The following is a 144,179-nucleotide window of genomic DNA, read 5'->3' on the forward strand; positions in this document are numbered from 1 at the left end:
AGGGTGATCGCAATACTAGACTGCAATTTTGATTTGCCCATCAAGTAGGCTTTTGGTGAAAATTACACACCACCAGCAGCAAGTTGTCCACGACAGGGGGGGTAGGTGGGGGTGAGGCGAACGGAAGAGGGCAAGTTGTTCTTCTATTGGTATGTACTCAGGCTTTATAGTCTTTTTAAAGAATGTTCGTTCAAGTTCATATAAGAACGTAGCATTTTATTTCCAAAGTGTAGTAAATCTTTGTTTTCCCACAGAAGGGTGATCGCAATACAAGGCTGCAATTTTCATTCGCCCATCAAGTGGGCTTTTGGTGGAAATGACACACCACCAGCAGAAAGTTGTCCACGAGAGGTGATGGGGTGGGAGCAAGCGGAAGAGGACAAGTTGTTCTTCTATTGGTATGTACTCAGGCTTTATGATGTTTTAAAGAATATTCGTTCAGGTTCATATAATAACGTAGCATTTTATTTGCAAAGTGTAGTAAATCTTGGTTTTCTCACATCAGGGTGATCGCATTACAAAGCTGTAATTTTTTTTTTCCCATCAAGTGGGCATTTGGTGGATATGACACACCAGCAGCAGCATGTTTTCCACAACAGGGGGGGTGGGAGGGGGTGGGGCGAACAGAAGAGGGCAAGTTGTTCTTCTATTGGTAAGTACTCAGGTTTTATAGTGTTTTAAAGAATGTTCATTCAATTTCATATACGAACGTAGCACTTTATTTCCAAAGTGTAGTAAATCTTTGTTTTCCCACGGAAGGGTGATCGTAATACAAGGCTGCAATTTTCATTTGCCCATCAAATGGGCTTTTGGTGGAAATGACACACCACCAGCAGCAAGTTGTCCTTGAGAGGTGATTTGGGGGGGGGGGGGGGGGAGCAAGCGGAAGAGGACAAGTTGCTCTTCTATTGGTATGTACTTAGGTTTATGGTGTTTTAAAGAATGTTCATTAAAGTTCATATAATAACGTATCATTTTATTTCCAACGTATAGTAAATCTTGGTTTTCTCACATCAGGGTGATCGCACTACAAGGCTGCAATTTTTATTTGCCCATCAAGTGGGCTTTTGGTGGATATGACACTCCACCAGCAGCAAGTTGTCCACGACAGGGGGAGTGGGAGAGGGTGGGGCGAACGGAAGAGGGCAAGTTGTTCTTCTATGGTATGTACTCAGGCTTTATAGTGGTTTAAAGAATGTTCTTTCAAGTTCATATAAGAACGTAGCATTTTATTTCCAAAGTGTAGTAAATCTTTGTTTTCCCACAGAATGGTGATCGCAATACAAGGCTGCAATTTTTATTTGCCCATGAAGTGGGCTTTTGGTGGAAATGACACTCCACCAGCAGCATGTTGTCCACGACTGGGGGGGGAGGGAGGGGGTAGGGCAACGGAAGAGGGAAAGTTGCTCATCTATTGGTATGGACTCAGGCTTTATAGTGTTTTAATGAATGTTCGTTCAAGTTCATATAAGAACGTAGCATTTTATTTCCAAAGTGTAGTAAATCTTTGTTTTTCCACAGAAGGGTGATCGCAATACAAGGCTGCAATTTTTATTTGCCCATGAAGTGGGCTATTGGTGGAATTGACACTCCACCAGCAGCAAGTTGTCCACGACAGGGGAGTGGGAGGGGGTGGGGCGAACGGAAGAGGGCAAGTTGCTCTTCTATTGGTATGTACTCAGGCTTTATAGTGTTTTAAAGAATGTTTGTTCAAGTTCATATAAGAACGTACCATTTTATTTCCTAAGTGTAGTAAATCTTTGTTTTCCCACAGAAAGGTGATCGCAATACAAGGCTGCAATTTTCATTTGCCCATCAAGTGGGCTTTTGGTGGATATGACATACCACCAGCAGCATGTTGTCCACGACAGGGGGGGTTGGAGGGGGTGGGGCGAACGGAAGAGGGCAAGTTGTTCTTCTATTGGTATGTACTCATGTTTTCTAGTGTTTTAAAGAATGTTCGTTCAACTTCATATAAGAACGTTGCATTTTATTTCCAAAGTGTAGTAAATCTTTGTTTTCCCACAGAAGTGTGATCGCAATACAAGGCTGCAATTTTCATTTGCCCATCAAGTGGGCTTTTGGTGTAAATGACACACCACCAGCAGCATGTTGTCGACGAGAGATGATGGGGGGGGGGGGGGGGAGCAAGCGGAAGAGGACGTGTTGTTCTTCTATTTGTATGTACTCAGGCTTTATAGTGTTTTAAAGAATTTTCGTTCAAGTTCATATAAGAACGTAGCATTTTATTTCCAAAGTGTAGTAAATCTTTGTTTTCCCACAGAAGGGTGATCGCAATACAAGGACGTAACTTTCATTTGCCCATCAAGTGGGCTTTTGGTGGAAATGACACTCCACCAGCAGCAAGTTGTCCACGACAGGGGGAGTGGGAGGGGGTGGGGCGAACGGAAGAGGGAAAGTTGTTCTTCTATAGGTATGTACTCAGGCTTTATAGTGTTTTAAAGAATGTTCATTCAAGTTCATATAAGAACAAAGCATTTTATTTCCAAAGTGTAGTAAATCTTTGTTTTCCCACAGAAGGGTGATCGTAATACAAGGCTGCAATTTTTATTTGCCCATCAAGTGGGGTTTTGGTGGAAATGACACACCACCAGCAGCATGTTGTCCACAACAGGGGGGGTGGGAGAAGGTGGGGTGAAAGGAAGAGGGCAAGTTGTTCTTCTATTGGTATGTACTCAGGCTTAATAGTGTTTTAAACAAGGTTCTTTCAAGTTCATATAATAACCTAGCATTTTATTTCCAAAGCATAGTAAATCTTGGTTTTCTCACATCAGAGTGATCGCACTACAAGGCTGCAATTTTCATTTGCCCATCAAGTGGGCTTTTGGTGGTAATGACACACCACCAGCAGCATGTTGTCCACGACAGGGGGGGTGGGAGGAGGTGGGGCGAACGGAAGAGGGCAAGTTGTTCTTCTATTGGTATGTACACAGGCTTTATTGTGTTTTAAAGAATGTTCGTTCAAGTTCATATGAGAACGTAGCATTTTATTTCCAAAGTGTAGTAAATCTTTGTTTTCCTACAGAAGGGTGATCGCAAGACAAGGCTGCAATTTTCATTTGCCCATCGAGTGGGCTTTTGGTGGAAATGACACACCACCAGCAGCAAGTTGTCCACGAGAGGTGATGGGGGGAGGGAGCAAGCGGAAGAGGACAAGTTGTTCTTCTATCGGTATGTACTCAGGCTTTATGATGTTTTAAAGAATGTTCGTTCAAGTTTATATAATAACGTAGCATTTTATTTGCAAAGTGTAGTAAACCTTGGTTTTCTCACATCAGCGTGATCGCACTAGAAGGCTGCAATTTTCATTTGCCCATCAAGTGGGCTTTTGGTGGAAATGACACACCACCAGCAGCAAGTCGTCCACGAGAGGTGATGGGGGGGGAGCAAGCGGAAGGAGACAAGTTGTTCTTCTATTGGTATGTACTCAGGTTTTATGGTGTTTTAAAGAATGTTCGTTCAAGTTCATATAATAACGTAGCATTTTATTTCCAAAGTATAGTAAATCTTGGTTTTCTCACATCAGAGTGATCGCACTACAAGGCTGCAATTTTTATTTGCCCATCAAGTGGGCTTTTGGTGGATATGACACACCACCAGCAGCACGTTGTCCATGACAGGGGGGGTGGGAGGCGGTGGGGCGAACGGAAGAGGGCAAGTTGTTCTTCTATTGGTAAGTACTCACGCGTTATAGTGTTTTAAAGAATGTTAGTTCAAGTTCATTTAAGAAGGTAGCATTTTATTTCCAAAGTGTAGTAAATCTTTGTTTTCCCACAGAAGGGTGATCGCAATACAAGGCTGCAATTTTCATTTCCCCATCAAGTGGGCTTTTGGTGGAAATGACACACCACCAGCAGCATGTTGTCCACGCCAGGGGGGGTGGGAGGAGGTGGGGCGAACGGAAGAGGGCAAGTTGTTCTTCTATTGGTATGTACACAGGCTTTATTGTGTTTTAAAGAATGTTCGTTCAAGTTCATATGAGAACGTAGCATTTTATTTCCAAAGTGTAGTAAATCTTTGTTTTCCCACAGAAGGGTGATCGCAAGACAAGGCTGCAATTTTCATTTGCCCATCGAGTGGGCTTTTGGTGGAAATGACACACCACCAGCAGCAAGTTGTCCACGAGAGGTGATGGGGGGAGGGAGCAAGCGGAAGAGGACAAGTTGTTCTTCTATTGGTATGTACTCAGGCTTTATGATGTTTTAAAGAATGTTCGTTCAAGTTTATATAATAACGTAGCATTTTATTTGCAAAGTGTAGTAAATCTTGGTTTTCTCACATCAGGGTGCTCGCACTACAAGGCTGAAATTTTTATTTGCCCATCAAGTGGGCTTTTGGTGGAAATGACACACCAACAGCAGCATGTTGTCCACGACAGGGGGGGTGGGAGGGGGTGGGGCGAACGGAAGAGGGCAAGTTGTTCTTCTATTGGTATGGACTCAGGCTTTATAGCGTTTTAAAGAATGTTCGTTCAAGTTGATATAAGAACGCAGCATTTTATTTCCAAAGTGTAGTAAATCTTTGTTTTCCCACAGAAGGGTGATCGCAATACAAGGCTGCAATTTTTATTTGCCCATCAAGTGGGCTTTTGGTGGATATGACACACCAGCAGCAGCATGTTGTATACGACAGGGGGGGTGGGAGGGGGTGGGGCGAACGGAAGAGGGCAAGATGTTCTTCTATTGGTAAGTACTCAGACTTTATAGTGTTTTAAAGAATGTTTGTTCAAGTTCATATAAGAACGTAGCATTTTTTTTCCAAAGTGTAGTAAATCTTTGTTTTCCCACAGAAGGGTGATCGCAATACAAGGCTGCAATTTTCATTTGCCAATCCAGTGGGATTTTGGTGGAAATGACACACCACCAGCAGCAAGTTGTCCACGAGAGGTGATGGGGGGGGGGGGGGGGGGGGAGCAAGCGGAAGACGACAATTTGTTCTTCTATTGGTATGTACTCAGGCTTTATGGTGTTTTAAAGAATGTTCGTTCAAGTTCATACAATAACGTAGCATTTTATTTCCAAAATATAGTAAATCTTGGTTTTCTCACATCAGGGTGATTGCACTACAAGGCTGCAATTTTTATTTGCCCATCAGGTGGGCTTTTGGTGGATATGACACACCCCCAGCAGCATGTTGTCCACGACAGGGATGGAGGGAGGGTGTGGGGCGAACGGAAGAGGGAAAGTTCCTCTTCAATTGGTATGGACTCAGGCTTTATAGTGTTTTAAAGAATGTTCGTTCAAGTTCATATAAGAACGTAGCATTTTATTTCCAAAGTGTAGTAAATCTTTGTTTTCCCACAGAAGGGTGATCGCAATACAAGGCTGCAATTTTCATTTGCCCATCAAGTGGGCTTTTGGTGGAAATGACACACCACCAGCAGCAAGTTGTCCACAAGAGGTGATGGGCGGGGGGGGGGGGGGGGGGGGGGGGGGGGGGGAATCGGAAGAAGACAATTTGTTCTTCTATTGGTATGTACTCTGGCTTTATGGTGTTTTAAAGAATGTTCGTTCAAGTTCATATAATAACGTAGCATTTTATTTCCAAAGTGTAGTAAATCTTGGTTTTCTCACATCCGGGTGATCGCACTACAAGGCTGCAGTTTTTATTTGCCCATCAAGTGGGCTTTTGGTGGAAATGACACACCACCAGCAGCAAGTTGTCCACGAGAGGTGATGGGGGGAGGGAGCAAGCGGAAGAGGACAAGTTGTTCTTCTATTGGTATGTACTCAGGCTTTATGATGTTTTAAAGAATGTTCGTTCAAGTTTATATAATAACGTAGCATTTTATTTGCAAAGTGTGGTAAATCTTGGTTTTCTCACATCAGGGTGCTCGCACTACAAGGCTGCAATTTTTATTTGCCCATCAAGTGGGCTTTTGGTGGAAATGACACACCAACAGCAGCATGTTGTCCTCGACAGGGGGGGTGGGAGGGGGTGGGGCGAACGGAAGAGGGCAAGTTGTTCTTCTATTGGTATGGACTCAGGCTTTATAGTGTTTTAAAGAATGTTCGTTCAAGTTGATATAAGAACGCAGCATTTTACTTCCAAAGTGTAGTAAATCTTTGTTTTCCCACAGAAGGGTGATCGCAATACAAGGCTGCAATTTTTATTTGCCCATCAAGTGGGCTTTTGGTGGATATGACACACCAGCAGCAGCATGTTGTATACGACAGGGGGGGTGGGAGGGGGTGGGGCGAACGGAAGAGGGCAAGATGTTCTTCTATTGGTAAGTACTCAGACTTTATAGTGTTTTAAAGAATGTTCGTTCAAGTTCATATAAGAACGTAGCATTTTTTTTCCAAAGTGTAGTAAATCTTTGTTTTCCCACAGAAGGGTGATCGCAATACAAGGCTGCAATTTTCATTTGCCCATCAAGTGGGATTTTGGTGGAAATGACACACCACCAGCAGCAAGTTGTCCACGAGAGGTGATGGGGGGGGGAGCAAGCGGAAGACGACAATTTGTTCTTCTATTGGTATGTACTCAGGCTTTATGGTGTTTTGAAGAATGTTCGTTCAAGTTCATATAATAACGTAGCATTTTATTTCCAAAGTGTAGTAAATCTTGGTTTTCTCACATCCGGGTGATCGCACTACAAGGCTGCAGTTTTTATTTGCCCATCAAGTGGGCTTTTGGTGGATATGACACACCACCAGCAGCATGTTGTCCACGACAGGGGGTGAGGGAGGGGGTGGGGCGAACGGAAGAGGGAAAGTTGCTTTTCTATTGGTATGGACTCAGGCTTTATAGTGTTTTAAAAAATGTTTGTTCAAGTTCATATAAGAACGTAGCATTTTATTTCCTAAGTGTAGTAAATCTTGGATTTCCCACGGAAGGGTGAACGCAATTCAAGGCTGCAATTTTCATTTGCCCATCAAGTGGGCTTTTGGTGGAAATGACACACCACCAGCAGCATGTTGTCCACAAGAGATGATGGGGGGGGGGGGGGGGGGGCGCAAGCGGAAGAGGACAAGTTGTTCTTCTATTGGTATGTACTCAGGCTTCATGGTGTTTTAAGGAATGTTCATTCAAGTCCATATAATAACGTAGCATTTTATTTCCAAAGTGTAGTAAATCTTGGATTTCTCACATCAGGGTGATCGCACTACAAGGCTGCAAGTTCTATTTGCCCATCAAGTGGGCTTTTGGTGGATATGACACACCACCAGCAGCATGTTGTCCATGACAGGTGGGGTGGGAGGGGGTGGGACGAACGGAAGAGGGCAAGTTGTTCTTCTATTGGTATGTACTCAGGCTTTATAGTGTTTTAAAGAATGTTTGTTCAAGTTCATATACTAACGTAGCAATTTATTTCCTAAGTGTAGTAAATCTTTGTTTTCCAACGCAAGGGTGATCGCAATACAAGGCTGCAATTTTCTTTTGCCCATCAAGTGGGCTTTTGGTGGATATGACACACCACCAGCAGCATGTTGTCCACGACAGGGGGGGTGGGAGGGGGTGGGGCAAACGGACGAGGGCAAGTTGTTCTTTTATTGGTATGTACTCAGGCTTTATAGTGTTTTAAAGATCCTTGTTCAAGTTCATATAATAACGTAGCATTTTATTTCCAAAGTGTAGTAAATCTTGGTTATCGCACATCAGGGTGATCGCACTACAAGGCTGCAATTTTTATTTCCCCATCAAGTGGGCTTGTGGTGGATATGACACACCACCAGCAGCATGTTGTCCACGACAGGGGGGGTGGGAGGGGGTGGGGCGAACGGAGGTGGGCAAGTTGCTCTTCTATTGGTATGTACTCATGCTTTATAGTGTTTTAAAGAATGTTCGTTCAAGTTCATATAATAACGAAGCATTTTATTTTCAAAATTTAGTAAATCTTTGTTTTCCCATTGAATGGTGATCGCAATACAAGGCTGCAATTTTCATTTGCCCATCAAGTGGGCTTTTGGTGGATAAGACACACCACCAGCAGCATGTTGTCCACGACAGGGGGGGTGGGAGGGGGTGGGTCGAACGGAAGAGGGCAAGTTGTTCTTCTATTGGTATGTACTCAGGCTTTATAGTGTTTTAAAGAACGTTCGTTCAAGTTCATATAATAACGTAGCATTTTATTTCCAAAGTGTAGTAAATCCATGTTTACCCACAGAAGGGTGATCGCAATACAAGGCTGCAATTTTCATTTGCCCATCAAGTGGGCTTTTGGTGGATATGACACACCACCAGCAGCATGTTGTCCATGACAGGGGGGGTGGAAGGGGTTGGGGCGAACGGAAGAGGGCAAGTAGTTCTTCTATTGGTATGTACTCAGGCTTTATAGTGTTTTAAAGAATGTTCGTTCAAGTTCATACAAGAACGTAGCATTTCATTTCCAAAGTGTAGTAAATCTTTGTTTTCCCACAGAAGGGTGTTCGCAATACAAGGCTGCAATTTTTATTTGCCCATCAAGTGGGCTTTTGGTGGAAATGACACACCACCAGCAGCATGTTGTCCACGAGAGATGATGGGGGGGGGGGGGTAGCAAGCGGAAGAGGACAAGTTGTTCTTCTATTGGTATGTACTCAGACTTTATAGTGTTTTAAAGAATGTTCGTTCAAGTTCATATAATAATGTAGCATTTTATTTGCAAAGTGTAGTAAATCTTGGTTTTCTCACATCAGGGTGATCGCACTACAAAGCTGCAATTTTTATTTGCCCATCATCAGGGGTTTTGGTGGATATGACACACCACCAGCAGCATGTTGTCCACAACAAGGGGTAGGGTGGGGGTGGGGCAAACGGAAGAGGGCAAGTAGTTCTTCTATTGGTATGTACTCGGGCTTTATAGTGTTTTAAAGAATGTTCGTTCAAGTTCATATAAGAATGTAGCATTTTATTTCCAAAGTGTAGTAAATCTCAGTTTTCCCACAGAAGGGTGATCGCAATACAAGGCTGCAATTTTTATTTGCCCATCAAGTGGGCTTTTGGTGGATATGACACACCACCAGCAGCAAGTTGTCCACAAGAAGTGATGGGAGGGGAGGGGGGGGGGGGGGGGGAAAGCGGAAGAAGACAATTTGTTCTTCTATTGGTATGTACTCAGGCTTTATGGTGTTTTAAAGAATGTTTGTTCAAGTAAATATAGTAACGTAGCATTTTATTTCCAAATTATAGTAAATCTTGGTTTTCTCACATCAGGGTGATCGCACTACAAGGCTGCAATTTTTATTTGCCCATCAAGTGCGCTTTTGGTGGATATGACACACCACCAGCGGCATGTTGTCCACGACAGGGGGGGTGGGAGGGGGTGGAGCGAATGGAAGAGGGCAAGTTGTTCTTCTATTGGTATGTACTCAGGCTTTATAATGTTTTAAAGAATGTTCGTTCAAGTTCATTAACGAACGTAGCAATTTATTTCCAAAGTGTAGTAAATCTTTGTTTTCCAACACAAGGGTGATCGCAATACAAGGCTGCAATTTTCTTTTCCGCATCAAGTGGGCTTTTGGTGGATATGACACACCACCAGCAGCATGTAGTCCACGACAGGGGGGGTGGGAGGGGGTGGGGCAAACGGACGAGGGCAAGTTGTTCTTCTATTGGTATGTACTCAGGCTTTATAGTGTTTTAAAGAATGTTCGTTCAAGTTCATATAATAACGTAGCATTTTATTTCCAAAGTGTAGTAAATCTTTGTTTTCCCATTGAAGGGTGATCGCAATACAAGGCTGCAATTTTCATTTGCCCATCAAGTGGGCTTTTGGTGGATAAGACACACCACCAGCAGCATGTTGTCCACGACAGGGGGGGTGGGAGGGGGTGGGGCGAACGCAAGAGGGCAAGTTGTTCTTCTATTGGTATGTACCCAGGCTTCATAGTGTTTTAAAGAATGTTCGTTCAATTTCATATAAGAACGTAGCATTTTATTTCCAAAGTGTAGTAAATTTTTGTTTTCCCACAGAAGGGAGATCGCAATACAAGGCTGCAATTTTCATTTGCCCATCAAGTGGGCTTTTCATGGAAATGACACACCACCAGCAGCATGTTGTCCACGAGAGATGATGGGGGTGGGGCAAGCGGAAGTGGAGAAGTTGTTCTTCTATTGGTATGTACTCAGGCTTTATGGCGTTTTAAAGAATGTTCGTTCAAGTTCATATAATAACAAAGCATTTTATTTCCAAAGTGTAGCAAATCTTGGTTTTCTCACATCAGGGTGATCGCACTACAAGGCTACAATTTTTATTTGCCCATCAAGTAGGCTTTTGGTGGATATGACACACCACCAGCAGCACGTAGACCACGACAGGGGTGGTGGGAGGGGGTGGGGCGAACGGAAGAGGACAAGTTGTTCTTCTATTGGTATGTACTCAGGCTTTATAGTGTTTTAAAGAATGTTCGTTCAAGTTCATATAATAACGTAGCATTTTATTTCCAAAGTGTAGTAATTCTTTGTTTTCCCACAAAAGGGTGATCGCAATACATGGCCGCAATTTTCATTTGCCCATCAAGTGGGCTTTTGGTGGAAATGACACACCACCAGCAGCATGTTGTTCACGACAGAGAGGGTGGGAGGTGTTGGGGCGAACGGAAGAGGGCAAGTTGTTCTTCAATTGGTATGTACACAGGCTTTATAGTGTTTTAAAGAATGTTCGTTCAAGTTCATATAAGAACGTAGCATTTTGTTTTCAAAGTGTAGTAAATCTTTGTTTTCCCACAGAAGGGTGATCGCAATACAAGGCTGCAATTTTCATTTGCCCATCAAGTGGGCTTTTGGTGGAGATGACACACCACCAGCAGCATGTTGTCCACAAGAGATGATGGAGGTTGAGCAAGCGGAAGAGGACAAGTTGTTCTTCTATTGGTATGTACTCAGGCTTTATGACGTTTCAAAGAATGTTCGTTCAAGTTCATATAATAACGTAGCATTTTATTCCCAATGTGTAGTAAATCTTGGTTTTCTCACATCAGGGTGATCACACTACAAGGCTGCAAATTCTATTTGCCCATCAAGTGGGCTTTTGGTGGATATGACACACCACCAGCAGCATGTTGTCCACGACAGGGGGGGTGGGAGGGGGTGGGGCGAACATAAGAGGGCAAGTTGTTCTTCTATTGGTATGTACTCAGGCCTTATAGTGTTTTAAAGAACGTTCGTTCAAGTTCATATAATAACGTAGCATTTTATTTCCAAAGTGTAGTAAATCTTGGTTTTCTCACATCGGGGTGATCGCACTACAAGGCTGCAATTTTTATTTGCCCATCAAGTGGGCTTTTGGTGGATAAGACACACCACCATCAGCATGTTGTCCACGACAGGGGGGGTGGGAGGGGGTGGGGCGAACGAAAGAGGGCATGTAGTTCTTCTATTGGTATGTACTCAGGCTTTGTAGTGCTTTAAAGAATGTTGGTTCAAGTTCATATAATAACGTAGCATTTTATTTCCAAAGTGTAGTAAATCCATGTTTACCCACAGAAGGGTGATCGCAATACAAGGCTGCAATTTTCATTTGCCCATCCAGTGGTCTTTTGATGGATATGACACACCACCAGCAGCATGTTGTCCATGACAGGGGGGGTGGGAGGGGTTGGGGCGAACGGAAGAGGGCAAGAAGTTCTTCTTTTGGTATGTACTCAGGCTTTATAGTGTTTTAAAAAATGTTCGTTCAAGTTCATACAAGAACGTAGCATTTTATTTCCAAAGTGTAGTAAATCTTTGTTTTCCCACAGAAGGGTGTTCGCAATACAAGGCTGCAATTTTTATTTGCCCATCAAGTGGGCTTTTGGTGGATAAGACACACCACCATCAGCATGTTGTCCACGACAGGGGGGGTGGGAGGGGGTGGGGCGAACGAAAGAGGGCATGTAGTTCTTCTATTGGTATGTACTCAGGCTTTGTAGTGCTTTAAAGAATGTTCGTTCAAGTTCATATAATAACGTAGCATTTTATTTCCAAAGTGTAGTAAATCATGGTTTTCGCACATCAGGGTGATCGCACTACAAGGCTGCAATTTTTATTTGCCCATCAAGTAGGCTTTTGGTGGATATGACACACGACAAGAATCACGTTGACCACGACAGGGGTGGTGGGAGGGGGTGGGGCGAACGGAAGAGGACAAGTTGTTCTTCTATTGGTATGTACTCAGGCTTTATTGTGTTTTAAAGAATGTTCATTCAAGTTCATATAATAACGTAGCATTTTATTTCCAAAGTGTAGTCATTCTTTGTTTTCCCACAAAAGGGTGATCGCAATACATGGCTGCAATTTTCATTTGCCCGTCAAGTGGGCTTTTGGTGGAAATGACACACCACCAGCAGCATGTTGTCCACGACAGGGAGGGTGGGAGGTGTTGGGGCGAACGGAAGAGGGCAAGTTGTTCTTCAATTGGTATGTACACAGGCTTTATAGTGTTTTAAAGAATGTTCATTCAAGTTCATATAAGAACGTAGCATTTTGTTTTCAAAGTGTAGTAAATCTTTGTTTTCCCACAGAAGGGTGATCGCAATACAAGGCTGCAATTTTCATTTGCCCATCAAGTGGGCTTTTGGTGGAGATGACACGCCACCAGCAGCATGTTGTCCACAAGAGATGATGGGGGTTGAGCAAGCGGAAGAGGACAAGTTGTTCTTCTATTGGTATGTACTCAGGCTTTATGGCGTTTTAAAGAATGTTCATTCAAGTTCATATAATAACGTAGCATTTTATTCCCAATGTGTAGTAAATCTTGGTTTTCTCACATCAGGGTGATCACACTACAAGGCTGCAAGTTCTATTTGCCCATCAAGTGGGCTTTTGGTGGATATGACACACCACCAGCAGCATGTTGTCCACGACAGGGGGGGTGGGAGGGGGTGGGGCGAACGGAAGAGGGCAAGTTGTTCTTCTATTGGTATGTACTCAGGCTTTATAGTGTTTTAAAGAATGTTCGTTCAAGTTCATATAAGAACGTAGCATTTTATTTCCAAAGTGTGGTAAATCTTTGTTTTCCCACAGAAGGGTGATCACAATACAAGGCTGCAATTTTCATTTGCCTATCATTTGGGCTTTTGTTGGAAATGACACACCACCAGCAGCATGTTGTCCATGACAGGGGTGGTGGGAGGGGGTTGGGCGAACGGAAGAGGGCAAGTAGTTCTTCTATTGGTATGTACTCAGGCTTTATAGTGTTTTAAAGAATGTTCGTTCACATTCATATAAGAACGTAGCATTTTATTTCCAAAGTGTAGTAAATCCATGTTTACCCACAGAAGGGTGATCGCAATACAAGGCTGCAATTTTCATTTGCCCATCAAGTGGTCTTTTGGTGGATATGACACACCACCAGCAGCATGTTGTCCACGGCAGTGGGTGTGGGAGGGGGTGGGGCGAACGGAAGAGGGCAAATTGTTCTTCTATTGGTATGTACTCAGGCTTTATAGTGTTACAAAGAATGTTCGTTCACATTCATATAAGAACGTAGCATTTTATTTCCAAAGTGTAGTAAATCCATGTTTACCCTCAGAAGGGTGATTGCAATACAAGGCTGCAATTTTCATTTGCCCATCAAGTGGTCTTTTGGTGGATATGACACACCACCAGCAGCATGTTGTCTATGACAGGGGGGGTGGGAGGGGTTGGGGCGAACGGAAGAGGGCAAGAAGTTCTTCTTTTGGTATGTACTCAGGCTTCATAGTGTTTTAAAGAATGTTCGTTCAAGTTCATACAAGAACGTAGCATTTTATTTCCAAAGTGTAGTAATTCTTTGTTTTCCCACAGAAGGGTGATCGCAATACAAGGCTGCAATTTTCATTTGCCCATCAAGTGGGCTTTTGGTGGATATGACACACCACCAGCAGCATGTTGTCCACGACAGGGGGGGTGAGAGGGGGTGGGGCGAACGGAAGAGGGCAAGTTGTTCTTCTATTGGTATGTACTCAGGCTTTATAGTGTTTTAAAGAATGTTCGTTCAAGTTCATATAAGAACGTAGCATTTTATTTCCAAAGTGTGGTAAATCTTTGTTTTCCCACAGAAGGGTGATCACAATACAAGGCTGCAATTTTCATTTGCCTATCATTTGGGCTTTTGTTGGAAATGACACACCACCAGCAGCATTTTGTCCATGACAGGGGTGGTGGGAGGGGGTTGGGCGAACGGAAGAGGGCAAGTAGTTCTTCTATTGGTATGTACTCAGGCTTTATAGTGTTTTAAAGAATGTTCGTTCACATTCATATAAGAACGTAGCATTTTATTTCCAAAGTGTAGTAAATCCATGTTTACCCACAGAAGGGTGATCGCAATACAAGGCTGCAATTTTCATTTGCCCATCAAGTGGTCTTTTGGTGGATATGACACACCACCAGCAGCATGTTGTCCACGGCAGTGGGTGTGGGAGGGGGTGGGGCGAACGGAAGAGGGCAAGAAGTTCTTCTTTTGGAATGTACTCAGGCTTCATAGTGTTTTAAAGAATGTTCGTTCAAGTTCATACAAGAACGTAGCATTTTATTTCCAAAGTGTAGTAAATCTTTGTTTTCCCACAGAAGGGTGTTCGCAATACAAGGCTGAAATTTTTATTTGCCCATCAAGTGGGCTTTTGGTGGAAATGACACACCACCAGCAGCATGTTGTCCACGAGAGATGATGGGGGGGGGGGGGGGGTAGCAAGCGGAAGAGGACAAGTTGTTCTTCTATTGGTATGTACTCAGACTTTATAGTGTTTTAAAGAATGTTCGTTCAAGTTCATATAAGAACGTAGCATTTTATTTCCAAAGTGTAGTAAATCTTGGTTTTCTCACATCAGGGTGATCGCACTACAAAGCTGCAATTTTTATTTGCCCATCATCAGGGGTTTTGGTGGATATGACACACCACCAGCAGCATGTTGTCCACGACAGGGGGGGTGGGTGGGGGTGGGGCGAACGGAAGAGGGCAAGTTGTTCTTCTATTGGTATGTACTCGGGCTTTATAGTGTTTTAAAGAATGTTCGTTCAAGTTCATATAAGAACGTAGCATTTTATTTCCAAAGTGTAGTAAATCTTAGTTTTCCCACAGAAGGGTGATCGCAACACAAGGCTACAATTTTTATTTGCCCATCAAGTGGGCTTTTGGTGGATATGACACACCACCAGCAGCATGTTGTCCACGAGGGGGGGGGGGGGTGGGAGGGAATGGGGCGAACGGAAGAGGGCAAGTTGTTCATCTATTGGTATGTACTCGGCTTTATAGTGTTTTAAGGAATGTTCGTTCAAGTTCATATAAGAACGTAGCATTTTATTTCCAAAGTGTAGTAAATCTTTGTTTTCCCACAGAAGGGTGATCGCAATACAAGGCTGCAATTTTCATTTGCCCATCAAGTGGGCTTTTGGTTGAAATGACACACCACCAGCAGCATGTTGTCCACGAGAGATGATGGGGGGGGGGGGGGGGGGAGCAAGCGGAAGAGGACAAGTTGTTCTTCTATTGGTATGTACTCAGGCTTTATGGTGTTTTAAAGAATGTCGTTCAAGTTCATATAATAACGTAGCATTTTTATCCAAAGTGTAGTAAATCTAGGTTTTCTCACATCAGGCTGATCGCACTACAAGGCTGCAATTTTTATTTGCCCATCAAGTGGGATTTTGATGGATATGACACACCACCAGCAGCATGTTGTCCACGACAGGGGGGGTGGGAGGGGGTGGCGCGAATGGAACAGGGCAAGTTGTTCTTCTATTGGTATGTACTCAGGCTTTATAGTGTTTTAAAGAATGTTCGTTCAAGTTCATACATGAACGTAGCATTTTATTTCCAAAGTACAGTAAATCTTTGTCTTCCCACAGAAGGGTGATCGCAATACAAGGCTGCAATTTTCATTTGCCCATCAAGTGGGCTTTTGGTGGAAATGACACACCACCAGCAGCATGTTGACCACGAGAGATGATGGGGCGGGGGAGCAAGCGGAAGAGGACAAGTTGTTCTTCTATTGGTATGTACTCAGGCTTTATGGTGATTTAAAGAATGTCGTTCAAGTTCATATAATAACGTAGCATTTTATTTCAAAAGTGTAGTACATCTTGAATTTCTCACATCAGGGTGATCGCACTACAAGGCTGCAATTTTTATTTGCCCATCAAGTGGGGTTTTGGTGGATATGACACACCACCAGCAGCAAGTTGTCCACGACAGGGGGGGTGGGAGCGGGTGGGGCGAAGGGAAGAGGGCAAGTTGTTCCGCTAGTAATATGTACTCAGGCTTTATAATGTTTTAAGGAATGTTCGTTCAAGTTCATATAAGAACGTAGCATTTTATTCCCAAATTGTAGTAAATTTTTGTTTTCTCACAACAGGGGATCACACTACAAGGCTGCAATTTTTATTTGCCCATCAAGTGGGCTTTTGGTGGATATGACACACCACCAGCAGCATGTTGTCCACGACAGTGGGGTGGGTGTGGTGGGGTGAACGGAAGAGGGCAAGTTGTTCTTCTATTGGTATGTACTCAGGCTTTATAGTGTTTTAAGGAATGTTCATTCAAGTTCATACACGAACGTAGCAATTTATTTCCAAAGTGTAGTAAATCTTTGTTTTCCCACAGAAGGGTGATCGCAATACAAGGCTGCAATTTTCATTTGCCCATCATGTGGGCTTTTGTGGAATTGACACACCACCAGCAGCATGTTGTCCACGAGAGATGATGGGGGGGGAGCAAGCGGAAGAGGACAAGTTGTTCTTCTATTGGTATGTACTCAGGCTTTATGGTGTTTTAAAGAATGTTCGTTCAAGTTCATGTAATAACGTAGCATTTTTATCCAAGGTGTAGTAAATCTTGGTTTTCTCACATCAGGGTGATCGCACTACAAGGCTGCAATTTTTATTTGCCCATCAAGTGGGCTTTTGGTGGAAATGACACACAACCAGCAGCATGTTGACCACGAGAGATGATGGGGCGGGGGAGCAAGCGGAAGAGGACAAGTTGTTCTTCTATTGGTATGTAATCAGGCTTTATGGTGTTTTACAGAATGTTCGTTCAAGTTCATATGAGAACGTAGCATTTTATTTCCAAAGTGTAGTAAATCTTTGTTTTCCCACAGAAGGGTGATCGCAATACAAGGCTGCAATTTTTATTTGCCCATCAAGTGGGCTTTTCGTGGAAATGACAGACCACGAGCAGCATGTTGTCCACGACAGTGTGGGCAGGGAGGGGGTGGGGCGAACGAAAGAGGGCAAGTTGTTCTTCTATTGGTATGTACTCAGGCTTTATAGTGTTTTAAAGAATGTTCGTTCAAGTTCATATAAGAACGTAGCATTTCATTTCCAAAGTGTAGTAAATCTTTGTTTTCCCACAGAAGGGTGATCGCAATACAAGGCTGCAATTTTTATTTGCCCATCAAGCGGGCTTTTGGTGGAAATGACACACCACAGCAGTATGTTGTTTACGAGAGAGGGTGGAAGGGGGGGGGGGGGGCGAGCGGAAGAGGACAAGTTGTTCTTCTATTGGTATGTACTCATGCTTTATAGTGTGTTAAATAACGTTCGTTCAAGTTCATATAATAACGTAGCATTTTATTTCCAAAGTGTAGTAAATCTTTGTTTTCTCACAGCATGGTGATAGCACTACAAAGCTCCAATTTTTATTTGCCCATTTAGTGGGCTTTTGGTGGAAATGTCACACAACCAGCAGCATGTTGTCCTCGAGAGAGGAGGGGGGGGGGGGGGGGGGAGCGGAAGAGGACAAGTTGTTCTTCTATTGGTATGTACTCACGCTTATAGTGTTATAAAGAATGTTCGTTCAAGTTCATAAATGAACGTAGCATTTTATTTCCAAAGTTTAGTAAATCTTTGTGGGCTTTTGGTGGAAATGACACACCACCAGCAGCATGTTGTCCACGAGATATGGTGCGGGGTGGGGTGGTGGGGGGGGTGACGAGCGGAAGAGGACAAATTGTTTATAAGAACGTAGCATTTTATTTCCAAAATGCAGTAAGTATTTGTTTTCTCACAGCAGGGCGATTGCACTACAAGGCTGCAATTTTTATTTGCCCATCAAGTTGGCTTTTGGTAAAAATGACACACCACCAGAAGCATGTTGTCCTAGAGAGGGGGGGGGGGGGGGCGAGCTTAAGAGGACAAGTTGTTCTTCTATTGGTATGTACTCATGCTTTATAGTGTGTTAAATAACGTTCGTTCAAGTTCATATAATAACGTAGCATTTTATTTCCAAAGTGTAGTAAATCTTTGTTTTCTCACAGCATGGTGATAGCACTACAAAGCTGCAATTTTTATTTGCCCAACAAGTGGGATTTTGGTGGAAATGTCACACCACCAGCAGCATGTTGTCCTCGAGAGAGGATGGTGGGAGGGGCGGGGGGGGGGGGGGGGGGGTGAGCGGAAGAGGACAAGTTTTTTTTCTATTGGTATTTACTCACGCTTATAGAGTTTTACAGAATGTTCGTTCAAGTTCATTTGAGAACGTAGCATTTTATTTCCAAAGTGTAGTAAATTTTTGTTTTCCCACAGAAGGGTGATCGCAATACAAGGCTGCCATTTTTATTTGCCCATCAAGTGGGCTTTTGGTGGATATGACACACCACCACCAGCATGTTGTCCACGACAGGGGTGGTGGGAGGGCGTGGGGCGAACAGAAGAGGGCAACTTGTTCTTCTATTGGCTTTATATTGTTTTAAGGAATGTTCGTTCAAGTTCATATAAGAACGTAGCATTTTATTTATATATTGTAGTAAATCTTTGTTTTCTCACAGCAGGGAGATCACACTACAAGGCTGCAATTTTTATTTGCCCATCAAGTGGGCTTTTGGTGGAAATGACACACCACCAGCAGCATGTTGTCCAAGACAGGGTAGGTGGGAGGGGCTGGGGCGAACGGAAGAGGGCAAGTTGTTCATCTATTGGTATGTACTCAGGCTTTATAGTGTTTTAAGTGATGTTCGTTCAAGCTCATATAAGAACGTAGCATTTTATTTCCAAATTGTAGTAAATCTTTGTTTTCTCACAGGAGGGTGATCACACTACAAGGCTGCAATTTTTATTTGTCCATCAAGTGGGCTTTTGGTGGAAATGACAAACCACCAGCAGCATGTTGTACGCGAGAGAGGGTTTGGGATTGGGGGGGGGGGGGGGGGGGGGCGAGCGGAAGAGGACAAGTTGTTCTTCTATTGGTGTGTACTCATGATTTATTGCGTTTTAAAGAATGTTCGTTCATGTTCATATTAGAACGTAGCATTTTATTTCCAAAGTGTAGTAAATCTTAGTTTTCTCATAGCAGGGTGATCGCACTACAAGGCTGCAGTTTTTAATTGCCCATTAAGTGGGCTTTTGGTGGAATTGACACACCACCAGCAGCAGGTTGTCCACGATAGAGGGTGGGGAGGTGGGGGGGGGGGGGCGAGCAGAAGAGGACAAGTTGTTCTTCTATCGGTATGTACTCAGGATTTATAGTGTTTTAAAGAATGTTCGTTCAGGTTCATATAAGAACGTAGCATTTTATTTCCAAATTGTAGTAAATCTTTGTTTTCTCACAGGAGGGTGATCACGCTACAAGGCTGCAATTTTTATTTGCCCATCAAGAGGGCTTTTGGTGGAAATGACACACCACCAGCAGCATGTTGTCCACGAGAAAGAATGGGCGCAGGAGTGCGGGAAGGGGGAGGAGGGTGAGGGGGGGAGCGGAATAGGACAAGTTGTTCTTCTATTGGTATGTACTCAAGCTTTATAGTGTTTTAAAGAATGTCCGTTCAAGTTCATATAAGAACATAGCGTTTTAATTCCAAAGTGTAGTAAATCTTAGTTTTCTCACAGCACGGTGATCGCACTACAAGGCTGCAATTTTTCTTTGCCCATCAAGTGGGCTTTTGGTGTAAATGACACACAACCAGCAGCAAGTTGTCCACGAGAGAGGGTGGGGGGGGGGGGGGGGGGCGAGCCAAAGAGGCAAGTTGTTTTTCTATTGGTATGTACTCGGGCTTTATAGTGTTTTAAAGACTGTTCGTACAAGTTCATATAAGAATGTAGCATATTATTTCCAAAGTGTGGTAAATCTTTGTTTTCTCACAGCAGGGTGATCGCAGTACAGGGCTGCAATTTTTATTTGGCAATCGAGTGGGCATTTGGTGGAAATGACACACCACCAGCAGCATGTTGTCCACGAGATAGGATCGGTGAGGGGGGGGGGGGGGGGGTGGAGGAGCCGCAGAAGAGGACAAGATGTTTTTCTATCGGTATGTACTCCGGCTTTATAGTGTTTTAAAGAAAGTTCGTTCAAGTTCATATAAGAATGTAGCATTTTATTTCCAAAGTGTAGCAAATCTTTGTTTTCTCACAGCAGGGTGATCGCAGTACAGGGCTGCAATTTTTATTTGGCAATCGAGTGGGCTTTTGGTGGAAATGACAAACCACCAGCAGCATGTTGTACGCGAGAGAGGTTGGGGGGTTGGGGGGGGGGGGGGGGGCGAGCGGAAGAGGACAAGTTGATCTTCTATTGGTATGTACTCACGCTTATAGTGTTTTAAAGAATGTTCGTTGAAGATCATATAAGAACGTAGCATTTTATCTCCAACGTGTAGTAAATCTTTGTTTTCTCACAGCAGTGTGACTGCACTACAAGGGTGCAATTTTTATTTGCCCATGAAGTGGGCTTTTGGTGGAAATGACACACCACCACCAGCATGTTGGTAATGAGAGCGGGGGGGGGGGGGGGGGGGGGGGGTGCCGAGCGGAAGAGGACAAGAAGTTCTTCTATTGGATTGTACTCAGGCTTTATAGTGTTTTAAAGAATGTTCGTTGAAGATCATATAAGAACGTAGCATTTTATCTCCAACGTGTAGTAAATCTTTGTTTTCTGACAGTAGGGTGATTGCACTACAAGGCTGTTATTTTTATTTGCCCATGAAGAGGGATTTGGTGGAAATGACACACCACCAGAAGCATGTTGTCCACGACAGAGGGTGGTGGGGGTGGGGGCAAGCAGAAGAGAACAACTTGTTCTTCTAATGGTATGTACTCAGGTTTTCTAGTGTTTTAGAGAACGGTCGTTCAAGTTCACACGAGAACGTAGCATTTCAATTCCAACTAGTAGGAAATCTTTGTTATCTTACAGCAAGGTGATCGCACTACAAGCCTGCAATTTTTAATTGCTCATCAAGTGGGCTTTTGGTGGAAATGACACACCACCAGCAGCATGTTGTCCACGAGAGAGCGTGGGGGGAGGGTGAGGGGCGAACGGTAGAGAACAAGTTGTACTTCTATTGGTATGTACTCAGGCTTTATAGTGTTTTAAAGAATGTTCGTTCAAGTTCATATAAGAACGTAGCATTTTATTTCCAAAGTGTAGTAAATCTTTGTTTTCTCACAGCAGGGTGACCGCACTACAAGGCTGATATTTTTATTTGCCCATCAAGTGGGCTTTTGGTGGAAATGACACACCACCACCAGCATGTTGTCCATGAGAGAGCGTGGTGGGTGGGAGGGGGGGGGGGGCAACGGAAGGGGACAAGTTGTTCTTCAAGTGGTATGTACTCAGCCTTTATAGTGTTTTAATGAAACTTTGTTGAAGTTCATATAAGAACAAAGCATTTTAATTCCAAAGTGTAGTAAATCTATGTTTTCTCACAGCAGGGTGATCGCACAAAAGGCTACAATTTTTATTTGCCCATCAACTGGGCTTTTGCTGGAAATGACACACCACCAGCAGCATGTTGTCCACGAGAGGAGGGGGTGAGGAAAGAGGGCGAACGGAAGACGACACATTGTTCTTCTAATGATATGTACTCAGGCTTTATAGTGTTTTAATGAATGTTCCTTTAAGTTCATATAAGAACGTAGCATTTTATTTGCAATGTGTAGTAAATCTTTGTTTTCTCACAGTAGGGTGATCGCACTACAAGGCTGCAATTTTTATTTGCCCATCAAGTGGGCTTTAGGTGGAAATGACACACCACCAGCAGCATGTTGTCCACGAGAGGGGGCGTGGGGGGGTGGCGAACGGAAGAGGACAAGTTGTTCTTCTGTTGGTATGTACTCAGGGTTTATAATGTTTTAAAGAATGTTCATTCAAGTTCATATAAGAACGAAGCATTTCATTTCCAACGTGTAGAGAATCTTTGTTATCTCACAGCAGGGTGATCGCACTACAAGCCTGCAATTTTTATTTGCCCATCAAGTGCGTTTTTGGTGGAAATGACACACCACCAGCAGCATGTTGTCCACGAGAGGGGGGTGGGGGGGTGGCGAACGGAAGAGGACAAGTTGTTCTTCTATTGGTATGTACTCAGGCTTTCTAGTGTTTTAGAGAAAGGTTGTTCAAGTTCACATGAGAACGAAGCATTCTAATTCCAACTTGTAGTAAATCTTTGTTATCTCACAGCAAGGTGATCGCACTACAAGGCTGCAATTTTTATTTGCCCATAAAGTGGGCTTTTGGTGGAAATGACACACCACCAGCAGCTTGTTGTACATGACAGAGGGTGGGGGGTGGGGCGAGCGGAAGAGAGCAAGTTGTTCTTCTATTGGTATGTACACAGGCTTTATAGTGTTTTAAAGAATGTTCGTTGAAGATCATATAAGAACGTAGCATTTTATCTCCAACGTGTAGTAAATCTTTGTTTTCTGACAGTAGGGTGATTGCACTACAAGGCTGTTATTTTTATTTGCCCATCAAGTGGGATTTGGTGGAAATGACACACCAACAGAAGCATGTTGTCCACGACAGAGGGTGGTGGGGGTGGGGGCAAGCAGAAGAGAACAACTTGTTCTTCTATTGGTATGTACTCAGGTTTTCTAGTGTTTTAGAGAACGTTCGTTCAAGTTCACATGAGAACGTAGCATTTTAATTCCAACTTGTAGTAAATCTTTGTTATCTCACAGCAAGGTGATCGCACTACAAGTTTGCAGTTTTTATTTGTCCATCAAGTGGGCTTTTGGTGGAAATGACACACCACCAGCAGCATGTTGTCCACGAGAGGGGGGGGAGTGGGGGTGAGCGGAAGAGGACAAGTTGTTCTTCTATTGGTATGTATTCAGGCTTTGTAGTGTTTTAAAATATGTTCGTTCAAGTTCATAAAAGAATGTAGAATTTTATTTCCAAAGTCTAGTAAATCTTTATTTTCTCACAGCAGGGCTAACGCACTACAAGGCTGCAATTTTTATTTGCCCATCAAGTGGGCTTTTGGTGGAAATGACACACCATCAGCAGCATAGAGTCCACGAGAGGTGGGTTGGGAGGGGAGGGCGAGCGGAAGAGGACAAGTTGTTCTCCTATTGGTATGTACTCATGCTTTATAGTGTTTCAAAGAATGTTCGTTCATGTTCATACAATTACGTAGCATTTTATTTCCAAAGTGTAGTAAATCTTTGTTTTGTTACACCAGGGAGTGCGAATTACAAGGCTGCAATTTCTATTTGCCCATCAAGTGGGCTTTTGGTGGAAACGACACACCACCAGAAGCATGTTGTCCACGAGAGAGCGTGGGGGGAGGGTGAGGGGCGAACAGAAGAGAACAAGTTGTACTTCTATTGGTATGTACTCAGGCTTTATAGTGTTTTAAAGAATGTTCGTTCAAGTTCATATAAGAACGTAGCATTTTATTTCCAAAGTGTAGTAAATCTTTGTTTTCTCACAGCAGGGTGACCGCACTACAAGGCTGCTATTTTTATTTGCCCATCAAGTGGGCTTTTGGTGGAAATGACACACCACCACCAGCATGTTGTCCACGAGAGGAGGGGTGGGGGGAGGGGGGCGAATGGAAGACGACACATTGTTCTTCTAATGATATGTACTCAGGCCTTATAGTGTTTTAATGAATGTTCCTTTAAGTTCACATAAGGACGTAGCATTTTATTTGCAATGTGTAGTAAATCTTTGTTTTCTCACAGCAGGGTGATCGCACTACAAGGCTGGAATTTTTATTTGCCCATCAAGTGGGCTTTTGGTGGAAATGACACACCACCAGCAGCATGTTGCCCACGAAAGAAGGTGGGGGGGGGGGGGGGGGGTGGAAGGAGGGGGCGAGCGGAAGGGGACAATTTGTTTTTCTATTGGTATGTACGCAGGCTTTATAGTGTTTTAAAATATGTTCGTTCTAATTCATAAGAGAATGTAGCATTTTATTTCCATAGTGTAGTATATCTTTGTTTTCTCACGGGAGGGAGATCGCACTACAAAGCTGAAATTTTTATTTGCCCATCAAGTGGGCTTTTGGTGGAAACGACACACCACCAGAAGCATGTAGTCCACGAGAGTGGGTGGAGGGGGGGTTGGGGGGGGGGCTACGGAAGAGGACAAGATGTTTTGCAAGTGGTATGTACTCAGCCTTTATAGAGTTTTAATGAAAGTTTGTTGAAGTTCATATAAGAACATAGCATTTTAATTCCAAAGTGTAGTAAATCTATGTTTTCTCACAGCAGGGTGATCGCACTACAAGGCTGCAATTTTTATTTGCCCATCAAGTGGGCTTTTGGTGGAAATGACACACCACCAGCAGCATGTTGTCCACGAGAAGAGGGGGTGAGGAAAGGGGGGCGAACGGAAGGCGACAAATTGTTCTTCTAATGATATGTACTCAGGCTTTATAGTGTTCTAATGAATGTTCCTTTAAGTTCATATAAGAACGTAGCATTTTATTTGCAATGTGTAGTAAATCTTTGTTTTCTCACAGCAGGGTGATCGCACTACAAGGCTGCAATTTTTATTTGCCCATCAAGTGGGCTTTTGGTGGAAATGACACACCACCGGCAGCATGTTGTCCACGAGAGGGGGGTGGGGGGGTGGCGAACGGAAGAGGACAAGTTGTTCTTCTATTGGTATGTACTCAGGGTTTATAATGTTTTAAAGAATGTTCATTCAAGTTCATATAAGAACGAAGCATTTTATTTCCAACGTGTAGAGAATCTTTGTTATCTCACAGCTGGGTGATCGCACTACAAGCCTGCAATTTTTATTTGCCCATCAAGTGGGCTTCTGGTGGAAATGACACACCACCAGCAGCATGTTGTCCACGAGAGGGCGGGGAAGGGGGGGGGGGGGGGTGAGCAGAAGAGGACAAGTTGTTCTACTATTGGTATGTACTCAGGCTTTATAGTGTTTTAAAATATGTTCGTTCTAATTCATAAAAGAATGTAGCGTTTTATTTCCAAAGTGTAGTAAATCTTTGTTTTCTCACAGCAGGGCTATCGCACTACAAGGCTGCAATTTTTATTTGCCCATCAAGTGGGCTTTTGGTGGAAATGACACACCACCAGCAGCGTAGTGTCCACGAGAAGTGGGGTGGGAGGGGGGGGCGAGCTGAAGAGCACAAGTTTTTCTCCTATTGGTATGTACTAAGGCTTTATAGTTTTTCAAAGAATGTTCGTTCATGTTCATATAATTACGTAGCATTTTATTTCCAAAGTGTAGTAAATCTTTGTTCTGTCACACCAGGGTGTGCGCATGAAAAGGCTGCAATTTTTATTTGCCCTTCAAGTGGGCTTTTGGTGGAAATGACACACCAACAGCAGCATGTTGTCCACGAGAGAGGGTGGGAGGGCATGGGGAGGGGGGGGGGGGGGGGAAAGGGGGGGGGCGAGTGGAAGGGGACAAGTTGTTCTTCTATTGGTATGTACTCCGTGTTTATAGTGTTTTAAAGATTGTTCGTTCAACTTCATATAAGAACCTAGCATTTTATTTCCAAACTGTAGTAAATCTTTGTTTTCACACGGCAGTGTGATCACACTACAAGGCTACAATTTTTATTTGCCCATTAAGTGGGCTTTTGGTGGAAATGACACACCACCAACAGCATGTTGTCCATGAGAAAGGGGGGGGAGATTGGGGGGCGGGGGGGCGAACAGAAGAGGACAAGTTGTTCTTCTATTGGTATGTAGTCTGGCTTTATAGTGTTTTAATGAATGTTTGTTCAAGTTCATATAAGAATGCAGCATTTCATTTCCAACGTGTAGTAAATTATTGTTTTCTCACAGCAGTGTGATCGCACTACTGGGCTGCAATTCTTATTTGCCCATCAAGTGGGATTTTGGTTGAAATGCCACACCACCAGCAGCTTGTTGTACATGACAGAGGGTGGGGGGTGGGGCGAGCGGAAGAGGACAAGTTGTTCTTCTATCGGTTAGTACTCAGGCTTTATAGTGTTTTATAGAATGTTCGTTGAAGAGCATATAAGAACGTAGCATTTTATCTCCAACGTGTAGTAAATCTTTGTTTTCTCACAGCAGGGTGATCGCACTACAAGGCTGCAATTTTTTGTTGCCCATCAAGTGGACTTTTGGTGGAAATGACACACCACCAGAAGCATGTTGTCCACGAGAGTGTGTGGCGGGGGGGGGGGGGGGGGGGGGGGGGGGGGGGGGGTGGCCAGCGTAAGAGGACAAGTTGTTCTTCCATTGGTATGTACTCAGGCTTTCTAGTGTTTTAGAGAATATTCAATCAAGTTCATACGAGAACGAAGCATTTTAATTCCAACGAGTAGTAAATCTTTGTTATCTCACAGCAGGGTGATTGCACTACAAGGCTGCAATGTTTATTTGCTCAACAAGTGGGCTGTTGGTGGAAATGACACACCTCCAGCAGCATGTTATCCATGAGAGGGGTGATCGGGGTCGGGGTGCTAACGGAAGAGGACAAGTTGTTCTATTGGTATGTACTCAGGCTTTATAGTGTTTTAAAGAATGCTCGTTCAAGTTCATATAAGAATGAAGCATTTTATTTCCAAAGTGTAGTAAATTTTTGTTTTCTGACAGAAGGGTGATCGCACTACAAGGCTGCAATTTTTATTTGCCCATCAACTGGCTTTTTGTGGAAATGGCACACCACCAACAACATGTTGTCCATGAGAAGGGTGACGGTGGGGGGAGGGGGGCGATCGGAAGAGGACAAGTTGTTCTTCTATTAATATGTACTCATGCTTTATAGTGCTTTAAAGAACGTTCGCTCAAGTTCACATAAGAACGGTGCATTTTATTTCCAAAGTGTAGTAAATCTTTGTTTTCTCACAGAAGTGTGATCGCACTACAGGGCCGCAATTTTTATTTGCCCATCAAGTGGGCTTTTGGTGGAAATGACACCCCACCAGCAGCATGTTGTCCACGGTAGGGCGGGGAAGGGGGGGGGGCGAGCAGAAGAGGACAAGTTGTTCTTCTATTGGTATGTACTCAGTCTTTCTAGTGTTTTAGAGAATGTTCAATCAAGTTCATACGAGAACGAAGCATTTTAATTCTAACGTGTAGTAAATATTTGTTATCTCACAGCAGGGTGATTGCACTACATGGCTGCAATGTTTATTTGCTCATCAAATGGGCTGTTGGTGGAAATGACACACCTCTAGCAGCATGTTATCCATGAGAGGGGTGATCGGGGTTGGGGTGCTAACGGAAGAGGACAAGTTGTTCTATTGGTATGTACTCAGGCTTTATAGTGTTTTAAAGAATGCTCGTTCAAGTTCATATAAGAATGAAGCATTTTATTTCCAAAGTGTAGTAAATCTTTGTTTTCTGACAGCAGGGTGATCGCACTACAAGGCTGCAATTCTTATTAGCCCATCAACTGGGCTTTTTGTGGAAATGGCACACCACCAACAGCATGTTGTCCATGAGTTGGGGGGGGGGGGGGGGGGGAGGGGGGCGATCGGAAGAGGACAAGTTGTTCTTCTATTAATATGTACTCAGGCTTTATAGTGTTTTAAAGAATGTTCGTTCAAGTTCATATAATAAAGTAGCAATTTATTTCCAACGTGTAGAAAATCTTTGTTTTCTCTCAGCAGGGTGATCGCACTACAAGGCTGCAATTTTTATTTGCCCATCATGTGGGCTTTTGGCGGAAATGACACACCACCAGAAGCATGTTGTCCACGAGATATGGTGGGGTGGGGGGGGGGGGGGGGGCGGGTAGTAGGGTGGGTTGCAAGCGGAAGAGGACAAGTTTATCTTCTATTGGTATGTACTCAGGCTTTATACTGTTTTAAAGAATGTTCGTTCAAGTTCATATAGGAATGTAGCTATTTATCTCCAAAGTGTAGTAAATCTTTGTTTTCTCACAGCAGGGTGGTCGCACTACAAGGTTACAGTTTTTATTTGTCCATCAAGTGGGCTTTTGGTGGAAATGACACCCCACCAGCAGCATGTTGTCCGCGAGAGAGGGTTGGCGGGATGGGAGGGAGGGGGGCGAGCGGAAGAGGACAAGTTGTTCTTCTATTGGTATGTACTCAGGCTTAATAGTGTTTTAAAGAATCTTCGTTCAAGTCCCTATAAAAATGTAGCATTTTATATCCAAAGTGAAGTACATCTTTGTTTTCTCACAGCAGGGTGATTGCACTACAAGGCTGCAATTTTTATTTGCCCATCAAGTGGGCTTTTGGTGGAAATGACACCTCACCAGCAGCATGTTGTCCACGAGAGGGGTTGGGGAAGGGGGGGGCGAGCGGAAGAGGACAAGTTGTTGTTCTATTGGTATGTACTCACGCTTTATAGTGTTTCAAAGAATGTGCGTTCATGTTAAGATAATTACGTAGCATTTTATTTCCAAAGTGCAGTAAATCTTTGTTTTGTCACACCAGGGTGTGCGCATTACAAGGCTGCAATTTTTATTTGCCCTTCAAGTGGGCTTTTGGTGGAAAAGACACACCACCAGCAGCATGTTGTACATGACAGAAGGTGGGGGGTGAGGTGAGCGGAAGAGGACAAGTTGTTTTTCTTTAGTTTTGTACTCAGGCTCTATAGTGTTTTAAAGAATGTTCGTTGAAGATCATATAAGAAGGTAGCATTTCATCAGCAACGTGTAGTAAATCTTTGTGTTCTCACAGCAGGGTTAATGCACTACAATGCTGCAATTTTTATTTGCCCATCAAGTGGGCTTTTGGTGGAAATGACACACCACCTGAAGCATATTGTCCACGAGAGTGGATGGGGGGGGGGGGGGGGGGGGGCGAGCGGTAGAGGACAATTTTTTCTTCTATTGGTATGTACTCAGGCTTTATACTGTTTTAAAGAATGTTATTTCAAGTTCATATGAGAATGTACCATTTTATTTCCAAAGTGTAGTAAATCTTTGATTTCTGACAGCACGGTGATCGCACTACAAAGCTGCAATTTTTATTTGTCCATCAAGTGGGTTTTTTTGGTAATGACACACCACTAACAGCATGTTTTCCATAATAAGGGGGGGGGGGGATGGGGGGGGGCGAAAAGAAGAGGACAAGTTGTTCTTCTATTGGCATGTACTCAGGCTTTAGAGTGTTTTAAAGAATGTTCGTTGAAGATCATATAAGAACGTAGCGTTTTATCTCCATCGTGTAGTAAGTCTTTCTTTTCTCACAGCAGGGTGATCGCACTACAAGGCTGCAATTTTCATTTGCCCATCAAGTGGGATTTTGGTGGAAATGACACACCACCAGCAGCATGTTGTACATGACAGAGGTTGGGGGGTGGGGTGAGCGGAAAAGGATAAGTTGTTCTTCTATTGGTATGTAATCAGGCTTTACAGTGTTTTAAAGAATGTTCGTTGAAGATCATATAAGAACATAGCATTTTATCTCCAACGTGTAGTAAATCTTTGTTTTCTCACAGCAGGGTGATCGCACTACAAGGCTGCAATTATTATTTGCCCATCAAATGGGCTTTTGGTGGAATTGACACACCACCAGAAGCACGTTGTCCACGAGAGCGGGTTGATGGTGGGGGTGGGGAGGGGGGGAGGGGCAAGCGGTAGAGGACACATTGCTCTTCTATTGGTATGTACTCAGGCTTTCTAGTGTTTTAGAGAATATTCGTTCAAGTTCACACGAGAACGTAGCATTTTAATTCCAACTTGTAGTAAATCTTTGTTATCTCACAGCAAGGTGATCGCACTACAAGGTTGCAGTTTTTATTTGACCATCAAGTGGGCTTTTGGTGGAAATGACACACCACCAGCAGCATGTTGTCCACGAGAGGGGGGGGGAGTGGGGGTGAGCGGAAGAGGACACGTTGTTCTTCTATTGGTATGTATTCAGGCTTTGTAGTGTTTTAAAATATGTTCGTTCAAGTTCATAAAAGAATGTAGAATTTTATTTCCAAAGTCTAGTAAATCTTTATTTTCTCACAGCAGGGCTATCGCAGTACAAGGCTGCAATTTTTATTTGCCCATCAAGTGGGCTTTTGGTGGAAATGACACACCATCAGCAGCATAGTGTCCACGAGAGGTGGGTTGGGAGGGGGAGGGCGAGCGGAAGAGGACAAGTTGTTCTCCTATTGGTATGTACTCATGCTTTATAGTGTTTCAAAGAATGTTCGTTCATTTTCATACAATTACGTAGCATTTTATTTCCTAAGTGTAGTAAATCTTTGTTTTGTTACACCAGGGAGTGCGAATTACAAGGCTGCAATTTCTATTTGCCCATCAAGTGGGCTTTTGGTGGAAATGACACACCACCAGAAGCATGTTGTCCACGAGAGAGGGTGGTGGTGGGGGGGGGGGGGGGGGAGGAGGGGCAAGCGGAAGAGGACAAGTTGTTCTTCTATTGGTATGTACTCAGGCTTTCTAGTGTTTTAGAGAATGTTCGTTCAAATTCACACGAGAACGTAGCATTTTAATTCCAACTTGTAGTAAATTTTTGTTATCTCACAGCAAGGTGATCGCACTACAAGTCTGCAATTTTTATTTGCTCATCAAGTGGGCTTTTGGTGGAAATGACACACCACCAGCAGCATAGTGTCCACGAGAGGTGGGGAAAAAGGGGGGGGGCCAGCGGACGAGGACAAGTTGTTCTACTATTGGTTTGTACTCAGGCTTTATAGTGTTCTAAAGAATGTTCGTTCAAGTTCATACAAGTACGTAGCATTTTATTTCCAACGTGTAGAAAATCTTTGTTTTGTCACAGAAGGGTGATCGCACTACAAGGCTGCAATTTCTATTTGCCCATCAGGTGGGCTTTTGGTGGAAATGACACACCGCCAGCAGCATGTTGTCCACGATAGAGGATGGGGGGTAGGGGGGGGGGGTGGGGGGCGAACGGAAGAGGACAAGTTGTTCTACTAATGATATGTACTCAGGCTTTATAGTGTTTTAATAAATGTTCATTCAAGTTCATATAAGAACGTAGCATTTTATTTGCAACGTGTACTAAATCTTTGTTTTCTCACAGCAGGGTGATCGCACTACAAGGCTGCAATTTTTATTTGCCCATCAAGTGGGCTTTAGGTGGAAATGACACACCACCAGCAGCATGTTGTCCACGAGAGGGGGGGTGGGGGGGTGGTGAACGGAAGAGGACAAGTTGTTCTTCTATTGGTATGTACCCAGGCTTTATAGTGTTTTATAGAATGTTCGTTCAAGTTCATATAAGAACGTAGCATTTTATTTCCAAAGTGTAGTACATCTTTGTTTTCTCACAGCAGGGTGATCACACTACAAGTTTGCACTTTTTATTTGCCCATCAAGTGGGCTTTTTGTGGAAATGACACACCACCAGCAGCATGTTGTCCACGAGAGATGGTGGGGTGGTGGGGGGGCAAGCGGAAGAGGACAAGTTGTTTTTCGATTGGTATGCACTCAGGCTTTATAGTGTTTTAAAGAATGTTCGTTCAAGTTCATCTAAGAACGTAGCATTTTATTTCCAAAGTGTAAACATCTTTGTTTTCTCACAGCAGGGTGATCGCACCACTAGGCTGCAATTTTTATTTGCCCATCAAGTGGGCTCTTGGTGGAAATGATACAGCACCAGCAGCATGTTGTTCACTAGAGGGGTTTGGGGAGGGAGGGGTTGGGGGGAAAAGGCAAAGGAAGAGGGCAAACTGTTCTTCTATTGGTATGTACTCAGGTTTTATAGTGTTTTAAAGAATGTTCATTCAAGTTCATATAAGAATGTAACATTTTATTTCCAAAGTGTAGTAAATCTTTGTTTTCTCACAGCAGGGTGATCACACTACAAGGCTGCAATTTTTATTTGCTCATCAAGTGGGCATTTGGTGGAAGTGACACACCACCAGCAGCATGTTGTCCAAGAGAGAAGGCGTTGGGAGAGGGGGGGGACGAGCGGAAGAGGACAAGTTGTTCTTGTATTGGTATGTACTCAGGCGTTATAGTGTTTTAATGAATGTTCTTTCAAGTTCATATAAGAACGTAGCATTTTATTTCCAAAGAGTAGTAAATATTTGTCATCTCACAGCTGGGTGATCGCACTACAAGCCTACAATTTTTATTTGCCCAGCAAGTGGGCTTTTGATGGAAATGACACACCACCAGAAGCATGATGTCCTAGAGAGATGGTGGGAAGGGAAGGGGGAAGGGGGGGCGAACGGAACAGGACTAGTTGTTCTTCTATTGGTATCTACTCAGGCTTTATAGTGTTATAAAGAATGTTCGTTCTAATTCATATAAGAACGTAGCATTTTATATCCAAAGTGTAGTAAATCTTTGTTTTCTCACAGCAGGGTGATCGCACTACAAGGCAGCAATTTTCATTTACCCATCATGTGGGCTTTTGGTAAAAATGACACACCACCAGCAGCATGTTGTCCAAGAGAGGGGGCGTTGGGAGGGGGCGGGCAAGCGGAAGAGGACAAGTTGTTTTTCTATTGGTATGTACTCAGGCTTTATAGTGTTATAAAGAATGTTCGTACAAGTTCATATAAGAATGTAGCAATTTATTTCCAAAGTGTAGTAAATCATTCTTTTCTCACAGCAGGGTGATAGCACTACAAGGCTGTCATTTTTATTTGCCCATCAAGTGGGCTTTTGATGGAAATGACACACCACCAGCAGCCTGTTGTCCACGAGAGGGGGGGTGGGAGGGGGGGGGGGGGGGGAGCGGAAGAGGACAAGTTATTCTTCTATTTGGATGAACTCAGACTTCATAGTGTTTTAGTGAATGTTCGTTCAAGTTCATATAAGAACGAAGCACTTTATTTCCACAGTGTAGTAAATCTTTGTTTTCTCACAGCAGGGTGATCGCACTACAAGGCTGCAATTTTTATTTGCCCATCAAGTGAGCTTTTGGTGGAACTGACACACCACCAGACGCATGGTGTCCACGAGACGGGGGGTGTGAGGGAGGGGGGCGAGGGGAAGAGGACAAGTTGTTCTCCTATTAGTATTTATTCAGGCTTCATAGTGTTTTCTAGAATGTTCGGTCAAGTTCATATAAGAATGTAGCATTCTATTTCCAAAGTGTAGTAAATCCTTGTTTTCTCACAGCTGGCTGATCGCATTACAAGGCTGCAGTTTTAATTTGTCCATCAAGTGGGATTTTGGTGGAAATGACGCACCACCAGCAGCATGTTGTCCAAGATAGAAGGCGTTGTGAGGGGGAGGGGGGGCGAGCGGAAGAGGACAAGTTGTTCTTGTATTGGTATGTACTCAGGCGTTATAGTGTTTCAATGAATGTTCCTTCAAGTTCATATAAGAACGTAGCATTTTATTTCCAAAGTGTAGTAAATATTTGTCATCTCACAGCAGGGTGATCACACTACAAGGCTGCAATTCTTATTTGCCCATCAAGTGGGCTTTTGGTGGAAATGACACACCACCACCACCAACATGTTGTCCACGAGAGTGGGTGGGAGGGGGGGGGGGGCGAGCGGAAGAGGACAAGTTGTTCTTCTATTGGTATTTATTCATGCTTTATAGTGTTTTCTAGAATGTTCCGTCAAGTTCATATGAGAATGTAGCATTCTATTTCCAAAGTGTAGTAAATCCTTGTTTTCTCACAGCAGGCTGATCGCATTACAAGTCTGCAGTTTTAATTTGTCCATCAAGTGGGGTTTTGGTGGAAATGACACACCACCAGCAGCATGTCGTCCAAGATAGAAGGCGTTGTGAGGGGGAGGGGGGGCGAGCGGAAGAGGACAAGTTGTTCTTGTATTGGTATGTACTCAGGCGTTACAGTGTTTTAATGAATGTTCCTCCAAGTTCATATAAGAACGTAGCATTTTATTTCTAAAGTGTAGTAAATATTTGTCATCTCACAGCAGGGTGATCGCACTACAAGCCTACAATTTTTATTTCCCCATCAAGTGGGCTTTTGGTGGAAATGACACACCACCAGAAGCATGTTGTCCTAGGGAGATGGCGGGGAGGGAAGGGGGGGGGGGGGCGAACGGAAGAGGACAAGTTGGTCTTCTATTGGTATGTACTCAGGCTTTATAGTGTTTTAAAGAATGTTAGTTCAAGTTCATATAAGAACGTAGCATTTTATTTCCAAAGTGTAGTAAATCTTTGTTTTCTCACAGCAGGGTGAGCGCATTACAAGGCAGTAATTTTTATTTGCCCATCTATTCGGCTTTTGGTGGAAATGGCACACCACCAGACGCATGTTGTCCACGAGAGGGGGTAGAGGGAGGGGGGGCGAGCGAAGAGCACAAGTTGTTATTCTATTGGTATGTACTCAGGCGTTATAGTGTTTCAAAGAATGTTCGTTCAAGCTCATATAAGAATGTAGCATTTAATTTCCAAAGTGTAGAAAACCTTTGTTTTCTCACAGCAGGGTGATCGCACTACAAGGCTGCAATTTTTATTTGCTCATCAAGTGGGCTTTTGGTAGAAATGACCCACCAGCAGCAGCATGTTGTCCACGAGAGAGAGTGGTGTGGGGGGGGGGGGGGGGAAGGGGGGGCGAGGGGAAGAGGACAAGTTGTTCTTCTATTGGTATGTACGCAGACTTGATAGTGTTTTAAAGAATGTTCGTTCAGATTTATATAAGAACGTAGCATTTTTTTTCCAAAGTGTAGAAAATCTTTGTTTTCTCACAGCAGGGCGATCGCACTGCAAGGCTGCAATTTTAATTTGCCCATCAAGTGGGCTTTAGGTGGAAATGACACACCACCAGCTGAATGTTGTCCGCGCGATATGGTTGGGGGGGGGGGGGGGGGCGAACAGAAGAGGACAATTTCTTCTTCTATTGGTATGTACTCAGGCTTTATAGTGTTTTAAAGAATGTTCGATCAAGTTCATATAAGAATGTAGCTTTTTATTTCCAAAGTGTAGAAAATCTTTATTTTCTCACAGCACGGTGATCGCACTACAAGGCTGCAATCTTCATTTGCCCATCAAGTGCGCCTTTGGTGGAAATGACACATCACCAGCAGCACGTTGTCCACGAGAATGGGGGTGGGAGGGGGAAGCGAGCAGAGGAGGATAAGTTGTTCTTCTATTGGTATGTACTCAAACTTTATGGTGTTTTAAAGAGTGTTCCTACAAGTTCATATAAGAATGTAGCATTTTATTTCCAAAATGTAGTAATTCTTTGTTTTCTCACAGCAGGGTGATCACACTACAAGGCTGCAATTTTTATTTGCCCATCAAGTGGGCTTTTGGTAAGAATGACACACCACCAGCAGCATGTTGTCCAAGAGAGGGGGCGTTGGGAGAGGGGGGGCCAGCGGAAGAGGACAAGTTGTTCTTCTATTGGTATGTACTCGGGCTTTATAGTGTTTTAAAGAATGTTCGTTCAAGTTCATATAAGTACGTAGCATTTTATTTCCAACGTGTAGTAAATCTTTGTTTCCCCACAGAAGGGTGATCGCACTACAAGGCTGCAATTTTCATATGCCCATCAAGTGGGCTTTTGGTGGAAATGATACAGCACCAGCAGCATGTTGTACACGAGAGGGGTTTGGGGAGGGAGGGTTTGGGGGGGGGGGGGGGGGGCAAGGAAGAGGGCAAGTTGTTCTTCCTTTGGTATGTACTCAGGTTTTATATTGTTTTAAAGAATGTTAGTTCAAGTTCATATAAGAATGTAGCATTTTATTTGCAAAATGTAATAAATCTCTGTTTTCTCACAGCAGGGTGATCGCACTACAAGGCAGCAATTTTTATTTGCCCTTCAAGTGGGCTTTTGTTGGAAATGACACACCACCAGCAGCATGTTGTCCACAAGAGAGGGTGGGGGGAGGGAGGGCGAGCGGAAGAGGACAATTTGTTCTTCTATTGGTATGTACTCAGGCTTTATACTTTTTTAAAGAATGATCGAACAAGTTCATATAAGAATGTAGCATTTTATTTCCAAAGTGTAGAAATCTTTGTTTTGTCACAGCAGGGTGATCACACTACAAGGCTGCAATTTTGATTTGCCCATCAAGTGGGCTTTTGGTAGAAATGACACACCACCAGCAGCATGTTGTCCACGAGAGGTGGGGTGGTGGGGGAGGGGGGGGGGGGCGAACGGAAGAGGACAAGTTGTTATTCTATTCCTATGTACTCAGGCTTTATAGTGTTTTAAAGAATGTTCATTCAAGTTCATATAATAACGTAGCATTTTATTTTCAAAGTGTAGAAAATCTTTGTTTTCTCACAGCAGGGTGATCGCACTACAAGGCTGCAATTTTTATTTGCCCATCAAGTGGGCTTTAGGTGGAAATGACACACCACCAGCTGAATGTTGTCCACGAGAGATGGTTGGGGGGGGGGGGGGGGGGGGAGGGCGAGCAGAAGAGGACAAGTTGTTCTTCTATTGGTATGTACTCAGGCATTATAGTGTTTTAAGGAATGTTCGTTCAAGTTCATATAATAATGTAGCATTTTATTTCCAAAGTGTAGTAAATCTTTGTTTTCTCACAGCAGGGTGATCGCATTAGAAGGCTGCAATTTTTATTTGCCCATCAAGTGGGCTTTTGGTGGAAATGACACACCACCAGTCGCATGTTGTCCACGAGAGGGGGATGGGTGGGGGTGGGGGCGAACGGAAAAGGGCATGTTGTTCTTCTATTGGTATGTTCTCCGGCTTTATAGTGGTATAAAGAATGTTCGTTCAAGTTCATATAATAACGTAGCATTTTATTTCCAAAGAGTAGTAAGTGTTTGTTTTCCCACAGCAGGGTGATCGCCCTACAAGGCTGCAATTTTTATTTGCCCATCAAGAGGGCTCTTGTTTAAAATGACACACCACCAGCAGCATGCTGTCCACGAGAGGTGTAGGGGGGGGGGGGCGGCAGAGGACAAGTTGTTCTTCTACTACTATGTACTCAGGCTTTATAGGGTTTTAAAGAATGTTCAATCAAGTTCATATAATAACGTAGCATTTTATTTTCAAAGTGTAGTAAATCTTTGTTTTCTCACAGCTGGGAGATCACACTACAAGGCTGCAATTTTTATTTGCCCATCAAGTGGGCTTTTGGTGGAAATGACATACCACCAGTAGCACGTTATCTACGAGAGGGGGGGCTTGTGGGAGGGGGGGGGGGGGGGGGGGCGAAGAGAAGAGGGCAAGTTGTTCTTCTATTGGTATGTTGTCCGGCTTTATAGTGTTTTAAACAATGTTCGTTCAAGTTCATATAATAACGTAGCATATTACTTCCAAAGTTTAGTAAATATTTGTTTCCTCACAGCTGGGTGATCGCACTACAAGGCTGCAATTTTTATTTGCCCGTCAAATGGCCTTTTGGTGGAAATGACACACCACCAGCAGCATGTTGTCCACGAGAGAGGGGGGGGGGGGGGGGGCGGAAGAGGACAAATTGTTCTTCTAATGGTATGTACTTAGGCTTTATAGTGTTTTAAACAATGTTCGATGAAGTTCATACAGTAACGTAGCACTTTGTTTCCAAAGTGTAGTAAATGTTTGTTTTCTCACAGCAGGGTGATCGCACTACATGGCTGCAATTTTTATTTGCCCATCAAGAGGGCTTTTTGTGGAAATGACACACCACCAGCAGGATATTATACACCAAAGGGGGGGGGTTGGGGGGGGCGTCCGAACAGAAGGGTACAAGTTGTTCTTCTATTGGTATGTTCTCCGGCTTTATAGTGTTTTAAAGAATGTTCGTTCAAGTTCATATAATAACGTAGCATGTTGTTTCCAAAGTGTAGTAAATGTTTGTTTTCTGACAGCAGGGTGATCGCACTCCAAGACTGCAATTTTCATTTGCCCATCAAGTGGACTTTTGGTGGAAATGACACTCCACCAGCAGCATGTTGACCATGAGAGATGGTGGGGGGGGGGGCGGAAGAGGACAAGTTGTTCTTGTATTGGTATGTACTCAGGCTTTATAGTGTTTTAAGGAATGTTCGTTCAAGTTCGTATAATGACGTAGCATTTTGTTTCCAATCTGTAGTAAATGTTTGTTATCTCACAGCAGGTTGATCGCACTACAAGGCTGCAATTTTTATTTGCCCATCAAGTGGGCTTTTGGTGGAAATGACACACCACCAGCAGCATGTTATCCACGAGAGGGGGGGGTTGTGGAAGGCGTGCGAACAGAAGAGTACAAGTTGTTCTTCTACTGGTATGTTCTCCGGCTTTATAGTGTTTTAAAGAATGTTCATTCAAGTTCATATAATAACGTAGCATTTTATTTTCAAAGTGTAGAAAATCTTTGTTTTCTCACAACAGGGTGATCGCACTACAAGGCTGCAATTTTTATTTGCCCATCAAGTGGGCTTTTGGTGGAAATGACACACCACCAGCAGCATGTTGACCACAAGAGAGGTGGGGGGGAGGGGCGGAAGGAGACAAGTTGTTCTTCTATTGGTATGTACTCAGGCTTTATAGTGTTTTAAACAATGTTCGTTCAAGTTCATATAATAACGTAACATTTTGTTTCAAAAGTGTAGTAAATATTTGTTTTCTCACAGGAGAGTGATCGCAATACATGACTGCAATTTTTATTTGCCCATCAAGTGGGCTTTTGGTGGAAATGACACACCACCAGCATCATGTTGTCCACAAGAGGTGTGGTGGTTGGGGAGGGGGGGGGGGGGGGCGAACGGAAGAGGACAAGTTGTTATTCTATTCCTATGTGCTCAGGCTTTATAGTGTTTTAAAGAATGTTCGTTCAAGTTCATATAATAACGTAGCATTTTATTTCCAAAGTGTAGAAAATCTTTGTTTTCTCACAACAGGCTGATCGCACTACAAGGCTGCAATTTTTATTAGCCCATCAAGTGGGCTTTTGGTGGAAATTACACACCACCAGCAGCATGCTTTCCACGAGAAGGGGGGGGGGGGGTTGGACTGGGGGTGCGAACAGAAGAGGACAAGTTGTTCTTCTATTGGTATGTTCTCCAGCTTTATAGTGTTTTAAAGAATGTTTGTTCAAGTGCATATAAGAACGTAGCATGTTGTTTCTGAAGTGTAGTAAATGTGTGTCTTCTCACAGAAGGGTGATCGCACTACAAGGATGCAATATTTATTTGCCCATCAAGTGGGCTTTTGGTGGAAATGACACACCACCAGCAGAATGTTATTCACGAGAGGGGGGGATTGTGGGGGGCGTGCGAACAGAAGAGTACAAGTTGTTCTTCTATTGGTATGTTGTCCGGCTTTATAGTGTTTTAAAGAATGTTCGTTCAAGTTCATATAATAACGTAGCATGTTGTTTCCGAAGTGTAGTAAATGTGTGTCTTCTCACAGAAGGGTGATCGCACTACAAGGATGCAATTTTTATTTGCCCATCAAGTGGGCTTTTGGTGGAAATGACACACCACCAGCAGCATGTTGTCCATGAGAGACGGTGGAGGGGGCGGAAGATGACAAGTTGTTCTTCTATTGGTATGTACTCAGGCTTTATAGTGTTTTAAAGAATGTTCGTTCAAGTTCATATAATAACTTAGCATTTTGTTTCCAAAGTATAGTAATTGTTTGTTTTCTCACAGCAGGGTGATCGCACTACAAGGCTGCAATTTTTATTTGCATATCAAGTGAGCTTTTGGTGGAAATGACACACCACCAGCAGCATGTTGTTCACGAGAGAGGGGGAGGTGGGGCGGAAGAGGACAAGTTGTTCTTCTATTGGTATGTACTCAGGCTTTATAGTGTTTTAAAGAATGTTCGTTCAAGTTCATATAATAATGTAGCATTTTTTTTCCAAAGTGTAGTAAATCTTTGTTTTCTCACAACAGGGTGATTGCACTACAAGGCTGCAATTTTTATTTGCCCATCAAGACGGATTTTTGTCTAAATGACACACCACCAGCAGCATCTTATACACGAGTGGGGGGGTTGGGGGGGGGGGGGGGGTGTGCGAACAGAAGAGTACAAGTTGTTCTTCTATTGGTATGATCTCCGGCTTTATAGTGTTTTAAAGAATGTTCGTTCAAGTTCATATAATAACGTAGCATGTTGTTTCCAAAGTGTAGTAAATGTTTGTTTTCTGAGAGCAGGGTGATCGCACAACAGGGCTGCAATTTTCATTTGCCCATCAAGTGGGCTTTTGGTGGAAATGACACACCACCAGCAGCATGTTAACCATGAGAGAGGGGGGGGGGGGGGGGCGGAAGAGGACAAGTTGTTCTTCTATTGGTATGTATTCAGGCTTTATAGTGTTTTAAATAATGTTCGATGAAGTTCATATAATAACGTAGCACTTTGTTTCCAAAGTGTAGTAAATGTTTGTTTTCTCACAGCAGGGTGATCACACTACAAGGCTGCAATTTTTATTTGCCCGTCAAGACGGATTTTTGTCTAAATGACACACCACCAGCAGCATCTTATACACGAGTGGGGGGGTTGGGGGGGGGCGTGCGAACAGAAGAGTACAAGTTGTTCTTCAATTGGTATGTTCTCCGGCTTTATAGTGTTTTAAAGAATGTTCGTTCAAGTTCATATAATAACGTAGCATGTTGTTTCCAAAGTGTAGTAAATATTGGTTTTCCCACAGAAGGGTGATCGCATTACAAGTCTACAATTTTTATTTGCCCATCAAGTGGGATTTTATTGGAAATGACACACCACCAGCAGCATGTTGTCCACGAGAGGGTGGCGTGGCGGGGGGGGGGGGGGGGGGGGCGGAATTGGACAAGTTGTTCTTCTATTGCTATGTACTCAGGCTTTATAGTGTTTTAAACAGTGTTCGTTCAAGTTCATATAATAACGTAGCATATTATTTCCAAAGGGTAGAAAATCTTTGTTTTCTCACAGCAGGGTGATCGCACTACAAGGTTGCAATTTTTATTTGCCCATCAAGTGGGCTTTTGGTGGAAATGACACACCACCAGCAGCATGTTATCGACGAGAGCGGTGGGGGGGTTGGAGGGAAGGTGCGGACAGAAGAGGACAAGTTGCTCCTCTATTGGTATGTTCTCCGGCTTTTTTAGTGTTTTAAATAATGTTCGTTCAAGTTGATGTAATTACGTAGCATATTATTTCCAAAGTATAGTAATTGATTGTTTTCTCTCAGCAGGGAGATCACACTACAAGCGTGCAATTTTTATTTGCCCATCAAGTGGGCTTCTGGTGGAAATGACATACCACCAGCAGCATGTTATCTACGAGAGGGGGGGCTTGCGGGGGGGGGTGCGAGGGTGCGAACAGATGAGGACAAATTGTGCTTCTATTGGTATGTTCTTCGGCTTTATAGTGTTTTAAACAATGTTCGTGCAAGTTCATATAATAACGTATCATATTAGTTCCAAAGCGTAGAAAATCTTTGTTTTCTCACAGCATGGTGTTCGCACTACATGGCTGCAATTTTTATTTGCCCATCATGTGGGCTTTTGGTAGTAATGACACACCACGAGAGAGGGGGGGGGTAGGGGGGGGGGGGGCGAGCGGTAGAGGACAAGTTGTTCTCCTATTGGTATGTACCCCGGCTTTATAGTGTTTTAAGTATGTTCGTTCAAGTTCATATAATAACATAGCAATTTATTTCCAAAGTGTAGTAAATGTTTGTTTTCTCACAGCAGGGTGATCGCACTACAAAATGACACACCACCAGCAGCATGCTGTCCACGAGAGCGGGGGCGTGGGAGGGGGGTGGGAGGGGGGGGCGAGCGGAAGTGGACAAGTTGTTCTTCTATTGGTATGTTCTCCAGCTTTATAGTGGTATAAAGAATGTTCGTTCAAGTTCATATAATCACGTAGCATATTACTTCCAAAGTTTAGTAAATGTTTGTTTTCTCGCAGCAGGGTGATCGCACTACAAGGCTGCAATTTTTATTTGCCCATCAAGTGGGCTTTTGGTGGAAATGACAAACCACCAGCAGCATGTTGTCCACGAGTGAGGGTGGCAGGGGGTGGGGGGGGGGGGGGCGAACGGAAGAGGACAAGTTGTTCTTCTATTGGTATGTACTCAGGCTTTATAGTGTTTTAATTATTGTTCATACATGTTCATTTATTAACGTAGCATTTTATTTCCAAAGTGTAGAAAATCTTTGTTTCCTCACAGCAGGGTGATCCCACTACAAGGCTGCAATTTCTATTTGCCCATCAAGTGGGCTTTTGGTAGAAATGACACACCACCACCAGCATGTTGTCCACGAGAGAGGCTGGGTAGTGGGGGGAGGGGCGAGCGTTAGAGGACAAGTTGTTATTCTATTGGTATGTACTCACGCTTTATAGTGTTTTAATGAATGTTCGTTCATGTTCCCGTAATAACGTAGCATTTTATATCCTAAGTGTAGAAAATCTTTGTTTCCTCACAGCAGGGTGATCGCACTACAAGGCTGCAATTTTTATTTGCTCATCAAGTGGGCTATTGGTGGAAATGACACACCACCAGAAGCATGTTATCCATGAGAGGGGGTGGTTGGGGGGGGGTGCAAACAGAAGAGGACAAGTTGTTCTTCTAATGGTATGTTCTCCAGCTTTATAGTGGTATACAGAATGTTCGTTCAAGTTCATATAATAACGTAGCATTTTGTTTCCAAAGTGTAGTAAATGTTCGTTTTCTCACAGCAGGGTTATCGCAGTACAAGGCTGCAATTTTTATTTGCCAAACAAGTGGGCCTTAGGTGGAAATGACACACCACCAGAAGCATGTTATCCACGAGAGGAGGGGGGGTTGGAGGGGGGGTGAGGACAGAAGAGGACAAGGTGTTCTTCTATTGGTATGTTCTCTGGCTTTATAGTGTTTTAAACAGAGTTCGTTCAAGTTCATATAATAACGTATCATATTAGTTCCAAAGCGTAGAAAATCTTTGTTTTCTCACAGCATGGTGTTCGCACTACATGGCTGCAATTTTTATTTGCCCATCATGTGGGCTTTTGGTAGTAATGACACAACACGAGAGAGGGGGGGGTAGGGGGGGGGGCGAGCGGTAGAGGACAAGTTGTTCTCCTATTGGTATGTACCCCGGCTTTATAGTGTTTTAAGTATGTTCGTTCAAGTTCATATAATAACATAGCAATTTATTTCCAAAGTGTAGTAAATGTTTGTTTTCTCACAGCAGGGTGATCGCACTACAAAATGACACACCACCAGCAGCATGCTGTCCACGAGAGCGGGGGCGTGGGAGGGGGTGGGAGGGGGGGGGCGAGCGGAAGTGGACTAGTTGTTCTTCTATTGGTATGTTCTCCAGCTTTATAGTGGTATAAAGAATGTTCGTTCAAGTTCATATAATCACGTAGCATATTATTTCCAGAGTGTAGAAAATATTTGTTCTCTCACAGCAGGGTGATCGCACTACAAGGTTGCATATTTTATTTGCCCATCAAGTGGGCCTTTGGTGGAAATGACACACCACCAGCAGCATGTTGTCCATGAGAGATGGTGGGGGGAGCGGAAGGGGGCAAGTTGTTCTTCTATTGGTATGTACTCAGGCTTTATAGTGTTTTAAAGAATTTTCGTTCAAGTTCATATAATAACGTAGCATTTTGTTTCCAAAGTGTAGTAAATGTTTGTTTTCTCACAGCAGGGTGATCGCACTACAAGGCTGATATTTTCATTACCCCATCAAGTGCGCTTTTGGTGGAAATGACACACCACCAGCAGCATGTTATCCACGAGAGGGGGGGTTTGGGGGGGGGGGGGTGCGAACAGAAGAGGACAAGTTGATCTTCTATTGGTATGTTCTCCGGCTTTATAGTGTTTCAAAGAATGTTCGATCAAGTTCATATAGTAACGTAGCATTTTGTATCCAAAGTGTAGTAAATGTTTGTTTTCTCACAGCAGGATGATCACACTACAAGGCTGCGATTTTTATTTGCCCATCAATTGGGCTTTTGGTGGAAATGACACACCACCAGCAGCATGTTATCCACGAGAGGGGGGAGTGAGGTGGGGGGGGGGGGGGGGGGTTGTGAACAGAAGAGGACAATTTGTTCTTCTACTGGTATGTTCTCCGGCTTTATAGTGTTTTAAAGAATGTTCGTTCAAGTTCTTATAACAATGTAGCATGTTGTTTCCAAAGTGTAGTAAATGTTTGATTTCTGACAGCAGGGTGATCGCCCTACAAGGCTGCAATTTTTATTAGCCCATCAAGTGGGGTTTTGACGGAAATGACACACCACCAGCAGCATGTTGTCCATGAGTGATTGGGGGGGGGGGGGGGGGGCGAAGAGGACAAATTGTTCATCTATTGGTATGTACTCAGGCTTTATACTGTTTTAAAGAAAGTACATTGAAGATCATATAATAACGTAGCATTTTATTTCCAATGTGTAGTAAATCTTTGTTTTCTCACAGCAGGGTGATCGCCCTACAAGGCTGCAATCTTTATTTGCCCATCAAGAGGGCTTTTGGTTAAAATGACACACCACCAGCAGCATGTTGTCCACGAGAGGGGGGTTCGGGGGGTGGGGGGGAGGCGAGCGAAAGTGGACAAGTTTTTTCATCTATTGGTATGTACTCAGGCTTTATAGTGTTTTAATGAATGTTCGTGCATGTTCATTTAATAACGTAGCATTTTATTTCCAAAGTGTAGTAAATGTTTGTTTTCTCACAGCAGGGTGATCACACTACAAGGCTGCAATTTTTATTTGCCCATCAAGACGGATTTTTGTCTAAATGACTCACCACCAGCAGCATCTTATACACGAGTGGGGGGGTTGGGGGGGGCGTGCGAACAGAAGAGTACAAGTTGTTCTTCTATTGGTATGTTCTCCGGCTTTATAGTGTTTTAAAGAATGTTCGTTCAAGTTCATATAATAACGTAGCATGTTGTTTCCAAAGTGTAGTAAATGTTTGTTTTCTGAGAGCAGAGTGATCGCACAACAAGGCTGCAATTTTCATTTGCCCATCAAGTGGGCTTTTGGTGGAAATGACACACCACCAGCAGCATGTTAACCATGAGAGATGGGGGGGGGGGGGGGGGGGCGGAAGAGGACAAGTTGTTCTTCTATTGGTATGTATTCAGGCTTTATAGTGTTTTAAATAATGTTCGATGAAGTTCATATAATAACGTAGCACTTTGTTTCCAAAGTGTAGTAAATGTTTGTTTTCTCACAGCAGGGTGATCACACTACAAGGCTGCAATTTTTATTTGCCCATCAAGACGGATTTTTGTCTAAATGACACACCACCAGCAGCATCTTATACACGAGTGGGGGGGTTGGGGGTGGCGTGCGAACAGAAGAGTACAAGTTGTTCTTCTATTGGTATGTTCTTCGGCTTTATAGTGTTTTAAACAATGTTCGTGCAAGTTCATATAATAACGTATCATATTAGTTCCAAAGCGTAGAAAATCTTTGTTTTCTCACAGCATGGTGTTCGCACTACATGGCTGCAATTTTTATTTGCCCATCATGTGGGCTTTTGGTAGTAATGACACACCACGAGAGAGGGGGGGGTAGGGGGGGGGGGGGGGGCGAGCGGTAGAGGACAAGTTGTTCTCCTATTGGTATGTACCCCGGCTTTATAGTGTTTTAAGTATGTTCGTTCAAGTTCATATAATAACATAGCAATTTATTTCCAAAGTGTAGTAAATGTTTGTTTTCTCACAGCAGGGTGATCGCACTACAAAATGACACACCACCAGCAGCATGCTGTCCACGAGAGCGGGGGCGTGGGAGGGGGTGGGAGGGGGGGGCGAGCGGAAGTGGACAAGTTGTTCTTCTATTGGTATGTTCTCCAGCTTTATAGTGGTATAAAGAATGTTCGTTCAAGTTCATATAATCACGTAGCATATTACTTCCAAAGTTTAGTAAATGTTTGTTTTCTCGCAGCAGGGTGATCGCACTACAAGGCTGCAATTTTTATTTGCCCATCAAGTGGGCTTTTGGTGGAAATGACAAACCACCAGCAGCATGTTGTCCACGAGTGAGGGTGGCAGGGGGTGGGGGGGGGGGGCGAACGGAAGAGGACAAGTTGTTCTTCTATTGGTATGTACTCAGGCTTTATAGTGTTTTAATTATTGTTCATACATGTTCATTTATTAACGTAGCATTTTATTTCCAAAGTGTAGAAAATCTTTGTTTCCTCACAGCAGGGTGATCCCACTACAAGGCTGCAATTTCTATTTGCCCATCAAGTGGGCTTTTGGTAGAAATGACACACCACCACCAGCATGTTGTCCACGAGAGAGGCTGGGTAGTGGGGGGAGGGGCGAGCGTTAGAGGACAAGTTGTTATTCTATTGGTATGTACTCACGCTTTATAGTGTTTTAATGAATGTTCGTTCATGTTCCCGTAATAACGTAGCATTTTATATCCTAAGTGTAGAAAATCTTTGTTTCCTCACAGCAGGGTGATCGCACTACAAGGCTGCAATTTTTATTTGCTCATCAAGTGGGCTATTGGTGGAAATGACACACCACCAGAAGCATGTTATCCATGAGAGGGGGTGGTTGGGGGGGGTGCAAACAGAAGAGGACAAGTTGTTCTTCTAATGGTATGTTCTCCAGCTTTATAGTGGTATACAGAATGTTCGTTCAAGTTCATATAATAACGTAGCATTTTGTTTCCAAAGTGTAGTAAATGTTCGTTTTCTCACAGCAGGGTTATCACAGTACAAGGCTGCAATTTTTATTTGCCAAACAAGTGGGCCTTAGGTGGAAATGACACACCACCAGAAGCATGTTATCCACGAGAGGAGGGGGGGTTGGAGGGGGGGTGAGGACAGAAGAGGACAAGGTGTTCTTCTATTGGTATGTTCTCTGGCTTTATAGTGTTTTAAACAGAGTTCGTTCAAGTTCATATAATAACGTATCATATTAGTTCCAAAGCGTAGAAAATCTTTGTTTTCTCACAGCATGGTGTTCGCACTACATGGCTGCAATTTTTATTTGCCCATCATGTGGGCTTTTGGTAGTAATGACACAACACGAGAGAGGGGGGGGTAGGGGGGGGGGCGAGCGGTAGAGGACAAGTTGTTCTCCTATTGGTATGTACCCCGGCTTTATAGTGTTTTAAGTATGTTCGTTCAAGTTCATATAATAACATAGCAATTTATTTCCAAAGTGTAGTAAATGTTTGTTTTCTCACAGCAGGGTGATCGCACTACAAAATGACACACCACCAGCAGCATGCTGTCCACGAGAGCGGGGGCGTGGGAGGGGGTGGGAGGGGAGGGCGAGCGGAAGTGGACTAGTTGTTCTTCTATTGGTATGTTCTCCAGCTTTATAGTGGTATAAAGAATGTTCGTTCAAGTTCATATAATCACGTAGCATATTATTTCCAGAGTGTAGAAAATATTTGTTCTCTCACAGCAGGGTGATCGCACTACAAGGTTGCATATTTTATTTGCCCATCAAGTGGGCCTTTGGTGGAAATGACACACCACCAGCAGCATGTTGTCCATGAGAGATGGTGGGGGGAGCGGAAGGGGGCAAGTTGTTCTTCTATTGGTATGTACTCAGGCTTTATAGTGTTTTAAAGAATTTTCGTTCAAGTTCATATAATAACGTAGCATTTTGTTTCCAAAGTGTAGTAAATGTTTGTTTTCTCACAGCAGGGTGATCGCACTACAAGGCTGATATTTTCATTACCCCATCAAGTGCGCTTTTGGTGGAAATGACACACCACCAGCAGCATGTTATCCACGAGAGGGGGGGTTTGGGGGGGGGGGGTGCGAACAGAAGAGGACAAGTTGATCTTCTATTGGTATGTTCTCCGGCTTTATAGTGTTTCAAAGAATGTTCGATCAAGTTCATATAGTAACGTAGCATTTTGTATCCAAAGTGTAGTAAATGTTTGTTTTCTCACAGCAGGATGATCACACTACAAGGCTGCGATTTTTATTTGCCCATCAATTGGGCTTTTGGTGGAAATGACACACCACCAGCAGCATGTTATCCACGAGAGGGGGGAGTGAGGTGGGGGGGGGGGGGGGGGGTTGTGAACAGAAGAGGACAATTTGTTCTTCTACTGGTATGTTCTCCGGCTTTATAGTGTTTTAAAGAATGTTCGTTCAAGTTCTTATAACAATGTAGCATGTTGTTTCCAAAGTGTAGTAAATGTTTGATTTCTGACAGCAGGGTGATCGCCCTACAAGGCTGCAATTTTTATTAGCCCATCAAGTGGGGTTTTGACGGAAATGACACACCACCAGCAGCATGTTGTCCATGAGTGATTGGGGGGTGGGGGGGGGCGAAGAGGACAAATTGTTCATCTATTGGTATGTACTCAGGCTTTATACTGTTTTAAAGAAAGTACATTGAAGATCATATAATAACGTAGCATTTTATTTCCAATGTGTAGTAAATCTTTGTTTTCTCACAGCAGGGTGATCGCCCTACAAGGCTGCAATCTTTATTTGCCCATCAAGAGGGCTTTTGGTTAAAATGACACACCACCAGCAGCATGTTGTCCACGAGAGGGGGGTTCGGGGGGTGGGGGGGAGGCGAGCGAAAGTGGACAAGTTTTTTCATCTATTGGTATGTACTCAGGCTTTATAGTGTTTTAATGAATGTTCGTGCATGTTCATTTAATAACGTAGCATTTTATTTCCAAAGTGTAGTAAATGTTTGTTTTCTCACAGCAGGGTGATCACACTACAAGGCTGCAATTTTTATTTGCCCATCAAGACGGATTTTTGTCTAAATGACTCACCACCAGCAGCATCTTATACACGAGTGGGGGGGTTGGGGGGGGGCGTGCGAACAGAAGAGTACAAGTTGTTCTTCTATTGGTATGTTCTCCGGCTTTATAGTGTTTTAAAGAATGTTCGTTCAAGTTCATATAATAACGTAGCATGTTGTTTCCAAAGTGTAGTAAATGTTTGTTTTCTGAGAGCAGAGTGATCGCACAACAAGGCTGCAATTTTCATTTGCCCATCAAGTGGGCTTTTGGTGGAAATGACACACCACCAGCAGCATGTTAACCATGAGAGATGGGGGGGGGGGGGGGGGGGGGGGCGGAAGAGGACAAGTTGTTCTTCTATTGGTATGTATTCAGGCTTTATAGTGTTTTAAATAATGTTCGATGAAGTTCATATAATAACGTAGCACTTTGTTTCCAAAGTGTAGTAAATGTTTGTTTTCTCACAGCAGGGTGATCACACTACAAGGCTGCAATTTTTATTTGCCCATCAAGACGGATTTTTGTCTAAATGACACACCACCAGCAGCATCTTATACACGAGTGGGGGGGTTGGGGGTGGCGTGCGAACAGAAGAGTACAAGTTGTTCTTCTATTGGTATGTTCTCCGGCTTTATAGTGTTTTAAAGAATGTTCGTTCAAGTTCATATAATAACGTAGCATGTTGTTTCCAAAGTGTAGTAAATGTTTGTTTTCTGAGAGCAGGGTGTTCGCACAACAAGGCTGCAATTTTCATTTGCCCATCAAGTGGGCTTTTGGTGGAAATGACACACCACCAGCAGCATGTTGACATGAGAGATGGTGGGGGGGGGGGCGGAAGAGGACAAGTTGTTCTTCTATTGGTATGTACTCAGGCTTTATAGTGCTTTAAAGAATGTTCGTTCAAGTTCATATAATAACGTAGCATTTTATTTCCAAAGTGTAGTAAATCTTCGTTTTCTCACAGCAGGGAGATCGCACTACAACGTTGCAATTTTTATTTGCCCATCAAGTGGGCTTTTGGTGGAAATGACACACCACCAGCAGCATGTTTTCCATTAGAGAAGGTCGGGGAGGAAGGGGGGGGGGGGGTGATCCGAAGAAGACAAGTTAATCTTCTATTGGTATGTATACAGTTTTTTTAGTGTTTTAAAGAATGTTTGTTCAAGTTCATATAATAACGTAGCATTTTGTTTCCAAAGTGTAGTAAATGTTGGTTTTCTCCCAGCAGGGTGATCGCACTACAAGGCTGCAATTTTTCTTTGCCCATCAAGTGGGCTTTTGATGGAAATGACACACAACCAGCAGCATGTTGTCCATGAGAGATGGTGGGAGAGGGGGGGGGGGGGGGGGAAGAGGACAAGTTATTCTTCTATTGGTATGTACTCAGGCTTTATAGTGTTTTAAAGAATGTTCGTTCAAGTTCATATAATAACATAGCATGTTGTTTCCAAAGTGTAGTAAATGTTTGTTTTCTCACAGCTGGGTGACCGCACTACAATGCTGCAATTTTTATTTGCCTATCAAGTGGGCTTTTGGTCGAAATGACACACCACCAGCAGCATGTTGTCCATGAGAGATGGGGGGGGGGGGGGGGGCGGAAGAGGAGAATTTGTTCTTCTATTGGTATGTACACACGCTTTATAGTGTTTTAAACAATGTTCGTTCAAGTTCATATAGTAACGTAGCATATTATTTCCAACGTGTAGTAAATCTTTGTTTTCTCACAGCAGGGTGATCGCACAACAAGGTTGCAATTTTTATTTGCCCATCAAGTGGGCTTTTGGTGGGAATGACATACCACCAGCAGCATGTTATCCACGGGAAGGGGGAGGGAGGGTTGGGGGGGGGGGGGGGTACGAACAGAAGAGACAAGTTGTTCTTCTATTGGTATGTTCTCCGGCTTTATAGTGTTTTTAAACAACGTTTGTTCAAGTTCATATAATAACGTAGCATATTCTTTCCAAAGTGTAGTAAATCTTTGTTTTCTCAGAGCAGGGTGATCGCACTACAAGGCTGCAATTTTTGTTTTTGCCCATCAAGTGGACTTTTGGTGGTATTGACACACCACCAGCAGCATGTTATCCACGAGAGGGGGGGGTGGGGTGGGGGTTGGAAGGAAGGTGCGAACAGAAGAGGACAAGTTGTTCCTGTATTGGTATGTTCTCCGGCTTTTTTAGTGTTTTAAATAATGTTCGTTCAAGCTCATGTAATTACGTATTATATTACTTCCAAAGTTTAGTAAATGTTTTTCTCGCAGCAGGGTGATCGCAATACAAGGCTGCAATTTTTATTTGCCCATCAAGTGGGCTTTTGGTGGAAATGACACACCACCAGCAGCATCTTATCCACGAGCGAGGGTGGCAGGGTTGTGGGGGGGGGGGGGGGGGGGGGCGAACGGAAGAGGACAAGTTGTTCTTCTATTGGTATGTACTCAGGCTTTATAGTGTTTTAATTAATGTTCATACATGTTCATTTATTAACGTAGCATTTTATTTCCAAAGTGTAGAAAATCTTTGTTTCCTCACAGCAGGGTGATCCCACTACAAGGCTGCAATTTTTATTTGCCCATCAAGTGGGCTTTTGGTAGAAATGACACACCACCACCAGCATGTTGTCCACGAGAGAGGCTGGGTAGTGAGGGGAGGGGCGAGCGGTAGAGGGCAAGTTGTTCTCCTATTGGTATGTACCCCGGCTTTATAGTGTTTTATGGAATGTTCGTTCAAGTTCATATAATAACATAGCAATTTATTTCCAAAGTGTAGTAAATCTTTGTTTCCTCACACCAGGGTGATCGCACTACAAGGCTGGAATTTTTATTTGCCCATAAAGTGGGCTTTTGGTGGAAATGACACACCACCAGCAGCATGTTGTCCACGAGAGAGTTGGGTGGGGAGGAGGGGGGGCGGCGAGCGGAAGAGGACAAGATGTTTTTCTATTGGTATGCACTCAGGCTTTATAGTGTTTTAATGAATGTTCATTCATGTTCCTATAATAACGTAGCATTTTATATCCTAAGTGTAGAAAATCTTTGTTTCCTCACAGCAGGGTGATCGCACTACAAGGCTGCAATTTTTATTTCCTCATCAAGTGGGCTATTGGTGGAATTGACACACCACCAGAAGCATGTTATCCATGAGAGGGGGTGGTTGGGGGGGGGGGGGCAAACAGAAGAGGACAAGTTGTTTTTCTATTGGTATGTTCTCCGGCTTTATAGTGGTATAGAGAATGTTCGTTCAAGTTCGTATAATAACGTAGCATTTTGTTTCCAAAGTGTAGTAAATGTTTGTTTTCTCACAGCAGGGTGATCGCACTACAAGGCTGCAATTTTTATTTGCCCATCAAGTGGGCTATTGGTAGAAATGACACACCACTAGCAGCATGTTGACCAAGAGAGTGGGGGGTGAAGGGGGGGGCGAGCGGTAGAGGACAAGTTGTTCTCCTATTGGTATGTACCCCGGATTTATAGTGTTTTAAAAAATGTTCGTTCAAGTTCATATAATAACGTAGCATTTTGTTTCCAAAGTGTAGTAAATCCTTGTTTCCTCACTGCAGGATGATCGCAGTACAAGGCTGCAATTTTTATTTGCCCATCAAGTGGGCTTTTGGTGGAAATGACACACCAGCAGCAGCATGTTGTCCACGAGAGAGGGGTGGAGGGCGGGGGGCGATTGGAAGAGGACAAGTTGTTCTTCTATTGGTGTGTTCTCCGGCTTTATAGTGTTTTAAAGAATGTTCGTTCAAGTTCATATAATAACATAGCATTTTGTTTCCAAAGTGTCGTAAATGTTTGTTTTCTCACAGCAGGGATATCGCACCACAAGGCTGCAATTTTTATAAGCCCATCAATTGGGCTTTTGGTGGAAATGACACACCAACAGCAGTATGTTGTGCACAAGTAAGGGTGGGTGGGGGAGGGGGGGAGTGAACGGAAGAGGACAAGTTGTTCTTCTACTGGTATGTTCTCCGGCTTTATAGTGTTTTAAAGAATATTCGTTCAAGTTCATATAATAACGTAGCATTTTGTTTCCAAAGTGTAGTAAATGTTAGTTTTCTCACAGCAGGTTGATCGCACTACAAGGCTGCAATTTTTATTTGCCCATCATGTGGGCTTTTGGTGGAGAGACACACCACCAGCAGCATGTTATCGAAGAGAGGGGGGGTTGGGGAGGGGGGGTGCGAACAGAAGAGGACAAGTTGTTCTTCTATTGGTATGTTCTCCGGCTTTATAGTGTTCTAAACAATGTTCGTTCAAATTCATAAAATAACGTAGCATATTATTTCCAAAGTGTAGTAAATCTTTCTTTTCTCACAGCAGGGTGATCGCACTACAAGGCTGCATTTGTTATTTGCCCATCAAGTGGTCTTTTGGTGGAAATGACACACCACCAGCCGCATGATGTCCACGAGTCCACGAGAATAGTGGCGGGGGGGAGGGGGAAGGGGCGCGAGGGGAAGTGGACAAGTGATTCTTCTATTGGTATGTACTCAGGCTTTATAGTGGTTTAAAGAATGTTCGTTCAAGTTCATATAATAACGTAGCATTTTGTTTCCAAAGTGTAGTAAATGTTCCTTTTCTCACAGCTGGGTGATCGCACTACAAGGCTGCAATTTTTCTTTGCCCATGAAGTGGGCTTTTGGTGGAAATGACACACCACCAGCAGCATGTTGTCCATGAGAGATGGTGGGAGGGCGGGGGGGGGGGGGGGGGGGGGGGGGGGAAGAGGACAAGTTATTCTTCTATTGGTATGTACACAGGCTTTATAGTGTTTTAAAGAATGTTCGTTCATGTTCATATAGTAACGTAGCCTTTTGTTTCCAAAGTGTAGTAAATCGTTGTTTTCTCACAGCAGGGTGATCGCACTTCAAGGCTGCAGTTTTTATTTGCCCATCAAGTGGGCTTTTGGTGGAGATGACACACCACCAGCAGCATGTTGTCCATGAGAGATGGTGGGAGGGGGCGGAAGAGGACAAGTTGTTCTTCTATTGGTATGTAAAAAGTTTTATAGTGTTTTAAACAATGTTCGTTCAAGTTCATATAATAACGTATTATATTATTTCCAAAGTGTAGTAAATCTTTGTTTTCTCACAGCAGGGTGATCGCACTACAAGGTTGCAATTTTTATTTGCCCATCAAGTGGGCTTTTGGTGGAAATGACACACCACCGGCAGCATGTTATCCACGAGAGTGGGGGGTTGGGGGCCGGTTGCAAACAGAAGAGGACAAGCTGTTCTTCTCTTGGTATGTTCTCCGGCTTTATAGTGTTTTAAACAATGTACGTTGAAGTTCATTTGATAACGTAGCATTTTGTTTCCAAAGTGTAGTATATGTTTGTTTTCTCACAGCAGGGTGATCGCACTACAAGGCTGCAATTTTTATTTGCCCATCAAGGGAACTTTTGGTGGAAATGACACACCACCAGCAGTATGTTGTCTATGAGAGATGGTGGAGGGGGCAGAAGAGGACAAGTTGTTCTTATATTGGTATGTTCTCCGGCTTTATAGTGTTTTAAACAATGTTCGTTCAAGTTCATATAATAACGTAGCATATTATTCCCAAAGTATAGTAAATTTTTGCTTCTCACAGCAGGGTGATCGCACTACAAGGCTGCAATTTTTATTAGCAAATCAAATGGTTTTTTTGGTGGAAATGACACACCATCAGCTGCATGTTGTCCATGAGGGATGGTGAGGGGGCGGAAGAGGACAAGTTGTTCTTCTATTGGTATGTACTCAGGCTTTATAGTGTTTCAAAGAATGTTCGTTCAAGTTCATATAATAACGTAGCATTTTGTTTCCAAAGTGTAGTATATGTTTGTTTTCTCACAGCAGGGTGATCGCACTACAAGGCTGCAATTTTTATTTGCCCATCAAGGGAACTTTTGGTGGAAATGACACACCACCAGCAGTATGTTGTCCATGAGAGATGTTGGGGGAGGCGGAAGAGGATCAGTTGCTCTTCTATTGGTATGTACTGAGGCTTTATAGTGTTTTAAACAATGTTTGTTCAAGTTCATATAATAATGTAGCATATTGTTTCTAAAGTGTAGTAAATGTTTGTTTTCTCACAGCAGGGTGATCGCACTACAATCTGCAATTTTTATTTGCCCATAAAGTGGGCTTTTGGTGGAAGTGACACACCACCACCAGCATGTTATTTACGAGAGGGGGGGGGGGTTGGGGGGGATGGGGTGCGAACAGAAGAGGACAAGTTGCTCTTCTATTGGTATGTTCTCCGGTTTTATAGTGTTTTGAAGAATGCTCGTTCAAGTTCATATAATAACGTAGCATATTATTTCCAAAGTGTAGTAAATCTTTCTTTTCTCACAGCAGGGTAATCGCACCACAAGGCTGCAATTTTTATTTGCCGATCATGTGGGCTTTTGGTGGAAATGACACACCATCAGCAGCATGTTGTCCATGAGAGATGGTGGGGGGCGAGGAGGAGGACAAGTTGTTCTTCTATTGGTATGTACTCAGGCTTTATAGTGTTTTAAAGAATGTTCGTTCAAGTTCATATAATAACGTAGCATTTTGTTTCCAAAGTGTAGTAAATCTTTGTTTTCTCACAGCAGAGTGATCACACTACAAGGCTGCAAATTTTATTTGCCCATCAAGTGGGCTTTTGGTGGAAATGACACACCACCAGCAGCATGTTGTCCATGAGTGATGGTGGGGGGGGGCGGGGGGGGGGGGGAGCGGAAGGGGACAAGTTGTTCTTCTATTGTTATGTACTCAGGCTTTAAAGTGTTTTAAAATAATGTTCATTCAAGTTCATATAATAACGTCGCATATTGTTTCCAAAGTGTAGTAAATGGTTGTTTTCTCACAGCAGGGTGATCACACTACAAGGCTGCAATTTTCATTTGCCCATCAAGTGGGCTTTTGGTGGAAATGACACACCTCCAGCACCATGTTGTCCACGAGAGGGGGGTGGGGGGCGAAGAGGACTAGTTGTTCTTCTATTGGTATGTACTCAGGCTTTATAGTCCTTTAAAGAATGTTTGTTGAAGTTCATATATGAACGTAGCATTGTATTTCCAAGGTGTAGTACATCTTTGTTTTCTCACAGCAGGGTGATTGCACTACAAGGCTGCAATTTTTATTTGCCCATCAAGCGGGCTTTTGGTGGAAATGACGCACCACCAGCAGCACGTTGTCCACGAGAGAGGGGGGGGGGGGGGGCGGAAGAGGAGAAGTTGTTCTTCTATTGCAATGTACTCAGGCCTTATAGTGTTTTAAAGAATGTTCGTTCGAGTTCATATAAGAACGTTAGCTATTTATTTCTAAAGTGTAGTAAATCTTTGTTTTCTCACAGCAGTGAGATCACACTACAAGGCTGCAATTTTTATTCGCCCATCAAGTGGGCTTTTGGTGGAAATGATACACCACCAGCAGCATGTTATCCACGAGAGGGTGGGTTGAGGGGGTGGGCGAACGGAGGAGGACAAGTTGTTCTCCAATTGGTATGTACTCAGGCTCTATAGTGTTTTAAGGAATGTTCGTTCAAGGTCATATATTATCGTAGCATTTTATTTCCAAAGTGTAGCAAATCTTTGTTTTCTCACCGCAGGGTGATCGCACTACAAGGCTGCAATTTTTATTTGCCCATCAAGTGGGCTTTTGGTGGAAATGACACACCACCAGCAGCATGTTGTCCACGAGAAGGGGGGTGGTGGGCGGGGGGGAGGGCGAACGGAAGAGGACAAGTTGTTTTTCTATTGGTATGTACACAGGCTTTATAGTGATTTAAAGAATGTTCGTTCAAATTCATATAATAACGTAGCATTTTATTTCCAAAGTGTAGTAAATCTTTGTTTTCTCACAGCAGTGTGATCACACTACAAGGCTGCAATTTTTATTTGCCCATCAAGTGGGCTTTTGGTGGAAATGACACACGACCAGCAGCATGTTGTCCATAAGCGCGGGAGGGGGGGGGGGGGGGGGGGGGGGGGGAAGGAAGATGACAAGTTGTTAAGTTGTTCTTCTATTAATATGTACTCAGGGTTTATAGTGTTTTAAAGATTGTTCATTCAAGTTCATATAATAACGTAGTATTTTATTTCTAAAGTGTAGTAAATCTTTGTTTTCTCATAGCAGGGTGATCTCACAACAAGGCTGCAATTTTTACTTCCCCATCAAGTGCGCTTTTGGTGGAAATGACACACCACCAGCAGCATGTTGTCCACCAGAGAGGGGTTGGGGGGGGGGGGGCGGGCGGAAGAGGACAAGTTGTTCTTCTATTGGTATGTACTCAGGCTTTATAGTGTGTTAAAGAATGTTCGTCAATTTCATATATGAACGTAGCATCTTATTTCCAAAGTGTAATAAATCTTTGTTTTCTCACAGCTGGGTGATTGCACTACAAGGCTGCAATTTTTCTTTGCCCATCAAGTGGGCTTTTGGTGAAAATGACACACCACCAGCAGCATGTTGTCCACCAGAGAGGGGTTGGGGGGGGGGGGCGGGCGGAAGAGGACAAGTTGTTCTTCTATTGGTATGTACTCAGGCTTTATAGTGTTTTAAGGAATGTTCGTTCAAGTTCATATAATAACGTAGCATTTTATTACCAAAGTGTAGTAAAGTTTTGTTTTCTCACAGCAGGGAGATCGCAGTACAAGGCTGCAATTTTTATTTGCCCATCAAGTGTGTTTTTGGTGGAAATGACACATCACCAGCAGGATGTTATCCACGCGAGGGGGGGGGGGGGGGGCGAACAGAAGAGGCCAAGTTGTACTTCTATTGGTATGTTCTCGGGCTTTAAAGAATTATAAAGAATGTTCCTTCAAGTTCATATAATAACGAAGCATTTTATTTCCAAAGTGTAGTAAAAATTTGTTTTCTCGCTGCAGGGTGATTGCACTAAAAAGCTGCACTTTTTATTTGCCCATCAAGTGGGCTTTTGGTGGAAATGACACACCACCAGCAGCATGTTGTCCACGAGAGTGTGTGTGAGGGAGGGGGGCGGGGGGGCGAGCGGAAGAGGACAAGTTGTTCTTCTATTGGTATGTTCTCCGGCTTTAAGGTGTTTTAAAGAATGTTCATTCAAGTTCATATAATAACGTAGCATTTTATTTCCAAAGTGTAGTAAATCTTCGTTTTCTCACAGCAGGGAGATCGCACTACAACGTTTGCAATTTTTATTTGCCCATCAAGTGGGCTTTTGGTGGAAATGACACACCACCAGCAGCATGTTTTCCATTAGAGAAGGTCGGGGAGGAAGGGGGGGGGGGGTGATCCGAAGAAGACAAGTTAATCTTCTATTGGTATGTATACAGTTTTTTTAGTGTTTTAAAGAATGTTTGTTCAAGTTCATATAAGAATGTAGCATTTTATTTCCAAAGTGTAGTAAATCTTTGTTTTCTCACAGCAAGGTGATCGCACTACAAGGCTGCAATTTATATTTGCCCATCAAGTAGGCTTTTGGTGGAAATGACACACCACCAGCAGCATGTTGTCCACGAGAGAGAGTGGGTGGGGGGAGGGGGGGCGAGCGGAAGAGGACAAGTTGTTCTTCTATTGGGATGTACTCAGGATTTATAGTCTTTTAAAGAATGTTTGTTCAAGTTCATATAAGAATGTGGCATTTTATTTCCAAAGTGTTGTAAATCTTTGTTTTCTCTCAGCAGGTTGACCACACTACAAGGCTGCAATTTTTATTTACCCTTCAAGTGGGCTTTTGGTGAAATGACACACCACCAGCAGCATGTTGATCACGACAGAGTGTGGGTGGGCGGGGGGGGGGGGGGGGGGGGGGGGGGGAGGGGGCGAGCGGAAGAGGACAAGTTGTTCTTCTACTGGTATGTACTCAGGCTTTATAGTGTTTTAAAGAATGTTCGTTCAAGTTCATATAAGACCGTAGCATTTTATTTCCAAAGTGTAGTAAATCTTTGTTTTCTCACAGAAGGGTGATCCCACCACAAAGCTGCAGTTTTTGTTTCCCCATCAAGTGGGCTTTTGGTGGAAATGACACACCACCAGCAGCATGTAGATCACGAGAGAGAGTGGGTTGGGGGGGGGGGGAGGGGGGGCGAGCGGAAGAGGACAAGTTTTTCTTTTATTCTTATGTACTCAGGATTTATAGTGTTTTATAGAATGTTCCTTGAAGTTCATATAAGCACGTAGCATATTATTTCCAAAGTGTAGTAAATGTTTGTTTTATTTCAGCAGGGTGATCGCACTACAAGGCTGCAATTTTTATTTGCCCATCACGTGGGCTTTTGGTGGAAATGACACACCACCAGCAGCATGTTGTCCACGAGAGGGTGGGTGGGGGAGGGGGGAGGCGAGCGGAAGAGGACAAGTTGTTCTTCTATTGGTATATACTCAGGCTTTGTAGTGTTTTAAAGAATGTTCGTTCAAGTTCATATAAGAACGTAGCATTTTATTTCCAAAGTGTGGTAAATCTTTTTTTTCTCACAGCAGGGTGATCGCATTACAAGGCTGCAATTTTTGTATGCCCATCAAGTAGGCTTTTGGTGGAAATGACACACCATCTGCAGCATGTTGTCCACGAGAGAGGAAGGTGCGAGCAGAAGAGGACAAGTCGTTCTTCTATTGGTATGTACTTAGGCTTTATAGTGTTTTGAACCAAGTTCGTTCATGTTCAAATAAGAACGTAGCATTTTATTTCCAAAGTGTGGTAAATCTTTTTTTTCTCACAGCAGGGTGATCGCATTACAAGGCTGCAATTTTTGTTTGCGCATCAAGTGGGCCTTTGGTGGAAATGACACACCACCAGCAGCATGATGTCCACGGGAGGGAGTTGGCGGGGACGGAAAGAGGACAAGTTGTTATTCTAGTGGTATGTACTCAGGATTTATAGTCTTTTAAAGAATGTTTGTTCAAGTTCATATAAGAATGTGGCATTTTATTTCCAAAGTGTTGTAAATCTTTGTTTTCTCACAGCAGGTTGTTCGCATTACAAGGCTGGAATTTTTATTTGCCCATCAACTGGGCTTTAGAAGCAAATAACACACAACCAGCAGCATGGTGTTTTCGAGATGCGTGGTTGCGGAAGGGGAAGAAGAGAAGTTGTTATTCATTTGGTATGTACTCACGCTTTATAGTGTTTTAAATATTGTTCGTACAAGTTCATATAAGAACGTAGCTTTTTATTTCCAAAGTGTAGTAAATCTTTGATTTCGCACAGCAGGTTGTTCGCATTACAAGGTGGTAATTTTTATTTGTCCATCAAATCAGGTTGTGGAAAGGGGCTAAAGTCCATTACTGTTAGTTACACAAGAACACACACAACTTTATTCCTCAAACCAATGCACAGTTTTCTCTTTAAATCAACAAAGATTAATTCACGGCTGAGGGCCCAAGTAACCTCTCCAGAATAAGTTTAAATGATTGCTTTTAAAACACCAGGATTTAAAGTAATCGTTGAAGGCCTTACTTAAGCAAAATTACAAAATCTTTTCGGCTAAAGGCTAAGATAATATTTCAGATCAGCTAAGGAAATTCTTGAAAGACTAAGCATTAACATATCCCGGCTAAATGCCATATTAAGGAAAATTCAAGTTAATTCTTTGGAAGGCCCAATAAAAAAATTTTCTATACATAATAAAAGAGAGGCTTTAAGGACAAGCTTTTACACAGTACAACAGAAAAACATCTTAAGAGAACTTGACATTTGACTCTCCATCCAAGATAGCATGCTGATGCTTGATACCCCATATGATTGTACTTTTGACAAGAAGCATAGATGCGGTACCAGGAGCGATTCTAGAAGTCGGTCAAGGGAGGGGCTAATGGTTGTGATGGTGGTGATGGAGACTGGAATATCACTTCACAAAAGGAGAGTTGGGGTTCGCTACTGACAAACTGGTAAAATTTAGTGTTGCTGAAAGTAGTTTTTGGTAACTGTTTTAGAGTTCAGGGTAAAAAAACGTGTTTTAGTAAATAATAAGACGCCTATTTTAAGTTAAATGATATTTATTGGTTTCGATAGTAAGCTATTTTTCACACTTATTCTTTTGTTAAAATGTGTTTGAAATACATTGCAACCTATATAGCTACATAATTATTAAAGAAAATGATTGAATCTGTTGGAGTAATATATTCGCTGATTTCTGAAGTCATTTTACCCAGCCTGATATCATACACCATGGGGATGGGGGCTATAGCCTCATAGCCCCCCCCCCTCCCCGTCCCCCCGCTGCCACCACCCCTGTGTGGTACTGAGCGAAATGCTTTTCGGAAACCAAGAAATACTGCATCTACCAGGTCGCCTTGATCCAAAGATTCTGGTATGTCATGTGAGAAAAGTGCGAGTTGTTTCACATGATCGATGTTTTCGAAACCCATGCTGGTTGGCATTGAGGACATCATTCTGTTTGAGATACCTCATTATGTTTGAGCTCAGAATATGTTTTAAGATTCTACAACAAATCGATGTCAAGGATATACGGTAGTTTTGTGGATCGCTTCAACTACCCTTCTTGTAGATGGGTGTGACCCGTGCCTTTTTCCAAGAACTGGGCACGGTTTTTTGTTCAGGTGATCTATAACATATTATAGTTAGCGTGGAGTCTGACAGGGTTTTCATTGGTGCTTGGAGATTTGTTCAATTTCAACGATTTCAACTGTTTCTCAACATCACTGAGACTAATGCTTATTTTATTCATCGTTTCAGTGGTATGAGGATTAAATTGGAGGAATTATTCTGGGTTTTCCTCTGTAAAGGAACATTTGAAATCGGAGTTAAGCATTTCAGCTTTTGCTTTGTTACCCTCAATATCAGTTCCTGTGTCATTGACTAGGGACTGGACACTAACTTTGGTGCCACTAACAGCCTTTAGATATGACCAGAACTACTTTGGATTTTGTGAAATGTCATTTCAGTATTCTGCTATGGTTTTCATTGAGTGAGGTTCTCATAGGGAGAAATTGGAATTGTGTCATTCGACAATCTCAAAGAACCACTGAAGGCATAATGAAAAAGAGACAGATCGAAAGTAAGAATATGAAAAACATGAAAAAAAGAAAGAAAAACGGGTCATTGCAGCGGACTCTCTTGCAGAGGATTTGTGTTCAATTCTCAGTACTCTGCTTCCACGAAATTTTTACTCGGTGGGAGGACTGGAACGAGTTGCACCCACCCCTTGATACCAACTGAGGAACTACTTGAGTGAGTAGTAGCGGCTCCCATGTCTAAAAAAAGTAGTCTACAACAGCCATGAGAGCCGTGTAATGACCCCATGTTCCTCCATACCGCACCCGGGGGGGGGGGGGGGGGGGGGGGTCAACTAACCTCTCTCGTTGGCCTATTGCGGCATCTGAATGACGTGACATGGCCAGTGTCTGATACAGAAAAACCTCAAGAAGGGGGCGCTAAAGATATCTTCAGCTAGCTGTACTTTTACCATAATGAAAAATAATCAAGTCACATGCAAAGTTTAATTCTCGGATAAACACTTTATTCGCACTAAAAATCCAACGCTAGTAGACTTAGCACTAAAACACACGATCACACCCCGCGTATTTCTAATATCACTAAGCACAACACTGACTGAAGGCCAAGGTAATAGCCAGTAATCGCAGTTGTTCACATTTATCACGTCCAAGTTATCGCAACGATCGTAGCTTTCAAAAAGCGACACTGCTTCCCTTATGTGTGTGGCTCGGTTGTCTCGAGAACATTCGCTGCCAGAATGTCCGATTCCAGACTTTTATGTAGTGTGAACAAATACCTACTGTGAAAGCGACTAGCCAATATGTACCTTACAACGCAATGCATAATATAAGGGCGAGTTTCCAATGATGACGTCATCCGGCAATTTACGTGTGTGGTTATTGTCGATTCCGTTCCTTTCTAGTGCATTCGATGTTTTTAATGCATTCATATGTAACAATGCGTTTTTAGGAATCTTCTCGAAAGTCACTATTACCGCGGATATACACATCAATAGTTTCCCATACCTAACTCGTATTAGGAGTTAGGTATGGGAAACTATTGTTACATTATTAGTGAAAATATTGTTAACGAGTCTCTATGAATTACTATTATTAATACTTCGAAATCAACTGGTAACTCTCACTCTTGAGTAATCTTCACACTTGCACTAGCTACAACTAGGACTTTTTGCTTATTCAATCTTGTCTTAATATTTCTCCTTCTGAATGTAAACTACCTTCCTATTCGGCGAAAAGTCCGTATTTACAACGCTACGTATCGAAAAGTTCTCTGTAGCAGAAAACAGAAGCATTTTCGCGACATATCTCGAACAACGTATGGAGGTCACTTTAATGGCCGCGACTCTTCTCGCTTCAGTGGAGTCGACTGGCGAAAGAAACGAACTAGTGGCGTGCTTGTGAGTGGCGGGGGCGGCGCGGGAGAAGCGTCTCGCGGGCCGGCCCCGAGGAATCATGACGTCACATCATGACATGACGTCGTCTCTCACGCTAGCCAATATCGCTGGTAGTTTTCGAAACGCGGATATTCTTTGAACATGACATGCTAATGCCTTGTGGGTGTATAATGGCGGGTTTTGTGATTTGTGTGCGTTAAACTTTTTCAATCACGGAAAAAAATTGACAATACTTGCTGCAAAAGCAGATGCTTGCAGAGGAGAAAGGATAGTTTATATTCCAGATAATGGATGGTAAGAAACTTCCGTTAGTAATCTTATAATGCTCAAGAAAAGTAAAGTGTGTGGTAAATGTACTGAAATTTCATTATTTGTGCCTATAGTATTCTGATGCATTATGTTAACCAGTAACGTTTCGTTCAATGCATCTATGTGGATTATTTGTGGTAACGGCGTATTCTCATAACAAATGGCTTCGGTATTTAAGTTGCAATCATCGTAACTTTTTCGTGATCAAAAATTGTGTAGTAACTATTCTAACGTCAGTAACCTGCACATTTGAAAACTTTTGAATGTTCAAAATTACATCGTTCATCATAGTATTTTTTACAGTAAAATAGGTATGAATTGCAGTGACTGAATCCAGATTTGTGAGTGATGTAATCTGTTTTTGTAATGGATGTTTCAGTTTCTGAAGTGAAAATCCAAAGAGAAGACAGCGAGAAGTAGCTTTTTGTCTGTTTCATGGTTTATAGGCCTACTGGGGAAACTCGCCATGTAAAAAACCGAGTAACGCATCAAGCTTGGTACCTCTATGGTGATGTGGAAATCCGAGCGTTGTTAATAAAGAAATTAATTCAGTGTGTGTTTCTTTTGATTCCTTTACCATGTTGCTTATAGTAGACCAAATTTAATTAAAATACCCAAGTGATAATTTCAACATAAATGGGACTAAGGGTATACCTGTTTCTAATGGCTTTACTTCTTCTCAGAGGCAAAGTATGAACATTTACCTTCCTCAGGCATGTGTGTTCACTAGTCATTTATGGCAAAAGAAATCACTGACTGAAAGCATAATTTGCTTGGTAGACATAATTGGAAATGGCCTTTTTAGTTATAATTTTACATTTTTGGATTACAGTACTCCCAGAGAGATTAACTTATGCATTTCTTGACCCTGACATGATTAGTAATGGATGTTTCACCACCAGGTCAGGCATAAAGCATTAAGTGTCCTGCTCTGCTGTGAGCAGCATGGTAGTCAATGAGTTAAGCAGGCATTTAGGAACTTTGAGTGTGAAGTATATGAATCTGTACAGTCGTGGCTAAAAAGAACAGCTAGAATGCTAATTACTCTTTCAGGAATTATCCTTTACACAGTTAAATATGTATCTAAAAATGAATTCATGAATAACTTTGTAGTCACTTAATCGTTTGGTTTTGTAAGACATTTAAATAAAAATACTGCAGACCCAAAAATAGTCTGGAAATGGCAAGGAATATCAAATATAAGTAAATATTTTTCCTCAGTAAGATTAATGTGTGAAATTGCTGATACCTGGTTGTTACCGTATATCTGCTGCGACCACCAGCACCTTCATGCCAGCCAACAGGTTAATACACAAAATAGGGCAGTGCAAGACTTGGTCCGTGATTCTCATTGGTTGAAGCAACTAAAATCAAATTTCTGAGGTGTGCTGGAACTGTGTTATTGGTATATTCCCCAGCATGATTTAAAATTTTTGCATTGAAATGGCACTGACAGTGTGTAATATATTTTGCAAATGAGAATAGATACTAAAAAATTTATGTGGGAATATATTTCAAGAAACCATTTCATACCAAACCTGACAATTATATTGACACACAAGTAAACCCACCTGAATGGCACACTGGGTTACACAAGCATTAGCTGTAGGTGTAGAATAGGTCATTTACATGGAAAACTTTTCATACAAATTTTATTATAAAGCACACTAAATTTAAGGGAAAGGTGCAATGTCTAGATGAGATAAACTTGGACACGCAAGAACTGGTTTTGCTCAGATATATGGAAAATTAACTGTAGTATTATATGACATACAACACATCTGAGGTGCAAATTTGTGGAGAGGAGAGATTGCATTGAACCTGTTGTGTATGGTGCACATTTTGTTGCAGTGCTGGGATGATGTCATCCAGATTTCAAAATTAGTGGTCTAGTAATGAAACTCTCATCAGTTTTAATATTTAAAAATAAACATGCCTGAAAAAGGAAGCTGATTTAGGACTTTCAATTAAATTGCAAAAATTTAATTGTTTTGCACATTCACTGCGGATGACACTCAAAAGCATGGAGTTAGTAGCTCTTATTGACCTTTGTGTCAGCCACAGTGAATATGTTGAAGGTTTTAAAGTAACAAAGTAGTTGTTGACATTCAGGTATTAATGGATGACAGCAGCAAACAGCAATGAAATAATGTGAATTACTTAAACCAGGAATTAAACAAGTCTACATAGCTTTGAACACAGTCAAAAAATGGTTGGTTCAAATGGCTGAGCACTATGGGATTTAACTTCTGAGGTCATCAGTCCCCTAGAACTTAGAACTACGTAAACCTAACTAACCTAAGGACATCACACACATCCATGCCCAAGGCGGGATTCGAACCTGCGACCGTAGTGGTCACATGGTTCCAGACCGTAGCGCCTAGAACCGCTCGGCCACCCCAGGTGGCGAACAGTGATTTCAAACTTGTTATTCACTGCATATTTGTATGCTATAACTAATACAGCAACCTTTTATTTTCTCATCTTTGATCTGGGACACGTGTCACATCTTACTTGTTTTCCTAGAGCAACTCTAGGTTTACAAGATCCACATTTCAGAATTCTGGTAATTGCTAGTCCTACCTCATGCTGAAAGTGTGGGTTGATAGCTGTCTCTTCAGATATGATCTCATCAACTGTCATTTCAGAAACTTGAAGCAAAAATGTGATTATTCAATTTTCTGTCAGTGATGAATATATCACTAATGATTGGTATATTCATGCTGGTATAGAACAGTGCAGGGACATCTTCTGGAACACCTGCTGGGTAGACTAAACTGTGCACTTCACATCCAGTGCATCAATTTCTTCATAGGTAGTATCGTAGTACACTACTATCTCAGACTTGATTGTTGCGATGCTCAGCAGCATTATGCCTTGAAGACACTAAACTAACAGCCTTCATAAGTTTTTTGAATGAAGGATATAAGTAACATACCCAAAAACAATTAAGTTTTACATTTTGCTGTCAGGAACTCTTTTGGAATCTTTCCTCTTATTATTATTTTGTACATGTGTGGCGTTTTTGTTTCCTCTTCCCAGCTTGACAAGCACATCTGATTTGCTTAATGGGGATATTTATGGTAACAAAAAAAAATATGTGGATACAATGCAACCTGCAAACCAAGATCATCCTTCAAAACTTTACGAGCCTAGGAAATAAGCACAATGATTTGGACATAATAGCATGTTTTAATAAACCAGATGTTTCAGTTATTACTGAGCACTGGTATACCAAAAAAGAATCTTATTATGCACCCATTAACAAAGAATTTCTGCTCATCTTTCAGTAGGGATATTGCAAAAAGTGGCAATAATTGGTGCTCAAAGATGTAATTCCTTACGTGTTGAAGGTGTTACTGAACTTTCTGCGATAAGCTATAGATGGGAAAGGAAACATAATTTTAGATATAGAAAGACCTCCATCTGAAAGTACAGATATTTTTTTAGCTAATCTTTATCAGTTGCTTGTAGAGAGAGATAGTAAACACTCTGGGAAAACAGCTGGGTAATTATGCTGATAATTGTTCACAGTTTAATAAAACCTTATCTAACACAAATCAGTTTTCACTCTTAAGGATGGTGAGTGACACACACAGATCTAACATTGCTGATATGTAATACAGGGTACCCAGGACTTTGTACTGGGATACTTTTGTTGATTTATGTAAATGACAAAATACTGCTCCCCAAATTCAAGGATAGTTCTGTATGCCGATGCTACATCCATTGCACACAAGTGTAAAGATCATGAGCAACTACAAAAACTATGAAACTGTATTACAAATGAAGTAATTCGGTATTTCTATGAAAATCATCTCATTGTCAGCACAAGATTGCAGCAGTAATGGTTTTTCACCCCACAAGACAGATTTTGAAATTCAGTTGTGCACCGGAACTGATATTGTCATCAAAGAAAACTACTGCTTGGTTACAGTTAAACTTTCTATATTTAACATGTTATAATGTGGAAACTAATTACCGTACAAGAACATAACTTGGTAGCATTAATGTCAAGGACATGGGGAAGAGAAATAATGCAGAATCAATTCAATTGAAACACTTAATGTGCTGCAACAGTACACCATACCATTACATACCAGTACCATTACTGATGATGGTGATGGAGGCTGTTATGAAAAGCTTGCAGTTTTATTCAAATCTGATGTGGCAAGTCAATAATACTTTTTATCTATGTGAGTAAAAGTATTGTGTAAAATCGATAGCGCAGCTTCTTACAGAAGTCTCTTCAGGGCCCTTCGGAGTCTTTCACTTACATGTCAACATATTTACTCCCTAATAGTATTTGTTGTCCATAATAGGGGTAATTTTACTCTGTTCAGTTAAATGAACTTGCAAAATACTGGAAGTAAAAACAATGTCCATGTAGACTATACATCCATGCCTACGATTCAGAATGGAATTTCACATTTGGATCAAAAGTCTTCAGTAGGTTGCTGCTAACCATCAGGCAGAAAACTGAATATCCTAAGGTATCAAAAAAAATACAAAATAAAAAAATTATTTTATTAGCCTCTCCTTCTATAATTATAATTAAACATAATGTTTCGACTCAAGGATGCATATGCTAGTTAACACTACGGTTCAAATTAACAGGATTTTAATTTTATCATTTTATGCAGGGCTGACAGTACTCATTGCTTTGTACGAAGTATGAGAGAAAAACAGAACTTGAATAAAAAAAAAAACATTTCTAGCTGTCACGGTCATTACTTCCTTCCTCTGTGAAGATGAATATCCTTTGTGACTGAAAATGAGGGGAAGATCACTTACACCACCCATATAGAACACTTATGTGACACATTCATGAGTATTGCTCCAATGTTTGAGATCCAGGTCAGATTTAAGCAACACACTGAAGCAACTCTGAGGTTGGACGCTAGATAGGTTACCAGTAGTTTCAAACTATGTGCGAGTATTATGAAGATGCTTGGCAAACTCATGTGAGGATCGCTGGAGGGGAAACAACGTTCATGAGAAAACAGGGCTCAGATAGTAGATAGCCTTTCTTCCCTCTCTCTATTTGCGAGTGGAACAGGAAAGAGTATGATTTGTAGTGGTACAAGGTACCCTCCACCAGGTACCATTTGGTTGCTTGTGTAGTATGTATATACATCAAAATACGGAAGTTAATTGTGATTGCTTACTACATTAAGAAGTAATAGTTGAACTAACCTAAAGCTTCGTGATTTACTTCAAATGTTTTCTCCCACTGATACACACTGACAGTCAGTGACTTGCATCTATAGCAGTCTTACAGTTTGGAGATGTCAGTATTGCTTAAATCTATTAATATTCCCTCAGTGAGCTCTTTATCTTAAGATCACATAAACTGGATTTTTGAGAAACTACACACAGGAAGATGGCATATAGCTGTTTACAGAAAAACAACGATAAAAATTTAAGCATATCGGTAACAGACACTGGGCAAGAGCACATATCTGGGCTAGAGCACTATACTGGATTTCGCCCCCTCCCCCCCCCCCCCCCCCCATTTTCCCTAGAAACCTTGGCTATTTCGCCCCCTCCCCCCCCCCCCCCCCTTTTCCCTAGAAACCTTGGCTGGAGTTATAAATTTATTTGTAGCATAGTCTAAGGTATAGATTAGGGTGAAAAGAGATAATTTGGTTGACAGTTGTGGAACACAGCGAATGAGAAATAAAGGTTGTGGTAACAGACAGACGTGTGGCTTTGCCTAATATTTGTTTGCGGCATATTTAAATGTATTTTCCCACATTTAACGCATTTCTCATAATTAAAAAAATAATAAAACTTCTAGGTCATCCACAAAAACATATATTAGAAAATGAATAAGCATCCGACGTGTTTTGATGTATATTACGTACAGATATCGTACACAAACTGGAAAAATGCAATGGGCGTTCCACTACGTATCCTTTACCATATTTGAATCGTTTTTCCGCATTTGCTACTGCTGGTATGGGTTCAAAGACAAATTCGTGCTGCAAACGTCTCAGTGGTAGTTAGTCTACATTAGTAAGCTGCAGTTAATGTGTTAAAAACATTTAGACACATTGTCCTCAATGCGTAATATGTGTTATGCTATAAATCACTCTGCCTTTCGACCAATAATTTGTAATCAGTTGGCTTCAATCAATCACGTAAGACTCTAATATGTAACTTTGACTACGCTGCGGATTATTATGTCACTATAATCGAGATTATTCGCATTCAAATCTTCTTTCTACATTTAATTCTGTTAACGGAAGATTCATTCAAACAATCCGGATTGATTTGACGTTCCAAAACAACAGCTGAAGGCAGGTCTGTATAAACGCTGTTTTGACGTCACTTACGTCAACAGAGTTGTTAACAGGTCTAGTCACCAGGCAGCGCTGTCACGCTTTCAGCCTTTCTGATGACGTCATGAAGCGATTCCTCGGGGCCAGCGAGACGCACGTGCGGCGCGGGTGGCAATGTGTGCGACCCTGCAAGGGGGGGGAACAATCATATTTTACTCTTTGATGTGTTATACGTATGGTAGTTTATGTTTTCTCTTTGATCTTTGCTATGGTTCAAATGGCTCTGAGGACTATGGGACTTAACAGCTTTGGTCATCAGTCCCCTATAACTTAGAACTACTTAAACCTAACTAACCTAAGGACATCACACAACACCCAGTCATCACGAGGCAGAGAAAATCTCTCACCCCGCCGGGAATCGAACCCGGGAACCCGGGCGCGAGAAGCGAGAACGCTACCGCACGACCACGAGCTGCGGACGATCTTTGCTATGTAACATTGCTGAATAAATAGTCTCTAAAAATGTGTGTTCCTGGCAGTATGATGTATTGTGTATTTGATTAAAAGGTCAACTTTATAATCTCACAGAGGACTAATTAGAGTCAGTATCTAATAGGTTATGGGCCCAGGAGGGATTAGTGAACTTTGCATACCAAAGAAATAAACTGATAAATCAAGGTTACATAATTTTCGCGTGTGTTCAACGCGTTGCTATGGTATTTTCTTTTTGCAGAGAAACTTTCAAGATTTATTTATTTAATTATCTGAACGTATTGAAGATGGCTTTGGGTGGACAATCACTGTTTAATTTTGAAAAGTTGACCGGTATGACAAACTACAACGACTGGAAATTCACGATGGAAATGTACCTGAAACATGAGGGACTAAGGGACACAATTGCTGGCACTGACGAAGATGAGAAGAATGTACAGAAAGCATTATCAAAATTATGTTTTCTGTAAATTCAACTGTGTATCCAAATCTTCGTGGAGCAACGACTGCTAAAGAAGCGTGGCAAAATTTACGATCTGCATTTGAAGATAACAGTTTGTCTAGTTATATTGGGCTGTTACAATGCTTGATGAATGTACGATTGGCTTCTGAGAAAAATATGGATGCGTATTTGTCGAAAATTATGTCACTTGCTCAACAAATTCGAAGCATTAGTAAGAAAATGGGCGATGATTTCGTAGTTGCAATTATGCTTAGTGGACTTCCAGCAGATTTCCAACCCTTGATTATGGCAATTGAGAATTCGGCTCGCATTCGGGAGGACGACGGTTCAATGCCGTCTCCGGCCATCCTGATTTAGGTTTTCCGTGATTTCCCTAAATCGTTTCAGGCAAATGCCGGGATGGTTCCTTTGAAAGGGCACGGCCGATTTCCTTCCCCATCCTTCCCTAAGCCGAGCTTGCGCTACGTCTCTAATGACCTCGTTGTCGACGGGACGTTAAACACCACTAACCCAACCTGAGAATTCGGGTGTCAAGATTACTAGTGATTTAGTAAGTCAGCGATTAATTCAAGAATCAACGAAACGTCAGTTTGCATCCACAAATGACACCACAGATTCGGCGCTGGTAACTAGTAAGCAGGACAGTAAACACCAGAAGAGAAATATCCAACGTGATGGGCGAAATATCAAGCCTTTTAAGTGTTATAAATGCCAAAATCCTGGTCATAAAGGGAATGAGTGTAGAGCAGAGAAGAAACCAAATAAATTTTCAAATTCTGCGAATACAGTGAGTACTGAAAACGAAACTGTGTGAATGGCTTTAACTGCATCTTCGCCTCATAGTGATGGCTGGTTTGTGGATTCCGGGTGTTCACGACACATGACGAATCAGAGAGCCTCGTTCAACACTTTCCAATCGCCCACAGCTGCTAAAGTGACAGTAGCAGGTAACAGCAATCTTCAGGCTATTGGAGAAGGCGATGTTCATCTTCGAGTTACTTGTGACGACAAGAATAAACAGATAACTGCTACTGATGTTGCGTATGTTCCAAGCCTTGCTTACAACCTGCTGTCGGTTAGTCAGCTGACAAGACGTGGATTGTGTGTATTGTTTGACAATGTGCAGTCCGGTATATACAATAAAAGTGATGTAATTGTTTCTGGAACACCAGTAGCAGCTGCAACTCAAATGAATGGTATGTATCGATTAGGTGAAGTGCATCATTACGAAAATGTTGTAGAAATTGACAGTTATGATTTGTGGCGTCGAAGATTGGGACATTTGAATCGTGTAAGCATGCATTTATTAAAAGAAAAAATGGCTGATGGACTGAACTGGTCGAACGTCAATTTAGATCCGTGTATTCCCTGCATAAAAGGTAAACAGTTTCGACAACCTTTTCCTAAAACATGAGGTAGAAGAGCAAAAGATCTACTTGACATTGTGCATTCTGCTGTTTGTGGACCAATGAGCATGGCTTCGTGGGGAGGACCACGATATCTTCTCACTTTTACGGATGATCTGTCAAGAAAATCTTTTGGTTATATGATAAAATCAACAACAGAAGTCTGTGGCACATTCGTCGAATTCAAAGCACGAGTAGGAACTGGTCGAAAAATCAAAATACTTCGAACAGACAACGGAAAAGAGTTCGTCAATCTGCGCATGAAGTTTTTTTTACAGACGAATGGAATTAAACATGAAACAACAACTCCTTACACGCCAGAACAGAATGGTGTTGCAGAGTGATGGAATTGAATTGCGCACACACACACACACACACACACACACAAACACACACACACACACACACACACACACACACACACACACACACACACGCAGGCATTCAATCAATCATTCTTCCCGCGCTCCATAAGTGAATGGAACGGGAAGAAACCCTTATAACTCGTACAATGGGATGTACCGTCTGCCATGCACCTTACTGTAGTTTGTACAGATGTAGATGTACAATAAACCGAGCGTCAATTAAATTATAATCTTCGTTGTCACAAATGTTTGACTGCTTTTTCTCTCCTCTCTCAGCAATTTCAGCTGTGCTTTTAAGCATACTGCAAAGTTTCGTATTTCGTTGTGGTACAAGAAACCAGTAAGACACCATAAAAGCGGCTCCCAGTTCTCGTTAGTACGCGAGTGCCCAGCTACGAGTTAACAGGTGCAGAACCGCATTTTGCCTGCTGACGTGTGCGCCGCAGCCTGTCGTAGGTTTCGGCAGAGGACTGCAGGTCGGTTGGGTGACATGGCGGTGTTTACAAATCCTAATGTCGAAGTTTCGCTAAGTCCCAACCAACCACAAACTTTGTCGCATGTCCTGTGCTGACGAGATCACGTGCCCGGATAACAGGTTCTGTAGCAGGCTGTGTCGCCCGGGCATTCGTGCGCGCGTTGTTACGAACTGTAAACTTGCTCCAACCCATATTTAGCAAGTCAGTTTTGAAAGTGCTGTGTGGTTGATATGTGAGAATGGTTTTAGAAAACATCGTAGCAGATCTTTTGAATCGTTTTCTCGGAGACTATGTCGAAAATTTAGACCAATCTCAGTTGCAAATTGGAATATTTGGAGGTGAGCATAGCAATATTGGGTGAATCGTAGTTCTGTTGCGTACCGCTATACAATTTCCATAAGGTACGGTATGTATTTTCTTTTTATGTGTTGTAATCCCCTACATGTTGTTCAATATTTTATTAGGAGACGTCGTCCTGCAAGATTTAATTTTAAAACTAAGTGCACTCAATGAGTTAAATTTGCCGGTGAAAACTGTATGGGCATTTAGGTAAGTTACCTCTTTCAAGTTTTTAAGTGATATCAGTCCTGGCTGTGATTCATATTTTATAGAAGCAGCCTTCATTGGTTCGTACTTCCAGCTTTTGTAAAGTTAACTTAAGTCTTTCCACATTCCTTCAGGTGGAATTTGTGGAAACAAGATATTCGTGAATGCTTAACTGAATGAATGACCAGTAAAGTTAGTAGTTATGGATGACCCCTCAACTCTACTATATTTGCATGCCGCCAAGTCCAGGAACAGAACTCAAGAAATCAAATATTTCAGAAAGTCGTCTTACACATTATAAAACTTATATTGAAATTATATAAGTTTTCTTTAAGTTTAAAGTAAACTTTGTTGGCAGTAAATTCCATTATTTTTCGTGTATGTTGGGCACTCCACACGTATTTTTCGGTGACAAACTAAAAAATGGCGTTTTTCGACCTGTGTCACTTTCTTGTGGGTGTGCTATATATACGGTACAGAGGGGAAAGTGCCGAAAACCAGACCCGCAATTTCTTTTTATTTAAAAAAATAAAGTAGTAAAAATCAACTTTTAAAGGCACAGGATACTTTCTTTATATCACCATTTATATTTTACGCTTAAAAAAAATAATCAAAATTATTTTTAAAAAACGTGAGTTCTGAAAATAAATGCTAAAATTGGAGCCTCCAAAAAATAATCATAGTAGTACCAAATAAAATGTGAAATTGCTATCAAATAAGAGTACACAATCTAGTTTCAGGTTAAGTGTAGTATAGCACCAATCAGAAGATTATAGAATTTCTGTCTCCTGTGCTGAAAACAAGAGCCCTGTGGTAGACATTCCTACAGGCTTTCTTTCTGAATAAATTAGGATCAAACAGTTCTCTTGACCGCGGGTCGACAGAAGCTTCCGATCCCGCGCGTCGGCTTTGACCCGTGACGTAAGGGTGTTGTGGTGTGTGACGTCACGACGGCGCGGAGTTTGGTTTGTGCGTGTAGAGTGTTTCTAGATGTCGTCGTGGTGTGGTTTGTTGTGCCCTCTCGTGGTATGTTCAGGTTAACGATTTTGCGGTTTTCTGTGAAGGTTAATTTAGTGTTGTTCGCTGTACGTTGTGTGGTAATTTTAGTGAAATTAATCGGTTGTTGTTCTTGTTCAGGAATGGATATGACGGATAAAATTAACAGTGCGCGTCGGAGGGAAATGATAGGGAACACTCCTTTGCAACTGATCAAGTTTTTCAAGCCTTTCGGTTTAATTGTCGAGGTTGTGAAATGCTCCGTTTGTGGCGAAGAAATGAATTTGGCTAAAGTTCCGGCGTCTCGGACCAGGGACGGTTATATGTGGCGCTGTCGAAAAGACATTTGGCGCCCCACACGGCGCGGTTCCTGGTTCGAGAAGTCTAGGTTGGACATGCGCGAGATTGTAGTGGTGACTTATTATTTTTGTTATAGATCCCCACAAAGTTTTTGCGCGCATGAGACTGGTGTGAGAGGAGTGTGCTTCATTGGTTTTCTTTTTGCCGTGAAGTGTTTTCAGAGTTCATTAAGTACAGGGGTAAGTACAGGTGTGTGTGAGTGCTTGTGTGTGATTGTGGAGGCCAACCTAGTTTGTAGCGCCGGAACTTTTTTGAGGTAAGTTTTTATTTTTTTGTTTTGGGTGTGTTGGGGTCGAGGGAAGTGTTTTATTGCAATGTGTGGATGTGAATGTTGGTATTGGTATGGGGAGATGTTCTTGAGCTACATAGGTCAAGGGAAGTGTTTGATCCTAATTTATGGGATCGGGAGCTGCTGTTGAGCTATATAGGCTAAGGGAAGTGTCCGATTCCAGACGATATTTTGTGTGTGTGTGTGTGGGGGGGGGGGGGGGGGGAGGGGGGGGGTGGTTTTCGATGTATTTGCGTCTTCATAATGTGTACCTAACGACTTTATATGCGCCATTTTGGAATCGTGGTTTATGGTAGTTTCCGCCATATTTGTGACGTCATGGGTCAAAGCAGACGGCCGGGATCGGACGCTTCCGTATTTCCGAAACCTCCATAGCAAGGCAATACTAAATCAGCTCATCAAATTTTTACCCAAAATTGTAAATCTACATGTTTTTGCTGCTTCCTCGGTTCAACTGTTTTCCATATTGGACAACTGTGTACCGAACATTTTCCAACCCATCTTTTTGTGTACTATAGCTTATCATTTTGGAAGGACCACTTTCTTTGATCTTCCTTCCCCACTATTATCTTAGAATAACCGTGTGTACTAATATAGGGAGACTTTAAACGGAAAAAGTAACAGATCTGCTTCAGGCAACTGAAAGGAGTCCAGTTAACACAACTACAACCTATGTTTTGTTAACCAAATAAATTAACCAAACATCTAAAGGGATTGATCATAAACATTAACTTGAATCTTACTATGTAAGAACACAAAAATAAGTTGAAGGGTTTATCTGCCAATATCTTTGCAAAATAATGAAAAATGTAATGCAATGGAAAATCTTTTCACATAGTAATTACATACATTAATTGTCAGCAGGAATTAATTTATATAAATGAGGCAAGAACAACATTTGAGCTGGACCAGCATTCAAAGTCCCCCGCATTCGAACTCGTGGTCTCCAGCATACTAGGCAGATGCGCTGACCACTACGTCGGCCTCGACAACTAATGAGCTAGGACAGTGCATCAGTGTGTGGTATAAGTTGAGACTTTTGTGCCTAACAATAAGTGATCCAGGTTAGTCCATGTGGGTGTGATGGCCACTGTGTCCAGGTGGCATAGTGGTCAGCACATCTGCCTAGTAAGCTGGAGGCCTGGGTTCGAATCTGTCTGGCACAAGTTTTCAACTTGCTCCATTGACAACTAACGTCTTTAATTCCTTTGTGTCTAGACGCATAGTGGCTGCAGGATCAAAATGTCTTTTGGACATCTGCAAAATCTTTGTTGCCAAAACATGTAATGGTGAAAGTGGGCAACGTGTGCACTCCTTTAAATGGTGGTAGAAGCAGAAGTTACTATCAACATTGATTCCTCCAGAGTGCAGGAGAATACATATCTAGGATACCAAGGGTTCTACTTAAGCAGATGGGTGGGGGAGAGGAGGCATTTTTGATGACTTTATGCTCTTTAGAATCAGAGAGCATTAACATACGGTGTGAACGTAAACATTAGCCTACACGACAGGTTGGCCTTTACCAGAATCTTAGAAATTCATGTTCATTGACCTCATCAACGAGCAACAAAATTATCACCATTCAACCTAACCTAGACCTCTAATTACATTGCATATTGGTCTGTCATCAGAAGCAAGATTTCAGGGGCAGTCCATTATCACGTTATGACCAAATATCTTTGTCAAAATGTTAAATCAGTTGTCTGCGTCTTCCTAAATTCCTCTATATGATAGTAGTGTTCCTAATATGTCACTTTTTCATGCATCTACATTTATTTATTAATTTATTTGAATAGCCATCCATTCCAGTCATGTAACGGCATAAAACAGACTGTAGGATGTTGTTTGTTTGTGGTGGTTGTCCAGACTGGCACTATTCAGCTCTATCCTTTGCAAGTCGTGTTCTCTGGATTACTACTGCTTCTGTATCCATTTGAGTCTGCTTAGTGTTGCTAAGAATTGGTCTCCTTGTACAACTGTTTAACCTCTACCCTTCCTTTCAGTACCAAACTTAATATTCCTTGACACCTCAGAGCATGTCCTTGACAATCTGACATGTCTTCTAGTTAAGTTGTGCCACAAAGCTTTTGTCTCCAGTTCAACACAATACTTCTTCATTAGTTACTGAGCCTACTTATCAAGCCTTCATAATTCTTTTCTAAACCACGTTGAAAAAGCCTATTCTCCTATTCTCTTCCCTGCCAGTCATTTGTGTTTCAATTCCATATGAGGCTATACTCCAGAAAAATATTGAATGTTGACAATGAGTGTATATCTCTTAATGTCATTGTTGTATATCTGGATTCAGAAATAATGTGGAAGAGTTATACAGAACACACATATGACAAGTTGTCATGTATTAATTATTGCCGAGTTCTTGTTACGCTTTTTTCCCCCACTGTCATCAGAGTGGGATATGTCTGGAATATCCACAACTAAAATATCTTGCATCTCTTATTTTAAATAATTATGTACACTGATAGCCCCATCTCTCTTAATACACATACATACATATCCAGCAGTCACAGACCCTGCAGACCATGTGTTGCTCCCACAAACTGCCTCCATTCCTTTGTTCTGTGCTCAGTTCCTCCAGGTGTCTTCAGTCCCTAGGACTACTGGGTTATTCACCAGACTGTCCATCCAGCACAGCCTTGGTTGTCTCACAGTGTGTCTGGTGTTTGTTTCCATTCAACTGCCCTACATTGCCTGCCCACTGGATTCTTCTGCTCTTAACCTTCTGTAGGATCGTTGGTTGTTGCTTGAAGATTTATCATTCATCATTATTCTCCAATCTCCTTTATCTAACAGCCATGTCTTCCTCATTACTCTTATTTCAAATATTAGTAGTTTTTCCTTTGCCCATTTAGTTGTGCTACAGGTTTCTGAACCGTACACAACTCCTGGGCATATCACTTTTACATGTTCTCATCTTAGCATATGTTTATACTGATTTTGAGCTGAATGCCTCTCTGAGGGAATACATGCATTACATTCTGGCAAACAGAGATCCCAAATCGGGACTCATCTGACCATGCAACAGTTCTCCTGTTGCCTGGGTTTTGACTGATAGGCTCGCAAGCCCAGCAGAGACTTTGCAGGCACTGTGTTGCTGTTAAGAGGCACTCACATCAGTTGTCTGCTACCATAGCTAATAAATACCAAATTCTGCTGCAATATTGTAATGGATATATTCATCATACATCCAAGATTGATTTCTGGGGTTATTTCATCCAGTTTGCTTGTCTGTTTGCACTGAGAACTCTATACAAATACTGCTGGTCTGTCAGTAAGTGAAGGGCATCAGCCACTGCATTTTCTTTAGTGAGATGTAATGCCTGAAATTTGATATTCTCTGAAAACTCTTGACACTATGTGTCTCAGAATGTGCAATTCCCATACTATTTCCTAAATGGAGTGTCCATGCATCAAGCTCCAACTACTATTCCACATTCAAACTCTGTTAATTCCCATTGTATAAACCTTTTCACATGAGTACAAATGATGGCTCTGTTAATGTACTACCTTGTGTACATGATACTACCACCATCTGTATATTTGTGTATAGCTACCCCATGACTTTATCACCTCAGCATATACAGTTGCATTTTTTATGTAAAAAATTTTAAGTTCCAGCCTTAAGGAATCCATTTATAACCATAATACTCACTGAACATTAAAGATTGACATGCCTGCTACTTTACTTACAAAAACACAAGTGGCGGGCACAAACACATGGGGAATAAAGCTTTTTAACATGTTACCTGTGCAAGCACATGCTGCATCTCCTTTAAAAATGATATCCAAAAATAGTCAGAAGAAAAGGTTTTTACCCTCTTAAAAATTTTGAAGTAGCTTAAAATAATACATTCAAGAACAGGATAATACTGGGTGACAAATGGTGTGCTCCAAAGTTGAGTTTTGGAGGGACCAGTAGTGGAAAATGGAAATGATCATATGGCACTGTTGGCCGGGAGGCCCCATTCAGTGAGTTCGGCTGCCATATTGCAAATCCTTTTTAGTCGACACCACTTCGTCAAATTGTAAGTCAATGATGATGAAAATGTTGATGGACACACAATACCAAGTTCCCTACCGGGAATCGAATCTGGGCCCCCTGTGTGGTAGGCGGTGATGCTACCGCTACAATACGTAGGTGGACAGGTCCTGTAGTACCAGGATTGGATGTGATGGTCCAGAAAAACTGTTTTTGAACCAGGTTGTTGGGATAATTAAGTCCAGTTAAGGCTGAGATGAGAATGTTGTATTGCCGTAAAGAGTCTGCATCCACACAAATACAATTGTCTCAAATTACAAGCCTGTATGGGAGCAAACATTTGACACTGAAAGGATGCCAACCGTCAAAATGTAAGTAATGTGGTTTGTTAGAAGGTTTAATGTGGACAGAAGTGTGTAAATTGCCTTAAGTGAGGATTAGATCAACATCAAGAAAAGTGAAACAGGACTCAGGGTAGGACTATGTGAAATTTAATTGGGAGAAGGTATTTAGGGAGTCCAAAAATTTTAGCAGGTCAGCTTCACTCTGAGTCCATATGCCAATGACATCATCAATGTATCAAAAGCAAACCAGGGGCTGAAGGCTTATGGATTCCAGGAAAGCCACGCCCCCCCCCCCCCCCCCCAGAACCCATGATTTCCCATAATCATACCCTGAAATGAGATCCATTCTCTCTGGGAATTTGCCCACCACACATAGAATAGCTTTTTGTTGCCCTCCCTATCTCCGCAACATTCCCGTCAGACGCTATGCTCCTTCCGCACTCTTCTCCCTACCCTACAGCTCCTATGCATGTGACTGTCACCACTGCAAGACTTGCCCTATACACCCTCCTACAACCAGCTATTCCAGCCCTGTAGCTGGCAAAACATGAACCATCAAAGGGAGAGCCACCTATGAAATGACACGTCATATACCATCTGTTATGTAAACACTGTTTGGCCTTTTATGTCAGCATAAATACCACCCAACTGTTAATCAGCGTGAAAGGACATAAGCAGACAGAGTATACCAGCAACATGCAATGTCCTGTAGCAGAGAATGCTCTACAAGACAGTCATTACCTCGGTGACTGTTCCACCACAGGTGTCATCTGATTTTTATCCCAGACTCCAGTTTCTCAGAACTCCACAGGTGAGAAATGGTGCAACAACATGTCCCTTGTTCTCGCCAACTACCTGGTCTTAATTTATGTTAACTGCTTCCATCTCAACATTTCTTCACAGTACCTACTCCTTCTTTCACTCGATTTTAGTTTTGTACAACTCTCATTTTCTGCCATGTCTATTTTTCCCATCCCCATCCTACCCCTGTTACATACAATGACAGTTTTTACTCTTATTAACTCATACACAGTGTTCCAGTAGTAATCTCTGTCTTGCATGTTACCCTGTCTTCTACCTTTAAGCTCTCAGGCTTTCAAATATCATCCACTGCAGTCCCCAAAGCCCGCATCTCGTGGTCGTGCGGTAGCGTTCTCGCTTCCCACGCCCGGGTTCCCGGGTTCGATTCCCGGCGGGGTCAGGGATTTTCTCTGCCTCGTGATGGCTGGGTGTTGTGTGCTGTCCTTAGGTTAGTTAGGTTTAAGTAGTTCTAAGTTCTAGGGGACTTATGACCACAGCAGTTGAGTCCCATAGTGCTCAGAGCCATTTGAACCATTTGCAGTCCCCAACAGTCAATCTTCCCTTCACATCCCATCCTGTAAGTCTCCCCTGACCAGGGGTTCTGGGAGACTTTTCTGAACAAGTACCCCTTTTCCTAAACCTCTCCAGTCTTTTTTCCTTCACCACTCTTCCTTCCACTTAAACTCTTCTGCCAGGAGGAGGAGCCACTGGCTCCGAAAGTTAAGCCTCTGCAAGTGCACGTGAATTTTTTTTGCCTATCCATTTGCATTACATTGTCAATAATTGATTGTTTGGTCGTTATATTTGATTGTGTTTTGCACTAGTGTGTACAATGTGTTGCTTTTGTTATCTTTCCAGAATTTGCCCACAAATAGAAGTTTTAAATTCCCTAATACAGCATATACTTGCTGCAGTTGAGCGTGTTGAATGATAGTGTGCGCTCATGTTGAAATATTGACGGCTATTGAGATCACCATTCTGTAGTCCCATAAATTATTTGAACAACTTATTACTTTCTTCTTGAAGTAAGAGGCTATTCTGGGTATCTCATGTATTGTATATCAGGTGAATGGTTTTGTTATGTTTTTAAACCCAATACTTTGCATGTCTCATGTATCGTGTTAGCCAGGTGTACTCATTTTGTTATGGCCTGTTCCCCAAGCATCTCAATTTCTTCAGGACGCCACCTACTCTATGTACCTTGTTTCAATTTAGGCTTTTCAGTCCTATGTCAAATTATTCCTACAGTATACCAGATCTTGTCCCCTCATCTTCCCTGTCCTTGGCATTGTTTTGTTGTTTCTTTCCTTTGTACAACCTTTTTGTATGTTCCTAACACCTATCACTCTTGCCCTGTTTGCTTGCCTCTGATGGTTCTCTTAATAGTCATTCAGGTGCTTCTGTTTTCTGCAAAGGTCTGTTTACTTTTCTTAATAACAGCATTTATATTTACCTGAGCCACATGGTCTTCTTCTGCTCTCTGGTCATTCCTGCTCATCATACTGCAGTTGTTGAGTCTCATTTTTCAGATATCTGTATTCCCTTTTGCCTTCTTGAGTTTCTGCATTTTGTATTTTGTTCTTTGTATTTTAATTTCAGTATCTCAAAACGAGAATTCACACTAGAAAACTTTAAAGTTATATGAGTGAGGGGAACTTTATCCTCACAACAGAAAATAGACAGCCAAAGTAAAAAACAATATTCACCACAATAGTAAAAGCTGTGTAATTGAGGAGAAACTGAAAACATGCATGGGTCATTTTGGGTGTAATTTTAAATATTGTCCCTGCCTTGCCTCCTCAGATTCTATTCATATTTGGTTTTGAGATGCCCGCACCTGTTATAAGTAATCCCACAATTTCTTAGCTACTGATAGGCAATATACTTTTTCCACATGGTCACAATGAGCCTTGTTAGGTCTAAATTTTGTGACAAGGATGCAAAAGTTTTTATAATTTTCAGGTGTCTGCGGGTGCGTGTGTTTGTGTTTTTTTTAAATTATGCTGCATTCCTGGTACACTTTCCCAGCAAAGTGAACAATAAGAGGTTTTAAGGGTTTTGATGTAGTATTTGCCACACCAGAGACCTTCTAAGTTATTAAGAAATTTCATTGTAATCAAAATTCAGGTAGAACTATTTCCTGTAGTATAACTTCCAGCATCACCAGAGACCTACAGTATAATATACTGAGATTTCAAAGTTGTGATGAGTGTATCTATTGTTCTGTTTATGCCAGCCAGCAGCTATGGCAATCTAGTAGCATGACGATGTCTCGTTGTGTGTGTCAATGTCACATTATCTTTTGTTTCTCCTAACCCGTTGGACAGTTGGAATTGTACATGACCACAATGGGCCAGGAATATTTATTTATTTAGTATCCGTGTCATCATACAAACGATATTGGACTTGTCATACATAGAAATTAACAATATAGAATTTTTACCGTAAATTCAGACAAATTAAGAAACATGAAAGGATAGGTTTTGTTAACTCGATTCCTTCTGCATTTTTAAAACGCACAATTACATAATGCTCGTAATTATAAGTTGTGAAGTTGGAGCGCATTCTGGTGGGAGCTTGCGATCGTGTTCCAGTCTAGATATCACGTGTTTTGGTTGTTGTGTGTGTGTTAATACAGCCTTCATTTGGAAAACGGAAAAATATAGTTGCAGTTTGAGCACTGGAACACAGCACAGTAATGAAAGTATATGTCGCCAAACTGTCAAAGATACAGGCACGATAATCAAAGTTTTCGTAAAAATTAACAGTTCTTCCAAACTTATTTGTGTTTCAGAGGAGAGAACATAATTAAAGAAGCTTGTAAATACAGGTTTCTCTTTAACCATCAAGGCCTTGCCGAAGATTACATTTCAAACAATAGAAGACAGTGAAAAATATACAAAGGAGAGAATACGGTGAACATAGATATAGAAAAGGGGGGATATCATGGGAGGCAATAGACAAAAAAGGGGCGACTGTAAAATGGAGATAAAAAACTGTAAAAAAGTAGCGCAAAGAGAAAGCCACACACTGCGACAATTAGAACAACGCAAGGCACAGTGTGACTGGAGCATAAAAATTATTGACGGATGGCGTAGCACATAAACACTGACAGCGAACCTCAATGCGATACACAATTAAAATCACACCTCTTGAAGCATAGGAGAAACAGCACTAAACACAACACTGACGTGGCACACTGACGATGATCAAAACGTAGGATCTGCCAGGCGCAAGGAGATTAGGGAGACCGGAAGAAGGGAGGGAGGGGGGGAGATGGGCGGGGGGCACGCTGGAGAGTGCCAGGGAGGGAAGGATGTGGGAAGGAAAGAGGCAGGTATGGGGTGCAGGGTCTCGGGGGGGGAGGAGGAAAATCCGCTCTGGGAGGAGGAGGGGAGAGGAAAGGGGGGACCCTGGGAAGAGGGAAACAAGGCCAGGTTATAACTGGAAGGAAGGGTAGATGTCATGGCGAAGTCCATCATCTGGAAGGGGGAGGCACTGGAAATTGCCCTGATGAAGGAGATGGAGGGTGTGGAGGTGTAGAGAGGGAGGGATACAGCAATAGAGGCGCGACAATGGGTGAGGGGTGGAGAGTAAGGAGGAAACCAGAGGGTGGGGGGGATCAAGCCTGCGGGGACAATGTAAAGGATGCGGAGATGTTGGAGGAAAAGGAGGAGTTGGGGGAAGGGGATCAGTTCCTACAGGAGCCGTGTGGGGGAGGAAGGCGGATACGGAAGGCAAGGTGGAGCACATGGTGTTCAAGGATTTGGAGGGCCTTGTAAAAGCGGGTGGGGGCAGAGACCAGGCAATGCTGGCATAACAGAGGATAGGACGGATGAGGGATTTGTAAGTGTGGAGAATGGTAGAAGAATGCAATCCCCATGCCCGGCCAGACAGGAGTTTCAGAAGGTGGAGGCGGGTAATGTGCTTTCTGCTGGATGGTCTGGAGATGAGGGGTCTAGGTGAGGCCAAGGTATCTCAGGGTGGGGGTGAGCTGGATGGGACGACCACAATGGGTGAGGTAGAAATCATGGAGACGAAAGGAGCGAGTGGTGCGCCCTGTGATGATTGCCTGGGTTTTGGAGCTATTGAGACGGAGGAACCACTGGTTACACAAAGTGGTGAACTGGTTAAGGTGGGTTTGGAGGGTACGTTGGGACTGTTGAAGGGTAGGATAGAGATCCAGGAAGGCGGTGTCATCAGCATACTGGAGATGGTGAACTGGTGGGGGAGGCTTGGGCATATCAGCCGTATACAAGAGATAAAGGAGATGGGAGAGGACAGAGCCCTGGGGGACGCCAGCAGTGGGATAAAAGATAAAGTATTTTGTGTTGTGGAGGGTGATATAGGAAGGACGGTGCGAGAGGAAGGAAGCGACCAGACGGACAAAATTGATAGGCATGGCATAGGTTTGAAGTCTAAAGAGGAGACCGGGATGCCATACACGGTCATAGGCATTTTGGAGGTCAAGGGAAACAAAAATGGCAGAGCGACGGGAGTTGAGCTGGAGGGACAGAAGGTGAACGAGGTTAAGGAGTTGGTCTTCAGCAGAGGAGGGGGGTCGGAAGCCACACTGGGTAAGAGGGAATAGGTGGTGTTGAGTAAGGCGCTGATGGATACGGTGGGAGAGGATGGATTCTAAGACCTTACTGAAGACGGAGGTGAGGCAGATGGGATGATAGGAAGAGGCGGCAGAAGGCGGTTTGTTGCGTTTGAGGAACAAGAGGATGCGGGAGGTCTTCCACAGGTCGTGGTAGAAGCCAGTAGAGAGGATGACGTTATAGAGATGGGCGAGGACAGGCGGGAAGGTATAAGGGCTTTCTCAAAGGTGACGCAGTCGTGGCCAGGGGCCGTGTTGCGTTTGGACCGGAGGATAAGTTTAATGTCTTGTGCTGTGATGGGAGTGTTTGTCGGAGGAGGGCAACTGCCCCAAGTACTGGAGAATACGAGCAAGTGGAGCGACCAAGGTATCGGCATGTTCCATGACAGTGGGGAAAAGAGAATAATCAAAGTGGTGATGGAAGATTCGTTTTGTCATCCCTTTCTATATGCCAATCTTGTTCACAGAGTATGTGTGAACTCATTCTTCCCAATTGATGCCTTTGTCAGACTTCAGCTCACTATATGTTTTGTCATACGATAAACATTTTGTTTCTCTCTCTGTTCCAGCTACTACTACTTTCAGGAAGACATCTTTTTTTTAAAATCTTTCAGCTTTTGTTGCCCTCGCTCACAATCGCAACGTAATAAGTGTACACGCGCACAGATGGCTCTGCTGCTTCGCATATCTGCAATGGCGGAGTTCGCTCTATGCGTTGCTAGCCAACGCCCAACACGCCCATACGTGTGTTAACTCGTGCCGTATTGTATGGCAACTTGTGTTTGCAATAATGTTCCCATCAGTGTAGTTGCAGTCAATGGCAGTATTGCGGGATGACTGGACAGTATTGAATGACTTGTTGCAAATAATGCTACGTATTACAGGGGTGCTGCCGGTTTTGTCCACATTGTGCATGGTCGGGTCATATGTTCCGCTCTCCTTGTCTGTAATTTCTTACCAATATCGAGTACCGTGCAATAATACAGACCGTCTGAGATTGATGTTGACTGACTGGGCGCAGTATATTGAAGGAGACGCTTGTCACTCGCTGTAATTCACATTGAACCGTGTAAGGGCAGTATTCCGCAATAAAAGGCAGTTCCTGCCAACACCAAGAGTTCATTCTCTCCGAACAACTTTCCGCAAAGAACTGAAAAATAGTAAAATGACGAAATAAAAAGGAGTGCGCTAGAGGATAAGCATCAAAGCACAAAGCGGTACTTTGAGAAATCTCATTCCTTACTCTTTAGGAAACGCTGCGTATCTCGTTGTCCACAATAGTAGAGAAATTATTTTTAGAAACTTACGTTAATACTGTATCCATATATGTATGTGTTACACATGCTTTAAGCTATAACTACACAGATCATACATTTTTTAACTAGCGCTAATTAAACGTCAAACTACCTTGCAGTACTAATCGCGTAAATATTTTGTGTTACTGTTGTCGTATGCAAACACACGTGTAAAATAAGTTCTCGCATTGCCTTTCTGATTTCAGAAATGGAAACTCAGCTTCAGTTTATTCGGTAAATAAAAACGTCGTTTGTGGCATTTTAGTAATAAGTCTGCACGCGTCAAAGTGAATCTCATGGTGTAAAACCACACTGCTGAAGGGGGCCTTGCTCCAAGATTGCATTTCGGGGTCATTCTCCCTGACTTGTAATTTTGAATGTCTCGAACCTCGTGCTCCTCCCCACATACCAAATATTAGGCTTCTAATGTGTGTGACTTTTTCAAAGTTCATCAAAATCGAAGTTGATGAAATAAAAAATTATTCGAAGAATCTGATATAGAATGCCTCATTTTCCATATGTTTAAATATATCATTTTTACAACCTTTCTAAGTTTACAGATCGTACCAGAGAAACGTACTGACATCTGTGTTACCTTAGTTGTCCCCATAAAAAATATGCTTTGACAAGGAAACTGTTTACGTCACTACTACTGAGACTGTGGATTATATACAGTTCGTCCAATTTACGAAACATTTCCAACACTTGTAAAAAGTACGTAAACACTGGTATTTTGTAGATCTTGCTTCAATAAGACTCATTAAGCTAACTAGCTTACATCACAAAATCTGTCTGCTGTTTCTGGTTCTCTATTCCAGTCCAGAACATTAGCAAATATTCCTCCACCTCCAGGGCTGTGAAATATAATTGCAACAGCGTTTATGTTATTGGTAAATCCAGTCTGTTCAAATGAATGTATGTAGAAACACACAGTTATCGTAAGCTGCTGCAGTTGGATATGAACTTCTCGGGAGAAGTATATAAAGCTCCGCTACTCGAAGACAACATTCAGTTCCAAGTTAATGAAAAAGAAGAAAAAAAGTGTCCATGATGTTGGTGTGAACATTAGCGATAAACATGAGATTTACACAAATCTGCATATCCCTCTACACCCAGAAACGAATAGGACTAGTCAGTGAACATAATAAAGAGCTGCAACACTTTCTTCATGATAAATTGCTTGTCGTTTGGGAAGAATATAAGCTTAACTACATTTTTAAATGTGGGGTATATTTTCAAGGGCCTTTTATTTTCATATTTCATGGTGCCAACACACCTTAATTTTGTCCACGGAATTGCACTCTGATTACCTTAATCACTCCTGATGCAGCACGCCACGCTACGCGTATAGCAAAATCTCTACACAATCATAGTAGTCACACATATAATAGTCCTATACAGTATTAGTAGGGGCAGAATTTAGGTTGTCCCCTTGTACATCGCTATCTTGTTCACACAGTACATGTGAGCGCATTCTTACCAATTGATACTTTTAGCTGGCTTGACCTCACCACACGTTTTTCCATACGATAGACATTCTGTTTCTCTCTGTTCCAGCTAGTGCTCCTTTCAGGAAGCCATCTTTTCTTTTGAAATCTATAAGTTTTCGTTGCACTCGCTTACAATCGCAACGTAATACGTCTTTGCGCGCACAGATGGCTCTGCTGCTTCGCATATCCGCAGTGGCGTAGCTCGCTCTAAGCATTTGGCGTTGCTTGTCAGCGCACAACAGGTCTCAAGGTGCGTTTACAAGGGCCATATTTTACGGAAATGTGTAGCCGCAATAGTGCTGTCATCAATGTTGCTGCAATAAACGCTATTACTGCGGGATGACTGGGCAATATTTCAGATCGAACAGGCTACAGCAAATAGTTGCTGACGTCTTGCTGAAGTGTTGCTGGTTTTGTCCACAGGAGGAGGAGACTGTTTAAGGGGACCACACCCTGCCTATCTAACCCATGTGAATTAGGCAAGTATTTGACCAATTTCTGAAAAAAATTATTTGATGCAGGACCTTAATATTTTTACTGTATGTTACATGATGCTAATAGTCAACTGTACTAAAATCTACTGTATCCATTTTATAGTTTTTAAGAAATACTATTTTAAATTTATTAACAAAAAATATTAATTTTTTGTGCAGAAAATATTTTTTTTTTTGTGGCTTCCTAATGGGGAATGTTAATGAATGTAGTACCAGAGGTGGCTTTTTATGTTATGCAAGGACTGAAAATTTCATTCATTTATCTGTGATAGTTTCTGATATGATGGGGCATATGTACCGAAAATTTTAGTTTGTGGGAAATTGACTTTAAAGGAAAAACTTTTGAAATTTGTTACTTACAGTTAATTAAATCTGTCTTGCACTATATGATGGCCCTTCTTTGGCCTCTAGCAGGTCTTCCAGCTTTTTGTTTTTCATCTTCCTGGATGTCTGTCTTGCTTTCTTGGCCATATTAGATGCAGACCTGTCTGCATTAGCTATCCTCATTTTATCGCAATGTTGCAGCCCAGTGATCATATTTTCACCAGCATTAATTCCCAGCTTTTTCAGTACCCAACGCTTTCCAATATTATCACAGTTGAATGTAATAACAGCATCATGAACTCCTAGTTTCACTGTATGCATGCCTACAAATACAGTTTTAGGAAGGCTGTTCCAAATTATGCCGTTGAAACATTCATTTGGGTTGTGTGTCTGCCCATGCAGACATTTCATTACGTCAGGATAAGCCAAGTCTCTGAAAATACGTTTAATTGCTGTAATAACAGCAGCAGGAAGAGAATGGTGGTGCAGTCAGTTTTTCAAATTTATTTGGTGGCTGATGTAAGTTCATCACTGAACAAAATGTTCTCCCTGCAGCCATGCTCTTGCCAATAGATTGTACGTGGCACATAAACACAGTTGGTAGGAAAATGCCCTTTAAATGTTCGAAAAATTTTTTTTCAGCAAAATCCTTTTCAGAGTACTCAAATAAAATCTTAATCTATCGAAATACGATGAAAATCGAAAATCGATATTTTTTTTTCGAAATGAACAGCTGTGTGGTCCCCTTAACTTGTTTGTGCCATGTCTTCCTCAGTCCTTGTCTTCAAATGGTTCCCAATTTTGAGTACTGCGGAATAATACAGACCGTCTGAGAATGGTTCTGATGGTTTGTGAGCAGGATATTGGAGACTGCACAGCGTTAAAAATATTGACGCTTGATTCAAGGCACTATTTGTCTTACTGCTGAGCCATTTTCCCCACAGATTCTTTGACCATCTTGTTGTTGCTGAATTTTTATCCCCGTAATGCCTCCTTGAGGGGACCAAATAAATGAAAATCCGAGAAAGCTAAATCTGGACAGTAAGGAGAAAGACATAGTGTAGGTTGACCAGACGTTGTCCAGTCAAAATACAGGGTGTCCCACTCAACCCTCCCTGATTCCAAGGACCCAGGAGAGAAAAGCACAGTAGATACAATGAAAAATGCACCACATTGTAGAGCATCTCAAAGAATTTATATTGCCACGTCACAAGTGCCAAGTGCAGCATGGTCGTATGAAGTGAAAATGGCGACTCCACAGCAGCACGTGCAAGCAGTAGCGTGGATTGCAGATACGAAATCGCCGATTATTAGATTATCGTTTAGTGTATGAACGTGATACACCTGATTTGAAAACAAGGAATAGTATAGGAAATTTCTAACAGGAAGTGTTCTGAAACGTTCTGGCGGTGCACGTTATGGAGTTTCAGAAGAGACAGTGGTGTACATCAGACGAACGTTTCTCAGAAGCCCACGTAAGTCAATTCGTCAAGCATGCAGGCAACTTGATGTACCTCGATCAACGTTGCATCGTGTAGTTCACCAGCGTCTTCGTCTGTGTGCTTACAGAGTGCAAATTCTGCAACATCTGACTACGAACGACAAACCACGCCGACAACAATTTGCTGCAGCGTATTGGTATGGATATCAGCTTCCTGGAACGATGTTTATTCTCAGGTGAGACAACCTTTCATTTATCAGGAAGGGTTAATAGGGATAATGTTCGGATTTGGGGTTCGCAAAATCCGCACGTTGTCATTGAACATGTTCGTGATAGCCCTAAACTAAACGTCTGGTGCTGCCTAATGCATGGCAGGATTGTTGGACCGTTCTTCTTAGCTGAACAAACAGTGAATGGGTCAGTGTATCTGGACATGTTGGAGCAGTTGTGTACCCTCAGGTACAAGACTTGCATCCCAACATCGTATTTCAAGATGGAGCTCCGCCGCATTGGCCAACGGCTGTTCGCATGTTTCTGGATAGGAAATTTCCCAGTCGTTGGATCAGATCCATTGCCTAGCCACCACGTTCACCCAACGTCATGCCGCTTGATTTCTTCGTGTGGTGATTTGTGAAGGACTGCGTGCATGTGACGAAAGTGGATGATATTCCTACGTTGCGACATTCACTAATGCGATTGCAAAAATAAGAGGAAATTTTACAAAGAACTTGGCGAGAAATTGAATGTAGACTCGATATTCTTCGTGCTGCAAATGGTTAACATGTAGAGGTGTATTGATGTTAAATTGTCTGAGATGCTCTACAGTGTAGTTCACTTTTTATTGTCATATCTACTGTGGCTTTTTCTGCCTGGGTCTTTGAAATCAGAGTGGTTTTAGTGGAAATCCCGGCGTATGCGGTATATATGTCTCGTCCCATCTTTCAATAACCACCCGTTTATTTTGAACTGGTTTGTTTCTAACAAGGGAACCTTCCCATCGCACCCCCCTCAGATTTAGTTATAATTTCGCACAGTGGATAGGCCTTGACAAACTGAACACCGATCAATCGAGAAAACAGGAAGAAGTAGTGCAGAACTATAAAAAAAATAAGCAAAATATACAAACTGAGTAGTCCATGTGCAAGATAGGCAACATCAAGGAGATTTTGAGCCTAGGAGCGACGTGGTCCTGTGGTTAGCGTGAGCAGCTGTGGAATGAGAGGTCCTTAGTTAAAGTCTTCCCACGACTGAAAAGTTTAATATTTTATTTTCAGACAATTATTATCTGTTCGCCCATCTGTCCAATGTTACCTGCTTTTTGGGAGTGATAATCACATCCACAAGAAAACATAATTCAGGCAAGGTAGAAGAATCTTCTTACCCATTCGCCAAGTGTACAAGATAGGTGTGTCGACAACATATTTCTGTCATGTGACGCACACGCCGTCACCAGTGTGGTATAGTATGTATCAGACGTGTTTCCCTGTGGAGGAATCGGTTGAGCTATGACCTTGCGATATAATGTTTTCGGTTCACATTGGAGAGGCACGTCCTTTCGTCTACTAATGGCACTGTTTTGCAGTGCAGCCGCAAAACACAGACACTAAACTTACTACAGTGAACAGAGACGTCAATGAATGAACGGACAGATCATGACTTTGCAAAAATAAAGAAATTAAACCTTCCCACTCAAGGGGAAGACTAGAACCAAGGACCTCTCGTTCCGCAGCTGTCCACGCTAACGAGGGGACCACAGCGCTCCTGAGGATATATTGTCCTTGATGTTGCCTATCTTGTGCATACACTACTCAGTTTGTATACTTTGCTTATTTGTTTCATAGTTCCAGATAGCTTCTTCATGTTTTCTCGATTGATCTGTGTTAAATTTTTCAAGGCCTATCTACTGTGCCAACTTGTAACTAAATCTGACGGGGGTGCGGTGGGGAGGTTCCCTTGTAAGTAGCGTGTAACATAAGCAAATGTAGAAGAAATGTGGTCGTACCGAAAGAATGAAGAAAATACGCTCTTTGATTAACTAAATTGGTTGAAGTACGATTTTATACGTTCTTCATCTATTAGTACGATATCTTTATGCATTCAGCGATCTTACGAATTTGTTACTGTGAAGTCTTGCCCCACTAATGCGCCGAAATATCGTGACAGGACGTTACTAATATCCAGCAGTTCTCCCGTATATTTATGGAACAATCAGCACGCTGGGAACAGCTCTAAACCCACAGCATCCATTTCATTAAGACTAAAGACCACTCTGTGGCCCTTGTATTTACTTTGCTTTGGTTGTTAATAGTGAGGGTAGGGACTGGGAGTGGGAAGGAGCAAGGTTATGTTGGAATACCCGCAGATTAACTGCAGGCAGGGAGGAGGAAAATCTTGTACATTTTGCATACCCACGAGTTGTTCTTGTCTGCTTTATCTAACAAGGTTGTTCATACAATATGTGAGCGCAGTCTTACTAGCTACTACGTTTATCAGACTCTAGCTCACTACGCTTGATGCCATACAATAGACAGGTTTGTCTCTTTTTCTATTCCAACTACTAGTATTTTCACAAAGGCAGTTATTTTTTTATCTAAAAGATTTTCTCAGGTCCCTGAATGACATTCGTGCCCTCCACGCCCATAGTCGCAATGTAATACGTCTTGGCACGCATAGATGGCTCTGCTGCTTTCGCATATCTGCAGTGGCGTAGCTCGCTCCGTGCTTTCTGCGTTGCTAGCCAACGCCCACCCCGTCTCGAGGTGTGTTTACATGGACGAAATTTTACAGCAACATGTGGCCGCAATGATGTTTCGTAAGTGTTGCTGCAATAAACGGCAATATTTCGGGGTGACTGGCAATATTGCTAATTGATCAAGTTGTTGCAAGTAGTCCGACGTATGTTATTATGATTGTCCCCATAAAAATATATTTTGACAATTTGCTTTACTTTTTTAACTCACTGTCATTAGCAGTAACAATTTTCATTTGCCTTTCCTCTAAAAGCAAGTCAACAATGGTAATGAGGCAGTTTTTATTCCAAACACGGACCGTTGTACTAAAGTGGTCTGAATACCAATAATCTGGAATTCCTGCAACACAGTGATTCTTATAGGCATTTCCGTCATGCGAAACATCTTTAACAAAACTTTCTACGTCACTACTACTACTACTGAGACTGTGGATTGTATAAACACTTTGTCCAATTTTCGAAACGTACCGAACACGTCAAAAAATACGTGATATTCTGTAGATCTTACTCCAATAATAGACTTATTAAGCGAAGTAGCTTATATCATAATACCTGTAAGCTGTTTCTGATTATCCATTCCAGTCCAGGACATTAGTAAATAACCCATTCCTCCGGAAATGTGAAATATAATTACAATATTGGTAAATTCAGTCTGCTGAAAAGAATGGATATAAAATATATAGCAGTTTGTAAACTGCTGCAGTTGGATATGAACGTCTCGAGAGACGTATATAAAGCTCCGCTACTTCAAGATAAAATTCAGCTCCACATTAATGAAGGAAAACCAGCATCCTCGATGGTGCGAACATCGGTGATAAACACGAGATTTACACCAATTTATCTGCGCAGCCCTCTACATCCAGAAACTAACAGAATTAGTCAGTGAAGGTAATAAGAACTAGAACATTCTCGTCATAAAAAAATGAGTTGTAATTCGAGAAGAATATAAACTTAACTATGTTTACAGTTAAAGGGTATATTTTCGAGGACTTTATTGTAAAGTGAACTGTAGGTCCAAAAAACTGCATAAGCAGCTTCGGTACTTGGGCACATTCTGAACATTGTGTTTACTTTCACAAGATTAAAAACTTAATTAATTAACAATTTTCAATTATGTGTGGAATGAATTAAACAGTTTTTTGCCCTACAAGACGAATGTAAGCTTTCGCTGTATGCCTCCAGGAAGCGCTATATCGGCACCAAGATACGCTGCCCACATACACAACTTACAATGTGCCAAGAGGGCATAATTTCGTTCACTAAATGTTGACCTGGTCAATTTCAGGACTGCTGAAGAGTCATGAAAGGCAACAGTCATTGCAACGTTACAGAATACTCAATGGTGCTAACCCACCGTAATTCCATTCACAAAATTGCGCTCTGGTTAGTGTAATCGCCCCTAGGGCTGAGGCTACGCTTGTTGCAATATCGCAATACACTGAAGGAGTTGACGCAATTTCTGTTCTTTGAATTATTTATAGAGTGGTAAGAGGAGCGTGAAGGAACAGAGGTATTTAAGAATCCCTGTTAAGTTGTAAGCAGGAATAATACAGGAAAAATTTACATGTTTGCATGAACATTCATTAAGCAATCTTGTTCACATAGTATGTGTGAACGCATTATTGCTAACTCATATCTTTTTTCAGAATCTAGCTCGCTATACGCTCTGCAATACAGTAGACATATTGTTTATGTCCCTGTTCCAGCTACTGCTACTTCCTACTTTCAGGAACGCATCTTTTTTTTAAAACCAAAAATATATAGGTATATAATCTTTTGTTTATGGAGTATACGCCCTGGGACACCCGGCAAAATGCCGGGAATTTTTTCATTCGGGAGAAAACCGGGAAAACAATGGAATTTTTATAACTTTGACTGGTAACAACTGATACCCTTTAAAAGAATATTGCTGTTTTCAGCTATTGGAGAATAATACTGCAGATATGAAACACAAACAAGAGGAAAAACGTAAATAAATAAAACTTGCGTTGCAAAGGAAATGCGCCATTTACAACAACAAAATATACTGCACATACAAGCGCCAGCCAGTAGCAAAATGTGTCAAAGGCTTTATGACGAAGACCATGTAATACTTCATAACAACAAACTACATCTGACGTGCGTGATGTCACAACTATACTGTAAACAATTCCATGAAAAGTTCTAACATCTTCAAATGATTTAGGAGCACTAAAGTGAATAATTTCAGTATAACTGAGAAATCAAAATCCTTTGGATACATAACATACATGCATGTAATCATTTTATCACCACCCCATACCCTCCTCTTACATTTTTTCTTCAGCATTTACCCAAACATAGTGCAAAGACACGTCAGTATATTGTTAAACATGTGACAAAAATCAGTTTCATTTCATGCAAATATGAAGATGCATTTTTTAAAGACAAATGTTGCTTACATTGATCCAACTTAATGACCTTTCTCAAATTTGGGTACTTAATCAATCTGAACTTCTTTATTACCATGTATTGTTTCATCCCCTATTTCTGTAGCTGCACTACCATATCCTTTATATATGTATTTGTAAATGTATTCAACACTTTAAACTGTCATGCAAACTTCAACATTCAAATGGCAATCAAATTTAGTAAGTATGGATTGTACGGTACAAAATAACGACTGTCAAGTGATTGTCCTCAAACATTAATGCTAATACCACTAAGACACCCTCTGTACAATGGATATTGGATATATTTTGTCACCAATGGCTCAATTAATTCAATTATTTTAGCCTTGAACACTTGCACAATAATTTTTCATGTGATTTGATAAAAATATTTAGGAAATTTTTTGTGCAATTGCCATCTCTCATACACACAGGGTTTTGATTAAGTGCACCATATGGTTGAAGCAGCAAATCTTTTGTAACATACGCACATTGTTTACAGTGTGTTTGAATAACAGGAATTTCTGCACATAGGACATCATCAATATCACAAATGTTAACCGTATTATAGATTTCACTTGAAATGATTAAAATATGGGCAAGAAGCAACACTGTCTTTTAAATTAAGTAGTGTAAATGATTGCCTAAGCTTTACCAAAAATGTGTTTTGTCGCCAATGTCTCAGTTAATTCCTCTATTTTAGCCTTGAATACGTACACAATAATTTCTGAAAGAAAATTAGCAGGTTTATGCTGATAAATTTCCAGTCAACTAGGATTGCAAGTCATTGTAAAAAATGATGTTTTCCCAAAATGATGAACAATGGACATGACATCCAAGTAGTTCTGATACAGATTTCTTGGAGAACCATTAAATGAAGGAGGCAAAATATCTCATCTTGCAATATTTGCAGTATCAATCAGGTTTAGTAGTAAACAATAATGTAAGTTGATATAAATTTCTGACCTTAGGACAGACTGATTTTTCTTACAAAATAGCCTCCTACCTTAAATATGTACATACATTACAAAAATGCTCTGCAGAAATAATTTTTGTGAATGATGTAAAAGGCTGCAATCTTCTTTAATTGAAAGGCAATAGCATGTATATTGCAACACAGTCATTTTATTTCTAGGTAGTGGATGTATTTGATGTGTTATGGAACAAATTAGCATGCCATTCAGTGTCTCCATTAGGAAACGATTGATCTAGTGAGGAATCTAAAACCGAGTGTTTTGGACTGCACCAGTGGTTTTTTTAAACACACTGCATTTTCTTCAAATAATTCCAGCAGTCACATCTGTTTGAATTGTCTCGTTGTAAAGCTAGATGTCTAATTTTTTAGTAAATACAGTAACCATACAAATTTCTCTATTTTCATTTTCCACTCTTTCACAAAAAGTGATTGTGTTATTATTCAACAGGAATTTTAGTATTACATTGTTATCAGTATAGCATGACTGATGATTCTTCATTCAGTCTATAGCAAAGAGCAGCATCGATGTCATAAAAATATAATTGTGTATAAGATGGTGAATGATCATACATAGAAGTCATTGGAACTGACCTATGATAAAAAATATCATGAATATTAAAGTTATATAATCCCTATAAAGCTCTATGTGAAGTTTTTGCTTCAGAAATGACCATAGCAAATGCTGCAAATACTGAATTATGGAAATTATTCTTTGATTTCTCTTAACTTCTTGGATCATTTGACATGCATCCTTGATAAAGTGCGTAGAAAAATGCCTTCTAGGCATAGCCTAAAACAAATATAGTTCGTGTGTAGCAGTGAAGTCAGAAGTCATAGTTATTTAATTTTAAGCAATTAAAAATTGCAAATTTCATTCAGACTATCTGGTAACAGCAGCAAATGACCACAAAATTACTCTTACCGAAAAGTAAGTGAAATGATGATGCCAATGTACAATGTTATTTAGTCTTCATTATTGTGATATTTTGGTTTCCAATGCTAGCATCATTAACCTAGCAGGGATCGCATTGTAGCTGCCTGGTATGCCTGTGTTACTATAACTGAACCACACGAACATGAAGGTCCCTAGCATGCAATTTCACAAGACATTGTTACTTTTGTATGTCATTTTTACTATGGTACCTGATGGGTACACAAGGGGCAGCACTTCAACTATCGCTGTTCACATATTGGAGATTTTAATGTGTGATAGAGAAGGTGTCATAATGATTATGAAACCATCTATTTCACAAAGGCTATTTAGTTGTTTTTTTTTTCCACATTTATGGATAAGTACCTTTAGAGTTCTTTATGATTCTTTGACCACCTTGTATAATTACTATTAAAAATTGATACTTCAGTTCCTGTGTGCGCGTATTAACATTATGATACTGTGATACAAACTCGCTCATGAGAACTTACAGGGTACTTTCCCTTGATGGAGAACCAATAAATTTGGCGAGAAGAAAGGTTTCACAATACAAGTAAAGGAAAAAATAAGAAAATTGTTAATTTGTAGTTATATCATACGATAAAAAATTCTTTTGCTTTTGATTGTTTGATTTCAGACTTGAAATTAAAACATTCATGAAAGTCTTGGAATCCATGGAAGCAATATCTTGCCACTATCAATCTTGAAAACAAGCAAAAAACGTTGAGATACTCTATTCCGAGAATGGATTGACTGTCTGTATACATAATTTTGTACAGAACCCTCAGTGTGTAGGTCCTAAGCGCACAATTTATTATTCCATAAGCAGGCAATACACAAAACTTACATATCTTCTACCACGATCAGACATAGAAAGATAAGTGAGAGCATAAATGACAAGTGGAGCTAAAACATAATCTTGACAAACAAAATAATTTAGTAAATCATTATTTGTCACACATTTGGTTATGATTAAAAAATAGTGGTACAATGTGTTGCGATGCCTGTTGGTTGAAGCAAGAGCAGGTAAGAGATCATGGCTTGAAGTGAAGGCCTCACCTGAAGTCATTTCTGCAGCTGCAGGAGATGGACGGAAACGTCGAATTAACGTCACTTTCCGAGTTGTATTCAATGCAGAATGACGTTTTATTAAGGTAGTTGAGCGTTCCAGCAATTACACTTTAATAATTTCCATATGAGTATTCCGACATCAAAAGAACACGTTATTGTGAGACCATCGGGAACTGCATTAATATCAAACTGCAAGAAGCTGAGACAGTACGTCAACTATTCTCTTCGCTGGGTGACCTATTACTTTTATTTAGGATTCTCTCTGTCCAAGGCGTTATGCAATTGGAACTTCCCATTTATGAGGCGCTTGCCGTTATTCTTGACAAACATCAGCAACTTGTAATCACTGCGAGTTACAACTTTGTGTTGATAATGGTACAGGTCATCAGTAGTTGTGGTGTTGTTGTTGTTGTCAAACTGCTTACAGTGACGTTATTGGTGGCGCACATAATTTAGCGCTGACTACCTACTTAAGTAAAGATAGTGTGGTGGCGTCGTCGCTTCTCGTTATTTGGTATCAGCTTGAGTAATCCGATTTAACGAGCATAGTACTCCATCCGCGACCTTTTATTAATACAGTGTGACTACAGAGATCATCGTGTGGGTATTACATTAATTCTGCAGTGAATTGCTTAACAAATATTACCCTCAGCTATGCAGCTGGAATGACTCATTACACAGGTACTCTACGATGGTTAAGTGATCAGTTCGCTGCTGTCCTGCTTCTACTGTTCGTAAATACTTGTATACTGACCTTTCGTTATTTGACTAAATATGCGCTACAATCTGATTCGCAAGTATATGACATGGGTTAGCGTCGTCACAAAGCAATGCCTAAGTGTTGGATGCCGGTGATGTCCCGTTACATTGATGGCAAGACAAATGTTCGCAAATCATCTCTGTTGTCTCAAAACACAATTGCATCTTAAATATCGAAGGACGAATTTCCACACTGTCACAGCGCGTTGAAATACAGGCAGATGAAAATTTGTGACCGACCGGGCTTCGAACCTGGACCTCCTCCTTGTTAGATAGACGCGCTGACCACTGCACTATTTTTTTAAAAAAAGTTTGGGAAGACTTTCAGCACCAGGTAGGCGGAGGCAAAGAGGGCAGGGGTCGAAGATCCGAGGCCTGGCCACAATGCCTCCCCAATACCTGTCTACTGAGTAACTGCGTTATTCCCGTACATTCCATGTTTGTTGCCATGTGCGCCTTAAATTGTAGAAAAAAATTGAAGTAGTAATTAAGGTAAAATAAATTACAGATTGCCACCTGCAATGGCCTGCGTTCTTTGTAGAACATAACTATAACAGTCAAAAGGGTGACGGATAAATACATAACAAACATTCATTCAGAAACATATTCTCAATTTGTGTTGTTATGCACTGGATGCATATCAGGTCTGTAAAGAAGCCATATATTTTTCAACGAATGAAAGAAATTTCGGAGCCGGAGGGGTTTTGCCAAATTAGAACACTTCTGACTTTAGAACCAACGTAAAAGAAGATTCCAGGAATAAAAAAAGTGAAAGAATAGTATTCTGCTTCTAATCAACAAAACTGTCCACATCTTTGTAGCCCACATAAAGCAATAGACAAAAAATTTTGAAACCATTCCATATATTTGTTATTCTTCTTCAGCTTAAAACATTCTTCTGCAATATAAAATATGTACTCTTCTAAGTTCGAAGCTTTTTTTGTTAACACGTAAAATACAAATTGTCCCAGAAGCCACGAAAATCTGTTATTATTTGCGGACGGGTAACATTTCCAGTCGGGTTGTAAAGCTTCAGTTATCGGTATATGACTTTCTGCGGTTCTGTTGATAGTGCTGATTTCTTCCTATTGCAGTTCCAAATTCTGATTCTATTTTCACAAAAGAACATGTGCGCTTCAGTTTCCACAAGCCGACGTTTGTCGCAGTATGGAGATGGTCTCAATATGATTTTCCATAATCGTTCCGCTGTGGATGTGGTTTCGTTTACAACGTCGTACCATACTGCACTGACTCTAGTTGGTAGAATTTTATTGTGGATATTTTTCCAGACGTTCATCCAGTTTTTAGTAGGTTAATTTACCTGAATTGGGATGTGAAGACCATGTCTGGTAATATAATCCTAGGCGGTTCTAGTGTTGGTTTGTGCTGGTAGAAGTCTTATACAGCTGCAATCGACATAGTACTTTCGGGCGTAATGTAGGCTGACATCTAAATGTGCTACATTAACAGGAGCGTTCCTATCCCCAGTATCTAACGAGAAGAACAGAAGTTTCGTGATGCCTGTCTTAGTGGCATGTATTACTATGAAAGCACGAGTTAGAAACAGTGTGTCACAACTAGATTTAACGTCTTTAATTCCAAGTCCTCCGTTTTGCCTCTGCAAAGTCGCCGTGTGGAAGGATACTTTGAAGATAGTTTGTTTCCACGTATACCAACACGCTGCACCTAGTATTTTGTGTGTAGTGACCTACAGTATCGGTAAGACTGCTGCGACATCATAATTTTGCTAAATATGTATGTATTTATAAACTAAACTTTCTGCAGTCAAACGAACGCATGTCATGGTCCTCCAACAAGGCTCCGATGACATTAAGTATCCACTCCCAATTGTCCCCCCTGCGGGTCCGGGGATTAGAATAGGCCCGCGGTATTCCTGCCTGTCGTAAGAGGCGACTAAAAGGAGTCCATCCCCCTCACGGGGGTAGTTAGCGCCTGCGTCTGGAGACGGACGGTTCCACGACCTATCATCGTGGTCATTTTGGTTTTTCACTTCTCGTTTCTTCCTTCATTTTGTTGGTTCCTTTCTTTGCTCTTCTCCACCTCACTGTCTTCCTTACTCTTTCCCTTGACTTCTCCTTGCCTTCTCATTGCCTTTTTCTCCTTGCCTTCTCATTGCCTTTTTCTCCTTGCCTTCTCATTGCCTTTTTCTCCTTGCATTCTCATTGTCCTCTTCTCCTTGCCTTCTCATTGCCTTCTTCTCCTTGCTTTCTCATTGCCTTCTTCTCCTTGCCTTCTCTGGTCTCCGCCTCGGCGTTTGAGACAGTCTGTCCTCTTTCTCCCTCTCTTTCTTCTTTTTCCTCTTCTTCCTTCCTCCCTGTGCGTGCCTGAAGGCCGACCCACGCGTTCGCACGCGTAGCCGGTGACGGGGTAACGCGTAATTCCCCGCCCTGGGTAGACATGTAAGGCACGCGCGTACCCCCTGGTAAAGGCCAGGCCCGGGGAGGGGTGATTGCCTGAGCTGATACCTTCTGACCATGCCGATTGGTCCCTCCGTCTGTTTCTCGGGAGGTGTGACCTGAGGTGTAAACATTCACCTAAGGCGGGAGTGCCCTCTGAGAGGGTCCCCACAAGGAAGGAGCGCGCCATCGGAGACGCTGGCAATCATGGGGGATTCCTCCGCAATGGATTCTACTCCATCTCTTTCGACTTCGACCCAAAAACGGAAACGTGACCAGCCAACAGTGACAAAAGTACTACCGCCTGCCCCACAGTTCCTCGTAGTTTCTCGATCTGAGGACGGAAAGGATTTTTCCTCTGTCAACCCTTTCGTTATTCAGAAGGGCGTAGATGCCATAGCCGGATCTGTCAAATCTTGTACCAGGTTGCGTAACGGCACCTTATTACTAGAAACTGAGAGTGCCTTTCAGGCACAAAAACTGCTTCGGGCCACCCTCCTGTACACGTTCCCTGTCTGGGTGGAGGCCCACCGAACTTTGAATTCGTCTCGTGGTGTAGTCTATACTAGCTCCCTCGACGGATTGACTGACGAGGAGCTTCAATCATTCCTCGCTGAGCAGGGCATGACGGCTGTCCATAGGGTCATGAAAAAGGTCAACAATGACCTTGTACCGACCTGGACACTTTTCTTGACCTTCGTTAGTGTTAAGCTGCCATCGCGCATCAAGGCGGGCTACGAGGTTATTTCTGTTCGCCCCTATGTCCCGACACCTACGCGCTGCTACCAGTGTCAGCGTTTCAATCACACTCGACAGTCTTGTTCCAATGCGGCTAAATGTGTCACTTGTGGCAGGGATGCCCATGAGGGTGACTGTCCACCTCCGTCTCCTCGTTGTGTGAACTGTCAGGGTGACCATGCCGCATCCTCCCGTGACTGTCCTGTCTATAAGGAAGAACGCTGTATCCAAGAAATTCGGGTCAAAGAGAAAGTGTCCACCTCGGCTGCTCGCAAGCTATTGGCTAGTAGGAAGCCCACGCTGCTCCCAGCGGGGAAATACAGTACTGTCCTCGCCTCTCCTTGGACTACCCGGGAGGTAGCAACCCAGACATGCGATCTGACCTTCAGCACCACGGTCGTCCGTTCGGCCAGTGCTAAGATCGCGCGGTCGACGTCTCCTCTTCCTCCCATCACCCCACAGACACGAGCACCTTCCTCAGCTTCTGCTAAGGCGAAGACATCGAAGTCAGATGCACGGGCCTTCAAGAAGGAACCATCCCGTGCAGACTTCCTCCGTACCTCGACCTCCCAGCCTTCGACCGGTACTTCCACTACACGTCCTTCCAAAAAGGCGCATAGGAAGCACAGTTCTCCTTCTCCGCCACGGTGCCTTTCTTCTCCTGCGCCACCCAGTGGTTGCCGCCCCAGGCCGTCATCCGTTTCGCCTGGCCACACCGCTGGTAGCCGTACATCTGGCCGTTCACCGGCGGAGGAAGCTCCCCCTCCCGGCCATCCTCCCGAGATGGCCGATGACCCTATAGACCCAATGGACGATGACTGTCCGCCTACTGATAGCGGCGGCAGTGCTCGCTCGAAGCCAGGCCCTAAGTGGCCTTCGAGGTGACCACTTCTCTCATCTTCCTTTTCTTACGATGGCACTTATTCACTGGAATATTCGCAGCATTCGCTCCAACCGAGAGGACTTGAAGTTGCTGCTCCGCTTGCACCGTCCGCTCGTCGTAGCCCTTCAGGAAACGAAGCTACGCCCATGCGATCAAATTGCCTTGGCACACTACACCTCTGTGCGTTTTGACTTACCCCTGTGGTAGGTATCCCAGCTCATGGAGGGGTTATGTTGCTGGTCCGGGATGATATTTACTACGATCCCATCACGTTGCACACCGGCCTTCAGGCAGTTGCCATCCGCATTACTCTCCCCACTTTTACGTTTTCCTTTTGTACCGTTTACACTCCATCGTCATCTGCCGTTACCAGGGCAGACGTGATGCAACTTATTGCTCAGCTACCTGCACCATTTTTGTTAACTGGAGACTTCAATGCCCACCATCCCCTTTGGGGCTCTCCAGCATCCTGCCCGAGGGGCTCCTTGTTAGCAGACCTTTTCAACCAGCTCGATCTTGTCTGCCTCAATACTGGCGCCCCTACTTTTCTTTCGGACACATCTCACACCTATTCCCATTTAGACCTCTCCATATGTACTCCCCAACTTGCACGCCGGTTTGAGTGGTATGCACTTTCTGATACATATTCGAGCGACCACTTCCCGTGTGTTATCCATCTCCTGCAGCATATCCCCTCTCCGTGCTTCTCTAATTGGACCATCTCCAAGGCAGACTGGGGGCTCTTCTCTTCCAGGGCGACCTTTCAGGATCAAACCTTTACAAGCTGCGATCGTCAGGTCGCACACCTCACGGAAGTCATTCTCGCTGCTGCTGAATATTCCATCCCTCACCCTCCTTCTTCTCCACGTCGCGTACCGGTCCCCTGGTGGACCGCAGCATGTAGAGACGCTTTACGTGCTCATCGAGGTGCTTTACGCACATTCAAACGCCACCCTACAGTGGCGAAGTGTATCAATTATAAACGATTACGTGCTCAGTGTCGTCGTATTATCAAAGAAAGCAAGAAAGCCAGCTGGGCTGCTTTCACAAGCACCTTCAACAGTTTTACTCCTTCTTCTGTTGTCTGGGGTAGCCTGCGCCGGCTATCTGGCACTAAGGTCCACTCACCAGTTTCTGGCTTGAAGGTCGCGAATGACGTCCTTGTGGCCCCTGAGGCTGTCTCCAATGCCTTTGGCCGCTTTTTCGCAGAGGTTTCGAGCTCCGCTCATTACCACCCTGCCTTCCTCCCCCGCAAACAGGCAGAGGAGGCTAGGCCACCTAACTTCCGCTCCTCGAATTGTGAAAGTTATAATGCCCCATTACCATGCGGGAACTCGAAAACGCACTTGGCCGATCACGGTCCTCTGCTCCAGGGCCAGATTCTACTCATATTCAGATGCTGAAGAACCTTTCTCCTGCGGGTAAAGGTTTTCTTCTTCGTACATACAATCGCATCTGGATTGAGGGACATGTTCCCGCATGCTGGCGCGAGTCTATTGTTGTCCCGATTCCTAAGCCGGGGAAGGACAAGCACTTGCCTTCCAGTTATCGACCTATCTCGCTTACCAGCTGTGTCTGTAAAGTGATGGAGCGAATGGTTAACTCTCGATTGGTTTGGCTGCTCGAGTCTCGACGCCTACTTACCAATGTACAATGTGGATTTCGTAGGCGCCGCTCTGCTGTTGACCATCTAGTTACCTTGTCGACCTTCATTATGAATAACTTCTTGCGGAAGCGCCCGACCGCGGCTGTGTTCTTTGATTTGGAGAAGGCTTACGACACCTGTTGGAAGGCGGGCATTCTCCGCACCATGCATACATGGGGCCTTCGCGGTCGCCTCCCTGTTTTTATTCGTTCCTTTTTAATGGATCGACAGTTCAGGGTACGTGTGGGTTCTGTCCTGTCCGACACCTTTCGCCAGGAGAATGGGGTGCCACAGGGCTCAGTTTTGAGCGTCGCTCTCTTCGCCATCGCGATCAATCCAATAATGGATTGCCTCCCAGCTGATGTATCAGGCTCCCTTTTCGTGGACGATTTTACCATCTATTGCAGCGCGCAGTGTACACGTGTCCTGGAGCGCTGTCTTCAGCGTTCTCTTGACCGTCTTTACTCCTGGAGTGTCGCCAATGGCTTCCGTTTTTCTGCCGAGAAGACGGTCTGTATTAACTTCTGGCGCTACAAAGAGTTTCTCCCACCGTCCTTACGACTCGGTCCCGTTGCTCTCCCAATCGTGGAGACAACCAAATTTTTAGGCCTTACATTTGACAGGAAACTTAGCTGGTCTCCACATGTGTCATATTTGGCCGCCCGTTGTACCCGTTCTTTAAATGTCCTCCGTGTTCTCAGTGGTCTGTCGTGGGGAGCGGATCGAACCGTCCTACTTCGTCTATATCGGTCGATCGTCCGCTCCAAGCTGGATTATGGGAGCTTCGTATACTCCTCTGCACGGCCATCCATCTTACGCCGCCTCAACTCCATACAACATCGGGGTTTACGACTTGCGATCGGAGCATTTTATACCAGTCCCGTAGAGAGTCTTCATGCTGACGCTGGCGAATTGCCACTCACCTACCGGCGCGATATACTGCTTTGTCGGTATGCCTGTCGGCTACTGTCAATGCCCGACCATCCGTCTTATCATTCCTTTTTTGACGACTCTCTTGACCGTCAATACGGGTTGTATGTCTCTGCCCTGCTACCCCCTGGAGTTCGCTTTCGTCGCCTCCTTCAACGCCTTAATTTTTCACTCCCTGCAACCTTTCGAGTGGGCGAGAGCCGCACGCCACCTTGGCTCCAGGCTCAGGTCCGCGTTCACCTTGACCTCAGCTCGCTCCCAAAAGAGGTCACCCCCGGTTCGGTCTACCACTCCCGTTTTTTGGAACTTTGTTCGAAGTTCATCAACATGACTTTCATTTATACAGATGGCTCTAAGACCAATGACGGGGTCGGGTGTTCCTTTATTGTCGAGGCACAAAGTTTCAAATACCGGCTCCATGGCCATTGTTCGGTCTTCACAGCTGAGCTCTTTGCCCTCTACCAGGCTGTTCTTTACATCTGCCGCCACCGACATTCTGCTCATGTCATCTGCTCAGATTCCCTGAGCGCCATCCAGAGCCTCAGTGATCTGTACCCGGTTCACCCTTTCGTACACCGGATCCAACGCTCTCTTCAGCAGCTGGTGGACGTCGGTTCTCCAGTTAGCTTTATGTGGGTTCCTGGCCATGTCGGTATCCCTGGGAACGAAGCTGCAGATGCCGCGGCCAAGGCTGCGGTCCTCCAGCCTTGGACAGCTTCTTGTTGCGTCCCTTCGTCCGATTTTAGGAGGGTGATTTGTCGGCGCATCTTATCTCTGTGGCATGCCGATTGGGCTGCACTTACCGACAACAAGCTTTGGGCCTTAAAACCTCTTCCCGTGGCTTGGACGTCCTCCTCACGCCCTTCTCGGCGGGAGGAGGTCGTTTTAGCCCGGTTAAGAATTGGACACTGCCGGTTCAGCCACCGCCATCTGCTGACGGCTGCGCCGGCGCCGTTCTGCCCATGTGGGCACTTGCTGACGGTAAGACACATTTTAATGTCCTGTCCAGATCTTAACACACTGCGCCTCGATCTTAACCTGCCAAATACTTTCGATGCCATTTTAGCGGATGACCCACGAGCAGCTGCTCGTGTTCTTCGTTTTATCAATTTGACAAACCTCGCTAAGGACATTTGATGTTGCTGTTTTTTAATCCTATGCCTGTCAGTCTGTCTTTTATCGTGTTTTCCCTTTTGTTGTTGTGGCCAACTTGTGCCTCGCGGTGCATTCTTAGAGTAGTCAGGGCGCTAATGACCATTGAAGCTGTGCGCCCTAAAACCACAAAAAAAAAAAAACTCCCAATTGTTCGTAGCCATGAGCTTGGGATTCGCCCTTAGCTACAATCCGAGTTGGAGTCTCTCTTCAGTTAGATCTAACCAGTGCACACCTGTTGTGCTATTGTAAGAACCGAGATGCAGTATTTTGGATTTAAAATTTTGTAAATTTGTGGTAAGATCTTATGGGACCAAGCTGCTTAGGTCATCGGTCCCTAAGCTTACTCACTGCGTAATCTAATTTAAACTATGGACAACACACACACACACACACACCCATGCCAGAGGGAGGAGTCGAACCTCCGATGGTGGGCACAATCGGGACACAGCAGCCAACCCCTCTGCAGCACCTATCTACACTCGATCCTCGTCAGACGCGAATTCCCATCTTTGCTGCATACCACATGCGCGGTACCTTCCGCCCCCCCTCCCCCCCTCTCATACATTATTCGAATCGCTAGTGGCCATTCTGTATTCCCGCGAGGGTTCGGACGATGTCTAGAACTGAAAACTTTCGATGACCTGTAGAGACCTGAATAATTATTCAGGATGTTTCAGGAGGAGTAGTAAATATTGTAGGAGGGGGTAGAATAGAAAAATTGCAGAAAAAATGCCATATAACAAGTGTCCAATTTTTATTGAGTACATATAGCAGGGGTTGAATGCATTTTCGTTTCATATGTTGGTCCTTACAGGACCCAGTTGTCTACACTTCCTTGACAACGAGCTTCCACCGTTAATGGAAGAGGTTCCTTTGGCTACAAGAATGCGTTTGTTCCTCCAGCAAGACGGGGCTCCTGCACATTCTAGTCGTCAGGTGACAAAGTATCCAAGCCTAACATTTCCCGGAAGATGGATCAGTAGATATGGGTATTTTTCTTGGCCACCAAGGTCCCCGGACCTTATGTCTTTGGATTTTTGTCAGCAGGGATGGTTAAGGGTGAAGTGTACACAGAAAAAGTAAACCCAAGAGCCGATTTGATCGTTCGGATTATGAATAGTGCGGCCCTCATAAAAGAACGCAAAGACGTCCTCATAAGAGCTACACATGGTGTTACCAAGGAAAGCCAAATGTGCATTGAAGTTGGTGGGGGAATTTTTGAATGTCCTCATTTGCCTTTCCTTTGAGTTTGTTAGGGTTAAGTACTAACAGCTGTATCTCTGTACTCAATAGAAAGTGGACACATTTATTTGGAATTTTTTTATGCATTTCGTCTGTACTACCACCAGCTAAAATATCTACTATTCCACCTGAAACACCCTGAATATGGATATATGTGTGGTGTCTGATCTTTCGGACATGTCTGAAAGAAAAGACACTATGACTCAGGGTTTGAACCAGGTCAGGCACAAATTTTCATATGATGCCGTTGTTCTATTTTAACGCCAATGACAGCCACACACACACACACACACACACACACACACACACACACACACACACACACACACACATTTTTATCTTAAGTGCTATTCGGAAAATGTTTGGCAACACAGTGATAGTGCCGGACTGGAGCTGCATCAACCTACTCATTTCATTTCATTAGATATAGTTGCAATTTTCTGAACAATTCCTCTTTAATAAGTGACAGCGACAGTGTCTCTCATCGTTTACTTTGTCAGAAACCTGCTTCTTTCTGCCCTAGCCTATACTGCAGCAATGAGTGATTGCTCACATTCTTGATACCTCACTGGACGTGCTACTGCAACTGTAGCCGAAGATTCAAATCCCACTGGAAAAGTATGTTTCAAGTCAGATGGTTTTGCTTCTCCCCTACTGTCATTGAAAACGATCACAACGAAATTAAGTATAGGAGTTCTATGAAACCTTCGAGCTCATACTGCAGTGCTGTGCTGATGAAAAAAGTAGTTTATCACAATTATCAGTTGACAGATGGAATTTGTCAGGTTCCACTAATTATCACTGCATTATTAATTGTTGGTTCACAGGCGCTTTTCTGCCGCTTATTGTAACTGTTTTTTGAGTGTTAGAGCTGTGAGAATAGAATCATCAAATTTTTGCCATATGGAATGTTCGAGTTCACCTTAAGTCTTCACGTTTCGAGCAAAGGCAGAATATCCGTCAGAAAAGATGACAACAAAAAGCCAGGCCATGCCTGTCTTCTGGCGGATGTGCCAATGACAGTGATCTCAATAACAATATTGTACAGCAAAGATACGTTGCCAACTCAACCACTGGAAAATCTCCCAAAATTGTGATCGCGTCTGGTGAATACGCTTTCAAAGTTTGGGTCCGATTAAGACAGTAAATCAAAAATAATTGTTGCAGTTATTAATTTATGACATTTAGTTTGCACTCATTGCATCGATGTGTTACAAGTAAGTACACTCTAGCGCCTAAACCTAGTTACAGAAATGCGAATAAGACTCATTGACATATAATGAGGATATTGCGGCGCTTGCCACCCGCAACTCTGAGACGAAGCTATAGTCACTTCTGAGGTCACTCATAGAACACATCAGCTGGTATCTTTCCTGGCTGTATAACTGAAACTTGGCAACAGTTCAGAATAAGTTTGGCAACTCTGTGACCGACGAGTTAATTCCTTGATGGCACAGAACTATCCTGCTAATATCACTTGACATTATCATGTCATTTCAATTAATAATGTGATCTTCTCTTGAAATGTGACACAAAGATATCAGTTAATGATTTTGAGTCAAGGGAAGTCGTTCCACACGGGAAATACAACTACTCTCGTCTCTTATGTTGCGATTTACCTGCCGTAGCAAACTGGGCTAACACGTAAGTCAGAGATATCTCATGTGGTCGCTAGCTCCTAGGTAACGTGCTTGCCTGTTAGGTGTACACTGCCTTTGTTCGTCTTTCGAGACTCGCTGAAAGCCAATTTTTTAATTCTTTTGTAGCCGAGCGACAAGCAAGCAGATACAAATACAATAACGGAATCGTAAGACAACGCTCGAGCAAAATTATCTGAAGTGTTGTGGCAGTTGGCAGTCACTGCTGAACACAGACATGTGCAAATATCCTCACTGCTCTAGGGGAACTCGTCTTTGTTGCATTTCTCCCATACTGTAATTGCACAATAACATAAGGCTTATTCTGCTGAAGAACTTGATGCCCACAAATGTTTAAATAAGAATCTCCGAGCGGTAGTAATGCATGAAAGGAAACATACTGTTGGACAAAAGAATGAACATCTATCGGCTTTTTGCTTCTCCGATAGCGCCTACGATAAGAATCTGGTGTCATATTATGCTTCAGACCCCTAAACTGTTCATTTTTTACTTCATAATAAAACAAAACCTATAATATGAGATGAGGAAATGGCTTATATGCTCCTCAGGAACTTCAGTTTTTCGTGTTCGTTTTCTCACTTCATATTATAACAAGGGCGTTGATATGAGAACAGAAAATGAAATATACTCTTCCAAGACATAATATTTCTTTATGCGCTACTACTGCGTCCATGGAATCTCTGCAGTTAATTTTTGCGTCTTAGATAAAGTTTGGTATCATCTCACATTACTTTGTGAGAATGTTCCCATATTTTTGGGATTCAAATCACTGATAAATACTCTGATAATATCCGTTGCAATTCCTCCATGGCACTTGTGAGTTGAGTCTCACGTTTGTTACTATAAGAACATGGAGGTTGTGATGTCTGCTCGTTGCAGTCAGAGCCAAGGTGATTTCTTTCTGTTTGTGGCGAAGTGGCTGCTGCAGTGTCCGCGCTCAGCCAACGGAAACAAATCGCGGCGGCATTGGGCACTGCTAGTCGCTGCACTTACGAGCCGCGACAACAAGAGCGCACTGTCTCTCCTAACGATATTATGGAGTTAATACGTCTTACTTACTTAACGTAATATGTAGGACGTGAGTTGGGTAAAAATTCAGTTTTTAACGTACCATCGCATTAAAATACTTTAGTCATATTTGATGCAATATTTATTGTTGGTTGTCTCTCTAATGTTAATAGTATTGATTCAGATGCCAGCCGTGGGGTCCGAGCGGTTCTAGGCGCTTCAGTCCGGAACCGCTCTGCTGCTACGGTCGCAGGTTCGAATCCTGCCTCGGGCATGGATGTTTGTGATGTCCGTAGGTTTAAGTAGTTCTAAGTTCTAGGGGGCTGATGACCTCAGAAGTTAAGTCCCATAGTGCTCAGAGCCATTTGAACCAATTTTTTGATTCAGATTGGGCGTGAACACGAAAACGCGCACACCAGTCAATTCCTCAGTTGGCGTTGAGTGGATGAGATTTTTCAATTACCTTGCATTGCAAGAATTGTGAGGAGGAGATTGAAAGGAAGTGGACTTGTATTCTAAAGAGCTGCGACAAAGCAAAGCTTGACCGATTATCTGATAATTGCCCATATGGATTTTGTAGATGAGCACACTTTTAGTAACCAAGCCACTCACCATCATTACATAAGATTTCTCGAAGGCGTAGGGGCATTGAATTCATTAAGTCATCTATAGTGTAGCGTCATGGTTTACTTCCCACCATACGTTTTCTATGTTAGTCCAAAGGTCGCTTGCATTTGTAGGTCCACATGGCAATGACCTTGTTACCTCTGCCCACATATTTTCTACCTGGTCGATGTTCGGTGATCGTGTAACAAACGGCAACAGATTTATCCTCTCTTGGCCCTGAAACCAATCTTGCACAGCTCTGTTATGACCTATGTGGCTCTGCTCCTCTAACTAAATAGTCATCTCGTGTTACTTCATATATTTATATTCAAATAACGTATGTGTAATTAGCACATTGTATTAGTATTTTCCATAGCGTTTAAGAATTCAGGCCCTGTCATAGATAAGTGATGCAGATTCAACAGTCCGATTAAGAATGTGGTTTACTCAGTTTATCGTGTGATGAGAGTCGTAGTTGGATATCCACATTAAGGCTGACTGGTGTAACCTCCCCACCGCAATTTTTAAAAGAAAATATAGCAATACTTAATAGAAATGGGGAGCCAAGTGTAACCTCCCCACAAAAATTTAAAAAGAAAATAACGATACTAATTAGAAATGCTGATGGACATGGCTCTATGTGTAACCTGCCCACAATCAAATGTACTGACAATGGCAACAAATGTGAAATTCGCAATCTGACTCAATTATAAATCCTTCAAAAAATTAAAGTCCATTCAGTGACAAGAAAATTCAATTAAACCGAAATATCGGTCTTTGGCCCTGTGTAAAAACAATCAGAATTAAAGTCTTACCTCAGAATAAATGGATGTCACATATCTGCTCTTGTTGTTGCGCACCACTTGGAGGAACTACATTGCAAATAATAATATTCTCCTTTTTTTTTTTTTTTTGTAATTCTAGTGAAATTTTTCTTCAAAAAGAAGTGGAATGAAATGGGAAGTGCAACGAGATCTTTAGTTCAAAAAAATTAAACTTTTGAGAAAATGCTTTTGAAATAAAAAATTATTATTGGGAGACTTGTTGGAGAATAATTACAATAAATAAAATTTTTCATTATCTAATGATTATATTAACAGTATACCTTATTCCTCATCTTGACCATTGTTGCCGACCGCCTACATCACACAACCGCACTGGGCTGCTACTACTGACCGACCGCTCTGCATGACGACTACAGACTGAGTACTGCTCTCAACTAGACAGAGCTACAGACTCGCAACGACTGAACTGACAGACTCGCAACGACAGACTGACTGCTACTCTGCATAGCGACAACTAACTCGCAAAGACTACTACTGACTGAGAACCGCTCGCAACACTCGCGCGGTCAAGCGCATACTCTCTGGTCACAGATGCTACAATGCCTCGCCATCGCTGCTGCGTTACATACGTGTTTCATAACCCTCCACTGGGGGGGCAAAAATTTGGCAGCGATGGTGAGTCATTTGGACTTGCCAAGCGCGGCAAAATTTTTCTTTAATTAACAAAATCCTACAACTTACAGAATATTTAAATGTTGTGCACACGCACTAAGTACAAAATATATCAGACAAGGACAAAATGTGAATACTAAACATAGTAGCAAATCAGAAAAGTATATACAAACTTTTTGACAGATAAAGTGCACAGGCACTGAAAAAATTCTTTAGCATATGCAGAACAAATAAACAGACTGGCAAGAATAATTAGATGTAGTACATAAAGTAAATGTTGTGCACACGCACTAAGTACAAAATATATCAGACAAAGACAAAATGTGAGTACAAAACATAGTAGCAAATCAGAAAAGTATATACAAACTTTTTGACAGATAAAGTGCACAGGCACTGAAAAAATTCTTTAGCATATGCAGAACAAATAAACAGACTGGCAAGAATAATTAGATGTAGTACATAAAGTAAATGTTGTGCACACGCACTAAGTACAAAATATATCAGACAAAGACAAAATGTGAGTACAAAACATAGTAGCAAATCAGAAAAGTATATACAAACTTTTTGACAGATAAAGTGCACAGGCACTGAAAAAATTCTTTAGCATATGCAGAACAAATAAACAGACTGGCAAGAATAATTAGATGTAGTACATAAAGTAAATGTTGTGCACACGCACTAAGTACAAAATATATCAGACAAAGACAAAATGTGAGTACAAAACATAGTAGCAAATCAGAAAAGTATATACAAATTATTTGACAGATAACAAAGTGCACAGGCACTGAAAAAATTCTTTAGCATATTCAGAACAAATAAACAGACTGGCAAAAAAATATTATGTTGACAAGTGTACATGCACTGAAAAATGTCTTTAGCATTTTCACAACAAATAAACATAATGGCAAAAAAAAAATCATGTCCAAAGTGCACATGCACTGAAAAATGTCTTCAGTATTTTCACAACAAATAAACATAATGGCAAACATCATGTCGACCAGTGACATAAGTGTACTCACACTGGAGTTTAGCGAATCGAAAAATGTATAACCTATGAACATAAATGATGTTACCAAAAAAAAATTTTTTTTTATGTGACAAGAATCAGGATAGGAAAGGGAAGGATTGCATCATGGTTGTAGCACTTTAGATTGCACACAGCTGCTCTGAAAGTCCATATCTTTCCACAGTAGTACAACACCAAGTGACACAACTTGAAGTTCTTTTCCCATCAGAATTTATCAGTGTAGCCAAGACACTGAACTGTCGTAGTAATGTTCCATGTTTTCATTTTGGCAGTACATTAGGTACACCAAACAGTGGGACCATAATAATGTCTTCATCGCTCATGGTGGTGGACAGCATGTCGTGTCAACACCACACTCTTACAAGGCACACCAACGTAGAATTAGTGCAAAACCAAATATAGTGCTCCATGATCACTGGGATAAACAGGACAAATGGACATTGCAGTAATTCAGGGTAGTCAGCTTATGAGGTGAAGGACATCAAGTCACATAATATTGACAATTACAGTCTTCATTGATAGTTCGTGGCATTCATAGCCCAGTTATTGAACATTTCTGTACCAAGTATGTAGTATTACAGAAAAATGTTCATTAATTGTTTTACATAGAATCAGTAGCCTTCTTTTCCTGGTTACAAAATATTATGAAATAATCGCATTCTTTTCAGTTACAGAGTATAATCAAGAATCATTAACCTTCTCCTAATTACAGTTAATTAATCATTTGTCTTTAATTAATCATTTGTCTAATTACAGTTAATTAATCATTTGTATAATTACAGTTAATTAATCATTTGTCGTTAATTAATCATTTGTCTAATTACAGTTAATTAATTAATCATTTGTCATTTCAATATACTAAGAATTATTAGCCTTAATTAATTACAAAGCATTATTAAACAGTACCATAGTTAATTAATTATGTGTCATTCCAATCTATTAAGAATCATTAGTCTTTTCCTAATTACAAAGCATTATTAAACAATCACATTTATTTCCAATTACAAAGTATGAACATTGAAAACAAGAGTTAATTAATGGCATAATTAATAACAATTTCGTTGATTGACATTAATTATTGGCACTCAGTGGCCATCAAGTATTGAATAGAATAAAACATAGTTCATCATTCAGTATTATTCAGATCATTACAAAGTCATTATTAAAAATCAGTTAATTACAGTCAAATCATTAGTAATCACAGGCATTACACTAAACAGTGGCAGTTATTAGCTAGTGACAAAGCATTATTTTGAATATAGTCTCATTAAGAGATCATTACTCGAGTGACATGCTATTCAGAGTTGATCAGTATTATTCAGAATTATCATAAACTAGTGACATTATGTGGGACTGGTAATACATTTTTTTTTTGGTAGCAATGCATTGCGTTGGGATCGATAATTAATTGCTGAGGCATAATACTTTTTGCTTTTGACCTATTGCTCCAAATGAGGATAGGTAACGTCATTCGTCATGAGTCAGCTGTAGCAAGATTATGTAACAAGGCAGTACATGTGATCACATTTATAAATGATAAACACAAATGGGTAAAAAATATAAAAATGCAAGTACTAGAACAGGTATAATAAGTAACAGGTTTAGTAAGTGTCATGAAAAACTTCTCCTGGAAAAAATACAAAAACGGATTATTGACCTGAAAGAAGAAACGCACACTATGCTGAAAAGTAGTGAACTTCGAATTAACAAGTAGTGAAATGTGTATAAAATGTGTTCCATAGCTGTCCTTTCCAAAACTTTCCGTCATCCTACTATGCAATGTAACACCTGCTGTCAAAGCAAACCGCAACAAATACTTAAATAACTACGTGGCATAAAGAAAAAAACTTCATTATCCATATCATCATAACTTCACCATTATCATCACCTGTAAAGAAAAACTTCATTATTCATAATACCATATCCTTCATCATTATTCATCAGTATTCATTATCATCTGCAAAAAAATCACTTCATTACTCATTACATAACTATTCCTTATCTCTAGCATATTTCATCACTAAAACTAAGATGTGTAGTTCTCTCTGACAGCCTGCATCAATCACCTTGTATTCTGAAAGAAAAAATTAGTTAAGACTGCTATTCTGTGATGAGTATAGTATAGTCTTGTTAATGCTTGTTAATCCTGATCCCTTTACTCTTCCTCATAAAGTTATTGCATCTCCTTTCGTTTATTCCGTAGGTGAAATTCCCATTTATGTTAAATTTATTTCTTAGAATCATCATTCCTTTCTGAAATTGATGAACAAAGATTAATGTCTTGCATTTAAATCCTATACCCACTAAATAATGACTGGTTTATGGTGACACAATTAACCATACAGCATAACATGACAGAAAACGTAATATGTCCAAGACATTGACAGTGTTCGGATGCGAAAAAATGTACACAGAATAATACAATGCAGTAGCAAAAAAAATGTGAAACAGTCACGATGTTGAGATGTCATAAGGCAAAAAAAAATGTCAAAGTCGACTGGTGTGTGTTATATCTTAACTATTTCATAGTGCATACAAACAAAACTGGAGTACAGTCATATACACAAAAAAATGGAAAATGTGCACGGTCTGATGTGTAACGACAAGAAAAGCGACCTGCTAACCTTACCTTGCCGGGCACTTGCCAAGAAAAAAAAAATACGATAATCATCAATAAGTAGTCACATAAATATAATTGCAGAAATAGTCGTAAATGTGTAAATTCATCTGGAAAAATATGCACGGTCTGATGTGTAACGACAAGAAGAGCGACCTGCTAACCTTACCTTGCCGGGCACTTGCCAAGAAAAAAAAATACGATAATCATCAATAATTAGTCAGGTGAATTAATTGCATTAGTAAATGGCATCATAGTGTGTTGAATCATACAGTGGTTTCACTCAATAAACGGTTTAATGTTTGAGATATGGTGATTGCCTTTCGATTTTCTGGTTCTCAAAGTTTCGACGTGTACAACATTGGGGTGAGGGATACCGCGAATCCGATACGGACCTGCGTATAGAAGTTCAAATTTACTGCACTTACCTTTTAATTTGCTGGATAAATAGTGTGTACGTACTAATATCTTCTGTCCAACGTGAAAGTCGCGGCGTGTACAAACCCGTTTTTGCTGTCTTCTCCGGCGCTCTGCGGCACGTTTGATGTTGTTCAGCGCAATGTCAATTATTTCGTGGTGTCGCAGGCGACGATTTTTGGGGAATTCTATTAATTCTTTAATTTTGTTCGGTGGTTCAACGTTTTTCAGTATAACAGTCGGAGATAGCATAGTGGATTCATTTGGAATGGAATTAATTACATCTTGGAATGAGAGTATGTGTGTATCCCAATCAATATGTCTTTTGTGGCAGTATATTCGGCACAGCTTACCAATTTCTTTCATTAATCTTTCACAAGGGTTCGAAGAAGCGTGGTACTTGGATATATAGATCGGAGAAATGTTTCTAGCTCGTAACATGCGTGTCCATACACTACTACGAAATTGAGATCCATTATCAGAAATTACTTTCATTACATGCCCTACATGAAATAGAAAATGTTTTACAAATGCTTTCGAAACAGTTTTAGCAGTAGCTTTGCGTAACGGAGTGAAAGTAACAAATTTTGAAGTGAGCTCAACAGCGACAAAAATGTAGCAAAAACCTCTGTTAGTTCTCGGAATCGGACCAAAAATATCTACTGCGGCCATGTGTCTTAATTTCACAGGTATAATGGGATATAAAGGAAGAATATGTGAAGTGGTGTCTGATTTAGCTTTCTGGCAAATTTTACAAGACGCTAAAACTCGTCGTATACGTTTTTCCATGTTGGTAAAATAACAGTTCTGTCTCAGTATAAGAAAACATTTTCGTGCTCCGTAATGTGCGTAACTTAAATGAGTGTACCAAATTAATTTGTTAACCAGTTCGTCAGGTATGCATAATAACCAAATGTTGCTGTCAGGATGAGAGCGGCGAAACAGAATGTCATTGCGTACAGTGTAGTGGTTCCTAATCGTAACATTTTTCCTATCTTGCCAAAGGTGTTTAATTTCTTTCCACACATTGTCCTTATTTTGTTCTTGTGCTATGTCCTGTAATGACGATGAAATAAAATTTTCAAATGCAACCTGCTGAATGTACATGACACTGAAATTTGCTTTGCAGAAGTTGGTTGCTACGTCTTGCTGATTGTTACTGAGAGAACGCGATAGTGCGTCTGCTATAACATTTTGTGTACCGGGAATGTGAACTATTGTAAAATTAAATTCCTGTAAATATAGTTTCCATCTGCTTAACCTGTCGTGAGTGAATTTAGCTGAAAGTAAAAATTGTATCGCTCTGTGATCTGTGTAAACTGTGGTATGTCTGCCATAAAGAAAGTGCCTAAATCTCATAAAAGCCCATACAACACATAATGTTTCAAGTTCTGTAACAGAATAATTTCGTTCAGCGGGTGACAAAATGCGGCTTGCAAATGCGATGTTTTTAATTACTGTAGAACCATCTTCTTCTATTTCCTGGAAAATGTGTACACCTAAAGCGGTGTTGGAACTGTCGGTAGCAATGGAAAAATTTCTAGTAAGATCTGGACGCGATAATAGTGGAGCATTCAACAAAGCATGCTTCAAATAACATTCTCGTGAGCAAAATTCTGCTTGTCAAAAGTAATGTTTGCGTTACTGTAGTATGCAATCTGTGCTGTATCTGGTTAAATTCTATCGTACGTGTTATTATTTACGGGAGAATGTTGTGGCATATCCACTGTATGAACTGTTCTGTTATTTCTTACTGACGTGTTACGCTATGGATGACACCTATTGTCTGTTCCATTCATGATTATTTGTTGTTGCTGATGTTGTTGCTGCTCATAAGATCGACTGTTATTAAATGTACGCTGAAAATTGTGCTCATCATTCTTTTTACGTCTGTCCTAATAATCATTCCTATACGGTGTATTGCGATAGGAATTGAAATAGAGTGTTGTCTGTACGTAGTTATTTCTTTGCTGCCATGCGTTACTATTTGTTGGAGCTGAGACTATACATGCACGCGGCGAAACATTAAAGTTTGGTTGACCTTGTAGACTGCATTGTTGGTTAGGTATGCTAAGCGGCTGACTTTCATGCTATTGTGGTGAAAAACATCTATTGTTACAAAAATATGGTTCCGACTGCTCAAAATTTTATACATACTGATGATTACGATTTTATCTGTAATTAAAATTACGGCGGTACTGGAGTGCCTACTGAAAATTGTCACATTCGGTAAAAGATTTGTCGTATCCGGTTTTCATTACATACGTTTCTTAATACTAGGTAGAGCAATAGTTAAAGAGCAGTTTGGATAGATATAAAGGATAGTAGAAGAGAAGGCAGCAGTGCAGAAAACTAAAGATGAAACAGCACTACTACAGCTCGGGGCCCTATGCTCGCTACGGCACATATTCATTAAAGCGTAATGAATCCCCTGAGGTCATTTACGCACCGCAAATAAATTTTAGCTTTTGTGTTACAGGCAATAGCGGTAAAATTTCAAAGGCAAATTGTTGTATTCGTGCTAATTCAAATTTCTTCATTACAGGCAATGCTGTTGTAAATACAAAAATAAATTGTCGCATCTGGTTCAAAGCTAGCTTCTGCATTACAGGCAATAGCGGTGAAAGTACAAAAACAAATTGTCGTATACAGTGCAAAGCGTGTGCCTGTACGCTGTCATTATTAAATTCTTTACATTTTCTGGCGGATAAAATTTGCTCGTAATCTACATTCTCGTCATTGAATTTGAAAACACGTTCGGGATTTTGTGTGAATCTGTTTGTCTGTGTCATTTCGGATTTCAAGTTGCGTAGCTTTTCAGATTTTAATTCGCGTAGTCTCTGTAAATTGCTCACATTATACACGCTGTGTGACTCTGACAAATGCTCGCAACGTGGCGGGTTCTGTGACGTATTGGTGACTGAAATAATTGTTAATTCTGTTACTTTAATACTTTCGTCAATCTGGTTATTGTGTCGTTCACTTTTCTCGTCAACTTCCGTATTCGGAGTGTATGAAACTTCCACTGACTCTAAATTAACTTCGTCGCGAATCTGTACTTCGTTTTTAGGACATTCTTCAGTGACTGCATTAATTTCGTGTATCAGTGTTTCGTTTGTGCCTACACGTGTGCTACTTAATTCTTGTGCAACAGTGCCAACCTTTTCATTACTGTTATTAGCACAAGTCTTAGTATCATCACGTAGTTGTTCCTTACTGTCCTGACATTGCACGGTAACAGCTGTAATCTGCTCACTAACTTGTTTGTTCTGTTCTTTACGGTCGTCTTGTTTTTTGTTTGTGAGATCGACACTTTTATCAATTGTTTCGCTAAGTTGTTTGTAATGGTTGTCAAAAATTTCATCAAGTTGTTGTCTGAGTTTTTTGTTATCTTGTTTGATATCTTCCCTAAGTTGTCTAAAATTTTCATTTTGTTGTTTGAACATTTTATTTAGTTCTTCACTGAGTTGTAGTAAAAATGCAATAGCTTGAGCCTCAGTAACATTACCCATTTGTTGTGCCAATACTCTAATTTCATTCTTAGTAACATCACCTACTATATTCTCTGTGCTGTTTAGTGGTGGATCTGGAACTTTCTCGCTTACTGTAACCATTTGGTCATTTTGAGATTTACAAAAAGGTTTGTCAGTCAAATGTATACTATCAGTCATTGTTTCGGAATTAAATACATCTGTCCTACTTTGTGTGATCTGTTCATTTTCATTAGACAGATTTGACTGTACATTACTTGAATTTTCCAAATCGGGTGTGTTAAGCTCTACAGCGCTCATTACCATAGAGCATTCTGCGTCATCACTTGTCGTCAAGTTAACAGACGAGACAATTGAGTTCGTTTGTTCATCATTAAGGTGAAAGTCATCATTAGTGGTTGGAATGCACTGATTGTTAGTGAACGCAGGATTGTCATCATTACGCTGCGTATCACAATTACTATCGGTCACGTTGTTTAAGTCGGTAATTTCATTCACAATACTTCGCGATACACTATTCACAGTCTTTCGCGGCATTTTTACAATAGTCAAAATTTTTCACAAAGCAAATAAGCACAAAGCAAAAGCAACACACAAATACAACAAAGCAGCAAATTGCCGTTGACCTGTAGAAAGAAAGTCACAATATTATTAAAAGCGTTGCGCCAAATCCTAATTATCTAAGCAAATAAGAGCAGATATCTGACTGTCGCTCAAAAGACTCTCAACGAAATACGATCCTGGACTGGGTGTCGCCAAGTGTAACCTCCCCACCGCAATTTTTTAAAAGAAAATATAGCAATACTTAATAGAAATGGGGAGCCAAGTGTAACCTCCCCACAAAAATTTAAAAAGAAAATAACGATACTAATTAGAAATGCTGATGGACATGGCTCTATGTGTAACCTGCCCACAATCAAATGTACTGACAATGGCAACAAATGTGAAATTCGCAATCTGACTCAATTATAAATCCTTCAAAAAATTAAAGTCCATTCAGTGACAAGAAAATTCAATTAAACCGAAATATCGGTCTTTGGCCCTGTGTAAAAACAATCAGAATTAAAGTCTTACCTCAGAATAAATGGATGTCACATATCTGCTCTTGTTGTTGCGCACCACTTGGAGGAACTACATTGCAAATAATAATATTCTCCTTTTTTTTTTTTTTTTGTAATTCTAGTGAAATTTTTCTTCAAAAAGAAGTGGAATGAAATGGGAAGTGCAACGAGATCTTTAGTTCAAAAAAATTAAACTTTTGAGAAAATGCTTTTGAAATAAAAAATTATTATTGGGAGACTTGTTGGAGAATAATTACAATAAATAAAATTTTTCATTATCTAATGATTATATTAATTAACAGTATACCTTATTCCTCATCTTGACCATTGTTGCCGACCGCCTACATCACACAACCGCACTGGGCTGCTACTACTGACCGACCGCTCTGCATGACGACTACAGACTGAGTACTGCTCTCAACTAGACAGAGCTACAGACTCGCAACGACTGAACTGACAGACTCGCAACGACAGACTGACTGCTACTCTGCATAGCGACAACTAACTCGCAAAGACTACTACTGACTGAGAACCGCTCGCAACACTCGCGCGGTCAAGCGCATACTCTCTGGTCACAGATGCTACAATGCCTCGCCATCGCTGCTGCGTTACATACGTGTTTCACTGGCTGAATCCGATTAGAACGATCTTGTACCGAAATGAAATTACAGAAATCGGATAATTTGAACGTCTGTATTGCAACAATACTGGGCACGTAATTCCTTTGATGGAGTAACATTTAGCAACTGTCTAAGAAAAAGTGAGAAATATGCCTACTAGCAGCAATGTAACGTATTTATAATCCACATTTATGTGACGGAAATACTGAATCGAACAATACACATCTACTTCAGTGGTGGGAAGACACACCATATCGGACATCGGACTTGATGATGATGATGATGATGATGATGATGATGATGATGATGATGATGATAATCCAGTGCGGCGGATAGGGGAAAGCGTCCTACATATCGGTGGTAGCGAGGAAATCAAATACTCGGGGTGAACAAAATAACAACACAATTCTGAACGGCTACTCAATCCGTTGAACACAAAATCCAGACATGTCTCAGTGAAAATCACCAGTACTCTGGTCACCGTCTGTTAGCTCAATGAGCGCGGCTGAAAATATTGTCTTCCTAAGGCTTCAGCACCCTCTGGTCCTCTCTGGTCCTGGTATCACCCAGGCCATACCAATGAAACCGAAACAAACATGAACTGTGCAAGCTACGTCAACTTTAGCCCAGGTGGTACGCAACGCGCCGGTCGAAAAGCGGCAGCTGAATTTTCGGATTCTGGGCGTCCAGGCTAGCACGACAGAGAATATCTCAGATCTCTGGTAAATTTCCCTACAAGCAGAAAACATGCATTTGCAAACTAAATATCGATACATTTATCCAAACACGAAAACTACATAATCTCACATAAGAAACCGACAGACAAAAAATTCTCAGCTAGCTCTTCCAGAACCACGACTAACTGACAATGAAACCTTGCATTACGGGAACCATCGCATCTTTAAGAGCAAAACACAACAAAAGGTAGCAAAATGCGCACCAGTCTTCGGCATGGCGTTTCTCGAATACAGATCGATTATCAACACTCTCAAAGAAATCACACCCATCAACAATCGACTTATGACTATGCTCATTCAGAGGCCCAATAAAAAATATACCCTCATCAATGCACCTGCCCCCACCAACATCGAAAATAAGAATAACACCGAAAAATTTTGTAACACACTCGAAAAAACTATGAGCAAAATTCACCAAGAGACGTGAAAATACTAATGGGAGACTTTAACTATCTACTTGTGACAGAAAAAAACCTATAGAAAAATCATTTGTACAAATTCAACACACCGAAACACTTACACCAACAGCACACGTCTGACTGACATTTGGCAGCAATTCAACAACAAAATGATTTCACCCACTGTAGGAAAAAACCAGTTCTCAGGTAACATGCTCGGCTACCAGCTGCAAGCTGCTTTCGTTCGCCTTTCGAGACTCGCTGAAAGCCATATATTTAATTCAATAAAGATCATTTATGCTCATTCTCTGTGCATTTTCACTCAGAATCACTAAAATGTTCACCTCCTGTATAACAGTCCTCTAGAATCAATACACCTGACCACTTCTTCCACAATATCAATGTGTCAGGCAACCACAAGTTTATACTTACTCAATTCTCAGTGACAAACTTTGGTGTAGCCTATTAAAAATTCCCAACACTACTTTATGATCCACTATGAATTTTTCAACTGTTCTGGTAGATGTAAAAAACAAAAATCTACTTCCATACAGCCTGCAATTTTAACATTAGGTTTTATCCTAAACACTATCTCTCAAGTTTTTCTTTTAATAGTTCAGCTAAAGTTCTGTTCTGAGAGAGTGCAGCTGCAGAAATGACTTCAGGTGAGGCCTTCCCTTCAAGCCATGATCTCTTACCTGCTCTTGCTTCAACCAACAGGCATCGCAACACATTGTACCATTATTTTTTAATCATGACCAAATGTGTGAGAAATAATGATTCACTAAATTATTTTGTTTGTCAAGATTATGTTTTAGCTTCACTTGTCATTTATGCTCTCACTTATCTTTCTATGTCTGATCGTGGTAGAAGACATGTAAGTCTTAAGTATAGTCTGCTTATGGAATAATAAATTGTGCGCTTAGGACCTACACACTGAGGGTTCCATACAAAACTTAATAATGTATACAGACAGTCAATCTATTCTCAGAATAGAGGATCTCAACGATATTTGCTTGTTTTCAAGATCGACAGTGGCAAGATATTGCTTCCATGGATTCCAAGACTTTCATGAACGTTTTAATTTCAAGTTTGAAATCAAACAACCAATAGCAAAAGAATTTTTTATCGTATGATATAACTACAAATTAACAATTTTCTTATTTTTTCCTTTACTTGTATTGTGAAACCTTTCTTCTTGCCGAATTTATTGATTGTACGTCAAGGGAAAGTACCCTATAAGTTCTCATGAGCGAGTTTGTATCACAGTATCATAATGTTATACATGCACACAGGAACTGAAGTATCAATTTTTAATATTAATTATACAAAGTGGTCAATGAATCCTAAATAACTCTAAAGGTACCTTTCCATAAATGTGCAAAAAAAAAAAAAAAAAAAAAAACTAAAAGAACCATATGTGAAGTAATCTTTGTGAAATAGATGGTTTCATAATCATGACACCTTCTCTATCACACATTAAAATCTCCAATATGTGAACAGCGATAGTTGAAGTGCCGCCCACTGTGTACCCATCAGATACTATAGTAAAAATGACACACAAAAGTAACAATGTCTTGTGAAATTGCATTCTAGGGACCTTCATGTTTGTGTGGTTCAGTTATAGTAACACAGGCATACCAGGCAGCTACAATGCGATCACTGCTAGGTTAATTGGAAATCAGAATATCACAGTAATGAAGACTAAATAACATTGTACATTGGCATCATTATTTCACTTACTTTTCTGTAAGAGTAATTTTGTGGTCATTTGCTGCTGTTACTAGATAGTCTGAACGAAATTTGCAATTTTTAATTACTTAAAATTAAATAACTATGACTTCTGACTTCACTGCTACACAAAAACTATATTTGTTTTAGGCTATGACTAGAAGGCATTTTTCTATGCACTTTATCAAGGATGCATGTCAAATGATCCAAGAAGTTAAGAGAAATCAAAGAATTATTTCCATAATTCAGTATTTGCAGCATGATGCAGGGTTTGCTATGATCATTTCTGAAGCCAAAACTTCACACAGAGCTTTATAGGGATTATATCTCTCTAATATTCATGATATTTTTTATCATAGGTCAATTCCAATGACTTCTATGTATGATCATTCACCATCTTATACACAATTATATTTTTATGACATCGATGCTGCTCTTTGCTATAGACTGAATGAAGAATCATCAGTCATGCTATACTGATAACAATGTAATACTAAAATTCCTGTTGAATTATAACACACCAATCACTTTTTGTGAAAGAGTGGAGAATGAAAATATAGAAATTTGTATGGTTTCTGTATTTACTAAAAAAATAGACATCTAGCTTTACAATGAGACAATTCAAACAGATGTGACTGCTGGAACTATTTGAAGGAAATGCAGTGTGTTTAAAAAAAACACTGGTGCAGTCCAAAACACTCGGCTTTAGATTCCTCACTAGATCAATTATCTTCTAATGGAGACACTGAATGGCAAGCTAATTTGTTCCATAACACATCAAATACATCCGCTACCTAGAAATAAAATGACTGTGTTGCAATATACATTCTATTGCCTTTCAATTAAAGATGATTGCAGCCTTTTACATCATTCACAAAAATTATTTCTGCAGAGCATTTTTGTAATGTATGTACATATTTAAGGTAGGAGGCATCAGTCTGTCCTAAGGTCAGAAATTCATATCAACTTACATTGTTTACTACTAAACCTGATTGATACTGCAAATATTGCAAGAAGAGATATTTTGCCTCCTTCATTTAATGGTTCTCCAAGAAATCTGTATCAGAACTACTTGGATGTCATGTCCATTGTTCAACATTTTGGGAAAACATCATTTTTTACAATGACTTGCAATCCTAGTTGACTGGAAATTTATCAGCATAAACCTGCTAATTTCCATTCAGAAATAATTGTGTAAGTATTCAAGGCTAAAATAATTGAATTAATTGAGCCATTGGTGACAAGATATATCCAATATCGATTGTACAGAGGGTGTCTTAGTGGTATTAGCATTAATGTTCGAGGACAATCACTTGACAGTCGTTATTTTGTACCGTACAATCCATACTTCCTAAATTTGATTGCCATTTGAATGTTGAAGTTTGCATGACAGTTTAAAGTGTTGAATACATTTACAAATACATATATAAAGGATATGGTAGTGCAGCTACAGAAATAGGGGATGAAACAATACATGGTAATAAAGAAGTTCAGATTGATTAAGTACCCAAATTTGAGAAAGGCCATTAAGTTGGATCAATGTAAGCAACATTTTTCTTTAAAAAATGCATCTTCATATTTGCATTAAATGAAACTGATTTTTGTCACATGTTTAACAATATACTGACGTGTCTTTGCACTATGTTTGGGTAAATGCTGAAGAAAAAATGTAAGAGGAGGGTATGGGGTGGTGATAAAATGATTACATGCATGTATGTTATGTATGCAAGGGATGTAGATTTCTCAGTTATACTGAAATTACTCACTTTTGTGTTCCTAAATCATTTGAAGATGTTAGAACTTTTAATGCACTTGTTTACAATACAGGTGTAACATCACGCACGTCGGATGTAGTTTGTTGTTATGAAGTATTACATGGTCTTCGTTATAAAGCCTTTGATACATTTTGTTGTTGGCTGGCGTTTGCATGTGTAGTATATTTTGTTGTTGTAAATGGCGCATTTCCTTTCCAACGTAAGTTTTATTTATTTACGTTTTACCTCTTGTTTCTGTTTCATTGCTGCAGTATTATTCTCCAGTAGCTGAAAACAGTAATATTCTTTTAAAGAGTATCAGTTGTTACCAGTCAAAGTTATAAAAATCCCATTGTTTTCCTAGTTTTCTCCCGGATGAGAAAATTCCCAGGATATTGCCAGGTGTCCCAGGCCGTATACACCATAAAAAAAGATTATATATTTAAAAAATGCGTTTCTGGATGTAGGAAGCAGCAGTAGCTGGAACAGAGACATAAACAAGATGTCTGTTGTATGGCAGAGCGTGTAGCGAGCTACATTCTGGAAAAAGATAACAGTTAGTAACAATGCGTTCACACGTATTGTGTGAACAAGATCGCCTAGTGTATGTTCATGCAAACACGTAAATTTTTCCTGTATTATTCCTGCTTACAACTTAACAGGGATTCTTAAATACCTCTGTTCCTTCACGCTCCTCTTACCACTCTATAAATAATTCAAAGAACAGAAATTGCGTCAACTCCTTCAGTGTATTGCGATATTGCAACAAGCGTAGCCTCAGCCCTAGGGGCGATTACACTAACCAGAGCGCAATTTTGTGAATGAAATAACGGTGGGTTAGCACCATTGAGTATTCTGTAACGTTGCAATGACTGTTGCCTTTCATGACTCTTCAGCAGTCGTAAAGTTGACCAGGTCAACATTTAGTGAACGAAATTATGCTTTCTTGGCACATCGTAAGTTGTGTATGTGGGCAGCGTATCTTTGTGCCGATATAGTGCTTCCTGGAGGCATACAGCGAAAGCTTACATTCATCTTGTAGGGCAAAAAACTGTTTAATTCATTCCACACATAATTGAAAATTGATAATTATTTAAGTTTTTAATCTTGTGTAGGTAAACACAATTTTTAGAATGTGCCCAAGTACCAAAGCTGCTTATGCAGTTTTTTGGACCTACAGTTCACTTTACAATAAAGTCCTCGAAAATATACCCTTTAACTGTAAACATAGTTAAGTTTATATTCTTCTCGAATTACAACTCATTTTTTTATGACGAGAATGTTCTAGTTCTTATTACCTTCACTGACTAATTCTGTTAGTTTCTGGATGTAGAGGGCTGCGCAGATAAATTGGTGTAAATCTCGTGTTTATCACCGATGTTCGCAGCATCAAGGACACCGGTTTTCCTTCATTAATGTGGAGCTGAATTTTATCTTTAAGTAGCGGAGCTTTATATACGTCTCTCGAGAAGTTCATATCCAACTGCAGCAGTTTACAAACTGCTATATATTTTATATCCATTCTTTTCAGCAGACTGAATTTACCAATATTGTAATTATATTTCACATTTCCGGAGGAGGGGGTTATTTACTAATGTTCTGGACTGGAATGGATAATCAGAAACAGCTTACAGGTATTATGATATAAGCTACTTCGCTTAATAAGTCTATTATTAGAGTAAGATCTACAGAATATCACGTATTTTTTGACGTGTTCGGTATGTTTAGAAAATTGGACAAAGTGTTTATACAATCCACAGTCTCAGTAGTAGTGGTAGTAGTGACGTAGAAAGTTTTGTTAAAGATGTTTCGCATGACGGAAATGCCTATAAGAATCACTGTGTTGCAGGAATTCCAGATTATCGATATTCAGACCACTTTAGTACAACGGTCCGTGTTTGGAATAAAAACTGCCTCATTACCATTGTTGACTTGCTTTTAGAGGAATGGCAAATGAAAATTGTTACTGCTAATGACAGTGAGTTAAAAAAGTAAAGCAAATTGTCAAAATATATTTTTATGGGGACAATCATAATAACATACGTCGGACTACTTGCAACAACTTGATCAATTAGCAATATTGCCAGTCACCCCGAAATATTGCCGTTTATTGCAGCAACACTTACGAAACATCATTGCGGCCACATGTTGCTGTAAAATTTCGTCCATGTAAACACACCTCGAGACGGGGGGGTGGGCGTCGGCTAGCAACGCAGAAAGCACGGAGCGAGCTACGCCACTGCAGATATGCGAAAGCAGCAGAGCCATCTGTGCGTGCCAAGGCGTATTACATTGCGACTATGGGCGTGGAGGGCACGTATGTCATTCAGGGACCTGAGAAAAGCTTTTAGATAAAAAAATAACTGCCTTTGTGAAAATACTAGTAGTTGGAATAGAAAAAGAGACAAACCTGTCTATTGTATGACATCAAGCGTAGTGAGCTAGAGTCTGATAAACGCACTAGCTAGTAAGACTGCGCTCACATATTGTATGAACAAGCTTGTTAAATAAGGTAGACAAGAACAACTCGTGGGTATGCAAAATGTACGAGATTTTCCTCCTCCCTGCCTGTAGTTAATCTGCAGGTATTCCTACTAGAGGTGGGTCGAGCTCGTTCATTCTCGTGAACTACTTCACTCATTTCACTCTTTGGCGTGAAGCGTTCAAATGAAGTTGTTCATTCATGAAGTACGGAAGGTTGGCGAAGTTGCCCAGTTCGCCGCTCAGCCGCGGCTACGCTCGCTTCGCCTCGCTCGTAATACTTCATAATTTTACCAACAGATGGCCGACCTACTTTGCCGTGAAGCGTTCAAATGAAGTAGTTCATTCACGAAGTATGGATGGCTGGCGAAGTTGCCCAGTTCGCCGCTCAGCCGCGGCTACGCTGGCTTCGCCTCGCTCGTACAATGAAGCTTCGTAATACTTCATAATTTTACCAACAGATGGCCGAACTATGCAGTAACGTGAACACAACGTTTTACACTCTTACAGTGTCTGGGAGTTAAATAGAGCATGGTCGAAGGGGACAAAGGAAAGATAAACAGAGAAACCTGTCACATATAAAGAAGGGATTACATTTAATCTTTCTCAACATTTTCTCATGAAGCGCCCAAAAAAGTCTTTATCCGCCAAGTGAAACCTTATTTGTTGTATTCATGGACTGAAAACTAGGGCTACCAACGTAATGCAGTCCAATTTTGTTCCTTTTAAAATTTAAACCAAAATAGAATGAGTATGTTTACCACTGTTACAAAGTCTATATACCTACGTTAAGTAATTATTCAGAAGTTTTCCTGTAGATTTTATTTTTGTTGAGAATAATAACCCACCAAATTCAAAACGTAAACTGTCACCTGTTGTCATTGGTACGATTTAAGGTAAAATCCCTCTTTATTTTCTTTGGAAAGCAGTTTTTGTGTCTGTTCACTCTTATACAATGGCTAGCAACTCGCGATCGCGTAAAAGTAGTGAAATTTGGGGTTTCTTCGCCGATTTAGGTGATGGGAAAGCAAAGTGCAATTACTGTTCTAAGTGTATTTCATATAAAGGAGGAAATACATTTAATCTAGCGCGTCATGTTCGAGTGCTGCATCCAACAGTGTCATTGTCAGTCAGACGCTTAGCGCCCCCTGCTCCTGCATCTTCCGATATTTCTTGGATAAAAAACCCGCACAATCCGGAACTAACATCAGCTAATGCCAGAAGCGAACAGCAGTTGGTGCCAGAAAATAACAGTACCACTTCAGTATCAGAAAGCAGACCTCCATATCACGGTACATTACCCATGTATTTTCCGAAACCTCTTTCTAACAAAAGAAATCAGGAGATAGATTTCGCACTTCTGCAGACTGTTGTAAAGGATTATTTGCCCTTCAACATAGTGGAAAGCAAACATTTCCAAAGTTTTGTAGGCAAACTGAATGGTGCTTACAGAATGCCATCTCGGAAGACCATTTCCAATACGCTGCTACAGCAACAGTACGCCATGATGAAAGAAATTGTGAGAGCCAAAATTAATTCTGCGGAAGCGGTTGTGCTGACAATGGATGGGTGGACCTCAACTACAAATGAGAGTTATTTGTCGGTGACAGCACACTACGTTAAAGACCTGGAGCTGGCGTCTTCCCTCCTAGAGTGCTTTAAATACGACGAAAGGCACACGTCAGAAAAACTCTCGGAAGAACTGCTACGTGTCACAAGGGAATGGGGCATTCAAGAAAAAGTCGTCTGTGTTGTCAGCGACAATGCTGCTAACATTGTGGCAGCTATAAGACTCACAGCCTGGAAACACATCCCCTGCTTTGCGCACACACTCAATTTAATTGTTCAGAATGGGCTTCCGCACATTCAACCCATTCTGAATAAAGTAAAAAAAATTGTTGAATTTTTTAAAAGAAGTTCGCAGGCCTGCACGAAACTGAAAAAGATGCAGGAACAGTTAAAAGAGCCAGTTCTGACACTAAAACAGGACACTGTTACAAGATGGAATTCAACCTATGATATGCTGCGAAGAATAATCGAGGTTAAGAATTCTCTAATGACAGTTATCACTCTGAATTGTCCAGATCTTCCAAATCTGACTGCAGAGGACATTGCAAGTGTAACACAAGCCTGTGACCTGTTGAAAGTTTTCAAAGACTGCACTGAGGAAATGTCAAGTGAAAATGTTGTCACTGCTTCTAAAGTTATACTACTTAGTCGGTCGTTGAAAAAATGGTGTTGCAGGTTTGTTAATAACACTGAAATTCATGTAGACGTGCAACAGATGGCCGGAAAGTTAGCTGAAGACCTAAAACGACGATTTAGAAATATAGAGGAAAATTCCATTTTCGCGGAAGCAACTGCATTGGATCCCCGGTTCAAATTACATGGTTTTTCTGATAAAAATTCTGCTGAGAAGGTGAAATTAAACCTGATCAGGCACTGTGAGAAATTTGTGACGAACACATCCACTGCTACTGCAACAATCTCAGTTCCAACCACTGAATCAACTTCCAGTCTCTGGCTCGAATTTGATGAAGTGTTTTCCAGGCTGCAGAGTAATCCACACCCGAGAGCTGCTGCAATAGTGGAAGTGGACAAATATTTACAAGAGCCCCTGCTACAGAGACAAGGCAATCCACTTCAGTGGTGGTCTGAACGGCTGTCAGTATACCCCTCGCTCTTTGAACTTGCAAAAATACGACTGTGTATTGTCGCAACCTCCACGCCGTGTGAAAGAGTGTTCTCGAAGGCAGGACACCTTATAACTGACAGAAGAAATCGCCTGACAGGGAAAAAAGTGGAACAAATTATGTTTTTAAACGGAAATCTCTGAAGATTCACCAAATCCGTTGGTGTTTATTCATAAATATATATGTGTATTTTTTTAAAAATTTAATTAGAACAATCCTCAAATTGACATTTAGTGTAATTATTTCAATAATGTGTACGAGATAAACATTCCTACATGAACGATTATCTTTCAAGCGTGGATTCCACGCATGCTTCAGTTCCAGACTCACAAGGTAAGCATTTTATTTTCATGTTGGCTGTGCGTGCTCACACAGCCAGCCTCTTCTTTTGTATTTTAATATTCATTTGTCTGCAAGCGCTGCCAACGGTAGCTTACCCGTAGACGCGAAGTATAACTCCACAAATAGTCGCTGGTAATGATGTCAGCACTGCAGGAAGCAGCTGACGCTACCTTCCCCTCGCCCCTCACCGCCTGTACCCCACCTAACCCTATCGTTCCCCAGAAACACCGCGCGATTCGTCGACAGGCAGTAGAGGGGGGACTGAAGTGAAGGGAGAATGAGTGACGTAGCGCCGATGTACTGGGGGAGGGAGAGGGGAAGAGAGTTAGTGAACTGGAAAAAAGTGTGGAGTGTGCTATCTGTGAAGAGTTTGAAGTACCAGTTCATTGAAATTGAGTGGTTAGTTCACACTTCACTGGAGTGAAGCGTTCATTTGAACGACTCATTCACGAGCTCCCCATCACTAATTCCAACATAACCTTGCTCCTTCCCCATCCCAATTCCTCCCCTTACTATTAACAACCAAAGCAAAGTAAATACAAGGGCCACAGAGTGGTCTGTAGTCTTAATGATATGGATGCTGTGGGTTTAGAGCTTTTCCCAGCGTGCTGATTGTTCCACAGATATACGGGAAAACTGCTGGATATTAGTAACGTCCTGTCACGATATTTCGGCGCATTAGTGGGGCAAGACTTCACAGTAACAAATTCGTAAGATCGCTGAATGCATAAAGATATCGTACTAATAGGTGAAGAACGTATAAAATCGTACTGCAACCAATTTAGTTAATCAAAGAGCGTATTTTCTTCATTCTTTCGGTACGACCACATTTCTTCTACATTTGCTTATGTTACACGCTACTTACAAGGGAGCCTCCCCACCGCACCCCCCTCAGATTTAGTTACAAGTTGGCACAGTAGATAGGCCTTGAAAAATTGAACACAGATCAATCGAGAAAACAGGAAGAAGCTATCTGGAACTACGAAAAAAATAAGCAAAGTATACAAACTGAGTAGTGTATGCACATGATAGGCAACATCAAGGACAATATATCCTCAGGAGCGCCGTGGTCCCGTCGTTAGTGTGGACAGCTGCGGAACGAGAGGTCCTTGGTTCTAGTCTTCTCTTGAGTGGAAGGTTTAATTTCTTTATTTTTGCAAAGTCATGATCTGTCCGTTCATTCACTGACGTCTCTGTTCACTGTAGTAAGTTTAGTGTCTGTGTTTTGCGGCCGCACTGCAAAACCGTGCCATTAGTAGACAATAGGACGTGCCTCTCCAATGGGAACCGAAAACATTTGATCGCAAGGTCATAGGTCAACCGATTCCTCCACAGGGAAACACGTCTGATACATACTATACCACACTGGTGACGGCGTGTGCGTCACATGACAGAAATATGTTGTCGACACACCTATCTTGTACACTTGGCGAATGGGTAAGAAGATTCTTCTACCTTGCCCGATTTAGGTTTTCTTGTGGATGTGATTATCACTCCCAAAAAACTGATCACATTGGACAGATGGGCGGACAGATAATAATTGTCTGAAAATAAAATATTAAACTTTTCAGTCGTGGGAAGACTTTAACTAAGGACCTCTCATTCCACAGCTGCTCACGCTAACCACGGGACCACTGCGCTCCTAAGTTCAAAATCTCCTTGATGTTGCCTATCTTGCACATGGATTACTCAGTTTGTATATTTTGCTTATTTTTTCATAGTTCTGCACTACTTCTTCCTGTTTTCTCGATTGATCGGTGTTCAGTTTTTCAGGGCCTATCCACTGTGCCAACTTATAACTAAATCTGTGGGGGGTGTGATGGGGAGGTTGTGATATTCGCTATTTTTGACTTCATTAAAACAGCAAATACGAGTAGTTAATACTTTCAGCCGGAAGGCAAATACTTGTTTGTAAATAATGATTAATGTATAATGAGGAGTCGCATGGCGACTGTGGAATTATCTAAATAATGTAATTCGTCGTCTTTGTGTGGCAAACAGAAAAATACGGATAGATATGCGATCCTTCACTATTTTGTTAGCTGGAGAACAAATGAAGCCTTGAGCACTAAAAAGAGACTTTTACTGTTTTTCTCAAGTAAGACGGAGGCAGATCTGTGACAGTCTGATTTAATTTTTTGCTAAATGTATAAAAACGTGTTATGTCTAAGTTTGAGTGAAGTGTAAAGAACTGTTATAACTTACCGTGACGACGCACGAGCGACTCAAAGAAGACAATGGCCATATAAAAGAGCGCTCAATGGACATGATACGGACATAAATATCTACCGTCATTGTAGTACTAAGCTTAAGGTACGATATATGTTTTAGTTTATAATAAATATTTGTTTTGGGAATACTGAATCATTTAGCAGTGCTCATTCCTATCATCTCCTCAGTATTATTTTCATTTTAATTATGCATTTTGCTAATATTACAGACACCAAGATCAGCAGTCCAATGTGCGTGTTACATTGATAAAAAGAAAACTGTTTTATCGTCTTCTTGCATCAGCTTTAATATAGAATTTCCCTTTTGTGTGATGTTACAGTTGTTTTTGCGCCCTTAAGAACTTTCTGGTCCCTTAGGAAATTGTTTTGTCATAACAATAACTTCACAACCGCGTATGATCGTATGTACGATCATGAAGTAGTTAGAAAGACGATAATGCGATTTCTTAATCAATAGCACGCTAGCTGTGACTGCTTCAAGCCAAGTAAAGACTATTCACATTTCATAATGGAATATTTTATGACAATGGTCAATCCATGATCCTTAAGCCAATTGTGATTGATAAAACAGTAATCTAAATCTCAATTTCCAACTTTCCATTGAATAACATCATCACTTTTATTTTGTAACATCACAAGGTTCCCTTGTTAGAAACAAACCGGTACAAAACAAACGGGCGGTTATTGAAAGATGGGATGGGACATATATACCGCATACGCCGGGATTCCCACTAAAACCACTCTGTTTTCAAAGACCCAGGAAGAAAAAGCCACAATAGATATGACAATGAAAAGTGAACTACATTGTAGAGCATCTCAGAGAATTTATTTAACATCAATACACCTCTACATGTTAACCATTTGCAGCACAAAGAATATCGAGTCTACATTCAATTTCTCGCCAAGTTCTTTGTAAAATTTCCTCTGTTATTTTTGCAATCGCATTAGTGAATGTCGCAACGTAGGAATATCGTCCACTTTCGTCGCATGCACGCAGTCCTTCACAAATCACAACACGAAGAAATCATGCGGCGCGACGTTGTGTGAACGTGGTGGCTAGGCAATGGATCTGATCCAACGACTGGGAAATTTCCTATCCAGGAACTTGGGAACAGCAGTTGACCAATGCGGCGGAGCTCCATCTTGAAATACGATGTTGGGTTGCAAGTCTTGTACCTGAGGGTACACAAACTGCTCCAACATGTCCAGATACACTGACCCATTCACTGTTCGTTCCGCTAAGAAGAACGGTCCAACAATCCTGCCATGCATTAGCCAGCACCAGACGTTTAGTTTAGGGCTATCACGAACATGTTCAATGACAACGTGCGGATTTTGCGAACCCCAAATCCGAACATTATCCCTATTAACCCTTCCTGATAAATGTAAGGTTGTCCCACCTGAGAATAAACATCGTTCCAGGAAGCTGATATCCATACCAATACGCTGCAGCAAATTGTTGTCGGCGTGGTTTGTCGTTCGTAGTCAGATGTTGCAGAATTTGCACTCTGTAAGCACACAGACGAAGACGCTGGTGAACTACACGATGCAACGTTGATCGAGGTACATCAAGTTGCCATCAGGCTTGACGAATTGACTTACGTGGTCTTCTGAGAAACGTTTATCTGATGTACACCACTGTCTCTTCTGAAACTCCATAACGTGCACCGCCAGAATGTTTCACAACACATCCTGTTAGAAATTTCCTATACTATTCCTTGTTTTCAAATCAGGTGTATCACGTTCATACATTAAACGATAATCTAATAATCGGCGACTTTGTTTCTGCAATCCACGCTACTGCTTGCACGTGCCGCTGTGGAGTCGCCATTTTCACTTCATACGACCATGCTGCACTTGGCACTTGTGACATGGGAATATAAATTCTTTGAGGTGCTCTACAATGTGGTGCATTTTTCATTGTATCTACTGTGCTTTTCTCTCCTGGGTCCTTGGAATCAGGGAGGTTTAAGTGGGACATCCTGTATTTTGATGGGACCACGTCTGGTCACGCTACACTATGTCTTTCTCCCTACTGTCCAGATTTAGCTTCCTCGGATTTTCATTTATTTGGTCCCCTCAAGGAGGCATTACGGGGATAAAAATTGAGCAACAACAAGATGGTCAAAGTATCTGTGGGGAAAATGGCTCAGCAATAAGGCAAATAGTGCCTTGAATCAAGCGTCAATATTTTTAACGCTCTGCAGTCTCCAATATCTTGCTCACAAACCATCAGAACCATTCTCAGACGGTCTGTATTATTCCGCAGTACTCAAAATTGGGAACCAGTTAAAGACAAGGACTGAGGAAGACATGGCACAAACAAGTTAAGGGGACCACACAGTGGTTCATTTCGAAAAAAAATTTATTTTCGATTTTCATCGTATTTCGATAAATTAAGATTTTATTTGAGTACTCTGAAAAGGATTTTGCTGAAATTTTTTGGAGCATTTAAAGGGCATTTTCCTACCAAGTGTGTTTATGTGCCACATACAATCTATTGGCAAAAGCATGGCTGCAAGGAGAACATTTTGTTCAGTGATGAACTTACATCAACCACCAAATAAATTTGAAAAACTGACTGCACCACCATTCTCTTCCTGCTGCTGTTATTACAGCAATTAAACCTATTTTCAGAGACTTGGCTCATCCTGACGTAATGAAATGTCTGCATGGGCAGACACACAACCCAAATGAATGTTTCAACAGCATAATTTGGAACAGCCTTCCTAAAGCTGTATTTGTAGGCATGCATAGAGTGAAACTAGGAGTTCATGATGCTGTTATTACATTCAACTGTGATAATATTGGAAAGTGTTGGGTACTGAAAAAGCTGGGAATTAATGCTGGTGAAAATATTATCACAGTTGAATGTAATAACAGCATCATGAACTCTTAGTTTCACTCTATGCATGCCTTCAAATACAGCTTTAGGTGAAAAAAAAGCTGGAAGACCTGCTAGAGGCCAAACAAGGGCCATTATATGCAGCAAGACAGTTTTAATTAACTGTAAGTAACAAATTTCAAAAGTTTTTTCTTTAAAGTCAATTTCCCGCAAACTAAAATTTTCAGTACATATGCTTCATTATATCAGAAACTATCATAGATAAATGAATGAAATTTTCAGTCCTTGCATAACATAAAAAGCCACCTCTGGTACTACATTCATTAACATTCTCCGTTAGGAAGATCACAAAAAAAATATTTTCTGCACAAAAAAATTAATATTTTTTGTTAATAAATTTAAAATAGTATTTCTTAAAAACTATAAAATGGATACAGTAGATTTTAGTACAGTTGACTATTAGCATCATGTAACAAACAGTAAAAATATTAAGGCCCTGCATCAAATAATTTTTTTCAGAAATTGGTCAAATACTTGCCTAAATTAACATGGGTCAAATACGCAGGGTGTGGTCCCCTTAAACAGTCTCCTCCTCCTGTGGACAAAACCAGCAACGCTTCACAAGACGTCAGCAACTACTTGCTGTAGCCTGTTCGATCTGAAATATTGCCCAGTCATCCCGCAGTAATAGCGTTTATTGCAGCAACATTGATGACGGCGCTATTGCGGCTGCACATTTCCGTAAAATATGGCCCTTGTAAACGTACCTTGAGGCCTGTTGTGCGATGACAAGCAACGCCAAATGCTTAGAGCGAGCTACGCCACTGCAGATATGCGAAGCAGCAGAGCCACCTGTGCGCGCAAAGACGTATTACGTTGAGATTGTAAGGGAGTGCAACGAAAACTTATAGATTTCAAAAGAAAAGATGGCTTCCTGAAAGGAGCACTAGCTGGAACAGAGAGAAACAGAATGTCTATCGTATCAAAAAACGTGTAGTGAGGTCAAGCCAGCTAAAAGTATCAATTGGTAAGAATGCGCTCACATGTACTGTGTGAACAAGATAGCGATATACGAGGGGACAACCTGAATCCGGCACCTACAAATATTGTAAAGCGTCATTACAGTTTTAAGACTATGATTGCGCAGCGTGGTGCGCTGCATCAGGAGTGATTAAGGTAATCAGAGCGCAATTCTGTGGACAAAATTGAGGTGTGTTGGCATCATGAAATATGAGAAAAAAGCCCTTGAAAATATACCCCCCATTTAAAAATGTAGTTAAGCTGATATTCTTCCCAAACGACAAGCAATTTATCATGAAGAAAGTGTTGCAGCTCTTTATTATGTTCACTGACTAGTCCTATTCGTTTCTGGGTGTAGAGGGATACGTAGATTTGTGTAAATCTCGTGTTTATCGCTAATGTTCGCACCAACATCATGGACACTTTTTTTCTTCTTTTTCATTAACCTGGAACTGAATTTTGTCTTCGAGTAGCGGAGCTTTATATGTTTCTCCCGAGAAGTTCATATCCAACTGCAGCAGCTTACGATAGCTATATGTTTCTACACACATTCATTTGAACAGGCTGGATTTACCAATAACATAAACACTGTTGCAATTATATTTCACAGCCCTGGAGGTGGAGGAATATTTGCTAATGTTCTGGACTGGAATAGAGAACCAGAAACAGCAGACAGATTTTGTGATGTAAGCTAGTTAGCTTAATGAGTCTTATTGAAGCAAGATCTACAAAATAAGTGTTTACGTACTTTTTACAAGTGTTGGAAATGTTTCGTAAATAGGACGAACTGTATATAATCCACAGTCTCAGTAGTAGTGACGTAAACAGTTTCCTTGTCAAAGCATATTTTTATGGGGGCAACTAAGGTAACACAGATGTCAGTACGTTTCTCTGGTACGATCTGTAAACTTAGAAAGGTTGTAAAAATGATATATTTAAACGTATGGAAAATAAGGCATTCTGTATCAGATTCTTCGAATATTTTTTTTTTATTTCATCAATTTCGATTTTGATGAACTTTGAATAAATCACACACATTAGAAGCCTAATATTTGGTATGTGGGGAGAAGCACGTTATGGCATCGTTATGTCTCTTAATTTTCAGGGCTAGCGAGGTTTGAGACATTCAAAATTACAAGTCAGGGAGAATGACCCCGAAATGCAATCTTGGAGCAAGGCCCCCTTCAGCAGCGTGGTTTTACACCGTTAGATTCGCTTTGACGTATGCAAAATTATTACTAAAATGTCACAAACGACGTTTGTATTTAACAAATAAACTGAAGCTGAGTTTCCATTTCTGAAATCAGAAAGGCAATGCGAGAAGTTATTTTACACGTGTTTGCATGCGACAACAGTAACACAAAATATTTACTCGATTAGTACTGCAAGGTAGTTTGACGTTTAATTAGCTCTAGTTAAAAAATGTATGATCTGTGTAGTTATAGCTTAAAGCATGTATAACACATACATATATGGATATATTATTAACATAAGTTTCTAAAAATGTTTCCTCTACTATTGTGGACAACGAGATATGCAGCGTTCCCTAAACAGTAAGGAATTTGATTTCTCATAGTACCGCTTTGTGCTTTAATGCATATCCTCTAGCACACTCCTTTTTCTTTCGTCATTTTACTATTTTTCAGTTCTTTGCGGAAAGTTGTTCGGAGAGAATGAACTCTTGCTGTTGGCAGTAACTGCTTTTTATTGTGGAATACACGGTGCATTGTGCAATACAGGGAGTGACAAGTCTCCCCTTCAATATACTGCGACCAAACAGTAACATCAGTCTCAGATGGTCTGTATTATTGCACTGTACTCAATATTGGTAAGCATTTACAGACAAGGACAGCGGAAGATATGACCCGACCATGCACAATGTGGGCAAAACCGGCAGCACCCCTGCAATACGTAGCATTATTTGCAACAAGTCATTCAATACTGTCCAGTCATCCCGCAATACTGCCATTGACTGCAACAACACTGATGGCAACATTATTGCGAACACATGTTACCGTACAATACGGCACAAGTAAACACACGTATGGGCGTGTTGGGCGTTGGCTAGCAATGCATAGAGCGATCTCCGCCACTGCAGATATGCATAGCAGCAGAGCCGTCTCTGCGTGCCAAGATGTATTACATTGCAACTTTGGGCTTGGATTGTATTAATGCCACCCAGAGGCCCGAGAAAAGCATTCAGAAAAGAAACGACATTTATTAAAGTACTGTTGTGTGTGTGTGTGTGTGTGTGTGTGTGTGTGTGTGTGAGAGAGAGAGAGAGAGAGAGAGAGAGAGAGAGAGAGAGAGAGAGAGAGAGAGTGAGAGAGCGAGGGAGGGGGGTGGCTGTCTATCGTCCCTCGCAGTCCCAATCCTTTTCCCAACTATAAATAATCGAAGTAAAGGGAATACAGTACAGGGACACAGAGTGCGTGTCTTAATTATATGATGTCTTTAGTCGGACATGACTTCATGGTAGTGTTAATACCAACCCGGGCGATATTTCGTGAATAAGATCGCTGAGTGCATAGAAACGTAATGATCGTACTAATAGCGGAAGAACTTCTAAAACAGTACATCATTCAATTTACTTCATCAAAGAACGTATTTTCTTTATACTTTGGGTACGACCACATTTCTTCTACATTTACTCATGTTACTTAGAAACACACCAGTTCAATATAAACGATGGTTATTGAAAGACGGGACATAAAACATCACGTATATATTTTGGCGGGACAAGAAGTGACGCGCTATGAATATACAGGACGATCCCCTAAAATATGGGACGTCTGGTCACCCTACACTACGTCATCCCACTACAGTACAGATTTGGCATCCTCGGATTTTCACTTATTTGGTCCTGTCGAGGAGGGGCCTTGCATCACGTACTTATTTTAAGGGAAAAAATAACAAATTCATCACTGAGACAAATATATTTGTGGGGATTACGTTTTCACAAAGTCAGGAATTTGATTTTTTTCAAGTACCACTTAGTGCTTTAATACATGTCATCCAGCACACTTTTTTTTCTTTTGTCATTTTACTATTTTCAGTTCTTTGTGGAAAGTTGTTCAGAGCGAATGAGCTATTCTCAGTCTCGGCAGAAACTGCCTTTTATTGCATAAATATTACCCGTACAGAATACGGTGTGCTGAGCTAGCAGCATTATTTTGAAAGCTCTGCAGTCTCCTTCAATATATTGCGCACTAACTGTCAATACCACCCTCAGATGGTCTGTATTACTGCGCAGTACTCAGTACTTAGAACCATTTACAGATAAGGACAGAGGAGGATATGGCCCGAGCATGTTAAACAGTCTCCACCTTCCGTGGACAAGACCAGCAACAACTCAACAATACGTCGGCAACTACCTGCAACAACCCGTTCAATCTACAATATTACCCAGTCATCCCGCAACAGTGGCGTTTATTGTAGCAACATTGATGGCAGCACTGTTTCGGCCACACATTGCCGTAAAATGTGGCCTGTGTAAACGTACCTCGAGGCCTGTTGTGCAATGACTAGTAACGCTAAATGCTCAGAGCGAGTTAGGGCACTGCAGATATGCGAAGCAGCAGAGCCATCTCTGCGCGCGCACACTTATTACAATGCGATTGTGAGCGAGAGCAACAAAAGCTGAAATTTTTTTTAGAAAGATGGCTTCCTGAAAGTAGTAGTAGTTGTAACAGAGAGAGAAACAAAATGTTTATCGTATGACAAAACATATAGTGAGCTGAAGTCTGACAAAGGCATCAATTGGGAAGAATGAGTTCACACATACTCTGTGAACAAGATTGGCATATAGAAAGGGATGACAAAACGAATCTTCCATCACCACTTTGATTATTCTCTTTTCCCCACTGTCATGGAACGTGCCGATACCTTGGTCGCTCCACTTGCTCGTATTCTCCAGTACTTGGGGCAGTTGCCCTCCTCCGACATAAACACTCCCATCACAGCGCAAGACATTAACTTATCCTCCAGTCCGAACACAACACGGCCCCTGGTCACGACTGTGTCACCTACCGTCACCTTTGAGAAAGCCCTTATACCTTCCTGACTCTCCTCGCCCATCTCTATAACGTCATCCTCTCTACTGGCTTCTACCCTGACCTGTGGAAGACCTCCCGCGTCCTCTTATTCCTCAAACCCAACAAACCCCCTTCTGCCGCCGCCTCCTATCGTCCCATCTGCCTCACCTCCATTTTCAGTAAGGTCTTAGAACCCATCCTCTCCCACTGTATCCATCAGCGCCTTACTCAACACCACCTATTCCACCTTACCCAGTGTTTTTTTTTTTGTTTTGGTTTTAGGGCGCGAAACTGCTATGGTCATTAGCGCCCGGTACGTAACTTAGGAAACAGTAAAGAACCGAAAATGGAAACCAGCAGCAATGGGACCGAAAGTCATAAAATTGAAGAAACTAAAAGCAGAAGGAAGGCTTAAAAATCCACTACAGAAAGGGGTTGGTTGTCCCCAAAAAAAAAGCTTCAAATGACTGACGTCATTTCACTGGCACTAATAAACTCGAGAATGCGATCGGCTGAGCGCGTGTCATCTGCTAAAATCGACGATATATCAGGCGATAGCTGTAGACGGGAGCGTAATGGATTAAAATAGGGGCACTCAATTAAAAGGTCTTACCATCCACAGCTGAGAGCAGTGGGGACAGAGTGGGGGAGGATCGCCGCCTGAAAGATGTCGATGGCTAAAAAGACAGTGCCCTATCTGAAGTCTAGTTAAAATTACCTCCTCCCGACGACACGTTCGGGAGGAAGAGGTCCAAGCACAAGGAAGAGCTTTCACGTCCCGTAATTTATTATGGGGAAGTGTCGACCAATGCGTATGCCATAAATGAACAACACGACGACATAAAACGCTCCGTAGATCGGCGAAGGGAATCGATTGAATAGCTGGCCGAGGAAGAGAGACTGCAGCCTTAGCTGCAATATCGGCCGCCTCATTTCCACAGATACCAACGTGTCCCGGGAGCCAGAGGAACGCCACTGAGACGCCCCCCAGGTGGAGCAAGCGCAGACAGTCCTGAATCCGGTGGACCAGAGGATGCACAGGATAAAGAGCTTGGAGACTGAGGAGAGAGCTGAGAGAATCTGAGCAGATAACATACTGTATCCGCTGATGGCGGCGGATGTAGTGGACAGCCTGGAGAACAGCGTAAAGCTCCGCAGTATAAACCGAACATTGGTCGGGAAGCCGAAAGTGATTTGGGGTGTCGTCAACAATATAGGCACTTCCTACACCTAACGATGTTTTCGAGCCGTCGGTGTAAATAAATGTGGCGTCCGTCATTTGTGCACAAAGAGCAGCAAATGCCCGACGATAAACAAGTGAAGGGGTACCATACTTGGGAAGTCGACAAAGGTCACGGAGCAGGCAGATCCGGGGACGGAGCCAAGGCGGTGCTGTACCCCAAGTTGTCAAGAAGGTTTTAGGAAAGCGGAAGGAAAGAGAATGGAGCAGTTGACGGAAGCGGACTCCCGGTGGTAGTAGGGAGGAGTGGCGGTCTGCATACCCTACATCAAAGGAGGCGTCGAAAAAAATGTCAGGGCTGGACTAGCAGGCATGGAAGACAGATGGCTAGCATAACGACTCAGAAGGACTGCTCGCCGATTGGACAGCGGAGGTTCAGCAGTCTCAGCATAAAGACTTTCCACAGGGCTGGTGTAAAAAGCTCCAGACACTAAACGTAATCCACGGTGGTGGATAGAGTCGAGACGCCGAAGAATAGACGGCCGAGCAGATGAGTAGACTATGCTTCCATAGTCCAATTTCGAGTGCACTAAGGCGCGATATAGGCGGAGAAGAACCACTTGGTCCGCTCCCCAGGAGGTACCATTCAGGACACGGAGGGTGTTGAGGGATCACAGACAGCGAGCCGAAAGATAGGAAACGTGGGAGGACCAGCACAGTTTTCTGTGTAAGGAGGGCGGAAGAAACTCCTTACGTCGCCAAAAATTAACACAAACGGTTTTACAGGGAGAAAAACGGAAGCCGGTTTCGATGCTCCAAGAGTGGAGGCGATCGAGACATCCTTGAAGACGTCGTTCAAGAAGGCTGGTCCGTTGAGAGCCGTCGCAGATCGCAAAATCGTCCACAAAGAGGGAGCCCGAGACATCAGGAAGGAGACAATCCATAATTGGATTGATGGCAATGGCAAACAGGACAACACTCAGCACGGAGCCCTGGGATACCCCGTTTTCTTGGGAGAAAGTACGGGAGAGAGTAGTGTTCACCCGCACCCTAAATGTGCGCTCTGCCATAAATTCGCGAAGAAAAAGGGGCAGCCGACCTCGATAGCCCCAAGAGAACAGTGTGCGGAGGATGCCTGTCCTCCAACAGGTATCGTATGCGCTCTCCAGATCAAAAAATATTGCTACTGTTTGGCGTTTCCGGAGAAAATTGTTCATGATATAAGTGGAGAGAGCAACAAGATGGTCAACTGCAGAACGATGCTTTCGGAATCCGCATTGGGCAGGTGT

This window comes from Schistocerca americana, chromosome 9, assembly GCF_021461395.2.
Source record: "Schistocerca americana isolate TAMUIC-IGC-003095 chromosome 9, iqSchAmer2.1, whole genome shotgun sequence".
NCBI lineage: Eukaryota > Metazoa > Arthropoda > Insecta > Orthoptera > Acrididae > Schistocerca > Schistocerca americana.